The sequence below is a fragment of the Chionomys nivalis genome, chromosome 20 (genome assembly GCF_950005125.1).
Source record: "Chionomys nivalis chromosome 20, mChiNiv1.1, whole genome shotgun sequence".
In the NCBI taxonomy this organism is placed as follows: domain Eukaryota; kingdom Metazoa; phylum Chordata; class Mammalia; order Rodentia; family Cricetidae; genus Chionomys; species Chionomys nivalis.
In genome coordinates, this window is record NC_080105.1 from 20672374 (window position 1) to 20816552 (window position 144179).

The following is a 144179-nucleotide window of genomic DNA, read 5'->3' on the forward strand; positions in this document are numbered from 1 at the left end:
ACAAGCACATATCGGGGAAAGGGTTCTAGATATAAATAATGAAGCATTTAAATATGGCTTTTATGATTGTTACATGAAGTGTGTCAATTTGTGATAATCTTTGAGCATTTACAGGCATATATGTTATATAGTTTCAAAATACTGACTTGGTACTGACTTTATTATTGCAGTATTCAAAATCATTTTTCCTTATTTAAATCATCATTCCCTTTGAATTTAACATTTTGATGATGTCATATGTTGACACAATGTAGTGATCATATTTTTCCCCCAGTATTCTCTTCTTCCCAGCCTTTCTTCTACTGGGCCTCCTCTTCTTTTCAAATTTCTCCTGCTCTTTCCATGCTCCTTTCTTCATTTCCTTCTTCTTCTTCTTCTTCTTCTTCTTCTTCTTCTTCTTCTTCTTCTTCTTCTTCTTCTTCTTCTTCTTCTTCTTCTTCTTCTTCTTCTTCTTCTTCTCCTCTTCCTCCTCCTCCTCCTCCTCTTCTTCTTCTTCTCCTTTTCTTTTTGTACACAGATTCTAATTAGAGTAGCATTTATAAAATTGTGGTTTTGAATTCATTTTTTTAAATAATATCAGTTAGAAGATCCAGAGTTTGGAAACGAATGTACTTTCTATTACCATTTTATTCTCAACAGAAAACAAAGTCAGAAGAAAACCGATTCTACTACATTATGTCTACTCTTCCGTGCATTGTGTAGGCTGTTGGGAGCTGTGCAGTCTAGCCTCAGGTAAGCATATGACTACCTGTCAATAGGTTTCCATGGGGCAAGGTCCTCGTGGAAACAGACTCTTACTTGACAAGGACCAATAGTCCATGGGACAGTCTGGGAATCTGCAAAATTCATGTAGTTTGTGGGATCTTTTCTTTATCATTATATTGGTGATTCTCTGGATACTTTTTTAGTTTTATTTTGTCCACCACAGATACAATAACTTTAATTTTCCTAAAAATTCTATTCTTTTCATTTTTTTCCCATAAGCTTCCACAGGAGGATAATGTTTCTCAAATCTCTTATGTGGATTTACTAACTCCTAATTCGGGGGGGCTTTTCTGCCTCAATAGAGGTAGTTAGGTATATATGAGGAAACAACCCTTGGAGCATTAATCATGTCTTAGAGTTCTGGAAAGGAGAAGAGGGCATGCATACACACAATAGGGAGAAGGCCTTAGGAATACACATAGTGTATTCCTGTTGATAGTAAGCTCCATGAGCACCAATTGTATAGAGTCAACAATAATATCTAGTATATTCTAATGAGAATAATACAATGTAAGATATGGGGTGGAGACATGCATCTTCACCATACACCGGAGCTTATATTGGTGGGAGAAGTGTGGTGTGATAAGATGGGAAAAGACTGCTTTGGAAAAGTCTGCCAGACAGAGAGATTGAGCCATGGGACCCTCTTGTAAGAAATGGAGCTGTATAAAAATATACCTTGTAGACATGAAAGAATTGTCTGGTTTTGAATATTGTTGTCCTTAAAGCATTGTACCCATGTCTACTCTTTTTAACTTTGTAACCTCAAGCAGCTGCCAGCTGACTTATGTGCTGCAAGAGCAGGGTGTGTCTGGCTCAATGTTTAGTTAAGCCTGCAAAAATGCTGGACTCTATGTCTAGAAGAAGGTTATTCAGGGGGTGGAAAGGTATATTTTGGGAAGCATAAAGGGGGACAATGGGGGCTTTTAAACTGATCACGATGTATCCTGTGAGTAGTGATGTAGTTCTTAAAGTCAGAAAAAGAAGCCAATAATAAAGCCGTACATGTAACCCTGTTAAGAAAAACTCTGTGTAAGTTTAAGTACAGACACCTTGAGATGTTCGGGGCCACTTGAGTGCAATCTAATTGGTGGTCAGAAGTTTTCCATTTGCCAAAACCCCTTCCCCACCACAGGACTTGAACCTGAGCCAAGACTGGACCCTCCCCCTTCCCGCAGTGGGCTTGATCACTTTATTCCTTCTAAGTTGCAAAGCAGCTGCCTTAACTACTTGTAAAATGACATGTAAAAGTACCCGAGAATCATTTAAGTGAAGAGTAGTTTTGTTTGATTCCTCTGTCATCATAAAGCCCCTAAAATTATACAAGATTCTGGGTAAACCAATAGTGCTCACAAAGGAAGCAAAATAGCATCCATGCAAAGAAGCTGCATTTAAGGGACCTTAGGAAAATGCTTCGATGTTTTTCAGTTGGTTTTGGATTGTTTCTGCTCCTTGTACTTTTGTGTGTGTGTGTGTGTGTGTGTGTGTGTGTGTTTTTTAAATAGGCATGTCTTTCAGAGAAACTAAATGATAGACCATTATCACATAGATCATTTAAAGATGAGAATCTTTACATTTAAATGTTCTATATAACATTGTAGTCTTTGAACCTGCATTTTGAATGCATTTTGTTCCTTTGCTTTTCAAAAATGACTGAAGTTGAAGAAGCACACTTTAATGAGTAAATCTATAAAAGTAAAAAGTTAGCTCAATGAGAAAATGCTAGTCATTTCAAGGTTTCTGTCATTTTTCCTCAGATACATCAAATGCCAAGTGCTGAAAAGAGGATTTCAATCTCAACAAACATTGCTTTAGCATTTTATTCTGATCTGCCTATTATTTTCTCTGTATGTAAAATCTGTTAGGAACCGAATGACAGCTCACTAATAAATTCAGTGAAACAAGTTAAAGTGACAAGCAAGTGACTATAATAAAATGTACACACTGGCTCTTTTAAGAGTTAACTTTTGAACAATTACTGGCCTTGATGCACATGCATGGCTGACACACATACATAAGAGGAGATAATGGAGAATTATTGCGTTATCTGTAAAGGCTTCTTGTGCTTTGGAAGCTAAAACCAGTGGCAGTTGAGCCTGGCAGTTTTTGAAATCTTGTCTTTCCCCCCTCACAATCAGGCTGTGAGTATATATCAGAAATAGCCATGCTAACACCAGCACTGATTACAGCACCCAGGCCGTCATCATTAGCACTCAGATTTCTTAGCAGGTCACCTTATTCGAAGGTGTTCTTTAGGCTGCCCTATTTTTCTTTCTTTCATGCTACTCCTGTCCAGTCCTTTTGAGTTGCTGGTGTAAAAGTACTTTCTTACTCCTCCACCAGATCGTGAGCATTAAAACACAGTCGTGTTGTTGGCATTCTATCTCACCAGCCTTGATCATGAGCTCAGCCAGAGTAGATTGAAGGTGGTCGTTATGCTTTTTTCTACCTCAAAAAAGCCATTCAGTCATCAACCTCAAGGAAACAAAAATAGTATGAGGTTCATCAGGTAGCAAAAGACATGTGTATGTCCTTCTAGGAAATCAGATGCAATTTCAAGTAAAAGTCACTTATTTAAACACAGCTAAGAGCTGCAGCAGAACAGAAACAACAGATGGCTTCTTGATTAAAGTCAATGATGTGGGTCCTGTGTGTGTATGAAAAAGTATGCTTTTGTGTAGATTAAAAAGCAAGATAGAATGAGACAATCAAACACTACCTTACAGCTATATCTACCTCCCTCTTCATATCTGTTAAGATTGAACAAATAGAAGCAAGGCAAATCTCACTGTCCAGATTGGATATCTGTGAACATCAAAACTGGTCATAGGATCTCTTCTAAAATGAAAACGAATGGAAAACCAATGTCTCATCTACTATGAGTATAGATATACATAAGTGTATATATGTGTATATTAGTGTTTATAGATAGTAAAGTTTATATATAAGAATTTATCGATTGAGAGAAACTAAAGGATCATTCACTGAAGAGGTAAACTAAATTTTGCTCCCTAGAGTCTTTCAAAAGAGAAATGGGAACATATTGTTGGCACCAAAAATAAGAAAGCTTATGAAGATGCAGAAGAATGAATGATTCCCTGTTGTGTGATTCCTAGGCAGAAGCATTCTTCAAGGACATTCATACCAGCAAGAGCATCAGTGGTTTTGATTTCAATTTCACTTGTGATCATGAAAGTCAAGTAGCATTTGGAATTCCTATGTACGCTTAATTACACTATCAAATCTGTTAAGATTTTGTGGCCAGCTGGGGAGAAATAAGAAGACAGGGGAAGCAAATCACTAGATTAAATAGAAAATGTTCCACTCCTAACTACTCTTTTATTCTCAAGTTTTAAGCTAAGAGTCAAATCTCTCCTCCATTCTGAGAAAGTGTGATTAAACAAATAAGAGTGATAGAAACCTAATCTAATTTGTAAATTTAGGTTTCAATAGCTATCTAAGTTGACCATAACATTTATTTATGGATGAAATAAAGCCTCTCTCACTTCTACAAGTGAAGCACTGTGGTGATCAGAAAGAGGGTGATGGCGGATATCACCAATCCTGAAAATTTCTAATCCAGGTGAAGAGTAAAGGGATCGGTTTTCATTGATTTATTATTTTGGGATATTATGTACTAAAGTTTCTACTTTCATGTTCTGGTAAGCTATTGCAATGTTGTAAATGTACTCCAAAGTTCTAGAATGATAATACCTCTATTTATATGCCAATATACAGTATATAAAATCCCATGAAATAATGTCATCTACAAAATAACTACTTTTTTAAAAAATAGTACCATGTTGCTCAGGTCATAAGAGTTTTTGCTTTTTAAAACTAAAGTGGAGAATTTTCTTATTTTAATTTTTTTTTTTTGATTTTTGACAAGATAGCTCATAGAACATAAGGTGGCTTATAATTCCTGATCCTGCAGCCTTTAGTCACTAACTGTAGGGATTAAAGATAACTCAACACACATGGCCTAAGATTGTTCTAAGTCTCTCGCTAATGTTTTCTTTCTTTATATTACCACTTTGTTCTCTTAAAACGCAATAGTAAGTTGAAGAAATTACATGATCAGCTCATCTTATTCAGAAGAAAAAAAATTAAAATTGTAATTTGAAGTAATTTTATTCATACCCGCTCAAGTGGGAAATTATTACTGAAGTGATCTGTAGAAGCCACAGCAATACTCACACCTTGAAATATTGAAATAAGTGTAGCTACCATTTAAAAAGCAATGGACTTCTTATTGATTGTGTTAATAGATAGAGGTGAGAGTCTTTTCTTTGTATACCAAGAAGGTTTAATATGTAATGGACTATATTACTATGAAGCGGTGGCCTAGGGAAATAATTTCTCACTATAGAAGTAAGAAAGTGTTATTAAAATCATCTGATACCATGAACCTTTCTTCCAGTAAGATGATAGTTAATCAATTTCTGGAAACAGACTGTATGAATATTAGTTGTTATCTTATTATTTTACTACTTTATAGATGGGTTTTAGCACTTAGAATTCATTTTCTCTATTTTAAAAAGTCATCTGAGCATATTGGCTTGCCCTTCTGGCTCAGGAAGTATTTCTGTGGGCTGCTTAGTCACTCTCTTGCCAAAGAAGTGCCAGGGTGGTTCTTCATATTCCAGTGAACTAAGGTTTAAAAATTCCCAGTAAGTAGCCTATTAAATTGCTGTACATGATGTTATATTTTAATGAAAAGCTTGGATCAAGCACATGCACCTATCTACATTTAAGTGCTTCTAATTTTTACTTGAAAGAGAACACATGAAGGAAACAGAGCAAAACAAAAAAATCACAGTCAAAGTTTTATATTTCCTTCCCCTCATTATTTATCATCTTCCTACAAATAGCTTGGAGGAAGCCCTTCACATTCATTGGTCACAGTTTTGTCAGCTGTCCTTTTTCTTCTATGTGGACCATTTATTTAGAGAGAAATTCAAAATTAAAAGAATACCCATTAGGTGATAATATTTATATATGATTTAAATAGCAATTTTATTCATGTCTTTCCTAATGAATAATAGAATCAATTATATTTTAAAAACTGAAATAAGTTAGACAAGAAATAGAGTTCATGATAAAAAATATTGTGTCACATCCTTGACAGCACTGAATGAATGCTACAAAACTGGCTATCTCCTTTCCAATTAGAAGTGAATGGCATGAGAAAAACAATATCTAAAAGTGAATTATAGCACCTAAAGGCATGTTTTTCTTGCCTTGCAATATTTGAGCAATGCTATACCATCATCAATGAAAATTAGTGCCATAAAGGTAAACAGAGTTTCAAAACACTAGCATTTATCATATAACTTGGGTTGTTTCCTGGTCTGCATCTGTACTAATGAGTTGTATTGTACTGGATTAAAATTTACTGGAGCAGATGAAACATGTTTGAGTTTTTCTGCCTCTTGTTTATATTTCCTAGTGCTAAACTGACTCTTGGGTGACAGACATCTTTTTATTTGTTTGCTTTGCTGTTTAGGTGGTAGTCCAGTGCCATCAAGACTGCAAAGTTTCTGATAACAAATCTGTAGGCTTATTGATTGCTTCCTTTGTATGACAAGTTACTTCTCTATGATTGGTTTTAATCATTTGCCATTTAAGAGTTTAATTATCATTAATTTCTATAAGAATCAATGTAAATTTATACTAAAATTACTTAAATAATTGGTATATTCAAAACTCCTACACTGTCTATTTTATTGGGTGGTATCCCATACCTTTTTAAAGGTATTTTTATTTTCAATTTATTTTCTGGTTGATTTTCAGCTCAAATAATTTTGATGACATTCTAACAAAATTTACTCAATCTTTCTTCTATCTTTTCAAATCAGACTTTGAATTTCTATATTAATATTTTATTTTTAGAAATCCTATTCCACTATTTTTCCAATAATCTCTCTTCAGAGCTCATGCCTCTTAGTCCTTCCTCCCTCCCTTCTTCCCTAGCTCCCTCCTTCCTTCCTTCCTCTTTTTGTTTTGTTTTAAAGATTTGTTTATTTTATGTATATGAGCTGTCTATCTGCATATATGACTTTACATCAGAAGAGGGCATCAGATATCACTAGAGATGGTTGTCAGCCACCATTTTTCTCCTGGGAAACTGATTCAAGACTTTTGGAAGAGCAGTGCCTCTTTCCATTTTCCTTCCTTCTTTTCTTCTTTCCTTCCGATCAGCTTGTTTTCTTTTTTGCTGCTTTTATACTTCTTTATTTATTTATTTTTGTTTCACTCTGAAAATTTTCTTTAAAATCAAAGTATCTATTTGTGGCATTTAAGCATTTTATTATAACTGAAGCAATTATATTAATTAATCATATAACTGTGAAACTGAAAAATAAATTGTTTTTGTTAACAGGAAGTAAAGAGCCAATATTATTTGCAGAAGATGGATAATGATGTGGAAGATGAAGAAGAAGTAACAAACACAACCGGTCTAAAAAAAAGTCAATAGGATGATTTCTATTAGATAACAGTAGAAGGATATTCTGCTATACTGATAGATTAGCACCTTATTCAGACATCATCAGAGATGCTTTTTCCTGGCAGCACATGTGAACAGATGCAAGACCCACAGTTAGACAATATGTGGAGCGAGAGAGATTCTAAAGGGAGCTCTCTATAAAATCTGTCCTCTCAAGGCTTACTCAAGGAATACAACAGAAAAGATGGAATGAGTGTAAGAATGAGAGGTGATGGAAGACACCAGGCAAGCAACGCCCTCTGCATCACATGTTCGAGGAGCATATGAGTTCAGAGATGAAGCAGCAACATGTGGGCTATACTAGGTCATACACACACACACACACACACACACACACCATATATATTATAGCTATTAGCTTAGTATGCTTATGGGACTCCAGACTACGAAAACAAGTGACTCTCTGACTCTTGTGCTTGTTCTTGGGGCGTTTTCCCTCCTGTTGGGTTACTGTGATAAATAAGATAAATTTTGCTTCATTTAATTATACTTTCTTTCATCGTGTTTGGTTATCATCGTTTAGAAGCCTGTTCTTTTCTAATGGGGGACAGGAAGGCAGTGGATCCAAAGGGGGGAGATGGTGGGGAAGAGCTGGCAGCAGTAGAGGGCATGGAAAATATAATCAGAACATATTGTATGAGAGGAGAACCAATTTTCATGACACGAAAAATTAGAAAAGTAAATTTCCTTTGAGCATTAGCTGTGAGTGCTGTTGACATGAAGCCAATGTTAAGAACTCAAAAATCAGTTAACTAAAATGAATAAAAGATTATGTTTTGATTAAATAACAGAACGTTGCAACTAGAGGATCTCAGAAACTAATCTTATGTTTCTTACAAGCACAGTGACTTAATATTTGGTAATTTCTTAGTTAAGGAAGTCTTTTAGAACATAATCTCAGATGAAAATTTGATTCTATGCATGGTAACTGGTTTCTGAGTGGCTAGAATCATGAGAAGAAAGTGAAGGCTTATGGCAGCTCTTAGCTGTCTGTCGTTGACTTTAAAGTTTCAGAAATGTTATGCAAATGACTGAAGGTCCTTGATGTGTGATACTGGTAATCTTAATAATGAGGATGTTTTGGCTACTATTTTAAAATCTAAGAGAAGGCAATCTATACACCTGCCTTTTGCCAACATGGGACATTATAGTTATCATGGTAAAAGCAAAAGCATATCAGATTAGCATATGAGGATAGTGGATTTTCATCATATTCCTCCTCAGATGATCAAAATGAGAAATGAGAATGGTTGCCTTCCAGCCGCTTCAGACATTTACTAAAAGTTAAGAGCCCTTCTGCCTATTTCGTGTTTAGAGTGGTGCAAGTAAGGAAAGCACCGAAGTATCTGAAGCCCTGGAACCAATGGTATCACTGAACTCAGATGCATAGCTAAATTAGCAGTAGGAAAGCCACTTTGTACCATACGCAGTGCATGAAATGATGATGAGTAAAAAAGAAATAGTAAACAGCAGAAGGAGATTGATGCCTTTCTTTTCCAGAGGGATGTTTTGGGTATTGGATTTCTCAGATCATATGTTAAGAAAGAAAACAAAACAAAACAGGAAGATAATTTTTCATCAGGATAAGAAGGTACTTAGTAGGTTAAGCAAATGAGATTGAGCTTAACACACACACACACATACACTCACTCTACTTAAAAAGATACAAATTTACTGTCATTTCTAGAAATGGATAAAGTCATTTCTACCTCTGTGTAGATGAATTTGATCAAAGAACCCTGATCCTCTGCTTGCTGTTATCTCTTCCTCTCTATGACTGGAGAGGGTATTTTGATAGTGATTGAAACTGATGGGAAAGGTAACCTAGGCATCTTTTCTTTGCAACATAGGACCCTAGTAAATTAGGAAAAAAATTGCTTCTCAAGTCATTAAGAATGGCAGATTTTCACACTATAGTGAGACATCCCTTCTCCATTCCTTTGCCCTTCCTCCTTTCCCATTCTATCTCCTGCCCTTCTTCCCCATGTTCCTGTGGTCTCTTTTATGTAACACCCTGAATTTATATATGTACATAATCATACATCTTTTTGTATATAATTTACTCAATGTTGTGTTATTTATTATGTACATATTGACACATTATTGTATGTATAATGTTGTAAACAATAATTGGTTTGTAAATATTGACATTATATAGCTTTTAAGAATATGCATATTCTTAAAAGCACAGTTGTTGTCATTTCATTTTTTTGCACAAATGAAATCAGTAGCTTGGAAATATCAGTATTCTACTTTGTCTTATATTATTGAGCTTCTAAATTTGCTACTTTAAACCTCTGTCTCACCATATCTCACCATGTAGTGACTGACAACAGCACAAAATTCTCCCCCTTCTTTTTTGATGCAATAACCTCATAGAACAAATTCCCTCCTTTTATTTTTTTTTATTGAAAAAAAATTTTCTGCCTCCTTCCCGCCTCCCATTTCCCTCCCCCTCCTCCCGCCCCTCCCCCCCTCCCCCCATTTCTCTTCTCCTCCTTCTCCAGCCCCAAGAGCAGTCAGGATTCCCTGCCCTGTGGAAAGTCCAAGGTCCTCCCCACTCCATCCAGGTCTAGGAAGGTGAACATCCAAACTGTCTAGGCTCCCACAAAGCCAGAACATGAAGTAGGATCAAAACCCCATGCCATTGTCCTTGGCCTCTCATCAGCTCTCATTGTCCGCCATGTTCAGAGAGCCCGGTTTTATCCTATGCTTTTTCAGTCACAGTCCAGCTGGCCTTGGTGAGCTCCCAATAGATCACCCTCCTTTTAATCAGCAATGTTTGATACTGAGAAACACCTTGTTGTGAGGTCTTTCTTCGCACATTTGTTTTCTGCTACCTAACTTTCTCTCATTAGTCTAGTGGCCAGTCTTTGTCGTCTGGATTAATCTGTTTAGTAATATGCTTCTATTGTTTCTGCAGCTATCTGCAAAAGAACAAAACAGAGAAAGAATTCAAATTAATGTATGATCTTGCTCTTTAGGTAAAAGCAGCAACGGCCAAATTACCCCAAGCAGTTTGAAGGAGGCTCGGTCACTTATGGATTTGCTTGCTATAGATGCTTGTGTTTGGAACTCTAAGAGATTAATTTTTGTCATTTTCTTATACACTGTCAAGCAGTTCTACTAGAGAGAATGTTAATTGTGAAGCTTTCAAGATACTGAGCTTGAGTGAAAAACAGCCTTTGTTCTAATATTTCCACTTCTGTACTCCTGAAGGCTTTCCCATCATCTCAGCAGCTTTCTTACAAGATGCTGCATGAGATTTCATTTTGAAGTTAATCTTATTTTAGCATCAGATGCTCTCAATTAGCTGCTGTCTTTGTTTCATAAAAAAAAAGAGAGAGAGAAATTGCTTTTGATTAGCAGATTTCGTTGTTTACATGGTTGCTCAGACCATATTGCAACAAAGCAACTAATTTGCTGTCCAACTGTTACTCTACTACAGTGGAGATGGCTAGAGTTGCAAAGACTTTTGTCTTTGTTTAAGTTATTATAGAGTAAAATATGCCCCAAATTTTATTTGAAAGAAGTTATTCTTACATAACTTACATATTGCATCTTTACTGAACTCAACTATAATTGCTTAAAAATAGGAAAACAACAGGAAGGAATCATGTATTGAGAATTTTAAAATAATATTATGTTGATATTTACAAAATATAATTATAAATCTCCTAGAGTCACTTTATGTTTTTATTGCTTAGTAAAATAGATTCTAAATCAGAAATTATACCTTCTTTATATTTTTGTAAATATAAAGATCAAAATACAAATACTTAAAAATATACTTATTGGATAGTAAGGGTATTCATTATCCAGCTATTGATATGAAATCTACAATTCACAAGCAAGACTATCATATGACCAAGAAAAACATAGACGACATATTTAGATACTTTCATTAGTTTCACCTTAGACACATGGACTGCAGTTGTTATATCTAACCTTTTTTTTTTTCATGTCTCAAACAAAAGCAGCTCCTGTGTTGAAACTGACTCAGTCCCCTGGTGTTGGTCGTAGTATAATGTGATGTTATTACATTGCTGTTTTGCAGCTGTTTGATTGACTCAACTGTATACCAAGATCATGCCATACAGCAGCAACAAGCTGTTTTCTTAGCTGTGATATGATGATCTGGAGATGAATGAACTCTTTCTCATTATAGTGTAATGATGATTCTTCACATGTGGACATTTGGTGACTTGAAAAATAAATTTTGCTCTTATGGTATAATATCTAGAAGTTTGCTCTAGATAAAATGCTTCTTGGATCACAATTCTTTGGAACTCAGCAGCTTCCTTTACCCGAGCTGACACTGTGAGATCATTACCGTTTTATACTCTGGGATTCAGAAGATCTACCTGCATTTTGATGAGGTTATATATCATGACCAACAGCTGAGTGTCAGATTTCGCTCTCACTCATGCGGTTATTTTATTGTTGTTGTTGTTGTTCATTAGGTCTCATAGGCCACCACAAGCACATTAGTTCAAACAGCAAGGCCTCCTCACCTTCCTTTATACTTGGATTGCTCTCAGTGGGACAACATAATGCAACACTAATAGCCATTGGTGAGAGGGACAGAGTAGAGCTCAGCTAGGTCATTTATGTTTATAACTGGTTTCTGCTAAACCATATTAAGTTCTAACAACTCACTTAGCAAAACCTTTGCAACCTAGTCTTCTGCCTCATTTGTCTTGTGTACCCTGAAAGAACTGACTTTGGGCATGGTAGAAACCTTGGCACCAATGAGGACCTGTGTTCAAGTTACAGAAACCACTTGAAAAAGAAAAACTGAGTGTGGCGAGGTTCACTCATAATCCTAGTGCTGGACAGGTGGACACAGGTAGATCCTTGCAGCTTAATGGCCAGTTAGATTAGCTGCCTTGGTGAATCCTTAACAGAAATTGCGAATAGCACCTGAGGAATGACACTTTAGGCATCCTTTAGACTGTGTGTGCACATGACAAGTGTGCAGAAGTATCTGTATATTTATATGCACACAGACACACACACACAGAGTTGGAAAAAGATTGGGCTTCATTTTCTGATCCACCACTTTTAGCAAAGAAATTGTGGACATGTATGCTTTTCTAGAGCAAAAGATGCCATGAAACATACTGGTAGGCTTGAGGAGTCTCCCTTGTTCTCCTTGGCGTTCTCCCTGCTGACTCATTCCTTCCTCCATGTTGACTATATACTATCTACCTCACACCCTCTGCTGTGTACATAAAGGTTTCCTTGCTGCCTGTTTCTGCAGTTATCCCCATTTGTTTATATGTTGTTGGTCTATACAAATGTATTTAATCTTTTAGAGTGGCTCTTCAGGCATTTTAAATCATTATTATTTTAACTGTCAAATAACAATTGTTTGCTTTTTTATATAGAGTATTTTTAAATTCATCTTTCATATATTATATCCTGATCACAGTTTTCCCTCCCTCCATTCCTCCTAGTTCCCACCTGAACCTCCACTCTCCTTGAGATCTACTCCTCTTCAGTCTTCCTTCATAAAAGGGCAGGACTCACTGTAATATCAATCAAACATGGCACATCAAGTTCAGATAAGGCTAGGCACATTCCCTCATCTTAAAGATGGTCAAGGCAACACAGTTGGAAAAAAAGGTTTCCAAAGCAAAATATATACATGATTATATATATATACATGATTATATATATATGATTATATATATGGTTATATATACATGATTATATAAAACAAAACTAAATGATATTTCCAACATCTCACTCTCACTTACCTATTTTGTGAAAACTCACTTGAAAGTTGCTTCTTCAGTTATTTTTAGCATACCATACATTATTACTAACTATAATTATCTTTCTATGCATTGCGTTTAATTTTTTAAATCAATTGAACACACTAATTCTTTTCTTAGAGATACCTTTCTGTTCTTTCTTCCCCCTTCTCTCTCTCTGTGTGGTTTGTTTCTTGTAGTTTATCAATATAAAAATTTCTATTTTTACACATAAGGAAATGTTAATTTAAGCATTTTCTTAAGTAGCATGGAAATTGCACAATTATTTGCTCTTTCCTTCATCTTTTTCTTTCTTCCCTTGTATATTAAAAACAGGGTGACAGGTATAAAGTAGAATATATTAAATTTCATTATGTGATCATTTCTGAAAATATTAAATTTTATATCAAAAAGAAAAGGTTTCTGAAAAGGTTAGAATCAATAAAATTCTGTATGAATACTTACTAAATCACAGTGTTACTGCAGTCATATAAATAGAACCTTTCTTGTTGAATCTTTTGTAGTGTGAAGTTACCAAATATGGTGACGGTTTAGTCCACTTTTAGCTCAAGCATTCCAATCAGCTATTTACACCTTTTTTCCATAAATTAGACACTTTGGGACACTGACAAAAGAGAAAAGTGTGTGCCATTATAGCATAAGCTTGGCTTCAATTTCTATTTTCTGGAAAAAAATCACTAAATCCCCATATCAATAAAAATACAAGTAACAATGCCAAAGCATTTAATTTGAATAACTTCATTACAATTCAGTTTTCAGATTTAGCAAATTCATGAGGCTCATTGGGAACAAAGTATTGTAATACATCTTTGCCTGGGGTACCTCAACAGAAGCACTACTTTTAAATGCTTTTAACAGTCAAAGTATCTCTGGGTAATACATTTTGATTCAAATGGAACTTTATCTGTTTTGGTAGGTAAGAGGATATATATTTAAAAATCAAACTGTCTTGCTGTTGCCAATAGAGAAAAATGTAACATGTAATTTATTTAACAACAAAATGATATCCCCTCAGTTTCACTGTCATTAATAAAGAAGAAGGGAAGTTGATGGTTCTGATATTTTCCCAGTGGAGTATGTTGCTCACCTTTCGTTCTTTAGAATCACGACTTTCAATTGACACTGTCAATAGAAAGCACTTTAAACTTTGCTTAGAAACATAAATTATTCATTCTTCAATTGAGATGAAAAGTTATCTGCATGGATATCCTGCCTATTTTACAAATGCATTCTGGCAAATAGACCCAAGGCGAATTTTAGCAGTGAGTTTCTTTCATGGCAAATTCTAAGCAAAACAGAAAATAAAATTTCTCTTTTCTCCTGCCTCTTTCCTATACCGGCTGTCTATTTTCTCATTCTTCTCTTAACATTTTGTTAGTATTGTATTAGAATAAAAATTCTTCTTACTTTTAAAGGAAGTTTTAAAATTGTCGAAATTATGAAATATCTGTATTATAGTGTTAAACACTAACAATCTTTTAAAATATTATTATACTTTTACATGAAGCTTTGTGATTCCAAAATGATACTCTTCAGGGCACTTTCAAGTTCTCACTCTCATGAATTATCTCATAGTCCTGCTGTTGTATAAATATTTCTGGCTTAATTTTCTAACACAAAAATGGAAAGGAGGGGACAACAGCACCCTCCACTAATCTCTTTGTCTGAAGCTAATGTGGATTTGGTGATATCATTCTTCTTCTGCCAGAGTTGTCAATAATGATAAATTAAACCAAAGCCACTTTCAAACAAATGACAATGTTTTAACTTTACCCTCTTTGGGGCTTATATTTTCACCGGATTATTCATAAAATTTAAGGACTGTGGCCTGGTGTGGGAATTGATGCTGGTCTCATTAAAAAGAGGATTTTTTTAAACCAAATTTTGCCACTTGTTTTTCAACATGAATATTTTCAAGGACTATCAACAGTTACTTGCAATGGCTGATTGAATAAATTTTACCTCTGTCCTGAACTGTGGAAGTAAATCCATGAGTCAAAAATGTATGTTTGTCTCTGTGTGTGTGCATGTATGTGGTGTGTGTGTGTATGTGTGAGTGTGTGTACATGCACATTCATGCCTGTGTATGTGCATGTTTGTACACACATTAGTGGACTTTCTTTCTTCTTGGCTTCTTTGATTGTTTTTCTTTTGAGAAAGGATTAAATTGCACACTTTTGGATGTCCTTGAACTCACTAAGTAGCCCAGACTGGCCTCAAATTCTTAGGTCTTATGTCTTTGCTTCTTGAACACCAAGCAGTGTTTATAGATATGCATCATCATCCCCAGCTCAGACACGGACTGGAGATCAGTTAGAAAGTAGCTGTTTTACATGTGAATTCTACATTTTCCTTCTTTGTTATAAATGGTAATTTAATCTAGTTTAAAAACATTATTTTAAGTTAAATCCAGTTTTGAGATATTAACATAATATATCTTATAAGGACATGATGTTAAATTAGGTCAAGAAAGAAATGTCACTCTCCAATTTAACTAAAACAGCCTGACATGTTTGGTATAGATCACTAAATTAAATTGTATTTAAATAATGTTGCTGCTCTCTGACAGATGTATGGATTATTGTAAAAGATTTCACCCTTTATTTTTTTCCATTTACCTAACCTAAATAATTGGATGTGTTTATCTGACACAGTGTAATATTTCAACACATAAATACAATATATATTGATGCAACTATGTTATTTGCATGTTTTTGTTCAGTGAATCTTTATTTCTATGTGTGATGAACCTTTGAATACTTCTTTTCTAGTTTTTAAATAAAATCGACAATTAACTGTTATAATGTATTGTAACGTAACTTTGCAGTAGGCCAGTAGAGCTTACCATAATCTCTACATAGAAAAATAGGTCTCCAAGAAATATAAACACATGTTAAACATTACATGCAATTCTAAGATTGGTAATGTGATGTTGTGAACCTAAGACAGTTTACCCTATCATCATTGCTCTGTGAAAAAATAAAAACATGTTATTATAAATTAAACATATTAAATATAGCGGTTTTTCAGTATGAATGAGCATCTCAGTGGCATTTCTGTCTTCTCTTTTTAAGTCTCCATTTTTACCTTCTTTGCTTCTTCCTATTTTTACCCTGCTAGTTATTCTTTATCACTGAAAAATATATATAAAAATCAATTATTTTGTTGTTTTTACAATACATGAATATCACAAGTGTTACCAAAATATTCAATCAAAAAGTCCTACAATAAAACAATGTTTTATTTCTTTCCTTTATTTTAAGTCACTTTAAAAATCTACTCCTAAAGATATGATGGCACACACATATAGTCAAAGCAACCTAGGAAGCTGAGACAAGAAGATTATGAGTTTACTGCTACTGTAGATACCCAGCAAGTCCCTGTCTCACAAGAGCTAAACAAATGGACAACTGTAACATAACAAGCAGGTCAAATAATTATATTTTTCATGAATTAGGTTGGCTTTTATTAAATAGCAGCAATAAAAAGCCTCCTTTCTTCATGACTTTTATATGGAAAAACCACAAAAATAGGAGCCCTATCCCCTCTGAGAAATGGATGGAGGGTGGAATGGGGGAAAGAGGAGGAACTGGAGTTGGTATGTAAAAATAAAAAAAAAAATAAAATAAATAAATAAATAATCAACAGAGAACAGTCATTGTTTTTAAGTTTTTTCTTTCTTTGTGTTTAGCAAACGTTGCCTAATTCAAGGGATTATCTATCGTATGTCACTGGATGTTGAGTTCTAAACACAGAAATATTAGGATCTTAGGAAATGTGTGTTGTACTTATAGGAAATTTAGTGTTTAGAAACTATCTTTGGCAAAATAGAAGGAGGAGATGAACTATATGTTTGAAATCATTGCAAGAGTACAGAATTGGGATCTGTATAAGGACAAAAGCCTGGGTTTTAAAGAAAGGGTGGAGGCATAACGTGAATGTTGATAGAAGTTTTTAAAGCTCAATTTCCAGTTGTTTTGCATTGGTTCCTTTTATTACATAATATTCTTTAAAAGGTAGACTTCATAGTGTGTTCATGGATACCATGTAAACTCTTGAACTGAGTACATGGTCAAATAGATTATATATATATATATATATATATATATATATATATATATATATATATATATATACATACATACAGAGAGAGAGAGAGAGAGAGAGAGAGAGAGAGAGAGAGAGAGAGAGAGAGAGAGAGAGATAAGCAAACAAACCAGGTAAAAAGCCCTACTGATTACTGATTTTCTTGGGAAAAATCATTACCTTAGTAAGATAGTAAGACACTTTCAAGCACTCCTGGAGACAGCAACAACAAAAACCATCTCCTTACCAATAACTTGGGTAACAATTATGGGGGAGATGGTAACAGTCACCATCACAGGAAAGCAGAGAGATGGGGAAGGAAAAAGACTCCTAGGTATAGTTTCTGATTCATATGTGATGATGAAAGAGAAGCTAGACAGATCTGCACCAGCAAACTCCAAATGATCATTAAGCAATGTCTATTCAGAAAGGGTCTGGTGGGAATCAGTGAACGAAAGCACATAGCATGATGGCATGGGATGAGAAAGGTCATGATTACTGACAAAGCCAGACCTCAGAGAGTTATCACCTTTCAGTCAAGTGGCCCAAGGACCAGTTCTCAAGTCAAATCACATTTCCAGTTCAATGATTCAACTCAAGGGAAATTACTGAGAGTAATAGGGATTGGCTGTGAACAGAAATAAATGGTAGGAAATGCTGTTCTAGTACATGAGTTGGCAGACAACGATTCACATATGACACATATTTTATAGGTTTTTATCAAGCTAAATACAAATTAAGTACACTTTAAATTTTAGGTAGCTCCCAAGGAAGAGTTGGCTTCTTACAGAAATAGGTTCCATAAGATGTGTTACTGAAGCAAGAAACAGATTAAATGTTCTTTTGAAATGGATTTAAGATTAACAATTCAGCAGTGTTTGCTTTTATGTTCAATATAAAAGTCAGTATTTATACTCAAAACCAATGCCCTACATGATTGAAATATTCTGCGACAGTTTTATTGTTTATATAAGAAAAGACTGAGTCTTCCTATGCACATCTTATTAAAAATTATTATGTATGAAAAAATTCATTTTCTATTTCATCTTTGTCTTTGGTAACAGGATAGAGTTATACATAGCCCATAAAATGATAAATTGTACAGAACATAAAATCTGCCAGTTCTCTTAAATTTAAACATATATGGTAGTGTACCCACGGTTTATATAAAAGCTAGGTATCTGTAACCACCATTGTGGGTTTTGGACGACTTCATCTCAATAAAAACATGTAGGAGTCTGTCAAGGTTGAGTTCGCCTCCTCAGCCACTAAGCTATTATCACTATAGTGAAGCATATTATCAGCTGGGAAATTCTCTTTCTTTGTAAGCAAGTGTACATAAGGATTAATTCACTGAGTAAAATTAAGCTATGCAAAATAAGCACAAGCTTCTGTCCCCTTTATTGCAGATTCTTCTTCTTCAGGGACTGTTGAACATTATTCAGCTCATAGTATTTGGGAAGGTTACACAAACCAATATTTGATTTAAGTAGAATCCTTAAGTTTTACTGGGTGATTCCAGTATCTCTACCAAGATATTTCAAAAAATATTGTAACGACCTCATAGTACCTAGTATGCAAGAGGACTAGGTTTAATTCATGGAACAGCAATAAAAATAGCGACAGCAACCTCAGTGAATTCGAGGCTAGCCTAAACTATAAAATTAGTTTCAGTATAGCCAGGGCTACAAAAGAAATCCTGTCTTTAAAACAAAACAAATAACAACAACAAAAGAAAAAAACAAAAAGGAAAAAGAAAAAGAAAAGAAAAACAGAAATGGAAAATAGTGACAGTAAAGATGATGTTAAGTGCTTTTAAGTCATGGTTATGTCTCATCATACATGTAAGAGGGTATTCTATTAGTTTCATTACTTCCCGTTTTGCATGTGAAAATATAAGCACACAAAATTGAATCATTTGGCCCAATGGCCGCAGTCTCTAAAACAGAGTCTTAGATGTGAGCTTTCCTATGTCCTTAAGATAATTTTAACTAATATTAAATTATTAATTAAATTTTGAATTTCGTCAAAAAATTTTTTTATCAATATTCTTCTTTGTAATTAATAGGAGAGACAAAGAAAATCTGTTTTTTAATATTTGTTTTCTTTCAAGACAGGGTTTCTCTGTATTGGCTATCCTGGAACTTACTGTGTAGACCACGCTGGACTCAATCCCAGAGATTCACCTGATTCTGTATCTCTAGTGCTGGGAATAAAGGTTTGTGCCACGACTGCCCAGATTTTATTTTACTTTTTATTTTTGAGATTTTAATATAACTATAATTTTTCTCTCAACCTTTTTCTCCCATCAAGTCCTCCCATATATGTTTTCTACCATATTCATGGCCTATTTTAATTAATTGTATTACATGCATATGTACACCTATAATGTAACATATATATACATATATACTTAAATAGAACCTGCTTCATCTATATGTTACTTGTCTTTATGTTTATGGACTGAACTTTTGGTATTTAATAACCAGCTGTTGTGTAATTGATTTGTAAAGCACCATCTCTGTTCATGTTTTATTCTAATTGCCTTTCTCCACAATATCCTTTTCCACATTTGTCCTGTTATTTTTCTAAAGCTCACGGCATGAATCCAAACACTGCCTCCTATATTCAAGGGAGAATTCTGCAAACGTGGTGGTAACTCCCTTTAACATGTGAGTTCCTCACTTCCAAGAATATGAGGCTCTTGTGTGTTAAGTGTTTTACAGATGATATTAAATGGATTTGGGAGGTGACGTAGACCAGTTTCCCTTATTTTTGACAAAAATATTCATTATTTTTTTAACAGAATTCCATAGACTTTAATAATTAGAGTTAGCAGGGTGACGAAGATGTCCACCTGCACAGTCTCATTGTCTAGTAGTGCGCTCTCAAAGTAAGTTTCTAAAGAAAAGGTGACAGGAATCTTTGTGTCAAGATGCCACTAGTAGTAAAAGCAGCAAACTTAAAAATAAGGATTATTATTTAGTTCAGAGTCATAGATTGTCCAGAGTGCCCACTGAGGAAGAAATGTTCTTTATGTTGTCCTGAAATGGCATTTCAAATTTTAGATTATATTCTGCTAGGAATTGTAAGTTTTATTTCTAGCTGGATTAACTTTCCCTTTTGAATATTTATGTTTCTTTCTGAATTATTCAATATAACCAACCATTTATTTCTTATGAAATTGCTTTTAGAAACATATTGCTTATTTAATAAGATCTGAATAGAAAAATTTCATCTTCTAAAAATGTGCAGTCTGGTTAACCAGTATAAAATATTAAAAGCAATATTTTCAGTGCTTGGCAATGAGATCATTCAATGAAAACAATATGCATCAAACTAACCCAGGCTGATTAGGTAGTTTAACAAGTATGAGATACTAATATCTTTGATAAATATTTTTATTTGATAACAGTTAGATTTTTTAAGGCCAAAGATCAAGGCAAAAGTATAAAATAAAAGTAAGTCTGAAGTCAAATTTCTTTAGGCATGCAAAATACTATTAAGACAGGAGGCAGACACATACCTGTTTTAAATCTATGGGGATCTCCATTTGCTGAAGAAAGTACTGTAGCTAGCAATTTGTTTGAAGAACATTCAAAGATCAATGGAATTCTGCATAAACAGAAGGATCAGCTAGGCTGTAGCTAAGTGGTGATCATTCATGAGAAAGTTGGATGTTCTGCTACCGGGATTCTACATAGGGAGTTGTGCTCAAAAGCATTGATCTAGACAGATTCTATATGCTTTGTATGTATAATTTAAGAGGTCAGTGTGATTTTTCCATAGTATTTTAAACTCGGAAACCCATTCTAACTTTTAAATTTTTTCTATTATCTGTTCTTCTAATGAATAAACTTAAATAAATTTCGATTTTATTACCAAAACTTCAGTAATGAATAGCACTGATTCTGTTATTGTGCTTTCATTGAATCTTGGTTGGAGATTAACATTATCTGAAGCAGTGATTCTAAATTTGTTTCTCTCATATGTTAAGTATCCCTAAACCATCAGTCAGATCTCAACAATTATAAACAAATTATGTTTGAATATAATATGGTGCATTCTGCAACATTTTTATTAAAAACACTATTAAAAGCAGCATTGCATTTGGTAGATTTTTTTCTAGATCTATACTTACTAAAATTTTTCTTAAAAATGAAAACTAATCCTTTAAAAGAAATGCTCTGTGTTCAGGATGAAGTTCTGAGATGTTGCTGTGCAATGGAGATCCCCAAATGTGCAGTGAATATGCTTCAATCTGTCACATGATCCGGGTTTGCAAATTTTTGATACATCATAGATTCTGATCTAAACACTAAGATACAGCTTCAAAAGCATCAATAATAGATACCATAAAATTCATGCTAAGTAAGGATACTTGAGAATTTAGACAAGCTCTGATTTCCCCATGCCCTATGACTCAAATATGTGGTGCCTTCAGTAAGAGGGTATTGCTATTCTGTTCTTGAAGGCAGAAAGAGTGTAGGCAATATCGTGTAATGCTGGGACTCTATGGCACCTCATGATCTATGGTCAAATATTTAAAAGAAGAAACCTATTCTTCATGTATAGGTTAGCCTGTGGTGTCTGGAAGGGACATTGTTGCCTTATTATAAAACAACTCCATTAATACACACACAACACATGTATGTATATATGGATATTAATACACACAAATACATGTGTATGTACATATTAATTTATAAAATTATATATAGATTTATAAATCGAGATAAACATGTGTATGTTGATATATTAATATCCATATAATAAATATACTATTATAGAAGATTTATATATGAATATATGTGAATGTGTATATAAATATGTATTCATATGTGTATGTATGAATCTTCTATAATAGTAGGTTTCCATATGACTTTTCTTAAATTTCTATAGGGTTAGGTATCTTTTCCATATACACTCTTCCTACCTGCCCTTCCTTCCCCACTCTAATTTAAAGTGTCCTGTGTTATGCTACTATTCCTATTAAACCTTTTATATAACTGCATTCTATTTTCTGTCTTTTGAAATATCAGTCTATGAACTCTTATTAATTTATTGACCTCTGTTTATCTTACAAACAGAACACATCTGAAGATTCAAGGCAATATGCAAAAAATGAGAGAAAATGTGACACTTGTCTTTCTAGGTCCCAGAGTGATTGTTTTCAGTTCCATTGATTTATCTGTGAATTTTATAATTTTGTTAATTCTTCTTTCTTCTTTTCTCCTATAATATATGTTTACTTTAGCTTCCTCTTTCTCCCCTCCTCCCATTCACCACAATCTTCTTCCTCATCCCTCAGATCCACAGCTCCTCATTTTCTATTCAGAAAAGAGCAAGCCTCCCAATGTTATCCACCAAACAAAGCATAACAAGTTGCAATAAGTCTAGGCACAAACCCTCTCATTAATGTTGAATGAGAAAACACAGTAGGAGGCAGGGACTTCCAAGTAAATAAATGATTTAGAGACACCCCACTCCCATTTTTTAGGAGTCCTTCAAAACTCCCAACCTAAACAACCACAGCATGTATGCAGAGGGCCTAACACAGACCCATGAGGCCTCTGTGGTGAACTCTTCGGTCTCCGTTAGCCCCTATGAGCCAAGCTTAGCTGACTGTGAGGGCTGTGTTCTACTGGTGTTCTCAAATCCTCCTGGTCCTAAAATCCTTTCTCTTCACCTTCTGTGTAGTTACCCCAGCTCTGACTAATGTGTGGCTGCTCCCATCAGTTGCTCTCGTAAGTTTGTCTGATGATGACTGAACTTGAGTTGGCACTGAGCTACGAGGATAGCTGAATATCATCAGGAATCGTTTCATTGACTGCTTTTTGTCAGTTATATTTGGTTCTACCCTGGGTCTCCCTTCTGTCTAGTTTCTAGACTGAGGCCATCCAAGCAGTACCAGGCTTGGGTTCCCTCTCATGGCTCGGACTAGGCCTTTGTTTGGCCACTCTCACAAGCTCTGAGTCATCATTGCGCCTTACTTAGGCAGGCAGAAAGGTTGTAGGTTGCACGTTTTGTGGCTGGATTGGGGAGCCTCACCTAGTTATAAAAGACTGCTGGTTCCGGCTCCATTATCCTCCATTTCTAAAAGTCTTCACTACCACCACCTTCTCATGTTTCAGGGAGTTTTCACTGTGCTACTTTTCTATATTTCCCTCCTAATACCCCCCAATTACAGTCATCTCTTCCCATACCCTCTACCTCTATCCCTCCCTGCTCGATCTGAGCCATCCTGTTCCTATATCCACCCAACCACAGTCCACCTGCAAAATCTATTCTATTTCCCCTTCCCAGGGATGTCCATGTGCACCATCCCCAGATCCCTCTTTGTAACTTAGCCTATCTGGGTCTGTGGATTATAGTGTGATTATCCTTTACTCAAAAACTAATATCCACATATAAGTGCACTATTGGTGTTCTGTTTAAGAAATTTTCTCCTGTATCAACACGTTCAAGGCTATTGCCTACTTTATCTTCTAGCAGGTTCAGTGTGTCTGATTTTATATTCAGGTCTTTGATCCATTTTAACTTGAGTTTTGTGTAGAGTGTTAAATATGGATTTATTTGTATTCTTTTACATGCAGACACAGACATCCAGTTAGACCAAGACCATTTGTGAGAAATGCTTTCTTTTTTTCCATTGCCTATTTCTGGCTTCCTCTATTTTTTTTTAGGTGGAAGTGGTTAAGTTTTTATTTTATTTGTTTTTGTTTTACTTGTTTTTGAGATACAGGTTTCTCTGCATAGCCCTGGCTATCCTGAAACTTGTTCTGTAGACGAACCTGGCCGTAAATGCAGAGATTTGTCTGCCTTTCCTCCCAAGTGATGGTATGAAAGGTATATATAATTGCTGCCCTGCTCTGACTTCTTTATCAAAAATCAGGTGTACATAGCATGGGTATATGGGTTCATGTTTAGATTTTCAATTCTATATCAATGATCATTGTGTTTGTTTTTATACCAGTGCCATTCAGTTGTTATTACTATAGCTCTGTGGTAAATCTTAAAATCAGAGACAGTAATAATAGTATTATTTAAGATTATTTTAGCTTTCTTTTTTATTTTGTTTTTGTTTTCATATGAGATTGAGTATTGTTCTTTCAGGATCTATGAAGAATTATGTTGGATTTTTTTAATGAAAATTTATATTGAATCTGTAGACTTCTTATTGTAAGATGGTTATTTTTACTATATTGATTCTATTGATCCATGAATAAGAAAGATCTTTCCATCCTCTCATATCTTCTTCAATTTCTTTCTTTAAAGACTTGAAGTTTTTGTCATACAAATATTATACATTTTCGGGTAATGTTACCCCAAGACATTTGCTGTGGCTATTGTGAAGGATATTCTTTCTCTGACTTCTTTCACAGACCATTTGCCTTTTAAAAAATTTAGTTAATTTTGTATCCAGTCACTTCATTGAAGTTGTTTATCAATTGTAAGAATTTCCTGGCAGATTTTTTGGGAGTCACTGATGTATATTATCATATCAACTGCAAATAAAGATAATTTGGCTTCTTTATTTCTAATTTGTATCCCCTTGATCACCTTTGGTTGTCTTATTATTCTAGCTAGAGCCTCAAGTATTATATTGAGTAGCTATGGAGAGATTGAACAGCCTTTTCTTGTTCCTGATTTTAGTGGAATTGTTCTGAGTTTCTTCAACTTAATTTGATGTTGCCTATAAGCTTATTTTAAATTCAGATTATAATGCAGAGGCACATCCCCTCTCTCCTCGTCTTCTTAGGCATCTATTTAGATGATCACATTTTTTTTTTCCTTTCAGTTTGTTTATGTGGTGGATTACACTGACTGGTTTTTCTCTTTGCTATTCTGGCTGGAGTGGTATAAAATCTCAAAGTATTTTTGTGTTACATTTCCCTGGTGGCTAACAATGTCCAAGTTGTTTTCAATGGGTCTGAAATATCTGTATTTTGTTTTAGGAATTCTGTTGAGTTCTATGCTCCACTTAAAATCAGTTTCCTTGTTTTCTTGATGTCTATTTTTTATTGTTTTAATTCTTTACATATTCTAGATAATAACCCTTTGGCAGTTATATACCTGTTAAAAAGTTCTTTCAATTCTCTAATGAAGTTTCTTTACTACAAGTGATGATGTCCTTTGGTGAACTGAAATTCTATGGACAATAGAAGCTGCCAGAAGAGGAAAAATAATACCCTATCATAGGCATCTGTGAATCCTGCAAGCTACAAAAATGATTAGTCTCATAAGACTTGTCTACCAGTAAAATAGAGGCAGAATGTCATGAGATTAACCAACCATTTTTGATAGATTTATGGCTCATTCCACGAGTTGAAATGCATTTCTATCTCTAATATTGTGGTCTCGAACCTATAAAGGTCATAGGCCCTAAAGGAAAACTTGCTGCTATTCTATTATTTAGCTAAACGGGCACAGTATAAAATCAGCTCCTATTGACGTATTGCTTTAACCATAAATTAATACAGTTCCCAATCCTCACGATTCTCTCTGCTTTTAATAGACGATGATTGACACACATAATTACAACTTACCAATGTACAGAGAATAAGAGTCTGAGGAGTGCTCAGCCCAAGTGTGTCATTAATATGACACCCATTTATTCCATGTCTCAGAGATCATTGTGTAAGGGAGGGGCAGAAGATTGTAGCAATGGGAGCCAGTGGATGACTACTAAGAAACAATATTTTTCAGTCATAGCAGAACAGTATGAGTTCATAGTAGAACACATATGTGTTCACAGCAGTGGGAAAGCATTCATAATACATGTGTGTAGTCTTGTAAAAACCCAGTGGTGGTGGACATAAAGTTTCACTGCTTTCTAAAGAGGTATTGGCAATTAAATGTTAGCTGTTGAAAGCACAGGATTTATTTTCTTTAAGGGTGTAGCTCCTGCTGTATTGACCATGCTCCAGGGGGAGAAAAGAGGACGCGAGTTTGGGTGAACAAGGAAGTAGTGGAGATGGCTCTGGGAAGAGTAAAGGGATTTGGAAAATATAAAAATTCTTTAGACTATATTCTAACGATAACAAAAACAAGACAAAACCTTAACCTTGATAATTTAGTACAGGTAATGTTATCTCCTCACTGTTTCATATACTGAAGCATTTGTAATATGAGTTGCAGGAATATTAAACTTTATTGCACTTGAGTTTCGTCAAGTAGAGTTCCACTAGGCCAATATATTAAGGTATTTTTGAGGAGATACTCCCTGCTGTTTCTTTGTAAAAGCAAACCAAATGTTCTCTTAAATGAGAAGTAAGTTCTAAGCGAACTAAAATGTTTCCTACCTCACCCTTTCAATCGAACCTTTAAAGACGATTTTTCTACCTGTTCTTTTGCTTTCTGTGAGTTTCTACTCGTCCTTTGTGGTTGACACAGTTTCGCTATGGGTTCCCTAAATTGTGCTTTGACATGTTGTGGATTCATCCCATTCAGTTGCCTCGTTGGGCAGCCTTTTAAACAGCTGTGCTTCATAACTCTTTCATTTGTCCAGAGAATACTAAGTGGGAGCCTGCTGGCACGCCGCTGCCAAAGAAAATTAGATGCTGTGATTCCTGTGCAGTGCCCCAATTAAGGCCAGAAACAGCTCTTACCAAGCTGCTCCTGCCCTGAGAGTGGGCACCATGCGATTCTGCTGGAAAGTAGTTGTTCACAGGAATGGTGCTCACCTATGACGAATTTCTAAAGCGTTTCAACCATAAACTTCAATTTCATATAAATGCCTAAATTTTTTATGTTAGGTTAATAAAATATTAAATAAAGTTTTAGGTGTGACAGTTGTTAAATATTGGATGAATCTAACTAGGAATTGAGCCTAAACTTTGTCCTTGAGTTGGATCTTTACATATATTTAGGGCATCTTTGTATAAAATGGAATGATGAACTCATGTCTACATAAAGAATATTTATATATTTGGGCAACATACATTGAATGCTTTTAAGTACAACACATTGATTAAATAATAAACAAATAAATACATACATCACATTTGAGTACAAAGATATAATTTATATGTATTATATATACATACATTATTATGTACATATTTAGATTTTAAATTTTATATGAGTATTCTATCAACATCTTAATGACTAAATAATTTATTTGTTATTAATTTCTTGAAATTCACCATCAATTCAAGTTTACTTTGAGATGGTTGCTGATTAGTTTTTCAGGCATTGATCATGGAGGCCAGTATGTATCTTGCCCATGTTATATAAGTACTCTACTGCTGAGCCTTTTGCTAGTCCTATTGATTTCCTTTTCTTTAAATTTTGCTTATTTCTGTTTCCTGGTTGTCTTATTTGAATGGAGGACAATAGTTTGTCTCCATGAATTATGGTAGTGGACTTTATGTGTATTTTATTCTTCTTGCAAGGTTCTACATTTTCAATTAATTCTGTTTTATAGATTGAAAAGTAAAGATTGGAAAAATTAAGTAACTGGTGCTAAATACAGTAAAACAAGCTTGAAATTCAGAGCCATAACCTATAGCCTGCTGCCTACCACTGTGACCCCTTACTCTACAGTGTATGGAAAACTTTGGTACAGAGACATTTTCTGATAAGCCTTCAAGCTGACCCTCATTGCAGGAAGAGACTTTGATCTCAGTTCTTTAGGTACATAACTGCCCAGTGTGTTCTGATCTACACTGAATTCAGTTTTTCTAAATTTAGTATGCTATCTCTCTGTCCAACTTTCCATCCCAATGCACTTAAATATCATTAATCCTTTACTGGCCTACTCATAGCTAATATCTGACTTGAGAGACTTAATGCCCTCAAAAGTTTTATTCCAGAACTGCTGCTGTTATTGTCAGAACTCCAAAACCATCAATTCATAATTCTTCTGAACGTTCTTATTTAATGTAGTATAACTTTTCAAGATATAAAACTATAGATTTAAAGAAAAACACTTGCCACAGCAATACACATATATTAGACTTATGATTTTCTTCCATATTTTATGTGTACTTTGCCCTATTATCTACACTGAATAATCTGTGAGTAAAGATTATACTCCCTAATTCCTTTTTTAACTCTATAGACTTTAGTTAAACATTATCACAATAAAATATACCCTGAAGTATTTGATTGATTGAAATGAAAATGGTTCTCAGTCACATCAGAGTCAGGCTGGTGCTGCAGACACATGATTGCCCTACTTGTTATGCCAATAAGATTGACATTAAACTTTGCAAGCATGTACATGAGTGGTTTAGAATAATTCCCAGTGTAACTCGGGTCTGATGACATTTGGTACTACTGCACTTTCCAGAAACTCATGGAAAATGTCAATTCTTCCCTATGGCACTTTTGCCAATTTCAACTAAAGTGAAAATTGGTTGTTACTCAGAAAACAAACTAATTTCTTCTAGAAAAACACATCTGGTAATGATCAAAGCTGTTTGTGTTGAAAATTCATATACCCCCAAAGTAATATAATGCTAAAAATTTGACTGTTTGAATATAAGTCAATTTCCAGGTTGTGTCAGTGATTTGACCAATGGAAAAAAAAATCATTTCACCTTTTTCAAGTATAGATTAAAAGTGACTATAATTGATCTACTCAAGAAAACAAAAACAAATAAATAAAAAAACTGCCTTGTAAATGCTTTTCTTACCTGTCATTTTCAATTTATCTTACATGCCTACCACAATTTTCCCTCCCTCTTCTCCTCTTGTTAACTCCCCTCACCTCCTTTCTACCTTCAGATGGGTTAAGGACTTCTATGGGAATCAATAAAGCCATGGCATATCATGTTGAGGCAAGACCAAGCTCTTTTCCCTGCATCATGAGGGAATAGGTTCCAAAGTGCCAGCTCATGCATCAGGGACAGGTCTTGGTCTCACTGCTAAAAAGAGCACAAAAGACTAAGTTACACCATTGTCACCCAGATGCAGAGGGCCTAGGTGGGTCCCATGCCTGCTCTCCAACAGTTCATGAGAACCCATAAGCTCGGGTCAGCTGTCTCTGCGGGTTTTCCTGTTACTATCTTGCCCCAACCTTGCTCATATAACATCCCCCCATCTCTCTTCAATTGAACTCCAGGCGTTTCGCCAAGAGCTTGGTTATGGATCTCTGGCTTTACTTTTTTCCCCCATTTTCCTTCCCCCAACAGAACCATCCTGATCCCTCATGTTCCCATTCCCCATCTGCTCCCCTCTACTTCCACCCATTCTCCATTTACGATGGACATCTCATCTATTCCTTCTTTCTTTGGAGAACCATGTGTCCCTCTTAGGGTCCTCCTAGTTACCTAGTTTCTCTGGGTCTGAGGATTGTAGCCTGGTTATCCTTTGTTTTACATATAATATCCACTTATCAGTAAATACATTCCATGTTTGTCTTTTTCGGTCTGGGTTACCTCACACAGGATGATATTTTCTACTTTCATCCATGTGCCTTCAAATTTCATGATGTCATTGTTTTTTTTTTTTTCCTTGCTGAATAATACTTCGTTGTGTAGATATACCACATTCTTTTTATCCATTCTTTGCTTTATCCATTTGTCAAATGAGGGGCATCTAGGTTGTTTCCAAGTTCTGGCTATTATGGATAATGCTGCTATCAGCATAGTTGAACAAATGCCTTCTGATATGGTGGACCGGACTTTGGGTATATCCCCAAGATTGACACTGGGTCTTAAAGTAAATTGATCCTCAATTTTCTGAGAAACCATCATACTTATTTCCAAAGTGGCTGTAAGAGTTTGCACTTCCACCAGCAGTGGAGGAATGCTCCCCTGACTCCATATCCTCTCCCACATAGGTTGTCATTAGTGTTTCTGAACTTGAATATTCTGACAGGTATAATATGGTATTTCAGAGTCATTTTGATTCTCATTTCCCTTATTGTTAAGAATGTTGAACAATTCTTTTTTTTATTTTATTTTTTTTTATTCTTTTTTAATTAAAATTTCCACCTGCTCCCCGTTTCCCATTTCCCTCCCCTCCTCCCAAATATTGCCCCCTCCCCCCAGTCCCCTCCCCCTATCCCCATTCCTCTTCTCCTCCCCCCACACCATTCCCCCTCCCTCTCGATACTGGAGAGCAGTCCAAATTCTCTGCCCTGCGGGAAGACGAAGGTCTTCTATCTATGTCCAGGAAGGTGAGCGTCTAAACAGGCTAAGCACCCACAAAGCCAGTTCATGTATTAGGATCGAAACCTAGTGCCATTGTCCTTGGCTTCTCATCAGTCTTCATTGTCCGCCATGCTCAGAGAGTCCAGTTTCAACCCATGCTTATTCAGTCCCAGACCAGCTGGCCTTGGTGGGCTCACAATAAATCAGTTCCACTGTCACAGTGGGTGGGTGCATCCCTCGTGGTCCTGATTTCCTTGCTCATGTTCTCCCTCCTTCTGCTCCTCATTTGGACCTTAAGAGCTCAGACCGTTGCTCCAAATTGAGTCTCTGTCTCTACCTCGATCCATCGCCAGATGAAGGTTCTAAGGTGATATGTAAGATATTTATCAGTATAGGATAAGGTCATTTCAGGTTCCCTCTCCTCAGTTGCCCAAGGTACCAGCTGGGGACATCTCCCTGGACACCTGCGAACCCCTCTAGAGTCAAGTTTCTTGCCAACCCTAAGATGGCTCCCTTAGTTAGGATATATACTTCGCTGCTCCCGTATCTTGGCAATTGGCTATTCTTCTGCTAATAATTTTCTGTTTAAGTCTGTAGCCCATTTTTAATGGGATTATTTGGAACTTTGATGTCTAATTTCTTAAGTTCTTTATATATTTTGGATATCAGTTCTCTGTCAGATGTGGGGTTGGTGAAATCTTTTCCTATTCTGTAGGCTGTTATGTTCCTTTGACAGTGTCCTTTGCCTTCCAGAAGCTTTTTAGTTTCAGGAGGTTATTAGTTATCAATTTCATTGTCTGCTGCTGGTGTTCTATTGGCGAAGTAGTTTCCTGTGTCAATGTGTTCAAGGTTACTTCTGACTTTCTCTTCTATCAAGTTCCATGTAATCAGTTTATGTTGAGGTCTTTGAGTTTTGTGCTAGGTGATAGATATGGATCTATTTGCATTCTTCTATATGCCACCATCCAGTTATACCTGCAACATTTGTTGAAGATGCTTTTTTTTTTCCATTATATATTTTTGCTTCTTTTTCAAAAATCAGGTGTTCATAGGTGTGTGGCTGATGGAGGTGGGTCTTGTATTAATCTGTTGCTTTTATTGGTTAATTAATAAAGAAACTGCCTAGGCCCACTTGATAGACCAACCCTTAGGTGGGTGGAGTAAACAGAACAGAATGCTGGGAGAAAGAAGCCGAGTCAGTGAGTCACCATGATTCTCCCACTGGACACAGATGCAGGTTAAGATCTTTCCTGGTAAGCCAGCTCGTGGTGCTATACAGAATATTAGAAATGGGTTAGATCAATTGTTGGGGGAGCTGCGGGCCTCTTCCCACAGCCCGGCTCCCGCATGGTTAGCTTTATACCCGAAATAACAACACACGCATTGTATTCTTTTAAACACTGCTTGGCCCATTTCTATTCATGTGTGTAGCACTCCAAGGAGCGCTTACCGGGAAGATTCTAGCCTACGTCCATCCTGGGTCGGAGCTTTATCGCGTCTGCCGGGGAGAGGGGAGCATGGCGTCTGCTCCAGAGAGCAGAGCTGTCGAGTCTGAGCTCACTTCCTCTTCCTCCCAGCATTCTATTCTGTTTACTCCACCTATCTAAATTCTGCCCTATCAGATGGGCCAAGGCAGTTTCTTTATTAGCCAATGACCTTCCTCCATCAATCAATATATAAGAGCTAGCCAATAAGAGGCTGGAGCTAATGGACCAAGCAGTGTTTAAAAGAATACAGTTTCCGTGTAATTATTTCGTATAAAGCTAGCCATGCGGGTGGCCAGGTGCCGGGGATGCAGCCCCGCCGCTCTTATCACAACATGTGGCTTTATGTCAGGGTTTTTGGTTCAATTCCATGGTTACACTTGTCTCTTTTTATGCCAGTACCAAACTGTTTGGATTACTATGACTCCATGGTAGAGCTTGAAGTCAGAGATAGTGACATCTCAAGAAGTTCCTTAATTATACAAGATTTTTTTTTTTTAGCTATACTGGGTATTTTGTTTTTCTATATGAAGTTGAATATTGTTCTATTGATGCCTGCAAATAATTGTGTTGTAATTTTGATGGGGATTGCATTGAATCTGTATATTGCTTTTGGTAAGATTGCCATTTTTACTATGCTAATCCTACTAATCTATGAGTATAGAAATTTTTCCATATTCTTACATATTCTTCAATTTGTTTCTTCAAGGACTTAAAATTTTTGTCACATGGGTCTTTAATTTGTTTGGTCAGAGTTAACCCAAGATATATTGTGGTTTTTATGGCTATTGTAAAGGGTGTTGTTTCTCTCATTTCTTTCTCAGTCCATTTCTCATTTTTACATAGGAAGGCTACTGCTTTATTGGGTTAATCTCATATCTAGCCACATTACTGAAAGTATTTGATCATCTTAAGGAGTTCCCTGTCGAATTATTGAGGTCATTTATATATACTATAATATCATTTGAAAATAGTGAGAGTTTCACTTCTTCCTTCCCAATTTTTATCTGTTTGATCTCCTTTTGTCATCTTATTTCTCTAGCTAGAACCTCAAGTACTATATTAGTAGATATTGAGAGAGTGGACAGCCTTGTCTTGTCCCTGATTTTAATGGGATTGTTTTGGGTTTCTCTCTGTTTGATTTGATAATAGCTACAACTTGCTATATAGTCCCTTTATTATGTTTTAGTTTGTTCCTTTTATCCCTGTTCTCTCCAGAACCTATATCATGAAGGGGTATTGAATTTTGTCAAAGGCCTTCTCAGCATCTAATGAGATGATCATGTTGTTTTTTGTTTATATGGTAGTTTACATTGACAGATTTTCATATGCATCTCTGCTTATAAAATCATTCTGCACGCGAATCCCTGAATTTCTTGCATGAAGCCTACTTGATCATGACATACAATTTTTTTGATGTGTTCTTGGATTAGGTTTGAGATACTTTGGTGAATATTTTTGCATCAATGTTCATGAAAAAGATTGGACTTTTATTCTCTTTCTTTGTTTGGTTTATCACAATAACTGTGGTCTCATAGAAGGAATTTGACAATATTCTGTCTCTTTCTATTGTGTAAAATAATCTGAGGAGTAATGGTATTAGCTCTTCTTATAAATTCTAATAGAATTCTGTGCTAAAAACTATCTGGCCATGGTCATTTTTCTTTTCTTTCTTTCTTTCTTTTTTTTTTTTTTTTGATTGAGAGTCTTTTTTAAAATGACTCTTTTTATTTCCTTATCATTTTTAGGTCTATTTAAGTTGTTTACCTAGTCTTGATTTTATTTCTGTATGTGGTACCTATCAAGAAAGTTGTCTTTTTAGATTTTCCAATTTTGTGGTGTATGGGTTTTGAAGTATGACCTAATGAGTCTTTGTATTTCCTTGGAGGGTGTTGTTATGTACCCCCTTTCACTTATAATTTTGTTAATTTGTATAGTCTCTCTTTACTTTTTGGTTAGTTTTCATAAGTGTTTTGCTATCTTGTTAATTTTTGCAAAGGACCAACTCTTTGTTTCATTGATTATTTGTATTGTTCTCTTTGTTAAAATTTTATTGATTTCAGACTTGAGTTTATTTCCTCTTCCCTACAGCTCCTTGGCCAGTTTGCTTCTTTTTGTCCTAGAGCTTTCAGCTGTGCTGTTAAGCTGCTTGTGTGAGATTTCTCCAAATTCTTTATGTAGGCACTTAACGCTATGAATTTTCCTCTTAGCACTGCTTTCATTGTGTTCCATAATGATATTTTCATTGAATTCTCAGAAGTCTTTCATTTTTTTCTTTATTTCTTTCTTAATCCTGTGTTGATTCAGTTGTGAGTTGTTCAGTTACCATGAATTTGTAGGCTTTCTGTAGTTTGAGTTGTTGTTGAACTCAAACTTTAACCCATGGTGATCCAATAATATATAGGGGGTTATTCAAATTTTTTGTATATGTTGAGATTTGCTTTCTTACTGAGTATTTGGTCAATTTTAGAGAAAGTTCTATGAGAAGAAGGTATATTCTTTTGTATTTGGGTGAAATGTTCTGCAGTAGTCTACTATGTCTATATGTCTACCATGTCATAGCATCTGTTAGTTCTCTTGTTTCTCTGTTAAGTCTCTGCCTGGCAGACATATTCATTGGGGAGAGTGGGATTTTGAAGTCTCCCTCTATTAATGTGTAGGGTTTAACATGTGATTTAAGCTTTAGGAATGATTCTTGTACAAATGTGGATGACTTTATATTTCAGAAATAGATGTTCAGAATTGAGACTTTATAGATTTTTCCTTTGATAAATGTGAACTATCCTTCTACATTTCTTTGTATTAATTTTGGTTTGAAGTATATTTCTTTAAATATTAGGATAGCTACACTGCTTTCTTTTTAGAACCATTTAATTGGAAAATCTTTTCTCAGACCTTTACTCTGAGGTAATATCTGTCTTTGAATTTGAGTCATGTTTGTTATATGTAGCACAAGGATGGATCCTATGTTGGTTTTGGGCTGTGGGGTAATGCTCTTTTACATTGTAAAGATTTGCTACCCATATTAGTTTAATAAAATGCTGACTCTTCAGTAGCTAGCCAGGAAGTATAGGCAAGGTTAACGGACTAAGAGAATTCTGAGAAGAGGAAAGGCAGTGAGTTAGATACCAGAGAGATGAAAGGAAGCAAGATGAGAATGCCTTACTGAGAAAAGGTAGCAAGCCACTTGGTTAAACATAGACAAGAATTTTTGCTTGATTTAAGTTGTATAAGCTAGTTAATAATAAGACTGAGTTAACAGGCCAAATAGTTTGTAATTAATATAAGGCTTTGTGTATTTCTTTGGGACTAAATGGCTACAGGACCAGGTGGAAGAGAAACTTCTATCTACAAGTATCCTTTATGTCTTTATATTGGTGAACTGAGCCCATTAATATTAAGAGCTATTAGTGAGCAGTGATTGTTAATTCCTGCTACATTTCTATTTTGGTGTTGGTTATGATAATGTGAATGTTTGACTTCTTTGGATTTTGCTGTTGTGAGCTTTTCTATTGCCTATGTATTGGGAGATGTAACTGAATTCCTTGGGTTGGAGTTTTCCATCTAGTACTTTCTATAGTGCTGGATTTATGGGTAGGTATTTTTTTAAATCTGGTCATAAAATATCTTGCTTTCTCCTTGTATGTTGATTGAAAGTTTTGATGAGTATAGCAGTCTGGGCTGGCATCTATTGTCTCTTAGTGTCTATATTGGACCTTCTGGATTTCAGAATCTCCATAAAGAAATATAAATGGGTCCTTGTGAATTTGAAATGTTCTGTAAAATAAAGGACACCATTTGAGCAAAGTGACAGTCCACAGAATGGGGAAAAACATTTAGCAACTATACATTTGATAGAGGATTAGTATCTTGATTACACAAAGAAGTAAAAGAAAGAAAGGAAGGAAGAAGAAGGAAAGAAACAAAGAAAGAAAGGAAGGAAGGAGGGAGGGAGGGAAGAAAGAAAAGTAAAGAATGGACTGCACATCCAGAAATCAACCCAATTAAAACTGAGGTATAGAGCTATATACATAAGAGATCTTCAAAGCAAAATGCAAATTGGTGAGATAGACTATAAAAATATTCAATATCCTCAGTCATCAGAGATATGGGAATTAAAGCTACTTTGAGAGTTTATCATTCCACAGAGACAATGATCAGTGTTAACAGAACAAATGATAGCTGATTTGTGTATGTATTGGGGAAGGGAAACATTTATTCATTGCTGGTGGGAGTGCAAACAGGTGTAGCCACCATGGAAATCTTCAACAAGATAAAACTATACTATAATTATGCATATATCCATGAATCTATATTTTACTATAGAGATACTTGCTCATCCTAGATACCCATTGACTAATGAATGGGTTAAAATAATGTTTTCACAATATAGAATATTATTCACCTGCTGTGAAAAATGAAATTATAAAATGTGTTGAAAGAATATGGAGGAAGGATGGAGTTCTGGGAGAAGACTTCTGAGTGCTTGTAAGAAAACTACAAGAAATGTGTCTTGTGACCTCATTTTGTTAAGAACACAGAATTGTCTTTGGAATGTGTTTTGTGGCCCTTTTGGGTATATTAGATAGGTGTGAGTTTACTTTAGCTGTTGTTATTCTATAAAAACATTTTTGGCATGAGTTATTAGTCCTTGTAATTGAACAACTTACTTGTATGAGTCTTAACTCTAAGAGAATAAATTATCTGATGCTATGAATGAAGTTGGCTATTGCAAGAAATTTAGTCTGCCACATTTTTCACCCCACTGTTCCAGGCTCATGCTGCCAACTAGACTGACAAACCTGCAAGTACATGGATGTAAGTAGAAACAAATCTTGAGGGAGGTAACTAAGAAATAGAAAGACAAATTGAATGTTTTATCTTACATATAGATGCTAACTTTTAAACTTTATGTGTCCTTCATTTAGGCTATCTATAGAGGTTAGATAGCTTATAAGGGGCTGTGGTGGAGTCCGTCTTCTAATGAAGAGGAAACAGATGCAATTTTATAAAGACATAGTTAATGGGGAAAATAGAAAAAGGGTTTAGAAGAAGGAAAGTCAAGGTAAAGGAGGGACTACATGAAGGAATTACTATCACAAAAATTCCTTTAAAGCTATATGGAAATCTAGTACTCTAGAAATTTCCAAAGATATATAAAAAGGTATTTAAATGAAGTTACCATATACTAAGGAAGACAATGTACTATCTGAAAACCATATTCAGCCAAGTAAATACCTCAGAACCAATAATGGTTTACGTTTTTTGAATCATTGGCCATAGGGCTGTCAAAGACCCCAAGTTGATGATACTGTTGATTATCTTCTACAACATGATGATAAGGTTCTATTGCTGAAGACATCACTTACTTATGTCATTGAACATGGTGAAATCAAGCTGGTATGATGCCAAACTAGAAGCTTTTCCACTCCTGATTACTATAATGCTGGAAAATACTACACATGCAGCTAAAGGAGAAAAGTAATTTACACTCTCACTCAGACAGGACCCTTGTGACATACAACAGTTTCCTGAATGTAGCATATATTGATACAATAGTCCTACAAATATTGTAGGAGTAACCAACCACTTTTTAATTACCTAAGGCCCACATCAAGAAGTGGAACTCATATCTAACAATGTTAATGAGGCCAAGAACCTGGGACTTGATAGTTCATGGGTTCTACTACTAGTCTGCTAAATGAATGTACCAATAAACTTAGTCTTTATGGTATATTGTTACTAGTGAGTACATTATTCAGTTTTGTAGTATACAGCAATTAACACAGAGAACTACACAAGACTGTGTGGAGAGTGCTCTCACTGACTTTGGAGCATGCAGTTCTAAGTGAAATGTCTTTTTACACCATCCCATCAATCCTCAGAGATTTCTGTAAAAATGTAGTTGGTAAGACTATAAGAACCAGAGTTTGTGAATGACTCCAAGTAAGCAGTGTATTCCAACACAACAGGAATCATATGCATATGAACTCACAGAGGTTTTGAGAGCATTCACAAGTTCAAGACAGACAAGTTATAATGGAGAAGGAAACATTCCTTAACACATAGTCCCACAGCTAACCAAGAGGCTAATTACAATTGGTACTATTGAGAACAAAAAATTCGGTTTTCTCCAATGGAGTATCACTAGATATATCAATGCCACTCATGGCAGGCCTTACAACTACTGTTGTTACTCAACAGTAGTAACAAACAAACAGTTGAGTAAAAGTTTCTTTTGTGTGTGTGTTTTCATGTGTTATGATTTGTTTTGTCATTTTTGCTTTTGTTTTGTTGGATGGGGCTCTTTTCTTTCTTTTGAGAAAGAATAAGAGCATGAGGTTGGGTGAGTAAGGAGGTAGGGAAAATCTGGGAGGATATGGAGAAGGGGAAAGAATATAATGAAAATATACTGATTAAAACATTTAATGTGAGAAACAAAAGAAAAAGAAAAGAAAGCAAACAGAAAATAAATTTGTAATTATTTTTCTTTTGATTGTAAGTATTTAATAGCCACAAGGACAATGCCCACCGATATAGACTTTACTCCACCCCATGTATCCATTTGTGACAAGGCAGTGTTTTCCTTCCTTATGAAAATATGAGTATAGTGAAAATGTCTAGAGGTGTCTTAACAGTATCATGACAACAGTGTTGCCATGTGGGACCCTCTCAAAGCCTTTTTCCTTTTATCTCTAATGCAGACTGATATCCACTTCACTAGAGAAAGGCAGGAAGAACCTGTGCTAATAAATCTCACTCCCACACTTCTTAGTGTGAACAGTGCTCTGCTATATGATATGAACACACAGCTTGTTCATTTGTTCCTCTGTTGATGGTTTTCAGATAGTTACCAGTTTAAACAATGTACTCATATTAGTGTCGTAAGTCTCCTGTGTAAAAAAGTTTTATTCTTCCTGAATAAACTTCTAGAGATTAAAATTTTGGTAAATTAAACCCAGGTTAAACTTAATGAGGAACTTCTTCACCATCACACAATTCAAGGTCTTGATATAGGTAGTTCTTCTGTATGTGTGCTGCTTTTATTGGATAATTAATAAAGAAGCTATTTGAGCATTGATCGGGCATAGTAGAGCTAGGTGGGAAACCTACACTGAATTCTGGGAGAAAGAAGGTGATGTCAGTGAGGCTCCATGTAGCTGTCATCAAAGAAGACAGATGCCTAAGAACTTTACCAGTAAACCACAAGTTTCATGGTAAAATAATGGAAATGGTTTAATTTAAGATATAAGAATTAGCTATCAATATGCTTAAGCTATTGGCCAAGCAGTGTTTTAAATACTATAGTTTCTGGGCAGCCAGAAATGAACAAGCAGCCTCCACCTACAAGATCTTATGAACAACATATCAAAATGGTAGTGTAACAGAACATAACAAGCATGGTCAGAGGTGGGAACAGAGGGCACTGACACCAAAGAACCACTTTGAAAGTAGCTTGTGGCAGTTTCCTGCCTTACATTCAGATTGTAGCAAATTTTCTTAACTCTGGCCTTGTATTTTAATTTACCATACAACAATAAAAGAGTCAATTTAATTTTAAGTTGGTGTAAAAAAATAAAGCAAAGCTAAATGATGACAGTGTAGGCAATATTTGAAATGCATCCCACCTGGTAATGTCCAGTAGCTATCAGCACAGGTACTTATTATGTTGCTGTGTTTTAAAGGCAGAAATATAATTAATTTTATGAATGCACTGCAAGCTGAAACCAGTTTTTTAGAGTACTGCCTCAAATAAGAAAGTGCAGGGAATCAATAGAGATATTACATTCCCTTTATATGTGCTTATCTGAACTTAAACACAAGAAATTGAATACAGGCATAACGCCATCTAAAGAAATGTGCTTCCTTCCCTCTGAGGCAAGAAGGTATGGACACGTGTTTACCAAGTAGACAAGTCCTTGATGATTTCAATTCTAATTGAATTTTTGCTATTTGAAAACTGTCCACATATTTTCAGTATATGATTAAAGTGGAACGTGTCAGATGGGTGGAAGTCGAATCAAATAATCCCACACTAGCTCAGAATAGGGTACGCTAAGGTATTTTCTTTTATTAAAAGAGAAACTCACGGATTACGATGAGGAATTGGGAACAGGGTCTGACATCCAGGTGTGGCCCTCGGGAAGAAGAGGCGCTTAGCGGGCACTCCCACGGGCTTTGGGGGTTTTTTGGTACCTAAAAGCCACGCTCCACCTGGTCCAGCCTTTCAAAGGCTATTCGCTGAAAGAGGTTCCCCATCATATCATCTGATAAAGAGGTTCCCCATCATATCATCTGATAATTCAATTATAAAAGGGAAGAAAATAGTATTGCAGACTAAGTTAATGACTAACATGTTAGTAGATTAACAAATGCAAAGAAGTTACTTCCAGTCTATGCTGAATGCTGGGTACCTTATCAGTGCTGTAGTACTTTGAGGAGAGCCACAGATATGGTTGTCATCACTTCTGAGAAAACAATTTCAAAAGTTTTTCTGGCACATAATTTAAGTTTATTTAGGATGTTATTTTTTTTCTTTTTGTCTACTTGACAGAAGCGATAGTCATCTGAAAAAGAAAACATCAATTAAAAAGAGCCTGCAATAAAAGCTGTGGGACATTTCCTTGATTGGTGATTGATACGGGAAATTCCTACTGTGTGTGGTGCTACCCATGGGGAAGTGGTCCCGAACTGGCAGAAAGAAAAGCGGGAGGAGGAAGAGGAAGAAGAAGCAACAGCAGCTGAGTAGACCTTGGTATGCAATCTAGTAAGTGGCATTCCTCCAAGGCCTTTATTTGAGTTCCTGTTGCCAGCTTCCTACCTTGATTTCCTGCCTAAAACATAGTACAGTATGCTGTATATCGTTGCTTCTACTTACAAATACTACTGTTAGATACATATATGTCAGTATCAGATGATTTATTCATTTTAATTTCCTAGAATGGAAAGCTTTATGATATGGTCTCAGAATAAACATGAAAAGCAACCTTGAAGTATTGCCATAGGATAGTAGCAAAATTCTGACATAAAATTCCAAATTCCTTCTTGCTTCAAATAAGTAGAGAAAAAAAAAGGCAGATACTACTAGAATTGACTTTGTAAGAGTAAAAGAAGATAAACTACATGAAATTGTAAAATAACTAACCACAGATGATAGCTGGAAGAGTAAAAGTTATATTTGTAATGAATAAAAGGTCATCACTGGTCCATTCCTCCAAACATGGAAAGATTTGCACAGTCTTTCTCAAGACACTGAGTAGATTAAGGAAAAAGAAATACTTCCTATACCACATCAGTTGGTTTCAAACCTCAAATCAAGACATCAAGTTTTTGTCTATAAATAATGACAGAAGCAATTAGCACATTAGAAATTAAAAGGAACTTTTCATGATGATAAATAACCTTCATGAAAACAGGGAGAAAGAAAATCTAAACAATTAGCCAATTAAATAAAATATCCACAAAATTAGTATCACATTCTCCCATGAATGATTGGAAGCATTCCTATAAACAAAATAAGGAAGATGTCTGCTTTCCCCAATGCTATGAAACATTTCATCAGAGATTTCTCCCAAGTAGCTGGGAGAAAAATAAAAATAAAATACTTTAAATTTATGGAATACATGAAATCATTGCTCTTAGTTGGCATAGACTTATATATAGGTCATAAAAACTTCATTGATAATAACTTAACAGTTTTAACATTTCCACAAAGCTTCAGGACATACACTCTGCCTATAAAAATCAACTGTTTTCTTTAAAGTAACAAAAAGCACTTCAAAAAGAAATCAAGAAAATAATTCAATTTATAGTTGCATCAAAATGAACAGTGTATGTACAAATAAATTTAACCACAGTGAAAAAAAAATACTGCATACTCAATTCTATAAAGCATTACCTTAAAAAGATGTAAATATACTGAAAGATATTATATGCACTTGTATAGGATGATTTAGAATAGTTTGTGTGTCATTGTTACCTAAAGTATATACAAATTAAAATTTTTTCATCAAAAGTCAAATACCTTCTTACTCCAACCATTGCAGTGTTGGGGAGGAAGCCAGAGCAATAATTTTAAAAATGATATGCATGCACTGTATCATAGACCACTGACTGGCTTTCAAGAAGAATAAACATGTATTCAAAAATTCACCTAGAATCAAAATTGACAAGTGTAAACAAAGTAATCTCAAAAGATAACCATAAAGGGCTCATGCTTACTCATTTCAAAACTTAAAACAAAAATATAGTCATCAAAATAGTTTGATATTTATATAAGAATAGACATAGAAAACAGAATAGAACTGTCTAGAAAAAAAGGATACATATAGAGTCAATTATTTGCCCCAAGGGTTTCAAGATTATTCAATGAAGCAGAAGTAGTGTTTTCAGAAAAGATGATTGGAGCACAAAAATAGCTACATCCAAAAAAATATACTTGGAAGTGTTTTGTCAAAAGTAGATTTTTCCCCATAAACTATATTCTAATTATAATTAATTACTAGCCTTCCTCAACCCACAAATTCCCATTCTCTCTTTCTCTTTCTCTTTAGAAAACAACTCTTTATCTTGGGAATAAATGGGCACCTCAAACCTAAAAATAATAAAATTAAATTAAGAACAAACAATAAAGAATAGGACAAAAGAAAATTTTAGGATTTGTATTGAAACTTAATAAAATATAAACTTCCTAACATATATATATATATATGCAATATAAATGGAATTGGTGTATCACATGGGAGATGGGAGACAAAGCTCAAACTAGACATTTTTTATCCACTCTTGAAACCTCAAAGGGCAGGAATGAGTTACATCTAGTCAGTCGCAGGCCAAAGGGACTATGTGAAAACCCCCAAACTACGAAAAGCTAATTTTCATCCAATTCATCTACCAAAAAACTCATTCAATTTTCTACCAAAAAAAATAATTTCATTCAGTCTCACACAGTAAATAAAAAACTAACTAAATTTTTTAAACTTTAATATTAGAAACAAAAATATAAAACTATGCAAAGATACATAAAGAAAAGAGTTAAGATTTTACATTTGGCAATAAAATCTTAGATATGACATCATATAAAACTATAGGCAAGTTGGGCTTTAGTAAAATTAAAAACTGTTATGCATAAAATATTATGAAGAAAGAAAAACGCAATGAAATGGAATAAATTACCTGTAAGTCATACACCAGATAAGAATTCACTATGATTTTAGTTATAAGAGCTGGAGAGATGGCAAAGATTTTGTAAACACTGGCTGCCCTTACAGTGGGCCTCAGTTTGGTTCTTAGCACCTACATTAAAAATTTAAACAAGTAAATAAATAAGACAAAATGCACCATTTAAGTAATAGAAGAGCCATCTGTAAAATAAGACATGCAGATAGCCAACAGATGCAGAATATGCATTAAACCATTGGCAACATTAAGGAAAGGTTACTGCAAACAGCAACGCATTGCCACACATCATTGGTAGAAATCTAAGAATTTAATTGCCATCTTTAGGTACAGGGACTGTTAAAAAAAATCTACTGGAGTATTACAGTGCAGAAAAAATAACAACATCTTGAAATTTGCAGGAAAATTGATGGAGCTAGAAAACATCCTTTTTAGCGAGGTAACCCAGACAAAGAAAGACAATTATCCCATGAACTCACTCATAAGTAGTTCTTAAACATAAAGCAAAGAAAGCCAGCCTACAAATCAGAATCCCAGAGAACTTAGATAACAATGAGGACCCTAAGAGATACATACATAGATCTAATCTACATGGAAAGTAGAAAAAGACAAGATCTCCTGAGTAAATTGGGAGCATGGGGACTTTGGGGGAAGGTTGAAGGGAAGAGGAGAGGCAGGGAGGGAGCAGAGAAAAATGTGGAGCTCAATAAAAGCCAATAAAAATATCTAACAAATACATTGTGATGTCTCATTGTGGCTTTAAATTGAATATATCTAATAATGATAACATTGACCATATTACAATAAACAAATAAATGCATACAAGTCACCAAATAATACTAATGTTCAATAAGTAACATATTTTTCTTTGATTTGTGGCTAGATAACACAGCATTTCTTAAAAAAAAAAAAAACTGAAAGGAACCACTAGATGTATTTTTCTACAGCAAGTAAGGTGAGTTCTAAGTCCTGTGAAAAATAACAAATACTTTGGAAAGGTAAAATAGATATACCATTTTCTATAGTCCACATGCCTCAATTTAATATGCTTTTATGTGGCTTTTTACAAAGGAAAAGACAAATTGCATGTGTGCTTCCTAATCTGGATCCTTAGACAGCTGCTGTCACAGACTGTATAATTTTCCTCTGCATTTTCTTCCTGTCAGTTTTTTTTTTATAATCTACTGACTTTCTTTTAATAACATAAACACATTAGAGACCAGAATGTCCCTTGAAGGTCAATCTAAGAGGATAATGTAAGAATGGGCTGGCTACACACATTCAATGCCACAACGCAGTCTACAGTTTTTCAAAACTTCTACTTTTCCTATGGCGGTGAGAAATACAAAAACTCAATCTTGCAATTCTTTTGCTACAAGAGTCATTGTCAGATTGTATCTATGAACAGCCAAATGCAGAATAGGATATGGCTATGGCAGAAACACTATGATTTTCTTATCGTGGCAATTTTGGAAGTCATCAGACTATACATTGTGATTAATCAACCAGTTGAAAGCTGTATCTGAAAATCCACCAGGTTGAAATTATTGATTTGATGTGCTAACAATGGGAGTTTTGAATGTTCTTCTTGCTAATACCTTAGAAGGGGTTCCAACTTCCGAGGCCATCCATAGTCTTTCTATAACTCCAGATTCTCCAGCTTGCATTCCACTTTCCAATTGTTTTAACTGTGATTTTCCTGTTTGAAAATTATTGCTCCAAATACTTGAACAATTTTCCCCCAAGTAACCACTAATTGTTATGTGATATGATATTTTTACTTTTTATGAGCAGCTCCATGGCTCAGACATATATTTAATGCCTGAGTTAGATAAAAGTGTTTACTCATATAATTCAAATCACAAGAATGTAATTTTTGTGCTTTTAGATCTTTTACCTTTGCATACATTAACATATTTCCTGACGTGGAAGTTGGGAAAAGCAAAAAAAAAAAATAGTTTTCATTTCTTCTATGAGAAGTAGGCTATATATATATATATATATATATATATATATATATATATATATTGGTTTGAAGTATTGTATTTTTATGACCTGGTTTTTCTACAATTGTCTCAGTGTATCAGCTTCTTCTTTCCTTATCCTGAGCATTCCCCCATGATTCTAAACTGAATAAAAGGTTTTCATACTTACTGGAGAATATATCCAAAACTTCTTTCTTAGCTTTCCATGTGTCTATGCAAACATTACTGAATTTGTAAATGTTGAGGTATTTTCAGGACTTAATTTTTAAATAAATTCTTGGCTCTTCCTTCTCCTGGAAGTTTAAAAGGCATATAATTTATTGTTTCTCCTTGAAATATAGTAACTATTACTAAATGTGGGTGCCTTTGAATAAAATAACCTTTAGTACCTGAAAAGCTGCTCCGTTTCCTCCTTCTAATAAATTCCCAGACACTGGCCACTGTCTCCTCTTTTAAGAAACCCTTTTCTGAGACTGAGTCCTCCACGCTATCACTGTTTGTTACTATGGGGAAGATGTACTAGAAAATCCTCAGTAAAATTTCCTTTACCTAAAGTATTTAAAATTCTTTATTAAATTTTATTTTTTATTTTTGTTTTTTGCAATTTATTGAAAACAAAATTATCCTGATCATAGTTTAACCTCCCTCCACTCCTCCAGTTCCTCCCCACATCTCCTCCCGTCCAGATCGCCCCCTCATTATCTTGCTAGAAAACAAACAGACTTATAAATATTATAGTACATACAATATAAAAACATGTTGTAATGCAATGCAATATGATACAAGATAAAATATAGTAAGATAAAACAAAAACTAGCACATCAAGGTTGGACAGGACAAACCAGCAGGAGGAAAAGAATGTAAGAGAAGACACAAGTGTCAGAGACCCACTCATTTGCACACTCAGGAATCCAATCAAAACTTCCAACCAGAAGCCATGATATATGTGCAGAGCACCAGTGCAGACCAGTACATGTTCTGTGACTGCTTCGTGAGTCTCTGCAAGTTCATATAAGCATTGATTATTATCAATTTGGAAGGCTTTGTTTCCTAGAAGTTCTTCATCTTTTCTAGCTCTTAGGCTCTTTGAAGCCTTCTGTGGAGTTCCCTGAGTCCTGAGGGGAGGGATTTGATACCGGCATCCTTTTAGGACTGAGAGTTCTGACCTTGGAACACTCAGTCTTATACCTTACTGCAAAATAAATACATGATTTAAAATACAAATGCTTTTATTAAGCTACACAAATTCATCATGTGCTTTTTCTCTATCTTTGAATTTCATTCGACTAACAAATATAAGAATTTTATTTCTAGTAACAGCTGAGAGTGGTTACAGAGCCTCATATCTGAAACACAAAGAGGTGCACTTCATTCTTTCTTGATTATTTATTTATTTATTTTGTTTTTATCTTTTTATTACTTTATTAATATTATGAATCAAAATTTCCACTACCTCCCCTCCACCTGCTTCCTTCTCGCTCCCCCACTCACCCTCATCCCCATCTGCTCCAGTCCTAAGAGAGGGCAGGGTGCCCTGCCCTGTGGGAAGTCCAAGGCTCTCCCCTCTCCATCCAGGCCTGTGAAGGTGTGCATCCAAATAGACTAGGATCCCAAAAAGCCAATGCATGCAGTAGAATCAAGTCTCAGTGCCATTATCATTGTCTTCTCAGTCTGCCCCAAATGTCAGCCATATTCAGAGGGTTCCATTTGATCCCATGCTTGTTCAGTCTCATTCCAGCTGGCTTTGGTGAGCTCCCATTAGTTCAGACACACTGTCTCAGTGGGTGGACGCACCCCTTGTGGTCTTGCTTTCCTTATCATATTCTCCCTCCTTCTCCTCTTCAACTGGACCTCAGGACCTCAGTACAGTGCTCCAATGTGGGACTCTGTCTCTTTCTCCATCTGTCGTTGGGTGTTATTCAAGGTAGTCATCAGTCTGATTACGGGACAAGGCCAGTACAGGCACCCTCTCCTCCACTGCTCAGGGTCCTAGCTGGGGACATCCCCGTGGACACCTGGGAACCCCTCTAGATTCAAGCCTCTTGCCAACCTCACAATTCCTCCCTTAATTAAGGTATCTTCTTCCCTGTTCCCATATCTGTCCTTCCTCCATCTCAAACATCCCACTCCCCCAAGCTCTCCCCAACCCCCCCTTCTCCCTTCTCTCTCCCCCTCTCCCTTCTCCCCTTCCCCCACCCCACCCCCACCCCCATGCTCCCAACTTTTGCCTGGCAATAACTATAACAGTGAATTCTAAATAAAAATATGTTGAATGCACACATTTGAATGTTTAATTGGTTTTCAAGTGTGATCATCATTCCAGACATATTAAGAATATTTTCTTCCACTTTTAATAAGACTTATATATCAAATATTTTGGTATGTTTAATACAAGCTCATATAGTGTTCCCTCTTGATCTTCTATTTCTGAACCTGGGAAGACTTTGCTTTTCATTCTGAATATATTAAATTTATTCCTCTCATAAAAGAGGACCTTTGATGTTTGCAAACAGAACAGACAGTGATTTGTTCTTGACTTTATTTACAAAGAGAGCTCAAAGCATCATCCAGCCATATAGGAGGGATAAACACTAAGGCCGATAATTTAAATAGTCACTAGGGAGGATCATTTAAACCTACAGATAATTTGGTGGCATTTGTATCTTCAATACTTTAGTTATGAACCATAAAATTAATTGCTGTATCATTCTTATTTTATGATGAAGACAAATATGTGCATGGTGACCTTTCTCCAAACTGTACTTGAAGCACTAGAAGCTACCCCATTAACCAGAATGCTGAATAATGAATCTCAAACCTCTTATGAAGGGCTTTACCCTATCCTAAACTGTCTCTATACTGATCGCCTATTTATTTACTTCAAAATTTTATTGCCAAAGAGCATACAAGTTAAACTGTGTAAGAATTTCACCGTTTGGATATTAATGAGCCTTGGATTTGATTATGATCATAAGCTGTCAGAGGTTTTCCTTTTTGAAGCTCACTCATGGTTTAATTCTGCAAAGATTTAAGTGGTTATCATAATAAAAATCCTATAATGAATGAATGCTAAAACCATAAAATTTCTCTTGTGAGTTCATAGAATTAGCAGACATAAGATATTCAGTGAATGATAGATTCATTTGTATTAAACTTAAAAAATAATCAATTTGACTTCTCAGATTGTGTTTTAGTATTATAGCAAAGAAAAACTAAAGCATGAGAATCAAACAGGATAAATCCCATTTTATTATAAAATTACTTTTTTTCCTAATCAACTTTATATTTTTTTTATTTTTATTTATTTATTTATTAAAGATTTCTAGTAAAATGATTGTGTAATTAAATCAAACATTTAAAAAGTTAAGAAATAAAGCCTAGTTTAACTGCTTTCACCTATTTCTCCTGGCTTCTTCTTCTGTTGTTATGCATACATACCTACATATATATAAACCAATATATTAATACAAACTATTGATATAATTTATTGTCACTCACAAGTTTATGTATTTTATAGATGATCACTTGGTTTCAGATAAATAATAAGGGGCTCATCTCTGGTAGGTCTGATTCACTGCACTTACTTGCTATTAAACACCTGTAGATCTTCATCTATGCGTGGGGCTCCTGTGAAGGAAAGGGATAGAAAAACACACTCCAGTCAAATGGGACCAGGAAGCAAGAAGATATTTCTATTCTAATGCCCTACAAGATAGACTTCAAATTTAAACAAGTTAGAAGGGATAAGGAAGACACTTTAACTTAAATGAGAAATGATTACCCAAGAGGACATTATAATCCCAAACATACTTGCCGAAAAATATGGCACACCCAGTTCCACACACACACGAAGTTTACTACTGGAATTAAAGACAAGAATAAACCCAATTTAATAATAGTAGGTAATCTAAATATAAATTTTCTCTAATAGACAAACCTTTTAACAAAAAGTAAAGAGAAACATCAGAATTACATAATATTTCAAATAAGTCAAACGTTTCAAATGGCTACAGAATGTTCTAGCCAAAGACCAAAGAATATATATTGTACGTAAAAGTTCACTGAAGCATCTATAGTACAGATTAAATAAACCAAAGAAACACAAAACAAATCTTAACAACTTCAGAGAGTTTTACTTAACTCATTCCATACTATCTGATGACAATGTACTAAAACTTAAACTCAATAGCAAGCAAATATTAATTACATAAACTCATAGAGATTCCATTTCTGAATGACAAGTAGATCAAAGAAGAAAGCCTGAAGGATCTCTAAAAATTTTTCTTCAACTAAATGAAAATGAAAACACAATACAACAAAAACTCCAAAAGAACAGCCATGAAAAGAAAATTTATAGTTCTAAGTGCCTACTTAAAAAAATAAAAGAGTTTGGAGGGAATGGGAAAATATTGTTATTAAATTAAGATGTCAATAGGGCTGGGTGGTGGTGGCATAATCCTTTAATCCCAGCACTCACGGGAGGCAGAGGCAAGTGCATATAAGTTTGAGGCCAGCCTGGTCTACAAGAGCTAGTTCCAGGACAGCTAGGACTGTTACACAGAGTCTCAAAAAACAAACAACAACAACAAAAAAAAAAAAAAAAACAAAAAACAAAAAAAAAATGACAAAAAATGAAAACAGAATGTGAATGATAAATAGTTGAATAAAGAAATTTGAGAATTGGGAAAAAGAAGAACAAATCAAGCCCAAATTCAGTAGGTGGTGCACGTGTTTAGTCCCAGCATTCAGTATGCAGAGGCAAGTATATCTCTGAATTTCTGAGATAGAGGCCAACCTGGTCTACAAAGAGAGTTCCAGGACATCCTGGACTGTTCGCAGAGAAACCATGTTTCAAAGAAAAAAAAAAAAAAAAAAACCAAACAAAACAGTTATTTACGATTACCCAGTTCTGATCTCTTTGTCAGTTTATGTGTTATGGAATCTTGGAATCTAATTCACTACTGAGTATGTGGAAAACTCACATGGGACCAAACACACCCGCCCTTTAAGTATAGTCCGACATTTAAGGAAGCACTCTGAGTGACCGGCCACTGAAGAACAAGGCAGATTCTTGGTTCCCGAGATTTTTGAAAGTTTTGGGAGAGTTCAAAATACAGAGTGACGCTGCATTAGTTTCTTATCGATTCCTGTGCTAAAACACGGTGACCAGGGGCCCTTACAGAGCGGTGCTTTCTTTGGGTCACATAGTTCCCGGTATCATGTCCTGGAGCATGGTACCAGGAAGACAGGCATGGTTTTGATGTTATATATTACCTACTTAAAATAATTTCCAGATGGCTAAGATAATCTATTAACATCAAAATGACTAAGTACATTTTTCCATTATTATTGTTTTAGCATCTAATTTTATTAATTTATTTTATTGAGTTCTGCATTTTTGTCTTCTCTTCTCCCTGCCTCTCTCCTCACCTTCAACCTCCACCAATGGTCCCCATGCTCCCATTTTACTCAGGAGAATTTGTCTTTTTCTACTTCCCATGTACTTTAGGTCTATGTATGTCCCTCTTAGGTTCCTCTTTGTTGTCTGGGTTCTCTGGGATTGTTATTTGTAGGCTGATTTTCTTTGTTTTATGTTTTAAAACCACTTATGAGTGAGTAAATATAATAATTGTCTTTCTGTGTCTGGGTTACCTCACTCAATATGATGTTTTCTAGGTCCATACATTTGCCTGCAAATTTCAAGATGTCGTTAATTTTTTTCTGTTGTGTAGTACTCCAATGTGTAAATATGCAACATTTTTCTTATCCATTCTTCATTCAAGGGGCATGTAGGTTGTTCCCAGGTTCTGGCTATGACAAACAATGCTGCTATGGACACAGTTGAGCACATGTCCTTGTGGTACAATTGAGCATCCTTTGGGTATATACTCAATAGTGGCTTTACAGTGTCTTGAGGAAGATTGTTTCCTAATTTTCTGAGTAATCGCCATACTTATATCTAAAGGGGCTGTACCAGCTTGTACTCCCACCAGTATTGCAAGAGTATTCCTTTTACCCCACAACTTGTCCAGAATAAGTTGTCATCAATGTTTTTGATCTTGGCAATTCTTACAGGTGTGAGATGGAATTTCAGAGATGTTTTGATTTGAATTTCTCTAAAGACTAAAGATATTGAGCATTTCCTTAAGTGTCTTTCATCCATTTTTGATTCATCTGTTGAGACTTCTCTGTTTAGGTACACCATTTTTTATTGGATTATTTGTTCTTTTGATGACCAATTTCTCAAGTTTTTTTTTTTTTTTTTTTTTTTTCGGTATACTTTGGCGATCAGACTTCTGTCTAATGTGAGGTTGGTAAAGATCTTTTCCCATTCTGTAGGCCGTCGTTGTGTCTTGTTTACTGTGTCCTTTGCTTTACAGAAGGTTTTCAGTTTTTAGGAGGTCCCATTTATTAATTGTTTCTTCAGTGTCTGTACTACTGAAGTTATATTTAGGAAGTGGTCTTCCATGCCAATGCATTCACGTATACTTCCCACTTTTCCTTTTTTGAGGTTCAGTGTGGTTGGCTTTATTTTGAGGTCTTTGAACCACTGGGACTTAAGTTTTGTGCATGGTGATAGATATGGATAAAAATGAAAATAGATATGAATGTATTTTCATTCTTCTACATGTTGATATCCAGTTATGCCAGCATCATTTGTTAAAAATGCTTTCTTTTTTTCCATTTGATATTTTTTGCTTCTTTGTCAAAAATCAGGTGTTCCAAAGTGTGTGGATAAATATCTGGGTCTTAGATTTGGTTCCATTGGCCTTCCTGTCTGTTTTTATGCCAATACCAGGCTGTTTTTAGTACTGTAGCTCTGCAGTAGTGTTCAAAGTCAAGAATTGTGATGCCTCCAGGAGTTCTTTTATTGTACAGAATTATTTTAGTTATCCTGGGGTTTTTGCTTTTCATAGGAAGATGAATACTGTTCTTTTGAGGTCTGTGAAGATTTTGCTGGAATTTTGTTGGGCATTTCATTGAATCTGTGATTGCTTTTGGTAAGATTGCCATTTTTACTATGTTAATTCTACCTACCCAAGATTATGGGAGATCTTTTCACTTTCTGGTGTCATCTTCAATTTCTTTCTTGAAAGATTTAAAGTTCTTGTCATACAAGTGTTCTACTTGTTTGGTTATAGTTACTTGGAGATATTTTATGCTATTTGCGGCTATTGTGAAGGATGATGTTTCTCTGATTTCTTTCTTGGCTCATTTATAGTCAGTTAGCATCTAATTTTAATACAGCATAGACAGATTTAGAAAATTTGAATTGGCTATTCAGCATTATTTTGCATTGAAAAAAGAAAAAAACTACTGGTTTTTTAATGTAGCTAAGTGCTATATGACTTGGCCAACATGTTTGAGGTCAGAAGTTCATACCCAGAAACTGCAGAAAGCAAAGAAACTAAATGGCCAGAGGGTGTATTTGTGAAATAGACTTAGTGTAGAATGTTGACACATTTTCTTTGTTTAAGGAGCAACCATATTGTTTGCATATGCTGTATTTCACTTGTATATTTTAGCAAGTTTCTTCAAGAAAGTCAGCAAAAGAAATGGAAAAAATTGCAGGAGAGGGAAAGGAGAGAAGGAGAGAGAGAAAGAGAAAGAGAGAGAGAGAGAGAGAGAGAGAGAGAGAGAGAGAGAGAGAGAGAGAGAGAGAGAGAATGTTATTCATTCTTTGGAGTCTGATTCTTAACCTTGACCCTGGGTTCTGGGTCCATCCTTGCACTTTTCCTGTGCAACAAAAATCCTGCTATATAAATGGAAAATGCAAATGTTCTCCAGTACTTCATCCTCCTCAACTGCTGTCCAGTATATTTATACCCTGTGAGATCATATAATCTTTATTCATTTTGTGTCCTCTAGTTCCTGAACCTGTTTTTGCAAATGTTCCCTTAGTCTCATATTCATAAATGAATCTGATCACCTTCCTCTATTGCATATTGTAGTAGATACTGGAGTTGCCTATTAGAATAATCCTGACTGGACTATTCCTTACCATTTAAATAAGTGTGTGTGTTTGTATGTGTATAGAGCTCATATCTGCTTTGCGCAAGATGCCTCTACTTGCTTTCAACCATTGTTTTCTGTTGTCATGTTTTTGAGTACCATATAATTGCTTTGAAGAGGTATGTTACATCTCTTTAGCTAAGCAGGCTTCTAGGAATTATGAAAGTTGGTTTACTTTATCTCTAAAAAATCCTGTGTACTTCCCTCTCAATTTCAAACTTAAATTTTATCTTTCAATGCTTTTACTCACCTAAGGGATTGCAGAGCTGAAAGATAATGTTGTCAACCTTCAATTTCAGAATAGTGATGTGATAAGCTGTACTCCAAAGATTCTAACAGATTTGTTTCACTGTAATCTTTATTCCCTGTTCATATTTTGTTTCAATAAAAGTTGATTAAGGATACACTACAGTGCCATTTGAATACTCTAATTGCATAAGAAGTTAATAAAGATTCTCCACCAATTTGTCATTGTTACACAGATACATCTTAAATTTTTAAAATGCCAAAGGATTTAAAAATATTGCATTTTTGTCTATAGCTTTAGTTACCAAAATGAATGGAACCAAAAACACAAAAGCACTTCTTTCTATAATAATTATAAATAGAAGATAAACGGATTGCAAGCTTATTTATACATATCTAAGTTACACATTAAAATAACTAAAACTAATTTAATTGTATATGAATTTTAATATTATTGCAGTTCATTTATTTGTCCTATATTGTCAATGTGATCATGGCTCATTAATGTGGTATCATTTTCATATTTAATATCTTTCATATCTTTATTACATAGTAATGACAGATAAAATAAAATGGAAGTTATTTGTGCTTTTAGTGGTTCCTGAAATTACAGTACATTTAGAAAGTAATGAAACATTAACTTCAGTTGACTACTATGTTTTTTTCTAAGTCTACTTAGAAATGATTACTTAACTAGAAATGACAGAGAGAAAATATTAACTGGGTTTGGAAGACAAAATTGTGGTGTCCAATCAAGATGAAGTCACAAAGACAATTTATTATTCTGTTTCATAACAGTTAAAACATACAAGAAGAGTCTTTAAAGATTGAACTATCAAAAGCACATGTTACTTAACCTCTTAAATTTGTGAACTTATGTGTTAAACCCACATCATTCTCTCCCAACATCTTTTTCACACCTCAGGAGAGTTAGCAGGTCATAGCATAGGAGGGTGAGCAAAGCTGGTTCTATCACTGGCTGTTGTTGGTTAGAAACAGGCTCCAGATCTTTTCTCTTCTAGAAATCTGAGAAGAAAGCTAACATTGAGTTGCCTCTTTCATTCCTCTAGAAACCAGTTTCCATCCTTCAAAAATGGCCTCATAGAATAAACAACTCTAATTGAAAGGAGGTTATAACAAAAAACAGAATTAATTCTTCTTATTTGTTCTTCCCAGCTGCCTGGTTAGCTTCCCCCCAAAATAACCACATAGAAAGTATATTGATTAAATCACTGCTTGACCCATTATCTCTAACTTCTTATTGGCTAACTCTTACATCTTTGTTTAACCCATTTCTATTAAACTATGTATCACCACGTGGTAGTAGCTTGCCAAATAAATTTCGGCAGCATGTTTTACTCTGGCGGTGGCTCCATGGTGTCTCTCTCTCTCCTGCTTTCTTCCTCCCAGAATTCAGTTCCATCTTCCCTAATTACCTAAGTTCTGCCCTATCAACAAGCCCAAAGCAGTTTCTTTATTAACCAATGAAAGCAACACAATGGTAGAAGGACCTCAGAACACCACCTTGTTCTGGAGAACAAAAGCCTGCCTTGTCTCTGTGGGGTTCTTTTGGTTTTTGTGTTTGTTTGTTTGTTTGTTATGTTTTGTGTATTTTTTTTGTCAGAACAAGTCCTTTCAAGGAATTTCTCACATTCCTCTGTTTTTCTGACCCAAAAGTCTACCACAGTGGACACATCGCATTAGACTTTGGGTTCAGCATAGACTTTCTACCTCATCAGCTTCCTGGACACAACACTGGGGATTGAACATTTTATCCTGCCAAGACAGGTAGAATAAGCCTATCCCCACAGAAAAATCTTCGGGCCTCCTGGGCTCTACAGCTAAAGGCAAGTACTCTTCTAAGACTGGTATTAACCAAAGACTATGGAGAGACTTGGTATTGCCTGTATAGCTGAAAAAAGCTGTCTCACTTCTGCGCATTTATTTATCCCTCTCAAGTCTGTCTAATGGCATTTGATGACTTAAGGTACTGGTAATTCCTTACTTCATTTGTCAAATTTCCTGCTAAAAATACAAACAAGTATACCTCTTTCACAGGCTTCATAGTCCAGGATTAATGGGTTTCAGGTGTATCTTCAGAGGTTTAGAGTTTTCATTTTTCTTTGTCTAGTCTGATAAAAACTAATAGTTTTCAGAGCCTATTTTAACCCCACCCATTTTCAAGAATATTTTATACGTCACTCCTGCTGTCTAGGCCAAGACCAACTTATGGAGGGCCTTCCAGATGATGCCAGCACCTGTACCAGCTCCTGGAATTTCACCATTAGTACCACCTCTACTGGCTCAAATGGACACCAACCCAACAACTGGAATGTGGTTGTAAAGGGCACAACTGTTCTCTTGTCTCACTTATTCACCCTTGCCTCTCCTGTACAACCAGGGTACTTCTCTGTCCCAATCTGTCTGGTAGTTAATGACTTTTCCAATGACTAGTCCCATTCATAGGACCAATAAGAACAATCTATTTTTTCTCCTAACCACCTGCCATCTAATCTCCTTCAAGGAACAGATGCCTAAGGGCTTCAGGATGACATTTAACCAGATGCCTCTCCAGCCACACCTCTTGCTGAGCATGAGCCCATCAACTCCCAACCTTCCTTCTTCCATGTTGCCCCATGCTCATTGGAAGTAGTTAGACTAGAGCCTGTGCCCCTATACACAGAGTCTGGGATGTTTTGGTTAAGGCTTCACTCAGCACCTGATATTCATATATGCAAAGAGTCTGGAATGTTTGGATTAAGGCTTCACCCCAGCCTCTGGCATCCATATATCCCAAGTGTCTAGAATGTTTGGGTGGAAAATTCCATTCCAACCCCCCTCAGAGACTCCGCCTCTGAGAAAGCCCTCCAAAAGATGACCTCTCCTCAGAGATGTTCAAAATCATTCCCATAGGGTATTTAAACAGCAAGCCAGAGAGTAAACACATGGTTTTCCAGTCTTCCTTCGCCATCTCCTTTCTGGGGGCTGGAAGGCCACCTGGGAGTGCTGGCATCCATTAAACCTGGGTTTTCTTTAATTCAGTTTGATTTGGTCTGGTTTGGAATATAACATCCAAACAAGTGACACACAAATACACACACACACATGTACACACACACACTGAATGCTTACGTGTATATGTAAATACATATTAAAGCCAGTTATAAAGGCTATGATAATTTTAGTGGTTGCAATCATCTAATGTTAAATACTCTCTATTTTAAAAGTACATTAGATTTTTTTAAAATATTTTTACAAATTAAGAGCAAAATAAAGATGTATTTATTTATTTATTTAGGAATGGGGGTTGAGACCGGGTTTTACTGTGTAGCACTGGCTAACCTGAATCTCACTCTGAAGACCAGGGTGACCTCAAACTCACAGATATCTGCCTGCCTCTGCCCCCTGATTAGTAGTATTAAAGGCATGCTCCATCACTTCCCTGGTATTGATTTTTCAATATACTTTATGAGTGTTACTATATTTAAACTGGTTTTAAAAGCAAATAAGCAATTTAGAAAAAAATGCTGAGCAAAATATTTCAATAAATCAGTTATTGTTTGACAGTATTAAGTGTGCATTATCTATGGTTTTGTAATGCCTATTCAATTTGAATGAAAGTTATCTAACTTGAATGATACCCCTTTGTGAAAATGTAAAAGCAGAACTAGGAATTGTTTCACTAATGGTAATTAGGGATAAGCCAGTTCTAGTTTATGGGTAAGGGATCACAGAAACTGACCCAGGGAATAAAAAGTAGCTATATATACTGGAAAACAGACTGTCAGCTCTGAAACCAAGATTTTTACAATGAACTCTACAGAATGCTACAAAAGCTCTTACTCAGCAAGTTGTCAGCATCACCAGACTCTAGGTTCTTCCTCTTTCCTGGAAAGTGCTGGCTTTTTTTTTTTTTTTTTTTTTTTTTCTGGTTAATCCTTGGTTCTCTGAATCCCTGGATTTTTTTTTTTTTTTTTTTTTTTTTTTTTTTTTTTTTTTGCTCTTCACACCCTTTTATCTTTCATGTCCCATTCCCACAGGAGGACATTTTTCTGAGTCTATGCTCTTCGATTGATTGCATTGCATCCCTAGGACATTTAAAAGTCCCTATTCACATTCAAATTGAACAGCCACCAGGTTCATCCCAAGAGGATACTGAGATTGCTAAATTACAAACAGGACCTAATTGTCTTGTTTTGAGCAAACGTTCTATTTTTATTCTTCATTAAGCTTAAGTCAAGCTCTATTGTGAGTGGCTGCCTCTTACTCATTATCCATGCACCTTTGTCAGACAACTTTAATGATTTCAATGGTCACAAGCACATTATTTAGGTATTTTTCTAAGTCATGTTTCTTTTTCCTAATAAGACATAGTGGCATAACTTCAGCACCTAAGCTAACACCTGCCATTTTATTGTCTCATCTACTCAGAAACTAGAAAAATAGAACACTGCTGTATATTTTGGCTGAGTGACTAGCATGCATTAGCCAAGAAGTTGGATTTCCTTATATAAAATTTTAGAGCTGACTCTTTTGACTTTGATATGTTTATTCAAAAATTTACTCCTGGTGGCTTTTTCCTTTTCATTGACAATGTGATGATGAAGTTAAGACTGTCTCTCAAGATATAGTGTCTGACAGCCAGTATTTTGATAAAGTTTAATTAAGAGAAATGAGGCTGCTTAGCAATTCATATGGCGTAAATGAGTTCAGAGTGTTCTCAACATAATACTAAAATTTTACACTTCTTATTGAAACCCCATATTAGATTTAGAATTGTTTGTTTGCCTATTGTAAGCAGGTACCTTTCTAGCAGCATTGATGCTACTGTTTCATTATAGTGGTCTTTTGAGGGCATGGACTAGACAATATAAAACATCATATCAGGTTGCCAGTCACCAGACATTATATTAAAATATATTTAAAATACATTACATCTGTTTCTTGTTATTTGATAATCCCTTTTACTTCAAAAAGACTGCATAAAATTTTAAAATCCAATACTCACCAGTTGTATAAGTTTTAAACATTTTTTCTTGTCCTAATACTTTCTACTGTTGTATATAAATTTCTACAACCTTGAGGCTATAATATAACAAAATTATCTGAGAGTTTTGATGGGTCAGAATTCCAGGCACAAGCTATAAATGTACTCATTCTCCATGTTGAATTCTATGTACAAATTCATCCATTATCTAATTTGATACTCATTTTGCCCTTTCTTGTCTAATCAGATTATTGACAAAATAGATTTCTCTTGCAAATGAAGACTAGGTACCTTTATTTTCCTGCAAAATAAGGTCTGGGAAAGTGCTCACCTACTTGAATGTCATTTTATCATTCTAGTATGTTTTCTGTGAAAAAGGAAAAAAATGCAAGTCATTATACCAACTAATAAAAATGCAAGCAGCAGAATGATTAAATTTGCCTTTTAAAGACCTTAAATTTAAACTTAGGACTTTCATTTAACATAGAATACATAATTTAATATTTAATAAAATACACTTTATTTTGGTATCAGTTTCATTGAATAATTTGTAAATTCTGTCCTATTAATTACTAATTATTTTACTTTTTGGATGGTGTGAAATGTCAGAAGTTCTGAAAGGATCTCAAAAGCTGCCTTGAAGATAGAAGTGGAAAAAATGAGGTCTAAAATCTCATCGGGAACAATATCCTGCCATCGTGCTGATTGGAGCTGCACGAATGCTGGTACCTAGGGTTATCCTAGAAATGCCTGGAAGTCACTGAAAGGGACTGTCCCAAGAATTATGCTGTACATGGCTAACTCTAGGGCCAATGCTGAGGGTCCCACATTTGAAGACACCTTAACAATGGTTATTAATAGACAATGGTGAACTAAGTAAGTAAACCATCACTTTTTTTTCCAAGTGTATCTCTAGCATCTGCGTAATCCTCAGAGACACAAAACTTCAGGAACCCATTTAAAGTGAATAGACACCACTATTAAAATGTGCTTGATCTAAGCAATTTATGAAAATATACATTTATACCTATACATAAGTTATGGATCTATGTTTGTAGCTATAATTATTTGGCATCTACTGTCACCCACTTTAGAACACATACCTTGAAATGCACATAAGTCACAAGTCTTGGCTCTGACATACTTTGTTTTGGAATTTAAAATTTCTCTTATAGTATTCTTCTGATTATCTATATTTAATTTCAGCATAAATGCAGAAGCAGTTAGAGTGAGCAGAATCAGATCAATAGCCTCACTTTTTTAAAAAACAACTTAGAATTAACAAAAACTTAGAGTCAATTAATTATTTGGACAAGGATTTTTAGGACTATCAAAAAAATCTGCTTTTAAATTGTTAACTAGTGAGTGAGATTGTCTAGCATTTATAGATTTCTGTAAATTCACTTAATTTAGAGTGTGTCTAACAATATTGTTTAAATTAATTGCTATTATTCTGTAAACTTTTTAAATTGTTTAATTATTTTTAATTTGTTAATTAAAGTTTCCCAGTCAGATCACAGCATCCCTTCCTTCCCTTGCTCCCCCTCTCCCTCTCCTCCTCCTAGTCCCTCCCAACCTTTCCTCTTGTCCCGTTCATCCACTTCTCCTTTGTTCCTCTTCAGAAAAGGCCATGGCATATTAAGATGCAGTAAAACTAGGCATTTCCTCTCCTATTAAGACTGGAGGAGGTAACCCAGTAAGAAAGAGGAAAGGGTCCCAAAAGCAGGCAACAGAGGCAGAAACAGTTCCTGCCCCCACTGTTACTAAATGTGATAAATGCTATTAGGTAAATAGTGTACACACCATGAAAAACATACATCTTAACAACCTAGCTGGTAGACATGCATTCAAAAACTACTTTTAAAAAGCATTATTAGTTAAAGTATTACTTAAAGCTATTTTTTTTTTTTTTTTTGGTTTTTCGAGACAGGGTTCAGGGTTTCTCTGTGGTTTTGGAGCCTGTCCTGGAACTAGCTCTTGTAGACCAGGCTGGTCTCGAACTCACAGAGATCCGTCTGCCTCTGCCTCCCGAGTGCTGGGATTAAAGGCGTGCGCCACCACCACCCGGCAGTATTGCTACTTTTAAAGCAATCTTGTTTTACAGACCAATCCCAGTTCCCTCTCCCTCCTGTCCTCCCACTCCTCTCATCTTCTCCCCTGCCATCCACTCCTCAGAGAAGGTGACACCTCTGGGAGAGGAAATTATATGGAAGAAACTGGTGTGGTCACTCTTAAATGGATATAATACTTTATTATTAAAGACAGATCACACTTATTTTAGACGACTTGGTGATGGATTTTGTAAGGAACCAAAGCAATCAATCTTGAAAAAAAAATATACCATTTGAAAATAATGGGCAAGGTTTTAAAATGCATTTGAATTCTGATTAATGGATAATATTTCACTTAATTTTAAAAGGACTAATTAATCCAGTATCCAAGTCAGTCATACAATAGCCACATAAATTGGATCTTTGAAGACAAAAAGTAATTGAATTTTTTAATATATTCCATTTGTTAAGGCTGAGAATCATTTCCTAGTTAGATTTTAGAACATCATTTAGACTTTTTGTAGTACAGATTTTATAATTAGTTTAATTAATTCATCAATAATTAATTAGGTGTGCATGTTTGTGTGCATTGTGTTGTATGTTTGTGTGTGTGCGTATGCATGTGGGGTGTGTGTGTGTGCATGTGTTTTGGCACACATGTGCTACAGAGAGTGTTTGTAGGTCACATGACAACTACAAATTGACTTTCCATTTGTACTATAGGACTGAACTCTGGTAGGGAAGAAGCCTTTACTTTCTGAGCTCTCCTTCTGGCTCTTTCTAGTATTGTTTTATTGAAACTTTCTACAACAAAAGCTTGTTCTTCATTTTATCCTCCTTGAGTGAAAAGGTGTCCCTCACAGTAGAACTGCTGCAGATAGGCAATAGAATAAAAGAAAAATCAAGGGAAAAAGTTTAGAGGAAAAGAAGTATAATTTTCCACGATATAATTGCAAAAGCAGAAACAATATCATGTTGATTCTGGAACACAGGTGTAGTTTACAAAAACATAAAAAATCATTTCAGGAATCATTGTAAGTTTTCTAGTGGAAGAAAATATTGCATATGTTAAAATATATTATCTATAAAACGTCATGAATTGTGATAAAATATAGAAATATACGCTATAACTGAAGTTGAGATTCAAAGTATTTTCAGAGTAGCTATAGGTTTTTCTTTTGTGCCCACATATACAGCAGACCCTTGAAAATTTCAGTGTATGAGCAGTCATGTTCTGTTCTGCATTGGACTTTTGCTCATGGCAAGCCTTGAGAGATCCTAAACATTTAGCAGAGTGAAACTGTCTTATGTCACATGACAACAAGTAATGGGGAAGAAGATGACACATTTCTAATAACCAAAATCATGCCCAGGAAACCTTGCCTTTAACCTTTAAGGATCCATTGACTTGGGCACCAAGTTATTAACCCATGAGATGCATGAACGTACTGTTCAAGCAGGATATGGCACACAGTATTACCAAAAAGTAAACCACAAAGTCCTAGAAAATAAATATCAGTTATCTAGTCCCTCCATGACTTTTAAGATTTATTTCTATTTATAGCTTACTCTATCCAATCAACAATTGGTCAGACAAATGTTCCTCAACTGCTGTATCTTACATTCTTTACTTTTATTTTGGTATATTGCTTATGAACAAATCATAATTCTTACTAGAATTTTCTTCATTTTACATTTTTTGAGATTATGTGATTGCACAGTGAGTTTTCAGCTCATTTCTAAGTACGTTTCTCAGAAGTATTTTCAAAAACTCTATATAATTAGGCAAAATAGTATTTGGATACCTGTAATTTCATTGTCTCAACATTTATCATCCATTGCTTCAAATTGTTGTATAATTTTCTTTCTTCTTTATAAGGAAAAGATACAGGAAGATAAGACTAGACCATATCATCATTAGATTTGTTTCACATAGTACAGAATGAGACACACATAAGAGCAAGCAATGTAGCTCTTTGAAAATCAGAGCTGGATCAAGGTAAGAAAAGAATAAATAGGATAACAAAAATATCTCTTTTATATAGAATACTATTATTTATTAGGGCATTATTATCTAATAATTGGGCAAAGGGAGATATTAAAGATGTGGAGAGGAAGATCTGTTTTAAGATATGGCCTTTTATCAAGTTCAGTTTATAATTTAGATAGTCTGAATTTCTTGATTCTCAAAAAGGTGATGATTGAGTTTACATTGGGTACTGGCATCAAAATAGAATCAAAATAAAAATGAGAGATCTCATATAGGAAGTAAATTGATATTTGCAATTACAAGAATTTGGAATAAGATTGATATTCAAATATCTTAAAGTATTTTTCCATTTTTTAGTAGTTTTATTTTTCTTTGAGACCTTGAAATCATTGTGACCTTGCCTGCATGTGTGAGATTTAAGAGTATATTCTTATTCTTCTGCAATGTAGATACCCAAATTTGGCACACTGCTTATTGAAAACTCCATTTTTCCTAATATGTTCTTTAGTGCATTTATCAAAAACTGATTCCCTTGTTAGTAATATAAAAGATCCAACTACTAGAACCACATAAAAAATGAAGGACACTCACATACTACACCAACAAAAAACTCAACTACAGGGTGTATATTCTATGATTTCATGTTTATAATGGCCAAAAATAGTCAAAATGCATATTTAATAAAAATCAAAATGCATACATATTGAATATGAACAAAATACAAGAAAACATTTTCATATGGCAAGATTTCCAAATTTGTGAGTAGAATGTTTTCTAGTTAGGTATATACATCAATAATATATCAGCATTGGCATAAATATTGTATATCCTATGAGGTTTGTCAAATATTTAGTGTTAAAAGTTCCCCACTGTTGTATTCAAGAACTTTACTATTCTCTGTAAAGGACTCTGTATTCTGCCTATACCTTCCTTCTTAACTCTAAGCAAATATTGATCTTTTCACTGTGCTCTTACTTTTGTTATTTTCAGAGATGAAGTGGGTCTACACTGTCATTAAGCAATTTGTAACACACTGCTCACAGACCCCAATTAGATGCAGGACCTCCCAAAAGAGTCAGAGTTTCATGCTACTAGCAACAACCATGAGGCTGACACTTAAAGAAGCCACTCAATTTTTTCTGCCAATGCTGAGTCAGGAATTGTCTTAAAGGAATCATGCCTCTGCTTGACTCTAGCAAACAGAGTCCACATGATAAAATGCTGCTACCAAGAAGCCCTTCTTAACTCTGATCTTTAGAATCTAGAATTCCTTCCCAAGCTCTCTCAGGTTTTATGTGGATATAGTTGGTCAATAGTCAATTAGTGCCATCTTGTAGATGGAGACTGCTCTTTTGTTTCCTGGACACCCAGTCAGGAATGTTTCCAGAGCATCTCTCTCCTCTGTCAACTGTATAGTATCTCCTTAACTCCACCTACTCTTTCTATATATCTGATTTCCCTTCTGGCTTTACTCTGCTAAGCCATTGGCCAAAACAGATTTATTCATTAACCAATAAAAGCAACACATATACAGAAAGAATTCTCACATCAGCCCTCTGCTTGCCATTTCAAGCTCTGTGAGTCCATGTGAACTCTGCTTAGTTGATTCTGTGGGCCAAATTCTCCTGGTATCTTTCCTCCATCCCCTCTGATTCCCATAGTCTTTCTTCTCCCTCTTCCATGGCATTTTCTCAGGTGAGGGACCCAATGGAGACTTACAACTTAGACTCTCCCTCCACAATTTAGTCTCTCTTGCTGTGGGACTCTTCACCAACACTCATTTGCTGCCTCAGAAAACCTCTCTGATGATAACTGAACAAGTCACTGACTTAGACATGTTGTCAGTAATGTTTGGATAAACTCTAGGTCTCTGGTCATCCAGGTAGTGTAGCTTGTAGGCTCTTGTTTGTGACATCGACCTCAAGTTAAACAAAAGATTTGTTAGCAACTGAATTAGTTAGGAATTCTATTGCTGTGAAGAGACACCATGATGACATCAATTCTTAAAAAGAAAAATATTTCACCGGGGTGGCTTATGTTTTCAGAGGTTCAGTCCATTATCATCATGACAGCATATAGATAAAGATAGTGCTTGCTAAAAGTTGATATCTAGGCAACACAAAATCAACTGTGACACTAGGTTTAGCTTGGGCATTAGGAAATATCAAAGCTTATATCCACAGTAACACATTCCTTCCAACAAGGCCATACATACTCCAATAAAGCCACACCTAATAGTGCCACTTCCTTTTGAGGTCATTTTCTTTAAAACTACCACATACTACTCCCTGGCCCCTGAGAACTTCTAGCCATATCAAAAGGCAAAAATCATTCATTCCAATGTCAAAATTCCCCATAGTCTATAACATTCTCAAATTTGTTTCAAAGTTCAAATTACAGAGTCTCCTCTGAGACTCATGAAAATCTCTTAACTGTAATCCCCTGTTTAATTAAAATAAAAGAAACAGATAACATGCTTCCAACACATAGTAGCATAGGATATGTATTATAATTCCAAAACGTAGGCAATGGAGCATAATCAGGAAATACTGAACTAACACAAGGTTGAAAGCCAGTGGAGCAAACTCCAATGTCTATATCTCTATGGCTAAAGTCAAAATACTCTTCAGATCTCCAACTCCATTCAACTTTCTTGGCTGCAATACACTTCTTTCTCTTATTCCGATTCTACTTTCTGATAGCAGCTTTCCTTGGCCAGTATCACACATCTCTCTCATCTTTAACATATTGGGATCTCCAAGGCAATGCAGACTTCAAGTTCACAGCTTTATGCAATATCTTCCATAGGCCTCTACTCAGGGACATCCCTGATACATGTCTTGCCTCATTTTCCTTAGTTCTGGAGGAATTCTCCATAATGTCTTTCTCCTGTCTTCGATGCTAAACTCAGAATGACATGGCCAAAGTTGTCCAGTTGTGCTGCTTGTTTGGGTTTGAACATGACCCTCTCATTCAATTTCATTTCTACTAGCTTTCTATTTTCTACCTTCACTACCTAAGCTTGGAAGTCCTAAAAGTCTATCTGTAGACCAGGCTGGTCTCAAACTCAGAGATTCAGCAGCCTCTGCCTTCTGAGTACTGGGATTAAGGGCATACCAACCACACCTGTACCTCAGCTATTTTTTAATTTCTTTTTACAAGTTGTAAATTTATCTGGGTGGAAATTTTCCCTGGGGTCCCCACTCAATTTATTTCAGTTCTTAATTTGTTTATCTCTTGAACATAGGACCTAGTTCCATTTAACTATCTGGTACCCTTTTTCTCCTCAAGATTTGTATTGTTCAGCTTTCTCTTTTTTTTTTATTATAAATCTTTATTAGAGTTACCATTAGCAGCCACACAACAGAGACTATGCCTGGCTGCTTTGAGATTTCCTCTGCCAACAAATTAATCCAAAACTCTTTACTTTAGTCTCAGACAAGGGTAAAAAGCATCCACATTCTTGACCAAAATATCACAAGTCAGTCTCTATGTCACACACTAATATTCTTTTTATCTGAAAACTCTTGATTCAGTTCACCCTGACCACTGTTGTCTTCCATGCTCCTACTAGTATGACCCATTCAGTAGCACTTAAAGCTTTCAACTGTTTTTTCTAATCAACAGTCTCAAGGTCCATATCCCTCCAAATCAAAACCTGGCCTAGCCTAACATAGCAATACTCTGGTCCCTGTTTTCAACTTCTGTCTTAGTTAGGTTATCTATTTCTGTAAAGAGACACTTTGACCACAGTGACACAGTAACACTTAAAAAGGAAAAATTTTTAACTGGGGAGGCTTATATTTTCAGAGGATCAGTCAATTATCAACATTGATGAGAGCATGGTGTGAAGAGACATGGTGCTGCCTCATCTTCATATGCAGAAACCAAAGAGTGCAAACTGGGGGTAACTCAAAACTCACCTACAGAGTGACACACTTCCTCTAACAAGGTCATACTTATTCCAAAATTGCCATACCTCTTAATAATTCCATACTGTTTGGGGGCTGTTTTTTTAAAATCATCATTGTCACATTTATGCCACCGTTGCTGCAGCATATTTTTTGGGCAAGACAATTGTAAGTGCAGGGTTTTGCAGCTTGATTGGTGTCAAGATTAACATTTTAATGTCATCTGAATAATAAAGCAATTTAAAGTATAAATACTCTGAGTACATAGAGGCCTGAAGCAAAGACCTGTACTTTGATTATAGCAATCTTAGTCATGAATTAAATAAGATATTCACCTCTGCTTGGCAAGTTCTGGGCCTAGGAAATAACCCAGTGTTTTCTTATCTTCCTGTGAGACCTGCAGGCTACAGGCTTCAGAAGTAATTAACATTTCCTTTGTTAGTTAACAGTCACAGACTCCCAGCATCTCCTAATCTCTTCCTATCAGATAGGTGATACCTCCAGACCTGATATTCCAGCATCCTACTCTCTCCCCTGCCTGTTGCCCCTAGAAATGCTCCTGAGAAAAAATAAAGTTGGCAGCTTGATCAGAAATGCGGACTTGCCATCTATTTCTCGTGTCTCTTGTACCTTTCATTCCCATTCTTGCAGGGTTCAGATCCTGTTCATATTCTGCTGGTTGGGACACATAGGTAAGTATCTTGAGAAAAATTCCCAATACCAATTACTGAGACAAACTTTGGTAGAGTATATGAAATGGATTGTCCATTAAGACAAGGAGGAGAAAAATCATGGAAATCCACAGGGACAGTGTTCAACAAAGACATGAGTGTTTTAACAAGCTTTTCTCTAAATTAAGTGATGCTGACAGATGAAGGTTATAAGTGTCATGACTACGTAAGGTTTCACTAAAAGTATCAAGAAGAATGTCACTTCTGATCTATACAAAATCTAGTAAAAAGAAAACTTGGGCCTAAAGCTAGTATTAAACCTGAAATCCAGCACACAAAAAAGTGCATTGACACACACATAAACACACACACACAAAGATCTTTACATTGCTTCTGATTCTGAAATAAAGATATTTTAGGCAATTAATTGCTTCCTGTTGCTATAATTTATTAATGTGGAAGATTTCTCAGATTGTCAATTTAGAAACTCTATGTCTTTAAGAAAACAACATTTCAAAGGATAAAGGGTTTTTATCACAGAAAAGAACTGAGTTTTAAATTACAATGTACATCCAAGACATTTTTTAAAGAAAATTATTATATGAGAAAAACAACTGAATAAAAGGCATCATTTTGAAACTTAGTCATTTTAAAATTAGACAATTATTGGAAAAATATCAAGATGAAAACTTTACAAAAACTTGGAAGATTGCCCATCACAACACCCATATCTCAAAACCTATATGGATAACACACATTTCCCACAGAGACATTATTGTGACAACTAGGAATAATTGTAATACCTTTAGCAATTATCTATTTAGATGGCCTTTCATTTTGTTCACTATCTTATTCGTGTGAAAAATGTCAGGGGACATGAGAGATACAGCATGTAATAGCTAGTGTGCCACAGACTGAACCTACCAGATGAGTGATTCTCTGATAGGAAACTCTATCTAGAAAGGCCATGGAGTTACTGTTTGTGGGAACCAGCTGCTCCTGTTGTAATTTCTCTCATGAATCATTTCATGTCTTTCCTAAGAGCTTCATTACTTCCTTAAGAATAGCTATGGGTATTTTCCCATCATGAGTTTATATCAGGAAAATATTCCATCTACTGTGCACATATACCTGTGTGTGATCAAGAAGATAACTTTTCATTTAGCTATATAGTTTTGATATACAGAATATATACTAGTGATGGGAAAACTATCAACCAATCACATCTAGTTAGGGTGTGGTCACCTGGAGCCCAGGTAGAAAAAACTGGGAGATACAGGTCCACTCTCTCTCTCTGTGGTACCCGCCAGATCTATCAGATTTCAAAACTCCCATTCTTATAGTGTAAGTTTCCCCTCTTTAACCATTAAAGTATTCCTGTTACTCTTGAGCTAGCCTGGTTACTTATCATACTGATCTAATTAGCGACATACTGGGACATGCTTCATAACTGAAGACGTCAGACACATAAATGATGGAGGAGGGTCATCTGTCTATGTGTTACTTTTATTGGTTAATAAAGAAACTGCCTTGACTTTTGATAGAGCAGAATTTAGATAGGTTGAGTAGACCAAACAAAATGCTGGGAGAAAGAAGACAGTGAGGCAGACACCATTGCTCTCCCCTCCAAGATGGATGTAGGTTAAGATCTTTTCCGGTAAGCCACCATCTCGTGGTGCTACACAGATTCTTAGAAATGGGCTAAAGCAAGATGTGAGAATTAGCCAATAAGAGACTACAGATAACGGGCCAAGCAGTGTTCAAATGAATACAATTTGTGTGTTATTTTGGGTGTAAAACTAACCGGAGAGCTGGGAGCTGGAACGCAGCCTGCCCCTCGCCCTGAGACATAAAACTCTGTCTGTTTCTTTTTGCTCTTACTAATACCAAAAAATAACAATTTTTCCACAGTCTACCACAAAGTTTACACAATTAGCTCATTTTTACTACAGAGTAAGTTCAAAGTAGACTAAAGGCCTTTTGTAAATAGATAATAAGTTTAAAATCTTACTGGTATGGACAAGGTCAGAGCTTCAAATGTCCAACCAAGGTTACTAAGGAAAGCATGCCAGTTCTTTGCTCACCAGCCTTTTAAAATTCTATGTCTAAGCCGGGCGGTGATGGCGCACGCCTTTAATTCCAGCACTTGGGAGATAGAGGCAGGTGAATCTCTGTGAGTTTGAGACAAGCCTGGTCTACAAGAGCTAGTTCCAGGACAGGCCCCAAAGCCAGACAGAAACCATGTCTCGAAAAAAAAAACAAACAAACAAACAAAAAAAATCTATGTCTTAAAGCTTATCTCACTGTTTTCCCATCTCTCTGGTTATGATCTGACTTCTGTAACCTTGGACCCTTGTGTTGTGATGGGCATGGCTCAGCTCTCTAAATGCTTATCCCAGGAATGTGAGTTTGACCAATGATAAGGTAATTCTTGTAATTTCTTCATTACTTCAAGGCACTGGAAGTAGAAAAAAAATTAGAATAGAAAAATTAGCTAGAAAATAACTTAGGAGAAGTTAGAAGTAGGAAAGGAGAATTAAAACTGTGGAAAACTCTTTTGTTTTCAGATTTTTCTAACTCCCTCACTTGTTGAAGCATCTTGTCTGAAATCTGAAGGGCATTGAGATTGACATCCAATAGCCCTCATTAGAAAAGTGAATATAGGAATGGTATCTTTGCATATACAATTCATATTCAATTAAGTTCAATAAAATGGTCTTATAAACAGTTTTCTCTCTGTAATATGTAAGTTCAATAAAAATGGTCAAATAAATACGGTTCTCTCTTCCTTCCTCCCTTCTGCTTGAGCATCCCACACTAGCTAAATGACTTTGAACTCCTATCAATGCAATTGTCTACTCTTCTTAATCCAGAAATTCCAAGCATACATCATCACACCTTAGTTCTGTAACCAAATAAAATATGTGCTGAACATATTGACTTAAGGAAGAAAGCTCTTAATGTTTGCAATTTATATGGCCAGCTTCAATGCTTGCAAACATGTCTGATCCTCATATAAAACTGCTCTTTATTTTCTCAGATAATTCTTCATTATTCTTACAAAACTGATTTTAAATATAATAATTTGATAAAGAATTTCACATAAATAGTTCTCATGTGAATATAAATATTCATTTGAATCCACCTTAGTGTCTCCTAAGTAGAATGACTGGAAATATCTCTTGTAATTTGTTTAATAAAGGAACTTAACATATATAATTTTCTAGTTCTTCAGATTTAAAAATACTAGGCTTGTTCATATCTCAGCCTTGTGTATTACTACAAGCTAGAAATCAGTTTTTAAAACAATCAATACATACCTTGTCATTTTTTTCTGTTTGCTTAGGTCAATGGTTAATAGCAACCATAGTCATAACAAATTCATAAACATGTTTCATCTCTAAACTCCATTTTTCTTAATTTTAATAGCTTTAGTCTTCCAGATAGAATATTCTGAAGTTCGCTTTCCATTTTCTCTAAAATTAGACTGGCATCAAACATTCATGTGAGTTACTGAGCCTGACATCTAATTAACACAGTCTTTACAGGTTTAATGAGCAGTGATAAATTTCTATCCTTTCTTTGGCACATTTTAATTAGTTGTAATTATGAGTGGAGTGACCTGAAAAGATTGTTGTCCCACAGAATCACACTAAATTTGTATAATTTATATTTTCAGGGACAGAATGTGTTTTTATGACTTGACAAACCAAAAGGTTATTTAAGCCATTAAAGCAATCATATAAAATCCCCCATAAAGCTCAGGTAACTAAAACGTTGGTCATTCATATTTTACCAACATCCAGGGACATGCCTCATAAATCACATTTATCACAGATCATTCCTGCACAGATTTGGCCTTTGCAAATTTTGTACAACCAGAACCCAGATACCCAGATACACTCATACATATGCCACATTTCAATCTTCTTTATAAAGAACTTATTTATTTTTGTTTGATGTATGATACCTGTGATCTGTCATGCAGATTCTAACCTAAACTCTGGTGCTCTACAAGAGAACCACGTGCACTTAAACCACTGAGAACATCTCTGAACCAAACTTTACCTTTTATTTTGTCAATAATGAAAACTATATTTTTTTGTCATTCATAACATAATTTAAATCACAAACTTCTAACTCTTTGTTAAACATAAAATATGTTTCCATATATATATATTGTTTTAAAGATATTAACTGTGACTTAGGAGTGATGTTACAAGCATGGAAGTTCATTCCTTTATTTTTATAAAAGTAAAATGTGTTTTTATCACATACTGAACTCAATATTAGTATCAATATAGTAATAAAAATTATGATTTTTACTTTTAGAAAAAAAGTATTAAGCATAAAAAAGTAAAATTTTGAGGAATTTAAAACCAGTGCATAAACACTGACATGTGCACACCAGTCACACAAGAGAATACATGTAGTTTTTTGTAAAGTCCTCATCCATTGTGACAGCAAGTGGGAGTTTACTGAGGCCTCTGAGATACGATACTTGTGGTGATGAAGTGATAAAATATTAGTACTCATGGTACTCTTGCAAAATTTATCAAAATATAATTATAAAAATTTGTAATCTTTAATACTTAATATTACATACTAGTCAGCTGTATTTTCTCACTGGGAGCAATAATTCTTACAAACAGAAAAAAAAAGAACTAGTTTGTAATGGTTTTTTTTTTTAGAATCTTTCACACAGTCAAGCACACATATGAATTATAACTCTTTCCATGGTGGAAAGGCAAGTATTTTGTCCTTTTTTTTTTTTACCAGTTTTGCATTTAAAATGGTTTTCTGTGTGAAGTCTAAATTAATATTTCAGTTCTGAAGATTTCTGTCTACTGACCCCCTACTAATAGACATCTTTAGGATGATGTCATCTTCACAGAGAGTTATACTATCCTAATTCTCATAAGAGAGATGTAGAAGATTATCATCATACATATTTAAAAGAAAGATCTGCTAGTTATATATCAACAATTGTCAGGAAGTATGCATGTGTTATACTGATGAAGCACACCTTCAATAATTTCTATACTTATAAAAATTTTGATTATTTTATGAGATGTAATAAATTTTACTATAAGAATATGGCTCAGTCTATCGCCTAATATACACACTTTATCTACATTCTCCTATTCTATAAACTACATACATGTACAATACACACATACATTTATATAGTGTAATTTTGAGATTATTTGCAACGTCTTAATTCAGTTGAGTCAACACAAATATGAAACATTTACAAGAGTTAACATTTTATGACTTCTACGGATGTATTAGAAATGATAACACAAAGCTGTGTCATACTTGTTAAAATTTTGTGCTAATCTATAACCATTATGAATAACTGAAATCTAGCATACTAACAGTTAACAGTTAATGTGAATAGACCCATAACAGTCATCCTTTACCCCCCACACACAGAGAGAAATACCAGTAGCAATTATTGTGTTCAGTCACACATATAACTGAAAAAGCAATTGAGACTTTACTAAAAATGCCTAACTCTTTCTGTACTAAATTCATAGCACATAGAAGCTGTAAGGAATAATGAACCAATCATTTTGATATGGTAGTTTTTTGTATAACTTGTTATAGGAAGCTATGATGTGAAGGAAATTATTAAATGATATTTTAAGTCAAGCTACAGTGTGCTCTCCAAAAGGTTTTTGAATAGTATACTTGTCACAAGACAATTTTCAATCTCTTTCCATGTTCCTTTACTTTTATTGTACTAATCTAGTAAAAACTTTTTTAAAAAAAAAAGCATGTCCTTAAGTATAAATACAAAAGACAAATTACCCTTGCTGTGTTGCTTTCTTGATTCCACTGCCAATAGATACTTAGCACATTTGTGGTAACCAAGGGCTTTTCTGACAAATTTCTGCTTGTCAACTGTCATTTACAATGGCTGTGGAATGTCAGCTAACATCTGTGCAGCAACTTTTTTCTTAGGAAACTGCAGTAATAATACTTACCTGTTCCACAAGGGTGTTGTATGGTTTAGACAGAGTCACATTTTGAACACATAAAGCATTTCAATTCTAAGGTAATATTGTAAACATACTACCCATTATCATTTTTGATCATATGGAATGATACCCAAGAGGATATGACATTTAGATTTTAGAGTTTCACTCTTTGAACTTTATACCATTCAGCTCACTACATCCCCATGTCTGTCTGTCTTTCTATCTTTCTTTCTTTCTTTCTTTCTTTCTTTCTTTCTTTCTTTCTTTCTTTCTTTCTTTCCTTCCTTCCTTCCTTTCCTCCTTCCTTCCTTCTTTCTTTCCTTCCTTCCTTTCTTTCCTTTCTTTCTTTTCTTTTTCTTCCTTCCTTTTTTTTTTTTTTTTTTTTGAGACAGTGTTTCTCTGTAACTTTGGAGCTTGTCCTGGAACTATTTCTTGTAGACCATGATGACCTCAAACGTACAGAGATTCGCCTGTTTCTGCTTTCTGGGTGCTGGGATTTACTTTGTGCATCACTACTATTCCCCTATAACCTTTTAAATGCTGAAAAGTTTGACTAAATAAAACTCATGTGTTGTCTATAGATGGGTGTTATTTCTGCCTATTTTACTAGCTCCCTAATTTTTTTAAGGATTTATAAGGCTCTATGTGTCTCAGTCTGGGTTGGATTGGCAGGAGAAATTTCACCATTTAGCACTCAGCATCAGAATTATTTTTATGGAAAGCTATGTTTGGGGTTATGGCTTAGATAATTTGTCCTAGACTGAAAACCCTAGGTAAAAGGTAACAATGAAATAGGCAGTATTAAATTAGAATAAAGGATGGAGGTCCATGGGAAAGTGGGAGAAAAGGGTGGGATATATAATACTAAAGATGTTTTAAATTTTTCACCTACTATGATACCTACTATGAAACCTACTATTGTTGAAACTTCCATGTACAAACACACACTATAAAAAGAATTAAAATTGTCAAAAATATCCCTATTAAGTGCCATACATTAACCCATATAATTCCCAGTACCAGGAATGTAACTACCTTGTTGTGTCATGCAAATAGATCCCATAGCCCTTAATTATTATACCTGTTATCAATGATATTGATTCCCTTAAATAACTTGAAAATGAAAGCCTATTGTCAAAAACATAACATACTTGAGCCACATAATATGGGGAAACCCAGCTGGTATGGACTTGGAAGTTTCATTCCTAATGGCTAACTTTCAATGTACTGGAAGATACATGGATGTTACTGGGGGAGGAAATATTCTTCAGTTTTACAAAACTATAATCTCTGCTATAGTAAAGATTAGTCAGGCAACATGTGCCCACCACTGCAATATTGACATCCCAGAATATGGAAAGTCTTTTAATTTTGGGGGGGTCTTCTTTAATTTCTTCTTTCAAATATTTAAGTTCTTATCATTCAGGTCTTCCACTTGTTTGGTTAGAGTTACTCCAAGATATTTTATGTTATTTGTGACTGATGCAAAAGCTAATATTTCTCTTATTTCTTTTTTAGTCCATTTATCATCTGTGTAAAGGAGGGCTACTATTATTTTTGAGATAATCTGGTATCCTGCTACGTTACTGAAGGTATTTGTGAGTTGTAAAAATTCCTCTGTAGAATTTTTGGGGTCACTTATGAAAACTATCATATCATCATCAGATAGTAAGAGTTTGACTTCTTTTCTTCCATTTGTATCTCCTTAATCTCCTTTTGTTGTCTTATTACTCTAGCTAGAACCTCAAGTATTATATTGAATAAATATGGATAGAATGGACAACCTTTTCTTGTTCTGGATTTCAGTGGGATAACTTTGAGTTTCCTTCATTTAGTTTGATGTTGGCTGTCGGCTTGCTCTATATAGCCTTTACTATGTTTAGATGTAGTCCTTGTATCCCTGTTCTTTCCAAGACCTTTATCAGGAATGGATGTTGTGTTTTAAAAAATGCTGTTTCAACATCTAATGAAATGACTATGTGTTTTTTCCTCCAGTTGGTTTATATGGTAAATTACATTGACAGATTTTTGTATGTTGAACCATCCTTGCATCTTTGGAATGAAGTCGACTTGATCATGGTGGATGATTTTTCTGATGTGTTCTTGGATTGGGTTTCCCAGTATTTTATTGAGTTTTTTTTTTTTACATCAATGTTTATGAATGAGATTGGCCTGTTATTCACTTTCTTAGTAAAGACTTTGTGTGGTTTGGGTATCCAGGTAATTTTAGCCTCATAAAACATATTTGGCAATGTTCCTTGTGTTTCTATTGTGTGGGCCAATTTGAGGAGATTTGAGGAGTATTGATATTAGTTCCTCTTTGAAAATATTGCAGAATTCTGCACTGAAACCACCTGGCCCGGGGGTTCTTATGGTTGGGAGACTTTTGCTGTTTCTATTTCTTTAGATGGTATAGCTCTATTTAATTTGCTTATCTGGTCTTGCTTTAACTTTGGTAAGTGATATTTATCCAGAAAACTGTCCATTTTCTTTAATTTTTCTGAAAATTGTGGATTACAGGTTTTTGTCATAATGATTCTCTAGATTTCCTCTGTGTCTATTGTTTTGTGTCCCTTTTCATTTCTTTTAGTGGGGAGGCTACTTGTTTGTTCCCAGCAGCTCAGCCCAAAAATAACCCCACAAAATTGAATTAATTAAATCACTGCTTGACCCATTAGTTCTAGCTTCTTAATGGCTAACTCTTACATATTAATTTAACACATTTCTATTAATCTATGTATATCACCATCATGCTGTGGCCTACCAGGCAATGTTCTAGTGTCTATTTCCAGTGGGGCTACATGGCTTCTCCCTCACTCTGCCTCATTTCTCCCATCATTCAGTTTAGTTTTCCCTGTCTAGGTCTGCTCTACCCTATCACAGGCCCAAAAGAGCTTCTTTATTAACCAATGTTATTCACAGCATACTGAGGGGAATCCCACATCACCTCCCCTTTTCTGTTGAAATAAAAAAGTTTTTATTCTTAATATAGTAAAATTACATATACAAATTAGGTATCAATAAAGAATTACAGTTACAATATTTGTATCTATTTTATCTTTTATCATAAGTAAGGAAAACTATATAATTACTATATATATATCTATACTTCAATTCCATCAAAGATGCCAAAAGGATATAAAATTACCGAAGAAAACAGAAAGTACATTGTAAGCAACTTCCGAAACTCTGGAATTGACATTTTAGAGTAATGGCACCATTATATAACTTTTGTTTTAATCTTCGAAAAATCATATCAAATATATTCAGAGTATTTTTAGAAAAATATATTTTCATAAATTCAGGATTAATGCAATATTTTAATCATGAAATCATTTCAAATACACACATATCTATTTTTCTTTTCTAAAATTAAGAATCTTAATTTTCCTAATCTTAATAGCTTAATGTTTAGAGTATCTCTTTAATGTTTAGGGTATATCCCTTTAATTTAATTTGAATCGCTCTAAACATCCACCAATTTTTCAGTTGCTATAATTTTAAATGGGTGACACCAACACATTCCCAAAGTAAATGTGAATTTTTGAAAAAAAATCAATTGTATTTCCTGTATTTTATAATTAACGAGAAATAGATTTGTTGGATAAAGGACTGCATATGAATAAAAGTACCTTAAAATACAATATAGTTCAAAATAGAATGGCTGATGTCATAGTTATGGAAATTTAATATTAACAGTAGGTAAATTTTTGCAATAACCTAATCATCACCTATATTATACTTAGGGAAATGGTGTCACTGTAGAACTTCCCTGGACGATTCAGAGTCTCACAGGAACATGCATCAGGGGCATATGACTCACATTTCACAATTTCATTATCAGATGTCCATATCTGAAAATTTAATTTTAACTCTACTTCTAAGATGTTCTAACTCTTCACCACTGATCTATATTTGTGAAAAATAGAGATTATTCACCAGGCTTGCGATGATGATTTCCTCTAAAATGGGTAGTGATCAATACCACATACCAGTCACTCAGTGTATCTGCTGAAAATGGATAATGTGGACAGGGAAGCTGCACTGAGAATCCTTTTTGTAAAGAAAAACAGGAACATTTGGTTCAGCACTCTTCAAGACTAGAGGTATGATTCATAGCTGACAGTGGTTTGGGAGTAGTACATGATAAACATGAAGGCCAAGCACTGTCTATAGTTTTCTTCCACAGAAAAACGCACAGGAGGAGTGGTGCTTTATGGGCACATGTGGTGGAAAAAGGCAGAACTAGATTTGATCCTGACACACCACGTGTGTATAGCACTCAAGTTTTATTGCCTATTAGACTGAGCTTTATGTTCCTGTGAGAGAATACCTGAGAAAAATGGCTTGAAGGATGAAAGAAGTGTTTTGATCCGTAGTTTCGCATATTTCCTTCCGTAATTCTCAGTTCTGTTGAATATGATGTAAGAAAATCATGGTGGCAAACTCTATTCTCCACAGGGTTGACTGGTGACAGCAAGAGAATACAAAACTGAAGAGCAGGTAACTTTCAAAGGCACTACCACGGTAACCTATTTCCTCCAACCAGACCCCATAGCCTCTATTTTTGGTTGTGAGCCTAGCCTTTAACAGCTGAGCCATCTTTCATCCAGCCTGACCCCATAGCCTATATTTGTCACCCCCTGACAGTATGGCACCATCAACTTGGACCAAGTGTTGCATGCATTTGTCACCAAGGATACTTCATTTTCACATCAAGATGCCCATAAATAAAATTTGACAGAACTACTTTTGCATATCTGTGTGCTACCATTATAAGTTGCAGGTTTGTGACAAAGCTACACTAAATACAGAGCATAAATTGTTATCAATGTATCTTTTTGGTAAATGGGCTGGTCAATATAACCCCTAGCCACGCTTTTCAATGATCTTTCTTCTACACTGAGAGGTTCATATTTTACTCCAAGGCAGGCTGTGAGACTACATTTCATGGAATATGACCCTTTATAAAACTCTAAATAAAATCATATAACTCAGTGTACATTGTATCTTTAGAAAGATATTGATGTTTGTGCATACAAAAGATCAATTAGAAGAAATAACATGGCTGTTTCCAGAAGTTATTGTTCTTTAAATATTATAGTGACAAGGAAATGAAGACAGAGGGTGCAATGTGTGGATTAGAAGCTCTGTGTTCAAGGTCAGTTCAATTCATGTATCTTTGTGCTTGGAAGACACTCAGACTCTACAGAATTTCTGAAGACAGTAATGGCAATTATATTGAGAGATACACTGTGGCTAAGAATAAAATTGCAAACGTACTTGCTGTCATTCTTGGGCAACTATACTGAGACAACTCAAAATATCTCATTCTGATATTGAAGTTGAAGTTAATATCAAGTATGTTGTCATTGCCATTTACTTATTCACTCACTGTATTTAATAAATAACCGTTTCCCTTAGGGCTAGAATGATGTAGTTTATCATTTAATCACAGCGTTACAAGATAAGTAGGATATGCAATTTGCCTTTAATAATCACCATGGGAACACAGCTTGCTTTCATTGATTTTTCAAGTTCTCACAATCACAAGGAAGACAGAGTCCTTTCTGCAGATGAAAGCACGCACAAATTGCACCCCAATTATTCACCTGTAATTGTTGGGGGATTTCAAGCATTGACATTTGGGGTTTGTTAAGGCAACTTACTCATTTTCATGGACTAAAAGTATATTAGGTGCTACGTGCTGAGTAGTATTTTAGTAATGGTGACAGAGCACAATAATTCACTTAGAAGATGATAATGATATGGACTAAAATTACCTTAATACTAAAAGAGAAGCATATACTTTAGAGACTTCTGGACTGGCAAGACAGATAGACTGAAAGACTGGCTACCTTGAAAAAAAAAGGCTCGGTTGTGACAATATGTACTTCTATTTACCATGGAATACTGGATGAAGTATGAGGGTGACAAAATTTAAATATTCACTGTAACAGAATAAATACATTATACTTACATATTTACTTGTTCTTCTATAGATTTCTAAAGGAAAGCAAAGTGGTGAAAAACACACACCTGCATTACCTTACAATGCCTTAATTCTTAGTCATCCCTTTGTCTCAACTTCCTCAACCATTCCTTGGAAATATATCAGTCATGCAGTACAGGGAGGCAGGTAGGAAATATCCAGTCTCCCTTATTTCCTCCAAATCCAATCCCCCAGTCTCAATCCCAGATCTGCTGTGTGGTTTCTACTCTCTATTAGCCCCAATGCTCAAAAGACTACACATATTTTCTTAGGAAAACATACATTCTTCATTTCTGTCGATCTCTTAAGCCCCACTACACCCATCTGGCCAACCACCATTCCTAAATGTCAGCTCCTGATACCTAAAAATGCATTCTACCCTAGACTGTCAGTGAACACACTCAGCAGAACCTCAAAAGCATTTCCAACAAGGCAAACCAATGCCGCGACACTCCCTTAGCTGTGATAGAATGCAATAGAAACCAATGAAGAGAACACCCTCCCAAAACAGACCAGACCAGACATCAACCCTGAGAATTACAATCATCTCAAACCTAGCTGCCTAGATGCCAGCAAAAACAAAACAACATGCACATGCAAGCACGCACACACACACATACACCGAGTCTCAACAGCAAGGATAATATGGCTCGATTAGAGCACAACAATCATGCTACAGTCCTTTCCAAGAAAGATAATACAGCAGAAACACAAGATAAGAACTTCAAAATAGCCTTTATGAATATGTTATAGGTCCTTAAAGAGAAATGAATAATTCCATTAACGAAATCTATAAAAAAAAAGCCAAGGAAATGAGAAAATCCATTGATGAAATCTATGAAAATATACAACAGTGGAATGAAATGAATAAAAACATTTAAGACATGAAAGTGAAAAAAGAATGGATAGAAAAAGCTCAAACTATAGGAAAACTGGACATGAAAAATAAAGGCACTTGAACAGAAACCTTAAAGGCAACACCAACAGACTGAAAGAAATGGATGAAAGAATCTCAGGCAATGAAGATAATGTAGAAAAATGGATATGTCAGTCAAAGAAAACATTAAATCTAAAAACATATAATAATCCAGTCACAAAATATCCAGAAGATCTGGGACATAATAATTCAAAACATATGAATAATAGGAACAAAGGAAGGAGGGCAAACCCATGTCAGAGACACAGAAAATATTTTTAACAAATTAATGCAAAAAAAATTCTACATCTAAAGGAGGAGATGCCCATCAAGGTACAAGAAGCATACCAAACACAAAATAGGTTGACCCAGAAAAGAAATTATTTTCTGCATATAAATAATCAAAACAGTGAACATAGAGAGCAAAGAAAGAATATTAAAAGTTGAAAGGTAAAAAGCCATTAATATATAAATGCAAAACTATTATAATACAACACTTGACATTTCCAAGGAGACATCAAAAGATAGAAGGGTCTGGATACATATTACCAGGCTCAAAAAGATGAGAGAAGCCACTCAGACTACTCAGTAAGAAAAACTTTCTAATACAATAGGTGGAGAAAATAAGACATTCCATGATGAAAGTAAATTTAAGCAATGTATTTCTACAAATCCAATGCAACAGACGGTACTAGAAATAAAACATCAAACTGAAGATATTAACCACAACCAAGAAAACACAAAAATAATTAGTATCAGGCCAGAAAATAGTAATGGGGCAACAAAACACGCCATGCCACAACAGCAAAATATTGGGAATCAACAATACTACTCTAATAAATTTCAAACCCAGTGGTCTTAATTGTCCATTAAAAAGTCACAAACTATCAGAATGCATGGAAAAGCAGGATTCATTTTTTTTCTGCTGCAACCATGAAACATCTCTTAACATTCAAGATAGATATTACCTCAGGGCAAAAGGAAAGAAAAAAGATATTCTAAGAAATATGCTAAGTAAGCTGAAATAATCCTTTAAATATCTGACAACAGACTTCAAATTGAAACTAATCAGAAGAGATATGGAAGGACACTACATACTAATGAAAGGAAAAATCCACCTAGAGGAGAGTTCAATTCTTAATGTCTGTGCAGCCAACACAAGGGCCTCTAAGTCCTCAGAAGAATTGATGCTACATATTAAATCACATATTTGTACTTAAGCAGTTACAGTGGGTTAGTTCAATACCCCCTTTTCATCAATAGACAAATCATCCAAACAAAGAGTAAGTAGAGAAATTCTAGAGCTAATAAACCAAGTTGACCTAACAGATCTTTACAGAATATTTTGCACAAATAATTTTTCTCAGTACCTCATGGACCTTCCGCCAGAATTGACCACATAATCAGATATGAAGAAAGTCGCAAAAGATATAAAGACACTGAGATAACTCCCTGAATTCTTAGAGATATCAAGAACAACTGAAACAACAGAGAGTTCAAGTAGTCATAGAAACTGAAACACCTCACCTGAATGAAAAATGAGTCAATACAAAAGATAAGAAAAAAATCTCTGTCCAGGAAGGTGAGCGTCCAAACAGGCTAAGCTCCCACAAAGCCAGTTCATGTATTAAGATCGAAACCTAGTGCCATTGTCCTTGGCTTCTCATCAGCCTTCATTGTCCGCCATGTTCAGAGAGTCCAGTTTCATCCCATGCTTATTCAGTTCCAGTCCAGCTGGCCTTGGTGGGCTCCCAATAGATCAGTTCCACTGTCACAGTGGGTGGGTGCACCCCTCGTGGTCCTGACTTCCTTGCTCATGTTCTCCCTCCTTCTGCTCCTCATTTGGACCTTAAGAGCTCAGACCGTTGCTCACCTTCCTGGACCTAGATAGAAGTGGGAGGACCTTGGTCAATATGTGGGAGGATGGGGAGGGAAATGGGAAGCGGGGAGCAGATGGAAATCTTAATTAAAAAAGAATAAAAATAAATAAATAAAAAAATCTCTTTAGGATTGAATGAAGATGAAAGCACAGCATATCTGAACTCTTGGGACACAATGAAGATGTTTATAACAGACAAGTTTATAGTATGAAGTTTATAGTATAAATATAGTATATGTTTAGTTTTGAATAAAAACAGTGAAAATATTTTAGTAACTTAACAACACATACGAAAGCTCTAGAACAAACAGAAGATAGAATACTCAAAATTAGTAGATGGCTAGAAATAATCAAACTCAGGACTGAAATCAATATAATAGAAACAACAACCACAATAAAAACTACAAAGTATCAGTGAAAAACAAAAGATTTGGTTCTTTGATAAAAACAATAATATTGACAAGCCTTTAGCTAAATCATCTAAAAGTCAGAGAAAGACAACCCAAGAAAACAAAATTAGAGATCAAAAGTGGTGCATAACAGAAGAATTTAGAAAATCTGGTAAGGGTATACTTTTATAAAAAAAAACTGCATTCTATCAAGGTGGAAAATATAAAGGAAATAAATGATTTTTTAAATATATATAACCTAAAAGTTAAATAGTCAATTTATTTAGACCTATAACTCCTACATAACTAGAACCATTAATTAAAATTCTTCTGCCCCCCCCCTCACACACACACACACACAAACAGGTGTAGAGGAATTTTGCACAGTATTCTACTAGACTTTCAAAGAAAACAAATGTGAATGTTCCTCAAATTATTCCATAAATTATAAAGAGAAGGAATGCTAGCAAACAAATAAAAAAGATAATCTGTCATAATAAAATTAAATAGGCTTCATGCCCCAACATTCAGGGATTATTCAACACATATAAACTGCTAAATTAAATCCTGTACAAACAGACTGAAAGATAAACACCACATAAACGTCTCATTAGTTACAGAAAAGCTCTTAAAAAATATCCAACATGACTTCATGACAGAAACAGTAAATGTGATTTACAGTATGCTTATAGCCAACATCAACCTATATGGAGAGAAATTCAAATCATTTCTCCTAAGCAAGAACAAAACAATGTTGCTCACTTCCTCCAAAACACTTTAGTATAGTACTTGAAGTCAGAGCTGGAGCAATAAGAGAACTGAAGGAGATCAAAATTAAACAAATTGGAAATTAAGTCAAAATATCTTTTTTTGTAGATACCATAACAGTATATATAAGTGACCTAAAAATTCTACTGAGGAACCCATACAGCTGATAAGTTTTCAGCAAAGTAGCTTAATTCAAAATAAAATCACAAATATTAGTAGCTTTATCATATACAAATGACAAATGGACTTAGATTTTTTACAACTGTCTCAAATAGTATGAAATATCTTGGGATAACTAAGGAAGAAAGTGAAAGATTTGTATGATAAAACATTTAAGACATTGAAGAAAGAAATTGAAGGCAATAAAAGAAGATGGAAAAAAATCTCCTATGCACATAGATCAGTAGAAATCATATAGTAAAAATGTCCATCCTAGGAGAAACAATCTACAATTTCAATGCAATTACCATCAAAATTCCAACAAACTTCTTCACAGAACTTGTAAAGTAAAATTTCAGCTTCATGTGTAGATAAAAACATCTTAAATAATAAAAGAACTGTTGGAGTTATTACTACCCCCTACCTCAAATTATACTATAAAACTATAGCAATAAAAACAGCATGGTATTTCTGGGTGGTGGTGGCGCACGCCTTTAATCCCAGCACCCGGGAGGCAGAGGCAGGCGAATGTCTGGGAGTTCGAGGCCAGCCTGGTCTACAAGAGCTAGTTCTGGGACAGGCACCAAAGCTACAGAGAAACCCTGTCTCGAAAAACAAAAAAAACAAAAAACAAATAAACAAACAAACAAAAAACAGCATGGTATTGTCACAAAAACAGAAACTGAATGCAATAGAATTGAAACCGCATACCCATGGAGACTAAATATTTGGTAAAGAAGCCAGAAATAGACACTGGGAAGATGACAGAACCTTTAAGAAATGGTGTTGGTCAACCTGGATGACTACATGTAAAAGAAAGCAAATAGATTTATCCAAATTCAACAAAATCTCCACATAAAATCAGATACACTGAATCTAAAAGGAGAAATAATGAGGTATAATGTTGAACTCATTGGCACAAGAAAAGACTTTCTGAACAGAACACAAGTAGTGTAGACCCTAAGATCAACGACAATAATGGGACCATGTGAAAATGAAAAGCTTCTGTACAGTAATGAACACCATTATTGGATAAAGCATAAGGATGCAGAATTGAATTTTTTTTACCAACTACATATCTAATAGAGATATAATATTAAATAGATGTCAATTATTTATGTAACTACAAAAACAGGATATCAAGAAACAACTGGATTTAAAAATGGAGAAGAGATCTAAACACTGAGTTCTCAAAAGAAAATCAAATAATTTAGAAATTCATAAGGAAATTTTCAACATCCTTAGCGATTAGGGAAATAGAAAATAAAACTACTTTGAGATTTCATCTTACTCCCCTGAGAATGGCCAAGATCTATAAAATGTATAATTCTATCTAGGACGTGGAGTAAGGAGAACATTCATCTATTACTGTTGGGTGTGCCAACTTGTACATCCATTAAGGAAATCTGTTTGACAGTACCATAGAAAGATGGGAAGCAGCTTACCTAAAGATTCAGCTGGTCTATTCTTGTATATATACCCAAAGAATACTCCATCTAATTACAGTACCATGTTCTCAATCATATTCAGAGCTGTTCCATTAATATTCTGGGATTTGAAATAAAGTAGAAGTCTATCAACAGTAGAAAAATTAAAGAAAATGTGATCCATTTACACAATGGACCATTTCTCAGCCATTCAAAATAAAATACAACTCACAGAAAGATGGATGGCGCTAGAAAAATTTGTCCCTATTGTGATACCTTAGGTTCAGGAAGACAAACATGTTATGTATTAGCTTATATATAGATGTTGGCTGTCTTTAGTAAGTAAGGTACAGTTCCTATAACCAGAGACAGTATGTTGAAGGGGGCCACTTGTTTGTTTCCTGGATGTCCAGACTCCTGAAAAAAATCACACAGAAACTATATTATTTGCAATAATGTTTAGTCAATAGCTTAACCGTATTGCTAGCTAGCTTTTACATCTAGGATTAACCTATTTCCATTATTTTATATTTTACCATGAGGCTTATGGTCTACCATCAAGATTCCAGCTGGCAGCTTGTGCCTTTCCCCTCTGATGGCTGCATGGGATCTGCCTGACTCTACCATCTTTCTGTCACATCCCCACTAGGCCTCAGGTGATGGCCCAGACTGTGGATATTTTCATTGCCTTTGGTGGTATCAGGAGTCAAGAATGTCAAACTTGACTCTGGCTACATACGAGCCACAGATCCAGACATGGTTCTCCTCCGGGCTCAGTTGTCACCATGGTCCCAGGTGACAGCACAGTTCCTCCAGATTAGTATGGCCCCAGCAACAGCATGACCCTCAGATACAAACATGAACTCTGGCTGTCTGACCAGACCCTGGTCAACTCCCCTGTCTTCAGTGACTACTGAAGTCATGGATACCAGCGTGGTCCCTGGCTGTTGCAGGCCCATGAACTCAGTACTATGGTAAAGCACCATCAAATGTATCATCACCATCTCACTTATCTGGTGGTGTTTATGTAAAAAATACAAAAAAGAACATGAAAAAGCGAAGAAAGAGCCTTGAAAATAATACCAAATGTTGGGACTTCAGTTCATAAATGATATACTAGGTATTTGTGAGGTATTGAGTTAAAACCAAGCACCAATAAGAAAACAGAAGGAATGTAACACTGCTAGGAAACTTAGAGTCTGTGATGCTAATGACTAAGCTTTATGTTTCTAAAACAAACAATATGTTCTGACGATGGATAACTTTAAATTACTGTTGAGTGATAAAACTATCTTTAGCACTCAATTCTCTTGTTATTATCCTTTCTATATATTCATTTTTTAGGTGAAGCTTGATGTAAAATGTCCAAGTTTTAACAGTTCACCTAGTTTTATTGTTTTTATTCATTGTACCCAAAATTGCCTTATTGCTAATTAAAAATCTTAATTCATTGAGAAGACTGAACCATGAAAAACATTCCTTTCAACATGGTCTTGCTCTAATAAGTGAGAAAAGGCTTTTACACTTACACGCTATTTTCATCTCAGTGCTTTTAGCAACTTTGGAAAAGACAGAATCAGTGCTGGGAACTGTGCTTCTAATGTAAACTGCGTGATTTACTATCTTGAGATTGACCTAAATAAAGTTTTAAGCTCAAATTTAAAATCACAGCTTCTATTTTTCCCAGGTGTGCAATTAGATGATCTATTTCCACTTTTTGTAGTTTTTCTGACAAATACTTTCCTGTAGTCAAAATTTATTTATATATGCAGCTTTAGTTACAAAGCTAAACATTGAAACACCATTTTTATAACATCTGAAAGAAAGCAAATACGCCAACAAAATCAATATTTTTCATTTACATCAAATTACATATAATACAAATTACATATAAGTGAATGCATGTACATATACATAAATGATTTGAACTGTTAAATCACTTGAGCTGATAATGGTCTTCTTAAGATCCATAGTCTTTCTACAACAAACAAACAAAACCCCTAACCAAACAAAAGGCCCTATTGCCATAAATACTACATAGTTTGGACATAAGACTCAGAGGGTTTTAGTTGGATCTGACTTGAAAGCTTCCTTCCTAAAGTCTAATTTTCATAGTCCCAGAAGATTTTAAACACGTTTTCAATGGAGGTAAGCAACCGATAATGTGAATCCTAATAATCAACAACATTCCCTATGGTAATATATCCTTTAGAACAATAATGACACTCTTATTTGGGTGGTAACCAAGAGCTGTCTAATTGGATTTAAGGTACACTCAATCGAATGAGAAAAATTCCTCGTGGTAGAAACTTAGCTACCTAACAGAGTCTCATTATGTCACTGATCTTATAAGAGAAACTACTATCACTGCTTTACTAGACAAGCATCATTTCTAATGGCATCACAGTTAATTATTGTCCTTTCTCACAGATTAGTGGAGCTCCAAAGTCTCACTAAAGAAGCTTCTCTTTGCATCAGAACTCACTACAGAAAACCACAACTACTCAAAAGTGCAGAGTACAACTGGTTTTGAAGTTCCCAGCTCCAATAGAAATGTCTATAGAACAACTCCAGTATTTATGGCTCAGGGAAGATCACAGAAGAGGAGCCACAAGATTGTAAAAGCCAGAGAAATAGAGACTCTGATGTGGGATTGTGTCTTCTAGAAATGGCAAGGGAGCTTCATCTATAATACATCAATATGATTACCTATAAAATATCAAAAAAGAGATATCACCAATAGATCTGAGAACATAGGAAAGGAATATCATGGAACCTCAACCATAGACAAAAAAACAGAGGTAACTAAGAAATGCTGTCAGCAAGAGAAATAGTCATCCTCCGGAATGAGCTTCCTCAATGGTTTTCCATACTAACTGTTCATTTCTGAAATTGTATCCATTAAATGTATTCAACAACTTAGCTGATTATGATTACATATATACAACAGGAACCAAAATAAGAATCTAAGAATTTGAGAGGGATATGGAGTACATTAGAGGAATTAGAGGGAAGAAAGATAATGGGGAAAATTTATTTGTAATGTTGCTGCTATGCACTCAAAATATTATATTTGGGATTAAATAATTAAGAGCAAAATATTAATATATGACTTGTCTTATAAAAATTATTCCTGCATACAATGTAAATAATACATCCACTAATTATATTATTCATTAAATGAAGGTTTTATTCTTTATTTCATTAGTATTAATAACTGGATAGCTAATATATTGTTGATGTAACCAAGTACCACAACTGTAATGGCTTAAATTAGCACAATTTGATTATCCAACTGTTTTGTAGGTTAAAATCCAGATCTTACTATCTGGGGTAATTCATGGTTTCTATTGAATGTGTTCCTCTGTATAGGTTCTAGAGAAACATCCATTTGCCTTGTACTGCAGTCACTACTCACACTACTTACTCATGTCCTGTTCCTATATCTTACATCCTCCCTTTTCAGAGTCAGCAATCCTGTGTTTCTTCGGTGCCTTCTCCCACATGCTCCCAGCTCTCTATTTCTTGATCATTTTCTGCCTTGCTTTCACTCAGTTTTGTCCTAATTGACCTCTAACTGTCAAGTTTACAAAGTCTAGATTTATTGGGAATGAAAGTCTCAGTTAAAGAACTACCTAGTTCAGGTTGCTATGTGTGCAAGTCTGTGTGGGTTTCCTTGATGGCTAGTTGACATACCAGGGCTGAGACCCCTGTGTTCTGTACCATTTCTTTTTTTTCCTTTTATTTATTTATTTATTTTTATTCTTTTTTTAATTAACATTTCCACTTGCTCCCCGTTTCCCATTCCCCTCCCCCTTCTGCTCCTCATTTGGACCTTAAGAACTCAGACCGTTGCTCCAAATTGGGTCTCTTTCTCTGTCTCGATCCATCGCCAGATGAAGGTTCTAAGGTGATATGTAAGATATTCATCAGTATAGGATAGGGTCATTTCAGGCTCCCTCTCCTCAGTTGCCCAAGGTACCAGCTGGGGACACCTCCCTGGACACCTGCAAGCCCCTCTAGAGTCAAGTCTCTTGCCAACCCTAAGATGGCTCCCTTAGTTAGGATATATACTTCGCTGCTCCCGTATCCACCCTTCCTGTATCCCAAACCATTCCATTCCCCCAAGCTTTTTCCATCCTCCCCTTCTCAGGTTTCTCACCCCATTTCCCCTTAGCCCCATCTGTACTATTTCTTGATCCCATGGCCTTGGGCTCTATACGGAAGATAAATACAACTCTGAGAAGGAGAAAGCAAGCAGGTTTCTCTGAGGTTTCTGCTTTAAGTTCTTGCCCTGACTTACTGGTAAGCTGAAATTAACTATTTCCTCCTCTAAGTTTCTTTTGGTTAGGGTATTTTATCATGCTTCAGAGTGGAAACTAAAGTAGGACTTAAATATTGCATAGCACCTATAAAGATAACAAAGGCCTGTTTCTGCTCAAGGTCAACTAACTTGCAAATAATTGTCTTTTAACCCATTGCCTGTTTGTCATTAATATAACCTAGTAACAGGTTCCTGAGGTTAATACAAGTACGTATTCAGAGGGACATATTTCTGCCGAGTAGCCTTTATTTTATTTTAAGGATTTCTGACATTATTTTGTTCAGGCAAAATAACAGCCAGCCATCAGTATTTACATCTGTTGTTAGGTTTGTTTTTTTTTTTTTAATTTTTCTTTCTTCTTCTGTGCAGCCAACCACAGTCAAGTAGCAAAATATTCTTTGATGGAAAAAGAAAGAATGTGCATAGATCTGGTGAAAGAATGAAAAAGAATCTGTGTTATCACAATAGACCTCCACATAAATTCATTTTTAAATTAATTTATCAGTAACTATGACAATTAAGTAATAGATATTTTGTGGTATATTTTTTTAGAAGAAAGACATAAGATACATATCAAGTCTGTATAGTGCCTTTATTAGCAAAGTATGAATTTATATCTAGGCCAGGCTCTGAAACTGACAAGAATGTGCTTTGGGTAATGAAAGTATTGTATTGATAGGGTAATTTATTTCAAATTATCATTAAACTGGTCTTAGATAATTACATGGCTTAATAAGCTGTTGTAATCAAGAATAGAGCAATTATAGATACAGTGTTACCAGAATATGAGCACATACAGGCAATGAGCCCTCTAATTCTGGGAAACTAGGGTTTTAAGATCCCTTGGGCATTCTCTGAGAACATCTCTATAAACCAACAAAAGTGCAGAAAGAAAAGCCTTACAAAATATAGAAAACACTTTTTTCTCCTTAGCTGGTATACCCATCTATAGAACGTCTCTAGTCTCCAGAAATGCAATATTATCCTATCTCAGTTTTACCTATAAAACTGTAGCAAACCAGAGTTATTATAATGCTTGATGATGATCCTACAAATCGAAACAGCCACTCATGCCCAGATAGACACAGTTTACCGTATTTCTAGGAAACTGGGGAAAAAATATTTGTTGACACTCTAAATACAATTCTAGAAATAGTATCAGTGGCTCTTCATATTGATACATACATATGTTGAAATATGTACATCTGTATTCTAGATCAGCTTATAGTAGCTGCACTCAGCTGCCTGAAGCATTTCTGTATCCTGGCGTTGATGGAAAATAAGCTGGCTAACAATCTTCTAGTAGAACTCCATAGGTCTCTATGGTTCTCCAGTAAATATTTGATAAGAATTAAGAGCTATCATCTATAATGCAATCTTCTCTCTTTCTTTTCTCCAGTATTCCCCAAATTCCACCTAAAGTTTAGCTATGGGTCTATATCTGTTTCCACCAATAACTAACTGCCTGAAGCCTATCTGATGACAACAAGGCTGGGCACCAATCCCAACACATCATATAAGCAGGACAGATTGTAGGTCTAAGGTTATGTGGCTGGGTTCGTTTTCTACTCCCTCCTCTTGCAGTATTGTCTGGTCACCAGAGATGGCCAGTTCAGGCTTCATACCAACTATTGCTTGAAGTCTTTTTTGTGGCTGTCCTTGTAGATTCCTGGGAAATTCCCTTGTGGCCGGTTTTTACCTGACTAGAAATGCGCTCCCATTTCTAGAGTCTCTTTCAGTACTTTCTCCCTCAGTTCCTATCCACACATGATCACTCATGTTCCTATCCCCAACTCTTATTCCTCTCATACAGTCTCTCCTATTTAACCATTCAACAACTATATCTGTAAGTAAAGATAAAAATATAAATATATAAAAAACTAAGTAATAAGTTTGTATTCAATTCAATTAGGAATTTCATTACAAATATTAAAAATTATAAATATAATTACAGAAGGCTCAATTGATTTCTTTATTTACTTAGTGGGCATTTTAAGTCAAACCCAACAAAACACAGTTTAGTTGTATTGACCAAATATTGCATTTCTGATAGAGTAGTTATTTGCTTAATTCTGTATCATATTACAGAAGAACACATGCTCTTTATATAAATTCTTGTTTATATGGAACATTTGTTGCTTTCTATAACATATTATCATTTCAAATATAATAACTTTAATAATATTATTTTATTAGTTCTCCATTGTTATTTATAACCTACACTTAGTCTATCTAGTAGCATCTGAAATAAAAGGAAAAAATGTATTAATTTTAATATGCAATTAATGTTTGACAAAAATAAAGGAGGAGTTTCTGTATTTATTTCTGTTCTATACATGGCTTGACAGATGTAAGTCATACCTTTTTTATAACAATATTTTATGAATATATGAAGCACCAATGACATGAAAGGTAAACTTACCTCTGGGTCTATGGGGCTGGAGAGAATAATATCCTTTTTGACTTTATTTGCCACTAAATTACATACACAATTAAGTACCGGGAAGAAAATTAATATTTCAAACACCAGCAAGGTTTAGAGGACTTTGAGAATCATAATGCTGTTGGGCAAACAGTCAGTAGGATCCAAATGAAAGTGAACACGTTAGAATAGGCTTTTCAGAATAGGTTCCCTTGAAGCAGTCACAGGGCAGATGGAACGTAACACGTGAGTCATCTGAATGTACTTACTACAGGGATTTTGCACTTAGCTTTGGTGTATGAATTTATTTATTTTTTGTTTTACAATTACTGTGCTTTTCAAAATATTAGTAAATGATAGCACATGTGAATAGATTATTTGTAGCAATTTTTAGGACATTTCTAAAATGTCTGACAATGATAAACAGTCAAAACCATGATAGTTATTTATCATTTTAATGGTTTATAATCATGTTACTTATCCCATGAAAATCAGAATACCTACCTATGCTGCCAAAACACCAATATCTAATTTCAAATAAACTTTAAGGTTGATCATGATTTAATAGCCACATGTGTAAAAAAGCTTACTTTTCTCAATATTGTAAAAGCATGTATTTTTATTTATTTTTATACACTTAAAATATAATTAAATCACTTTTGCCTACTTTACCCTACCCTACCCTACCTTACTCTATCCCCTCCCCAAGTCCACTCACTTGAATTCCTTTACATCCTTACCTCACTCTGATTAGTAGCCTCTTCTTTTTAAATTTTTATTGCTAATATATGTGTACACAAACATATAACCTGCTGAGTTCATTTTTGGATTTTGTGTCTATATGATTTCAGGACTGATCACTTTGTATTGGACAATCAATAGAGTCCATCTTTGTGAAAAGGCAATTGTCTCTCATTTATCCATCATCAGTTGGTTGTGATTTCTTGTATAGGGGTGTGACTCCATGTAAAGCCCCAAATCCTTCTGCACTAGACTGTCTATTGATTGATATTGTCATTGTTTAGCTCTTCATTATGTAACCATTTCCAAGCAATACTCTTTTATAGCAGATTTCCTGCCATCATTCTGGCAATTTCCTCTTTCTAACCCTTCTGCCTTTCCCTTGAGCCAGAGATCCAGGAGTTGTGTTGTAATTGTACCTTTAGGGGTTGGGCTCCTCATGATCGGTTGACCTCTTCATAGTGTCCAGTTGTAATTTTCTGGGATGGTCTCTGTTGGCTGTATAGAAAAGCCTCTTTAATGAGGGATGATTGCTATATTTATTTGTAGGTATAAGGATACAGATAAATTGTATACTGTAGTTAGGAAAAAGTTGGTCTACCAAAGTGGTGATATAGATTCCCTAATTGGTCAGAACATTACAAGCCAATTCCATTTCAATATACAATATTATTTTATTGACATAGCCTTTTGTTGGCTTCCCAGGGTAAGCTCTTATTTTAGAAGATACCCCACACTTTGGGAAGAGAACTCAGAATAACTGAAGTGGATCTAGACTGTAATTCTCCTTCCTGTTGTCTAGTAGTCATGTCCATGGAACAAGAATACACTACGCAAGCTACCAATGGAGGGGATCCTTGTATCCAAATAGTTTTCTTTGTAGATCTTATCATAGAACTACTGATTTTTGTTGCTATTTTTTAACTTTTGTAGCATATTCATCTAATATTTAACGTAACTCAGATTAAGCTAAATTGCAGCGTATTATTTTTACCAAAAGTGCATTTAAGAGTCAATACAAATGTGTTCAAGAATAAATTTACTATTTATTAAATTATCAATTGGTTTTTCTCTGTGTATCAAAAATAGGAATACAAAAGCCTTGATGTAAATTTCCAGGTTAAAATTCCTAATATTTTGGTCAAAATCAAGGCTTCTTATAATTTTCGAGGTATCTACTTTTAGATCCACCCAAGTTGTATAATAATCTCAAATTAATTGAAAGTTTTAGATTGCAGTGTTTTCTCACCTTTAATTTATGCATATATAATTATATAGAGTAGTATATAATTTTAATATATATCATAATCACTCCCCCATTTTAAATAAAATGTCACTGTTTATCTTATTTACTTATTATTTAATTTATGTATGTGCTAGTCTTCCACTTTCAGGGATCTTCAGGATTGTTATTGTGTGCTATTGTGCATACATTCCTTTGCAAGTACCTGATTACAAGATGAACACGGTCATCATAAATTAGTCCATAAGTTTCCTTTGGCATTATAAAAGTTCTTTCCACTTAGAAATTCAGCATTACTTTTAAATTTCTCTGTTTGCTAGTTTACTTTTTTTTAAAAAAAAAAAATTTGGAACTGTGGTGCTTTGTTTAATTTTATGTTTGTGTAATAACCAACAGGAGAAGTAGCAATTTTGGGTAAGCATAAACACACATACACACACAGAAACACACAGAGACAAACATATATACACAAACACACACACACACACAAAAACAAACACAGGTACACACACAGGCATGGATATGCACACTTTTAAGTTTCATATCCAGGACAAATATTTGAGGTGCCTATTTGATATATTTTTTTCTTTTTTTTCTCTCATTTTTTTAATTCTTTTTTAATTAAAATTTCCAACTGCTCCCCGTTTCCCATTTCCCTCCCCCTCCTCCCACATATTGCCCCCTCCCCCCGCTCCCCTCCCCCTATCCCCACTCCACTTCTCCTCCCCCCAGTCCACTCCCCCTCCCTCTCGATACTGAAGAGCAGTCCAAATTCCCTGCTCTACAGGAAGACCAAGGTCCTCCCACTTCTATCTAGGTCCAGGAAGGTGAGCATCCAGACAGGCTACGCTCCCACAAAGCCAGTTCATGTATTAGGATCGAAACCTAGTACCATTGTCCTTGGCTTCTCATCAGCCTTCATTGTCCGCCTTGTTCAGAGAGTCCAGTTTCAACCCATGCTTATTCAGTCCCAGTCCAGCTGGCCTTGGAGAGCTCCCAATAGATCAGTTCCACTGTCACAGTGGGTGGGTGCACGCCTCGTGGTCCTGATTTCCTTGCTCATGTTCTCCCTCCTTCTGCTCCTCATTTGGACCTTAAGCTCAGACGGTTGCTCAAAATTGGGTCTCTGTCTCTCTCTCGATCCATCGCCAGATGAAAGTTCCTGTGCCATTCTCCTTGGCCTCTCGTCAGCTCTCATTGTCCGCCACATTCAGAGAGTCCGGTTTTATCCCATGTTTTTTCCAGTAGCAGTCCAGCTGGCCTTGGTGAGCTCCCAATAGATCGACCCCCCTGTCTCAGTGGTTGGGTGCACCCCTCATGGTCCTGACTTCCTTGTTCATGTTCTCTCTCCTTCTGCTCCTCATTATAACCTTGGGAGCTCAGACCGGTGCTCCAGTGTGGGTCTCTGTCTCTATCTCCATCCATCGCTAGATGAAGGTTCTATGCCTATTTGATATTTTAAAGCAGAACTGGCCTCCAGGTTCTTCCAGGATCCTTCAGTCCTTACGTATTACAGGGAATGACTGGCACACCCTGCCCTCTACCCTAATGCTCCAGCACAGGGGTTAGATTGCCCTTCCCCCAGAGGCTCTTCTCTATATAATCCAGACATTTGGATCACACCCCTGTAGCGGCATTTCACTTGTATTTTAATAAACAAAACTTGCCTGAAGATCACAAAAGTAAAACAGCCACACTGGCCTTACACACTGGGTAGCAATGACACACACCTTTTACCTAAGTACCCACACTAGTTTGTCATGGACACCAGACAGTAGCAGAGCATGCCCTTAATCCCAGAATTAGGGAGGATATAAAACAGCAGGAGACGGGTCTCAGTCTCAGTTCCATTCTCAGAAATCGTGAGGCATTGTTGCCATTTTGGACCGAGGTAGATGTCCGAACCAATGACTGGCTGCTTTGCTTTTCCGACCTTAAGTTAGAACTCCAATATCTGTCTCTGGGTTTTTGTTATCATACTACATCCTCCCCCTTGTGTACCTTTGGCTTCCTGGCTGCTGCACCTGGAGGTGCTTTCTTTCCCCCTCCTCCTCTCCCCACAGGACCCAGCTCATTCTGGTCATGTCCACTCTGTACTCTCCAAGATGCCCCTGCCTCTCCCTACGCTCTGCCTTTCATCTACAATAAACTTTCTCATCCACCAGACCTTGGAGAAATCATGACCTTTATTTCCTTTCCATTTCTTGTTCCATTCACACATTATCTAACACAAGTTTTTAAAATGGTAATACTTTGTAACATCTTGTGTTTTCAACAGTAGAGCTATTTGACCATAAGAACCAAATACAGAGTATATTTCCCAATTTTATTATTTGTTCCAATGTGAATTTTCTTCCCTATATTTTACTATGTACTTGTGTTAAGTGCTATAATCGAATATGATTGCAAAATGAGGATTTTACCATTTTTGTGATGGTTAAGTCAGTTCATTGAGACACTTGACTGGTGACTATGACTACTTGTGCTAGGTAGTTTTGGGTCAACTTGACACAAGCTAAAGCCATTTGAAAAGGAGGAAACATCAATTAAGATAACGCCTCCCTAGCATCAGACAACTCTGTAGAGAATTTTTTTAAACTGTTGACTGATGCAGGAGGCTCCAGACTGTTGGAGGTGGTACAACCCCTGGGCTGGAGGTTCTGGGTTCTATAAGGATGCAGGTAGAGTGAGCTATGGAGAGCAAGCCAGCAAGCAGCATTCTTCCAAGGACTCTGCATAAGCAAGCTCCGGCCTGCATATTCTGTTTCCTTTTGTGTCCCTGTCGTGACTTCCTTTAGCAATTGACTATGATGTGGAAATTTAATCCAAATATACCATATCTCCATAAAGTTGCCTTGGGTATGGTGTTTCATTCTAGCAATAGTAGCCATAACTCAGACACTACTCATTCAATTATATTTAAAATTGTTGAGTAATGTTATCCTAATTCTATGACTGTGTTAATATTACCCACTTCTCAAGTGCATTTTTACCATAGTTATGTTTGTTTAAAACTTCAAACTACTTCAAAAACAGGTCCCTTTAAAGGAAGCCTATTTTTAAAAAGTCTCATTTACCTTTAGATGATTACCTACATGATCACTACACAACACACATCTTCATTTTCATTCGCTATAAATGAACAGGCTCTTGACCACGCAACCATGGTTCCGTGCCCATTTTAAAGAAATGACAAATATACTGAGTCATTTAGAGAAAAGATGCAGTTTGAATGACTCTGTACTCTGGGAAAGCAAAGCTTTTATATAATGAAGTGTTTTGCCATGCCAACACCTGCAATACTCAAAATAATTTAAGTCTGAATTTCTACTTAATGCAGCAGATAAAGTAACAACATTCAGTAATCAAGTCTGCACATCATTTGAAATTTTAGACCTTTTCTGTCTGCCATTGTCAGTGATTTTAACCATCAGCAGATTAATTTTTGAATGTTAGGTTTACACAAACTCCATATTTACCAGTGTATCAAAACTGTAATTTTTAAAAATTAACTGATCCTTAAGGAAAGAAAATGCAAAGAAAGTAAAGAGGCAAAGATTTAGTACTACAGTTGCCGCATTAGACTGAAACTTTAGAGTAATTGTATCAATTTCACATTATTAATCTGCAAATGTCCATTTCATCACGTAAGTCTATTTTATTGCTTCATACCAAATATGAGTAAATTAATAAAATATATGCCTCAGAAAATAGTTTATGAATATTTATGTAGACGCAGCACATATATTATTGAAGAATATAAAGGGGGAGAAAATAAGCAGCCAACTGAGAGAAAAGGTGGGGTATTGCTTTTATTATTATATTTATAATTCCTTTCATAAATCACACAAAATATTTGTAATAATTCTTGGTATTATATTACATAGTCACTGTAAACAAAGATTCTAAAATGACTGTTAAAGTTAAATCAATGATATAAAACTGTATTTTGAAACCTATTCTCTTTTTTATTTTTTTTTATTAAAAATTTCTGCCTCCTCCCCGCCTCCCTTTTCCCTCCCCTCTCCCCACTCCCCTCCCCCTCCCTCTCCAGTCCAAGAAACTTGACTATTCTTGTATGATCCATACTATTCAAATATTGAATGAAAAGATGTTAAATGATTCCTGAGATATTCACATAAATTGCTCTTTATTATTGCCTCTTTGAAAGCTCCTTCAGGTGTCACGCTCTCCTTTCTCTCTCTGCTTTATAAAAGAAACTTTATTGAGATTGGCCTCATGCTATACCTCTTAATGTGTTTCATTCAACAGGTTTTAGTATATTCACTTTTCTTGTTTTTTATCTTTTTCCTTCTGTTCATTGACGAGTCTTCCCCTGGCCTACTTCTCAACAGCAAAGTGCTTTTGTTAGAAAGCTAATGATACGAAATGGCTTGCCACTGTGATTGGTAAATTGCTACGGAGTCAGCCCTAACTGAAGTGCCTTGTACTACACTTGGGTGGTTGTTATCACTTCATTTTATTAAAACCCATATAGGCTAAGGGATAGGCATAATAAAAAGATGTCATGAGGATAATAAGAAAATATCACTGGGCATGTTTGCCTCCAGTAGACTTGGTATCCAAATTAAAAGTACTAAAGAGAAAGCTGGGGTCCCTTTATGTCATCAGTCGTGGTGATTCTCATCAAACTGAAATTCATAAATGGCCTGGATTTACCTTCCGTAGTAATTGATGAATCAGGTAATACTACACTTGCAGTGGATCAGGTTTTTATGTTTTCCTGAATATGACATGGAAATATATATAATGTGACAGGAAATAAATTTTCATATTAGTGATGCCATATTTTCTAACTCCATAAACTAGATAAAAAAATTCTCTAATTCATAAAAGTTAATGGAAATTCTCAGGTTGTTGACATTCTCATAGACATTTAATGAATTATAGTAACTTCTTCTATAACATTATGACCTGTGAATACAGATAGGTTCCTAGATTCTGTAGTGCAAGCATTTTTTATTACATTTCCTAACATCTCCCAAACTAATTTACAAGTGCTCAATACATTAATGTCATCTTAATCTCTATTACAATCCATTACGTACTCTGTAATGAATAAACACAGGGAGGTATATATTGCTCTAATTTGTAGCTACATGCCTTATGGTTTGTATGTAATCATGTAGAATTAATCTTAATTACTTTAGAAATGATGTTTTTATTGTTTACTAAAATAATGGTAAGTTAATTTGTAAGGAACATTAAAGATAACATTCATATTAATGATGCATTTGAATTTTTCCTATCACAGAGGGATTTTCCAAGAGTAGTGGGTATAATCTAAATACTGTGCATAGAGTTCACTCCAAAAATCAGTTGTGTAATTCTTCACAATAATGAGCAACATTATTAGAAACCTACATGGTCTATTGAAAGATTATGTGTGAACCAGTGGGTCTGATTCTTTGAATTATCTTGGGATTCTTTTTCTTCTGTTGGTTTGCCTTATCTAACTTTGATAAGATTTTTTGCATTATAATGTTATATTTTATTTTGATAAAAAATAAAATAACTTTATTACAAAAAAGAAGGAGAACTCATCAGAATGTTTCTATAAATGGAAATATTTCTGTAGTGAACAATACATTATCTAAAATGTAGAGTATGTTTCAACAGTATATTAAAGAAAGTCTATAGAACAGATGAGAAATAAACAAGGACATTGTCTCTTCTACTTTTTGATTTTTGAATTCATAATAGACACAATTTAAGGTATCAGAATCTGAATCTGTTTGATCTACCTGGGTCCATAGTCTTCTAAATCTGTAATTTCAGCACTTATAATAATGAAGCAGAAAGACTGCTGTGTGTTTGAGACCATTTGGGGCTAAATTGTAAACCTAATATGCATATATACATATATGTATATATATTACAAATATTAGATTACATATATAAATTTATCTAAAGTCTCTCTATATAGAGTTTTCTGCAAAAACTTAAGAAAAGATTGATAGAAAGAAAGAAAGAATAAACAATAAAAGAAAGAAAAATGTAATCTCCAGGACAAACTTTTCCCTTCCCCCTGTATTAACCCAAATAATTTGACTGAAAAATCCAGGAAAGTGAGTTCTATTTTATTTTGTAGCAGGTTTTCCTTGGGCCACCAACCAACTTCCAAATCATGACACAGAAGCATATTATTAATTATGATTGCTTGGCCTTTTCTTATGTTTTCCCACTAGCTCCTATAACTTAACCTGTTTCTCTGTATCAACGTTTTTACTCAGGGGCTTTTTACTTTTCTTTCACTTTGTATGTTCTACTCTGTGTCTGACTGGCTAGCGGCTGGCTGCCTGCCTTGCTCGCCCTAGGTGTTATTCTCAGTTTCTCCCTCATTTTTCCTTCTTTCTCAAGAGTAGATTCCTCTTCCGACTTATTCTTCCTTCTCACCAGCTCCACCTATTCCCCTACTGCCTAGCCATTGATTTGTTAGACTCTTATTAGACCAGTTATGTGCCCTAGGCAGGCATGGTAAAACAGCAACCCATCTTTACATTATTAAACAAATACAGCATAAAAAATGTAACACACATTGCAAAGTTAAAGTAGTAAACTTCCATGGCAGGCTCTTAATTTGGTAACACTACTCTAGATGATAAGGATAAAAAGTATATTGTATAAACTTTCCTCTGACCTACTTCCCATTTGAACTATTATTAACAATCCAAACTTTGTGGCTATTTACATCCATATACACACCTGTAACCATGCATACACATGTGCCCTCAAGCATACACATAGGCACCTTCTCACACATACATACACATTTGTGTACACATGGTGAGCACCCACATGCATTCTACCATCCCTTTTACATGGTCCTTGTCTTCTCAGTTGAAATTCGTGCTCTTATGACCTATTCATGACTCATTGTTACTTTGACTTTGTTGTTATTTCTTATGAGTATGGATTTATATTTTAAGAAAAATGTTTGAAAGGAAGTTTCCTAAAAACTAACATCAGTTGTTAATCGGATACTGACCAAGACAAATAGACTATATATTACTGCTGACCCTGAGTAATCCATCCTTTCACCATTTATGATGAGTCACAGAACAGAGTAAGGAAAGATGTGAAGACTGATAGCTACCCAAGTGGATGATGCTGGAGTTAGGTTGGGCCCAGTGCTATTATTTTCTTATCTAATTTTCATCAGGATTAAGAGGTTAAAAAAAGTCTATATATTTTTGAGCTAGCAGAAATCCTATGATGCACTGTATATTAAATCTTTTTCATTACAGACTATTGGATAGGAGTTTTGCATAGTGACCAGAGATCAGGGTGGAAGGGCAGCTTTGTAATTTATTTTATTTTTCAGTCCTTGGGGGCCATCCAGCAAACCCCCAAATAAATATATGGAGACTTATTCTTACTTATGAATGGCTGGCCTTACCTTGGCTTGCTTCTAGCCAGGTTTTCTAACTTTTTGCCTTTCTGATTTTTACCTTTTTTTATTCTATAAACTTTCATTCTTTATTACTCTGTGGTTTGACTGTGTGTGTACGTGGATGACTCCTGGGGTCTTCTTCTCCTTCTCCTTTTCTCACTCATCCTTTCTCTGGAGCCTAGATTTCTTCTGTTTACTCCCCATGCCTGGCAGCCCTGCCTACCTCTCTCCTGCTTAGGTATTAGCTATTCATCTCTTTATTAGAGCAATCGGGTGATTTTTTTTGATTCAATGCCTATATCTTTTTTTTAATTGATTTTTATTGAGCTCTACATTTTTCTCTGCTCCCCTCCCTGTCTCTCCCCTCTCCCATCAACTCTCTCCCAAGGTCCCCATGCTCCCAATTTACTCAGGAGAACTTGTCTTTTTTTTTATTATTATTTCTTATGTAGATTATATCTGTGTAAGTCTCTCTTAGTGTCCTCATTGTTGTCTAAATTCTCTGGGATTGTGGAAGCAATCAGGTGTTTTATACAAAGTAATACAGCTTCACAGAGTTAAACACAACATAAAATAATGCACATAACTGCATCATTGAATAAATATTCCAAGGCATAAATGCATCTAATACATCTTAAAATATTATTCCCCAACACAGCATAGTCAAAAGTAGCACACACAGAGACAGATACATGGGTTCAAACTGAAGATCAGAAAAGCAAAGCAGTCAAGCCACTAGAGAGCTCTTACCTTTAGAAATCCCAAGACTGAAAGAGAGTAGGTACCTGTCTCATCCTGGCTTATATTCCTCTCTAGTCCTGGGATTAAAAGTGTGTACAACCGCCATGTGAATCTGTTTCTGTTTTGATCTTGCGTAACTCATGGTGGCCTAAAGCAAGGTTGTGGGTTTGAGCCCCATGATGGGAGGCAATCAAGCATGGCCTATCTGTACCTGTTTTACATAGGTCTTCATGTCCTCTCAGAAATGGAGTATGCATGATAGTTTACAACAGGGTATTGTGGTTTCTTGACAGGATGAGAAATAAAAATCAACTTTAAGTAAATAAATTCAGAATAGCCTGTTTTCTTCTAAGAAATGACATCAGTTAGTGCTGTTTGAATTGTATCAACTGATATGTTTCCTACCTGAATATAGAATGCTCATTTGACTCTATTTTTCAGACAGTAAGTTGTTAATAAATTGAAGAGAATGAGTGTATTTAGCTTAAAATATAATTCTATCTAAGTAATTTGGTCACAAGCATGAAGAAGTTCTTCTCTTTTAATTTTATTTTTAATGCATGCTTAATTGTCTGGAGTTGTCTAAGGATTACTGAGCAACTGTCATTGGAATTGTTGAATAGAATGCTAACTCATCTGCCAAAGAAGGCACCTTCATTTTTATGGTAGTCAGATTAGCTCCTGTTTTACCATTTCCTGTGTTTCTTGGTGGTTAGAGAGAATTACTCGTGATAGCTTGTACTTAACCCTAAGAAGCTCTATCTAGGAGCCTTTCTCACTTTAAATCCTTTTGTGTACCTACCATCTTCTTAACCTATGAGCTCTTTCAAATTAGTTCAGGGCATGGTATTACTTATCCTTAGTACTGCAACTCCTATTCCATCCAAAGTCTTTCTGAAATATTTCTTTACTCAAAATTGAACATGTACCTGACATCAGTTTTGATTGTTGACTTGTGATGAAGAGTTTGCAATTTATTTAATTGCCATTTTTATTCATTAATTGTACTTTGAAATTCTTAGTTTCCATTCCCTTTTTTTGATTTTTTTAATTATTAAAGATTTCTGCCTCTTCCCCACCACCACCTCCCATTCCCTCCCCTCCCCCAATCAAGTCTTCCTCCCTCCTCAGCCCAAAGAGCAAGCAGGTTTCTCTGCCCTGTGGGAGGTCCAAGGACCACCCACCTCCATCCAGGTCTATTAAGGTGAGCATCCAAACTACCTGGGCTCCCACAAAGCCATTACGTGCAATAGGATCAAGAACCCATTGCCATTGTTCTTCAGTTCTCAGTAGTCCTCATTGTCCGTTATGTTCAGCGAGACCGGTTTTGTCCCATGCTTTTATTAACCTTCATCAGGCGATGAAAGAAGACAGAGACAGAGACCAACACTGGAGCACTGGACTGAAGTCTCACGATCCAAAGGAGGAGCAGAAGGAGAGAGAGCACGAGCAAGGAACTCAGGACCGCGAGGGGTGCACCCACACACTGAGGCAATGGGGATGTTCTATCGGGAACTCACCAAGGCCAGCTGGCCGGGGTCTGAAAAAGCATGGGACAAAACCGGTCTCCATTCCCTTTTAAACAACTTAAAAAAATCCTTTGTGGAGGCATTGTTAGTGTTTCTAATCAATGTTCAAAGTGTAATTTTATACCAGTCTTATTTTATTTTCAAATTATTTTGTCTTTAGGAACAACACAGCTGGTATTTGTGGGAAACAGAAACTTTGCAAACCATGATTGACTTGTTAAGTATCTTTCTCTTTCCTCTTAAGAGAAAAAAAAGAAATTGATAATTTAATATAAGCATTATGGAAGAAAAATGCAAAAATAATATAACAGAACAGGAGTGACCTTAAATGGTAATTACAGTGAATATATTAAAGTCAGCACATGAAGAGTTCTCCTTGAGAATTAGAATACTAATGTGGAATGCATAGTTCCAAAGATCTAAGATACTTCAGAATTGAAGAGGTAAGCCTTTGTCTCTAGAAAGCATCACAAGTTCTGAGAGACAACTTGACATAAATGCAGACACTCTGGCTACACATCCTCAGTATGGTACCTACTTATGGGTGCAGGTGACTAGGGTGCTGTTCCTTCTAAACTGTCAAAGTATCCCAAGAAGGGGTTCTGCCTAATGCCAAAAAAACTCACGAGTTTAAACATCAAGAAGTCAGTTATAAGAGGAGGAAAGTTGTCATCATTTTCTTTACCAGCTAATCATACTGAAATTTTTCTTCTCAAAGGAACAAATTTTACCCATGGTTTAAATGAAGCCATCACTTCTATATTTAATTGAAAAGATTCCTAGACCATTGCTAGCATCATCAACTTGGAAACTTGATAAAATGATATGCCTGGAACTCATACTAGTCTCCAAAGGACTAAATATTTTCAGACTCTAAAACCATTAACTGAGACTATATATATATATATATATATATATATATTCATAGTTACATTTACTATTTTTCTCTATGAGTCCAGAAATCTTGACAATCTGTGCAACAGACTGTATAGTCAATGATCACAAGTAGGAAATGCTTAAACAAATTTTATATTATTGTTTAATATTATACTATATAAATAGACTATAGTTACAAAAGCTAAACTATTGTTATTAAAGTGACTGGTTTTGCCATTCAGGAAATGATAAGCCAAATCCTCCCTTTCTTCTTGTAATGTTTCATGGCTGGGATGTAAAGAGAAAAAGTGGAGGGAACTTAGTTACTTCTGTAATAACTTACCTGGCTTATTTATTTGTTTATTTTTATTTAAAAATGTAAATATGGCATTTTCTCTGCAAGCATGTCTGGATATCACATGTGTGTCTGCTGCCAACAGGGGTCAGGAGAGTGGATCAGATGCCCTGGAACTTGAGTTATAGATTGCTGTGCACTGCCATGCAGCTGCTCAGAGTTGAAGCAAAGACCTTTGGAGAACAGAAAGTGCTCTTAACCACTGAAGAAACAGTGACTTACTGTTTCAAAGACAGACTGTGGACTGGCATTACACAGACATCTTTCTGTTTTACTTTATTGAACTCAAGCAAACTGGCCCAATAAATTTTCATTCAGAAAATAGTAGGACATGTCATACAAACAATCTGAATAATGAGGTTCGCGAACAATTGCAGAGAAAATAGCGGATAAAGCCTGTATATGGTGAGTTAGACCTGCAATTTCAGCTTGGAAGAGAGGAAGGCCTGTAAAGGAATACTATAATAGATATAGAATAAAACCAAATATAGAATAAAAAACAAATCAAAGTAGCAGGAAAAGACAATCTAAAGAAAACAATAGAAAAAATTGGGTCTTATTTGTGTGGAAATTTAAAAGTAATTGTTTATCTACAACTGGTCATGGGGTTACAATGCTGTTGGTACAAAAATGAGATAGGGCTGTATCCAGAAAGAGAAATATATTCTAATTTTATACATGGTTGCACGAATAATCAAGGTATTTTCTACTTTCATCTCTATACGTATAACACTTTTCAATAAGCTGAAGATCTCTCTTCCTTAAACAGAAAAGCTCTGATCTAAAATAAACAAGTCAGGGGCTGAAAGAATTGTCCCAATGGCTAGATGCAGTTTGAGGTAGGTCAAGACTCCAAAAATCCCCGAGTGAAATCCTACAAGATGAAGTTAAGCAGTGAAAGGGTTGTGAAATTAGAATATGATTAATTTAGGTTAACAGGTAAGACTAAGGAGTCAGCGGGGTAAAGAAGGAGTGGGAGTTTTTATGCCAATACCAAGCTGTTTTCAATACTGAGGCTCTGTAATAGAGTTTGAAGTCAGGGATGGTAATGCCTCCAGACGATCCTTTATTATATAAGATTGTTTTGGCTATCCTGGGTTTTTTGTTTCTCCATATAAAGTTGATTATTGTCGTCTCAAGATCTGTGAAGAATTTTGATGGGATTTTAATGGGGATTGCATTGAATCTATAAATTGCCCTTAGTAGAATTGCCATTTTTACTATGTTGATCCTCCCAATCCAAGAGCAAGGGAGATCCTTCCATTTTCTGGTATCCTCCTCAATTTCTTTCTTCATTGACTTAAAGTTCTTGTCAAATAGATCCTTTACTTCCTTGGTTAGGGTTACCCCAAGATATTTTATGCTATTTGTGGCTATCGTGAAGGGTGATGCTTCTCTGATTTCCATCTCTGCTTCCTTATCCTTTGTGTATAGGAGGGCAACTGATTTTTTGGAATTGATCTTGTATCCTGCAATGCTACTAAAGGTGTTTATCAGCTGAAGGAGTTCTTCGCTGGAGTTTTTGGGGTCGCTTATGTACACTATCATATCATCTGCAAATAATGAAAGTTTAACTTCTTCCTTTCCAATTTGAATCCCTTTGATCCCCTTATGTTGTCTTATTGCTATTGCTAGAATTTCAAGCACTATATTAAAAAGGTATGGAGAGAGTGGACAACCTTGTTGTGTTCCTGATTTTAGTGGAATAGCTTTGAGTTTTTCTCCATTTAATTTGATGTTAGCTGATGGCTTGCTATAAATAGCTTTTATTATACTTAGGAATGACCCTTGTATTCCTAATCTCTCTAAGACCTTTATCATAAAGGGATGTTGAATTTTGTCAAATGCTTTTTCAGCATCTAATGAAATGATCATATGGTTTTTTTCTTTCAGTTTATTTATATGATGGATTACATTGATAGATTTTCGTATGTTGAACCAGCCCTGCATCTCTGGGATGAAGCCTACTTGATCATAATGGATAATTTTTCTAATGTGTTCTTGGATTTGGTTTGCCAGTATTTTATTGAGTATTTTTGCATTGATGTTCATGAGTGAGATTGGCCTGTAGTTCTCTTTCTTGGTTGTGTCTTTGTGTGGTTTTGGTATCAGAGTAACTTCAGCCTCATAGAAAACACTATCCTGAGTGAGGTATCCCAGACCCAAAAAGAGGAACATGGGATGTACTCACTCATAATCGGTTTCTAGCCATAAGTAAAAGACATTGAGCATATAATTTATGATCCTAGAGAAGTTAAATAAGAAAGTGAACCCAAAGAAAATCATATAGTCATCCGCATGGAGAGGGGAAGTAGACAAGATTGCAGGGCAAAAACTGGGAACTTGCGGGTGAGGTGGCATGGGGCAAAGGGGAAATGAGATGAGAAACATGAGAAGGGGAGGATGGGAGGAGCTCGGGGGATTGGGATGGTTGGGATATAGGAAGGGAGGATACGGGAGCAGCGAAGTATATATCCTGTCTAAGGGAGCCATCTTAGGGTTGGCAAGAGACTTGACTCTAGAGGGGTTCGCAGGTGTCCAGGGAGATGTCCCCAGCTGGTACCTTGGGCAACTAAGGAGAGGGAACCTGAAATGACCCTATCCTATACTGATGAATATCTTGCATATCACCTTAGAACCTGCATCTGGCGATGGATTGAGATAGAGACAGAGTCTCACTTGGAGCAACGGTCTGAGCTCTTAAGGTCCAAATGAGGAGCAGAAGGAGGGAGAACATGAGCAAGGAAATCAGGACCACGAGGGATGCACCCACCCACTGTGACAGTGGAACTGATTTATTGTGAGCCCACCAAGGCCAGCTGGTCTGGGACTGAATAAGCATGGGTTGAAACTGGACTCTCTGAGCATGGCGGTCAATGAAGGCTGATGAGAACCCAAGGACAATGGCACTAGGTTTCGATCCTAACACATGAACTGGCTTTGTGGGAGCGTAGCCTGTTTGGATGCTCACCTTCCTGGACCTAGATAGAAGTGGGAGGACCTTGGTCTTCATGTAGAGCAGGGAATTTGGACTGCTCTTCAGTATCGAGAGGGAGGGGGAGTGGACTAGGGGGAGGAGAAGTGGAGTGGGGATAGGGGGAGGGGAGCGGGGGGAGGGGGCAATATGTGGGAGGAGGGGAGAGGAATGGGAAACGGGGAGCAGGTGGAAATTTTAATTAAAAAAAGAATAAAAAAAACACTAAAAAAATAAAAAAAAAGGAGTGGGAGAAGAGGAGATAAATTAAACTTTCTTCATTAGATCTGATGCTTTCCTTCCAGACAACTCATTATCTATCTATCTATCTATCTATCTATCTATCTATCTATCTATCTATCTATCTATCCATCCATCCATCTATCTATCTGTCCATCTATCCATCCATCCATCCATCCATCCATCCATCCATCCATCCATCCATCCATCCATCCCTCTATCTATCTATCTATCTATCTATCTATCTATCTATCTATCTATCTATCGATCTATCTATCTATCTATCTATATTTATGTTTTTGCAATCTATTTACCCATCATCTCTTCATCCATTCTTACAAGCAGTGTTGAGAAGAAAATCATATACAAGCTATATAGCTGTTTGAAGTTAATAAGAGTATTATTTAGCCTGGAATGTTAGGTTCTTTGGGTTTTAAATGTCAATGTTTCCAAAATTTCCTCTGGTTCAGAAGAGTGACTTTGAGTAATATTACATCCATATCTTTGGAAATCTCAGCAACTGCAAAGCAAATTGTCAGGCTCACTCCATTAAATGACAACTACTATCATCAGAAGAAATGGCCATGGAGTTGATACTTATTGTCTGACCCTATTATTTTCAACTGGGTTTGTAGATGTTATTTATAACTTGAGAATATTTCCAAGTTTACAAAGAATAGAATGGTGGTTTCCAGGACAACTTGCCAAGAAAGCTTAGTCTCACAGGCTCTATAAACAAAAATTGTGCTTTAGAATAATGTACCTCTGGGATATTCTAAATAATGGGTGGAGTAGTTTTTACTAACAAAGTTACACATTATGGTGTTTAGCTGATCATTCTTATTTTGCTTTCTGTTGGTCAAGTGTCTAATGTCACTCATCTGATTATTGAATGTTTACTCTGCAAAAAAATATGACTGCAATTGACATCAGAATAGGTAATAAATACAACTAAATCTCTCTCAGTAGGGTGTATTGTGGAATATTTTCTATTGCTTCTTAAGGAAAAGTAAAAATACAACAAAAATTCATTTGTGCTGCTTATTTAAAATGGTCAATTATTTGCTTCCATTTCCAATCAAGAGCAATAATCAAGCCTTGTTCATAGCAATACATTAAATGGAAATAACAATATCTAATTTCACTTCTTTGTTGTTGCCTGGAGGGTGAATAGATGTCATTGACTTCATTTTCTATTGACCACTACTGCTGGGTATGCAGTCTACCCTGAGGAGTAGTTTGTTTTCCCAAGTGAGACTCCCTTAGAGAGAATAAAATTTTCATTTGGAAGCAGTTATTAATTGGAGATAACTTCTGGGTTAGGGATGGGGGCATTTGTGCAATTCTCTATTTAGTTATAGGACCCCATCTAGTTCAGATCATTGCAGACACTGTGCATGCTACTTCAAAGTCTGAGTTAGAGGACCATGTTTTCTTAGTGTCTCCCTGTCTCCTCTTCCACAGGGTTCCCTGAGACTTGAAGGGAGGGATTTCATGGAAATTTTTGCCAGTCTATGTTTGGCTTAATTATAATGTTGTACTTTAGATTATTAATTATTACAAAAAACAAAACTTCACTATTGTTTAAAGACAAATAATAGTAGCTGTCTTTCCTGGAGTGTGTGTGTGTGTGTGTGCATGTGTGTGTGTGTGTGTGTGTCTGTCTGTCTGTCTGTCTGTCTGTGTGTGTTTACTTTATAATGAATAAACTGATACAAATGAGAAGACTGTGAGAAATGAACTAAGTCTATGTAGCATTGTGAGATGGTGAATTTTGTGAGCCATTACTAGAATTATATGGTCTGAAAAGAAATACACTTCCCTATGGGCTTGTATATTGCAAACCTTTTCTACAGTTTTTGATGTGATTTATGAAGGTTCTGAAAACTTTGAAACATGAAGCCTAGTTGGAAAAAGCAAAATTATTGTGGGTATCATTTTAAGTTACATCTTGCTCCTGTTCACGTGCCACTATCTGAGCACTGCTACCAAATCGATGTGTGTGTGTTTTTTTTAACCCATTCTGTCAAGTAACAATGAGGTGAACACTCTAAACCCCAATGAAAAAACGAATCTTTCAACTTTTGTTTCAACAGACAATTTGGTCACAGTAACACAAATGAGGCTAGTACAGTGTGTAAATTCAGGTTGTAATTCTTTGAAGATTTTTCCCCCCAAATAATTGTTCTCTCACAAAATTATTCAGAATTTCCATTTTTGTAATGATCCAGTGGAAAGTAATCAAATTACCTAACATTATTTTTGCTAAAGTGACTCTAACTTCTGTTAAATGATGTCTTGTGGGGGTTTTAATCAATATTTAATAATAATATTGATATTTAATATTTTTATGTGTATGTTGCCTATTTATATCTCAATTTCTCTTTATATATAATGCCTCCTTATATACTCGAGATTCCATTTAAGTATTTTACGTGCGTTTTAAATTCTATTATTTGTTTTCATAGTTCCTGGTACAGATGGTCTCTGACTTACTGATATTCATTCAATATTTTTATGATGCCAAGTGATAGCTGTATTTTTTAATTTTATTGATTTTTATTGAGCTCTAAATTTTTCTCTGCTCCCTCCTCTTCCCCTCTCCTCCTGTTAACCCTCCCCCAAGGTCCCCATGCTCCCAATTTACTCAGAAGAGCTTGTCTTTTTCTACTTCCCATGTAGATTAGAATTATTTATGTCTCTCTTAGTGTCCTCATTGTTGTCTATGTTCTCTTGGATTTTGATTTGTGGACTGGTTTTCTTTGCTTAAAAACCATTTATAAGTGAGTACATTTGATAATTGTCTTTCTGGGTCTGGGTTACCTCGCTCAAAATGATGTTTTCTAGCTCAATCCATTTTCTTGCAAAATTCAAGATGTCGGTTTTTTTGTTTGTTTTTTGTTTTCTTTCCTGCTGTGTAGTGCTCTATTGTGTAAATACACCTTACCCATTCTTGGGTCGTGGGACATTCAGGTTGTTTCCAGCTTCTGGCTATGACAACCAATGCTGCTATGAACATAGTTGAGCACGTGTCCTTGTGTCACAATTGAGCATCCTATGGATATATACCCAAAAGTGGTATTACTGGGTCTTGAGGAAGGTTGTTTCCTAATTTTCTGAGGAATCACCACACTGGCATCCAAAGGGGCTGTATCAGCTTGTACTACCACCAGCAATGCAGGAGTGTTCCTTTTACCCCACAACCTCTCCAGTGTTTTTCATCTTGGCTGTTCTTACAGGTGTAAGATGGAATCTCAGAGTTCTTTTGGTTTTCATTTCTCTGATGACTAAGAATGTTGCACATTTCCTTAACTGTCTTTCAGCCATTTTAGAATCCTCTATGGAGAATTCTGTGTTTAGATCTGTACTCCATATTTTTATTGAATTATTTGTTCTTTTGATAACCAATTTCTCGAGTTCTTTGTTTTGGAGATCAGACTTCAGCCTGACGTGGGGTTGGTGAAGATCTTTTCCCATTCTGTAAGCTATTATTTTGTCTTGTTGACCGTGTCCTTTGCTTTACAGAAGCTTTTCTGTTTCAGGGGGTTCCATTTATTAATTGTTTTTCTCAGTGTCTGTGCTGCTGGGGTTATATTTAGGAAGTGATCTCCTGTGCTAAAGTGCTTTTAGGTCATTTTCTTCTGCTTCATCTATATTTGTTTGTTCAAGTCTTGCAGTTTAGGGTCTTTAGGTTTTACTGGTATTCTATTGCTTTTTGTGGTGTTGCATGTGTTCTTACCTTTTCTATTCATCTCTTCCTCTAATAAGTGTGATTGGGCGCTGTTTGTGATTCTGTTGATTAATCTTCTAGGTGCCAGTGAATCCAAGGCTCAAATGATTGTTCCTTGTGGTACAGTCAGTGCCACAGTTCTAGTTATATTGTTGGTCACTCTGTGTTCCTGGAGATTATTCAGCTCTCCTGGGCTTTGCTCCACTCCTTTGGTGTTTGGTGTAGCAGGCTTGGTCTAGCCCAGGTTGTTGGCTCAGACATATTTCTGTAAATATCCCTGGTCTGGATCCATTTCTGTGTAGGTCCCTGGCTCGGGGTTGGTCCTGCAAAGGTCTCTGTCTCTGGTCTACTGCTTCAGAATTCCCAGGCTTGTTTGTGCCCAGACCCACAGAGGACCTGGCTCAATCTTTCTCCCGCAAAGGTGCCAGATTTACGCTTGGACTAGCAGAGGTTTCTTTTTCCTGCCTAGTCCCTTTCATGTCCCAGATCAATGCCTGAACCCACAGAGGTCCTGACTCAGGTCTACTCCCTCTGAGATCCCAGATTCATGTCCCATTCAACATTTCAGATGTGTCAACACTCTGTGCATTTAACAAAAGTTGAATTGCTATTTTGAAAAATACTTTCTCTTGGTCTAGTGATGTGAAATATGGTACTCTATTTTGATGATAGACTGTGATAACATGTTAACATCTCTCTAGTATGACTTGATGTCATCTATGATGTTCTGTATGGTTTTTAAAATTCATTTATTACAAACAATGCTGCTATGAACCTAGATGTCCTTCAATGGAAGAATGGATGAAGAAAGTATGGAATATATACATATTAGAGTACTACTCAGCAGTAAAAAACAATGACTTCTTGAATTTTGCATACAAATGGACGGAAATTGAAAACACTATCCTGAGTGAGGTAAGCCAGACCCAAAAAGAGGAACATGGGATGTACTCACTCATATTTGGTTTCTAGCCATAAATAAAGGACATTGAGACTATAATTCGTGACTCTAGAGAAGCTAAATAAGAAGGTGAACCCAAAGAAAAACATATAAGCATCCCCCTGAATATTAACCTTCATCAGGCGATGAAAGAAGACAGAGACAGAGACCAACATTGGAGCACTGGACTGAAGTCTCACGATCCAAAGGAGGAGCAGAAGGAGAGTGAGCACGAGCAAGGAACTCAGGACGGCGGGGGGTGCACCCACACACTGAGGCAATGGGGATGATCTATCGGGAACTCACCAAGGCCAGCTGGCCTGGGACTGAAAAAGCATGGGACAAAACCGGTCTCGCTGAACATAATGGACAATGAGGACTACTGAGAACTGAAGAACAATGGCAATGGGTTCTTGATCCTATTGCACGTAATGGCTTTGTGGGAGCCCAGGTAGTTTGGATGCTCACCTTAATAGACCTGGATGGAGGTGGGTGGTCCTTGGACCTCCCACAGGGCAGAGAAACCTGCTTGCTCTTTGGGCTGAGGAGGAAGGAAGACTTGATTGGGGGAGGGGGAGGGAATGGGAGGTGGTGGTGGGGAAGAGGCAGAAATCTTTAATAATTAAATTAATTAATAATAAAAAAAATCAGCAAGAAAAAAATCATTTATTTATTAAAAATTTCCACCTCTTCCCATTTCTCCCCTCCCCCGCCCCCCAGTCCTCCTCCCACCTTCCTCTCCAGTCCTAAGAGAAGTCAGGGTGCCCCTCCCTGTGGGAAGTCCAAGACCCTCCCCCCTCCATTCAGGTCTAGGAAGGTAAGCATCCAAACAGACTAGGCTCCCCAAAAGACAGTACATGCAGTAGAATCAAAACCCAGTGCCATTATCATTGGCTTCTCAGGCATCCCTCATTGAGTAAATTTTAAACTTACAATATTTAACCTACAATAGTCTTATCTAATAATTCCCCTATCATAATTACAAAAGTATCTATCTATACACTTCGGTAATGAGGCCTTTATCTGATACAGAGTTTGGAAATGATTCCTTGAATACAATGGAGTATCTTCTGAGTTCCCTTGTCTGAGAAGAGCTTTTTGTTGTATGATGCAATGTTATTCATCCATTTTGCTTTTATTACACATGCTTTTGACTTCATATTCAAAATTAACTTTATAAACTGAAGTTGTTTAGATTATTATAAAGATTTTTATACTTTGGGACTTCACATTTAAGGGTTAATCTATTTTGAGATTATTATTTCATATAGACTGAGATAAAGGCTAACTTAATTGTTCTGCCTGTTCATATCCCATTTTGCAAACAAGAGTTTTTAAATAGATTCTAAGTGATTCCAGTGGCTTATGCTTCTGGGTGTCATTTAAAAAATAAAGATGGAAATATTATTGCAGCTAAAAATTATTCCCCTAATAATGGATCTTGTCAATGGAATCGACAGTTTTTCCATGGCTAAAGCAAATGATAAAATATACTAATACTTTAACTTAAAATAGTTGATTAATTAAAAAATAAAATAGCTATAAGTTAAAAAATAACAAATACAGGTTCTAATTACCCTAATATTCTGAAATAGATCTGTATTAAATTTTGAATATAGCACAGCAAATTTACATGCAGTATAACATTTCAAAAATATAATTTCAGATGCAAATAATATAGCATTTTGAATGCTCATAAATTGTTGGAGGAGGCCACTTCTTGCTTCCTGGCAGCCTGACTAGCTTAGACCCAAAATAATCACACAGAAACTGTGTTAATTAAATCACTACTTGGCCCTTTAGCTCTAGTTTCTTATTGGCTAACTCTTACCTTAATTTAACCCATTTCTATTAATCTGTATGTCTCCATGTGGCTGTGGCTTACCTTGTAAAGTTCACAGCATCTGTGTCTAGCAGCTTCATGGCTTCTCTCTAACTCCACCTTCCTCCTCCCATGCTATAGGCCAAGCCAGTTTTCTTTATTCAATAAAATCAACATATAGCCAGAAGAACTTCCCACACCAATAAATATTTTTTCTACTGTGCTGTAAATGTGAATTGTGGTATGATAGATGTTCAAGGGGAAAAAAAAATCCATGATTGTATTCATGTGAAAGGTAAGAATTTTTGAACCATTTAATTTTTGTTTTAGCTGTTTTTCTATTTCTTATTTCACTGACATTATTATGGGTTCCACTCATGATGATTTTCAATAGATTTATGAATATTACATGAAATGATAGAACTTTCATCATTTTTAATATTTTATTTTGATAATTTTAGGTATGTGTACCTTATATTTTGATTATATTTTCTTTCTCCTACTTTCTCTCAATTTCTCCCAAACCTTGTTACTTTCATGCTGCATGTTCCTTTTTATCCTTTTTATATTCTATAATGCACTGAGTCCAGGGTTTATATGTGCATATGGGCTTGGAGCTATCTAATATACCATGGTTAACCTACCAAGGACCACATGGCCAACAATAGCCATCAACTATCCACAGTGCCTTAGCTAGTATCGACAGTTCGATAACTTCTCCACCATCTAATTATATGTTTTAGGCAGGAAGCCACAGTTATTTTGAGTTTTTAAATGCAATGATCTTGTCATGTACAACAGACAATATTTTTCAGTAGCAGTCTTTGTCCTTGGGCTCTTTCTTGCAATCTTTACACCTCTTTCCTTAATCTTCCCTAAGTCTTTCAAATGGTTAGTGGTATGAATATCCCACTTATGGCTGAGAAATGCAAGGACACATATTGTCTGTATTCTGATTAGTTATGAGACTCTGTATTTATCATCACAGCCCACTGTAAGAAGAGATGTTTTTTCTGAAGACTGAGGGTTGCACTAATTTTCATGCACAGAACTATACAGAAGGCAGTTTGACTGTCATCATTCTTAAGGCTCAATAGAACTCTATTATGTGAGCGTATTTGACATCTGCTTCCTTTCATTATTGATGGTCATTTGAGTTACAAAGGCATTATTCCTATTGCAAAAATAAAATCAACGTCACCAATGAATTCCTGAATATTTAACCATCCTGCACTCATAGTAAAATCATTATCATTTTACTGCTGAAGAATATCCTTAGTAAAGCAATTCAAATTATATCGTATTAAATTTTGACTTTCAATGAATGTTTCATATGAAAGAAGAATGACAAGCACAACATTTGTTTGCATGGTAAAGTCCACTTCTTACCCTAAGGAAAACGAGTCACAGAATTTCTTGAACAATCAGCCAAACGAGTTATGATCTTCATCAACAACTTAACTTACCGTGAAAGAATGAGAAACGGTGAAGATTCTGATTTGGGAGCCTGGCAGACATCTCTTTGACAATGAGAGAAGTGAATGTGTCATGCCAAGATAAACAAGTGAAAGTATGTGCTGCCAATGACAGAATTTGAGCTTTCAAAGAAAACCATATTCTGGAAAATTCCTCTGCCTTTGGAAACTTGACAGCTGACTTGCTCCTAACATGTTTCTGATCAGACCAGTAGCGATATTTAAACACGACGTTTTATATTGTCTAATGGAACCTGTCAGCATGTGGAGATATAAATCATGTGACAAATAGCAATGCATCAAAGGACCACTGTTTTTCTTATTTTACAAAGTAAAAGATGAATCAAGTCCCAGGAAAGAAAGATAAATGGATTCTAATGCAAAATTTTGAAGTTTATTGGTTTCATTTCAGATCCCACACTTTTCTTTTAGTTCCTGTCTTCTCCCTTCTCTGTTATCTACAGATTAGACCAGTTCAAGCTACATTAAATGTTTTAAATGTATTCCACATGTAATGCATGTTCAAAAGAAACTGTGAAATGAATTTGGAGTACTTATTCCTCTGAAGCATATCCCCGGATGGTTTTAGCCTTTTACATTGTGGTATTATGCTACCTACAAGACTCATGATCAAGATCTGGAAAATTAGTAACAAAATGAATTAAAATCTCATAATACAAAGCTTGAAATAGCTACATTTTAAAATGCTTCACATAAAGAGATGACAGGTTGGTGAAAGTTATTAATGATTATTTATTTTAAATTTTAAACATTTTATTGCACCTTTTATTTTGACATTGAAATATAATTACATCATTATCCTCTTTACTTTCTTCTCTCCAACCCTTCTTCTGTACACACCTTACTCTTGAATTTATAGCCTCTTTCTTTAATGTATATACAGTTCATCTGTATAAAAGTGATGACTAAGAGACTAGTGACAGAGTAAATGTGTAACTGATGAAATAACCTTTGTCAAGTAAATTGGTCCCAAACTCTTTGAAATGGGGCCAAAATTCCCCATTTTGTCCCTGCTACAGCCATCTAAGTTCTGCCCCAGAGTTGTCCCCTTGCTTTGACTTCTTCCTATATGAAAGTCCTATTAAAAACTACCCACATCTATCTCATGAATATATGGTCAAGATAGCACAGTTTTATTTTTGCTTTTTGCTCCTGTTATACTGCTTGCTTGCTCTGTTTTTGTTTGTTTGTTTGTTTGTTTGTTTTTTGTTTTTTTGTTTTTGTTTTTCGAGATAGGGTTTCTCTGTAGCTTTGGTGCCTGTCCCGGAACTAGCTCTTGTAGACCATGCTGGCCTCGAACTCCCAGAGATCTGCCTGCCTCTGCCTCCTGAGTGCTGGGATTAAAGGTGTGCGCCACCACCGCCTGGCTTGCTTGCTCTGTTAACCAGGATGTAAGTTTTTTTTTATTTTTTATTTAATTTATTTATTTATTTATTTTTTATTTATTTTGCTTTTAAAAGCTCCCTAGAGAAAGCAGTCAGAGCTTCTTTGTGAGAAGCAGTCATTGGGAGGCTTAATAAAGACTCTCAAATTTGTACTTTGGTTTTGTTAAGTCATCCTTGTAGTCTTTGCCTCAAGGCATTTGAAGAACTCAGTGAGATCCTTCAAGGAACCCTAGCCACATAGACCCATGAGCCTCTGAGTTGGCTATTGGGCTGCAGCAGGTATCGGAACTTATCTATGGGATGCTCATCCTGTAAAATTCCAGGGATCTGGAAGAAATGCTCTCAGTGCTCAGGGCTGTCCTGCTCCCTCTGTCACCACCACCTAAATTCTTTGTCAGTCACCAAGTTCGGACCTCTGGAGGAGATTTTATTTTATTTTATTTTTTAAATTAATTTATTTAATTATTAAAGATTTCTGCCTCTTCCCCACCACCACCTCCCATTCCCTCCCCCTCCCCCAATCAAGTCTTCCTTCCTCCTCAGCCCAAAGAGCAAGCAGGTTTCTCTGCCCTGTGGGAGGTCCAAGGACCACCCACCTCCATCCAGGTCTATTAAGGTGAGCATCCAAACTACCTGGGCTCCCACAAAGCCATTACGTGCAATAGGATCAAGAACCCATTGCCATTGTTCTTCAGTTCTCAGTAGTCCTCATTGTCCATTATGTTCAGCGAGACCGGTTTTGTCCCATGCTTTTTCAGTCCCCGGCCAGCTGGCCTTGGTGAATTCCCGATAGAACATCCCCATTGCCTCAGTGTGTGGGTGCACCCCTCACAGTCCTGAGTTCCTTGCTCGTGCTCACTCTCCTTCTGCTCCTCCTTTGGATCGTGAGACTTCAGTCCAGTGCTCCAATGTTGGTCTCTGTCTCTGTCTTCTTTCATCGCCTGATGAAGGTTAATATTCAGGGGGATGCTTATATGTTTTTCTTTGGGTTTACCTTCTTATTTAGCTTCTCTAGAATCACGAATTATAGTCTCAATGTCCTTTATTTATGGCTAGAAACCAAATATGAGTGAGTACATCCCATGTTCTTCTTTTTGGGTCTGGCTTACCTCACTCAGGATAGTGTTTTCAATTTCCGTCCATTTGTATGCAAAATTCAAGAAGTCATGGTTCTGGACAAGGTATCTGTTTGGGACATGAGAAAAAAACTGAATGCAGTTACTATTCCTGTGTCAGGATAAATCTGAGATGTCCAAAAACCCTGTTCTCTATTTATAAACTAACTCTCCTTTCTGTATTAGTAACTTGTAATATCTATAAGTATGGTTTTTGTGTGTTTATTATTTATTTATTTATTTATTTTGGTTTTTCGAGACAGGGTTTCTCTGTGGCTTTGGAGCCTGTCCTGGAACTAGCTCTGTAGACCAGGCTGGTCTCGAACTCACAGAGATCCGCCTGCCTTTGCCTCCCAAGTGCTGGGATTAAAGGCGTGCGCCACCATCGCCCGGCTTGTGTGTTTATTTTTGTTTGTCAGTCTGTCCTGTAAATAAAATTGTAAGGAAATTCTGCTACTAAAAGAATCACCCAATGGGGTGATTCCAAGTAGCTAGTGCCCACCCTGTTCCTCCACCACTGAAAGACCAAATGACATAAAAGTGGAATCTTTCGTATCTAGAATGCATTCTCCTTCAAAGGACACAGTTGGGATACTAATACCAACAAAGGCGACGGGAAATTTGACATCCACCTCTGGACTTTTCTGGCTAGACTCTGAGCAGCAGCCCAGCCCAGAGCCCACAAATCTGTCAAAGGTAAGTGAATTCATGCAGGGAATTTTGACCACACTGCTGCATTCCGGGATGCCTATGGGAGACCACAAAAGTCATGGAGCATAGATCCGAAATTGACAAAATTGTGTGGAAGTTTAACATTGCTCTCATGATTCAGTTGGTCCCAGATACAACTTAGTTACTGGGGGAGGCTCAACAGATATTTAATCTAGACCCTAGGCAGAGACAAAATGATTAAAGGTTAACCAGAGCCATAGTGACTGCTGTATGAGAGAGATCCAAGAATATAGCATTCTGGTGTAAAGAGTGGAAAGGAGACCAGTAGACCTGGAACCCACCACTCGAAAAATGGCACCCTGCTTACACTAAGGAAAATGAAAAAAAAATGCCCAAAGGGAAAGTAAACAAAAGAAAACTCCTATGTACTTAAGTCATTTTAAAATGAAGGAGTCCAGGCTCCTACTTCTTGAACCCCTGGGAACCTAGAATGACTCTGCCTGTTCCAGTGAAAAGGAATGGTAACTTTTTTGTCATGTGTGATGATCCCTAACCTAAAATAATACAAGACCTCTTGCATTAACTTGAAACTGCCATCTCCTTCTCCTTCTCTGATAAAGACTACAAAGATACACAATTGGACCTTCAGTCACCTAGGTATATTTTATTGCTCTGCACCCTTCCTGATAGAAGGCAATATCTGTATTCTGGGAAAGTAACCAAACTATCTCTCAGACCTACAACAGAGCTATTCTCTAGTGCATGGAAGATCCCAACTCCCTCTGGCTGGCAAACAACCAAGAATCTATAGCTGCTCAGTTCACAGGTTCAGCTACATCTGTTTGTGTCAAGCAATACCGAATGGCTCTAGAAGCAAAGAAAGGGATTGCCATTCACCTCTCCAAACTTGGGAATGCAGGCATCATAACACTGCCAATCACTCTGAAACACATTCCTTTTGCCCATCAAGAGACCTAGAATTTCTAACCATAGGCCTGTCTAGGCCAAAAAGAAGGTAAACGAGAAGATCTTGGCCATTCATCCCACAGTTCAATACACCCAATACACCCTCATGAGTTTAGCTAGAGAAACAGGTGTACACAGTCACGGACTTAAAAGATGTTCTACTAACAGACGTGAGTCAACTCATCTTTGCTTTCAAATAGACAGACCCAGAGGAGGATAGAATGGACAACTTTATGGAAAATGGTTACCCCAGGGACTTATGAAGACCCAACTCTGTTTGATGAGGCTCTGAGAGCAAATATCATGTCATTCTACTAGACATTTTCTGGGGCAATCCTTTTACAGCATGTAGATGTTCCCCTTTGAGTCTCAGAAACTGAAGAATACTACAGATGGGCTACAGAACCACCACTGAAGGAACTTCAGACAGTGGACAGCAGAGTATCAGCCAAGAAGTCCCAGTTTTGTACTTCAGAGCCTATTTACCTTAGATACCAACATAAAGGAGGAAAAAGAACCTTGTCTTGAAGCCAGATTAGTGACTTTCACCAAGTGCCAAATCCAGAAACTAAGAGACACGTCAGAGAATTCTTAGGCTGCGAACTGTCACTTCTGATATTGGTGTTCACAGAAATAGTAAGGCCTGTACATGCCAGTATAAAAGGATTTCTGTGCCTTTAATCTGGATTCATACTGGACAGGAATTGTTCAAGGCCTTAGAAGCTTCCCAGAATTCAGTCCCAGCCCTAGTATTTCTCCCTGTCTCAAAATCATTCCAAATGTTCATCTGTGAGACTAGGCACATCATAAAAAGAGTCCTAATCCAGACTAGGTGGCCATGGAAAATCCCTGTGGCATCCTTCTCCAAAAAGTTGGATGCTGTGGCTAATAGATGGCCCACCTGTTTCAGGGCAGTACACACTACTCTTATCCTGGTAAAGAAAGCCTATAAATTAACCTTTTGACAAAATTTCACATCCCCCATGCACTAAAAAGACTTCCTCACAGGGCTTCCAGAAAATGATTGTTGGACGCCCACATAACCCAGTACCCTCAAAATATACTCTGGCTATGTCAAGTAGTTAATGGAGTTTTGGCTTGACAACAACTTTTATTTACCCTTGAGCATATTCTTAGCACAATAGAAAAACAACCAACTTTCTTCATCAAAATACCGCAAGAATAATCTCTAGCCCATTTGCTAATATTATTGCTAATGTTGTTCTCCTCTTAAGCCTCTTAAGTGGGTTTGTCCATAGTTCACCTTGCTCTCAGAACCAGTATTTTCCAAGCCCCTACTTGGATGGTCTTTTATCCCTGCCTATAACACTCTCTGTCCCTCCTAGTTCAGAATTCCAAAGCCTTCCACATTTCTCAAGAGACAAACAAACCAAAACAACAACAAAACCATGATCAGGTTCATTACTTAATTGTTATTCAAAATAAATTCTTCTCTCATACAATGATCCCAACCATTTGTTTTCTTTTTATATTTCTTGGTTGTGTACGTTCCTTTCTTCAGCTGAAAACATCTCACTTCCTCTATTTCCTTTCTGGTTGTTATAACTGTTAGGCTGTTTTTGTCTAGAAAGTGTATTTGGTTTTGTTTTTTTCCTCCTTCAACTATGGGAGTCAGCTATGCACTTTTACTTTTTTTCTCATATTTTTTCTTATCTTCTGATTTGACTTCCGATCCTGATATTATGTTTTTGCATGATTCATTTAACTTGTAAAGATTTCACTTGAGTTTTCTGGTTGGATTATTATGCCTTATAATTCCATATTCATTTCAGTTTGACTTTTCTTCAATGTTTCTATATGTACCTTTATTGAATTCCATTTCAAAGCCAAAATTATCTTTGTGATTTCCATCAATCTTATCACTTGCATTTTCTTGACACTGCTGAAACATGTGTTCTCTACGTTCATTCTCTTTAAGTTCATTGAGCTTAATCATTAGTTTTTCTTTAAATACCTTGAATTCTCTTGATAATTTTTGCTTGCTTTATTACGTTCTGTTTCCTGAGGATCTAGACAAGTCTTTTCTGCAAATATTTCTATAGGATTTTAAGACATTCTGGGAGGATACTGACTTTACCCTTCATATAAATTATAGTTTGAATTTGATATATGTGCATGTGGATTTCTTCTGTTACTTATGTGTCAGAAACACACAAAGCAGGTTAGAGCTGAATATGAGATGTGCTTCTAGGCCAGGGTGTACTTAAAGATTAAAGTTAATCTTTAATTAATAAAGTTACTTAATAATCTCTGATGGGCACAGGAGGCTCAGCTGCTTTGCATGATATGTATCTTGTTTCCGGGGTAGATCTGGTAGTTCGTAATGTTGTAATGGGGGAATGATCAGACAATCCAAAGAACTAGACCTTGGTGTTTGATGTGACTTGGCTGAGTTTGGAATATTTTGTATCCTAGCATCCTAGAGGAGTGGGTGGTGTCTGAGCCTAGAGGTGGGTAGTCATGTTGGCCAGACTAGGCTGGGGCATTGGATTTGGGAGTTAGGCTAGATCTCAGTGGATGAAGCAGGCAGACTTACCTTTCTGACCTTGGTGAAAGACATATTGTATGTCTAAACAGAGAGAATGGAATATGGAGAGATAGGAGCACAGAGATTGGGAACCTGCAGGTTTGAATTTTTAATTTTATTTTGTGAGACTATAATATAATTATAACATTCATCTCTTCCCTTTCCTTCTTACACATATAACCTTCCTCTGATTTCTTCCCAATTCATGGCCTCCTTATTTCTAACGGCTGTTATATGCATACACACACAAACACACACACACACATAAACATAACTGGTTCTTTATTAAACTTCATATATATATATATATTTCATATATGTTTGTGTGTATATTAGAGTAAAGATTTGTTTAGCAATTCACAACCTGTAGAAGCCAGAAACATGTTGGATTCCCTGGTGCTGGAGTTTTTACGTGATTTTGAGATACCCAGCATTGGTGCTAAGAAAGAAACAAACTTGGGTAATCTGGGAGAGCAGAACATGTTCTTAACTCTTGAGCCATTTCTCTGCCCCTATTTAGATTTTCATAACCAAATATAAATAAGTACATAATATCTATTCTGCCTGTTGGGGGTGTGCTGTGTCTTCCCTTGTTCTGTTCATGGAAGCAGCTGACTTATTTAATTATATAAAGCAGATGTTGTACAAGGGCAGGAGTTGCTTTGCATAATGTCTATTTACACTGCCATAATACAATTTTAGAGGCCATTATGACTCCATCTTTGATGCCAACCTTGTTTTTTTTCTTTGAAAGTTTTGTGGGCAATGAACTTTTATGTTCACCAGAGCTTGAAGTGACAAATTAAACTGAAATCAAATCATAATTTAGTCCTCTGAACTCATGAGTTGTGAGTTATGAATCAAAGTGTATAAATCATCTTCTGTTTACATAGTATGTGCATCTGCAAAATGTGGGCATTATACAACATTAAGCATAATATTATACATAAAGTTGTATAACAGAACAGACTTTGCATGCTTCTCAAGGCATCCTGATTCTCCTCTCCTCTTTTGCATTTGGCACGCTTTTTGTGCCAGGTTGTTTTCTAGTTTCCAAATTTGAATACAAAAGTAGAATGGTTGCCAGAGAAGATATGGATGGTCTGGTTGATTGTTCTGAGTATTAATTGAAGTTACTCCCTTATGGCATGCATTTAGTCAATGAGAAATAGGACCCTTGAGGGAACTGGGCATGGTAATCTCTATCATATCTAGGAAGTAGCTCTTACTAGAAACAGCATTGTGAGATGTCCTATTTCTAGAGCAGCCAAACTCTGGTTAGGAGCCATGGAAAAACTAATGTCTTCAATGCAATATATTGTGAGCTACTGAAACCAGCCAGCAGCCAGCCAGTTTGCTCTAATTCCAGAGCCATTCATTCCTTATTTGAGCTAGGACATGACTACAAATTTGTTTAAATTTGTCACCAACCCCAAAGCAAGGAGATGCATGAAGACATACCAACTGAGAATGAACACTATTATTTGGAGGTGATTCATGTTGAACAACTTTTTACACAACAACATTTACTAATTACAATTCAAATACATCTTGAAAGTTTATTTCTGCAAATTTATTTGGTCATTTCTTATTTTCTAATGAAGCTACTTTGTCAAACACAAACTCCCGTTGGCTTTGAGGGTCTTACTTTACCTCTACCATTCTTCAGCATCCAATGAGCACAGATAATATTTGAAAGCCATCTCTATTGTGAAATGAACTATTTCTATAGCATGATATTGACCAAGACATACTTCTCTAAGAATAATAGAAGCATAATAAATGGCTCAGCTTGAGCTATCTCTGTTTATAACTTTCACTCTACCCTAAACAGAATTTATTCTTCTAAACTAGTTATGTGAAACTCAATTTCCATCACACAGATTTACATCTTTATTTGTTATATTATAATCTGCATGTACATAGTTTGTTAATTTGTACATCTCGTTTTTTATGCAATAACACTGCATATTGAATTAGAATATCAATATTGTGTTCCACTTATTTTATAACACTAGTCATTCAGACTATTATATTAATAAAACTAATATTAGTGTATCAATTACTATATTTTTGCTGTTATATGTACTAGCACACTTATCAATTGTTTTATTTTTATTTAAATCTAGACTAATTTTCCCATTCAATATAGATTTTGAAATCAGTTTATTATGTTTCATTGAAGACTTTTAGTTTCATTTTATCAAAGATTAAGTTGGTAAAATATTTGTGATATTTACCTTTATATTCAAAAAGAGAAAGTATCTGTCCAAAAATTACTTTCAAATGTTGATGTTTTAATAAAATGTCTATGTTTGATTTTAGATTCCTGCAAGTCATCTACTTCTGTGAAAATACATTTTAAAGAACTGGGTGCTAGTGTTCTGCTTTGCACCGTCTTTTGATGTTTAAACCTAGAAGCTTTTCTGATGTTGAAAGGCAATTCACTCCAGGTCTTTATGTCTCTATGGTGTCTTATTAGCACAAAAAGTAATAAATCTGGTCAAGAAGCATCTTCAAATATGTCAAGAATATGAAGGGACTTGAAAGTGTGTCTTTTGACTGGTCATAGACTAATCTTTACTTTGCTTTCCGATTTAATAAAAACATCACTTTCCAAAGCGAAGGCTATACGAGTGTGAAATCAACTCCATTTTGAAGACTGATGTTTCCTGATTTCGGTCCTCTTTACCTGTGACACAAACATCCTGTGGATATAGGACCTACCTGGGCCTCTCTCCTTCATCTTCATATATCTAGGAAGAGAACGAAGGCAGGTATGCAGTGTTTTCTTCCTGCAGGAACATAATTAATAGCAGTTATTTAATGTTGAAGGAAATACATGGAACAAATTAAGCCTAGCTTAATTCAATAATGTCAGTTTTTTCATTGACACAGTTGTAATTAGTGATCAGCGAGGAAAACACTCAGTAAATATGTAAAAATACTGGTAAAAAGTTGCCATCAATAATTCTGTTTTAAAGAATGAAGAAATGGCAAAATCAAAGTAGTCAGCTGAAGCTTTCTGCCTTTTTAGCTGACTGTGGCAGATATCTCTATCTCTATCATGAAAACTTTATGTTTAAATAAGCTTTTTTATTTAAAGTGGCATAATAACATCATGAATCTGTAATCAAACTCGGAATTGTTTTCCTTGAAGCTCAATTATCTTTAGATTAACAACCACAGTATTCTTAATATTACTGCAAATGTGGTAACACACACATAAATACATACATACACATATACACACATATACACACATACATACACATATATATATATACATACACACATACATACACACATAGAGACACAGACATATAAAAATACACAGACACAGTTAGTCTTTGAGTTAATATTCCCACATATATAAAGTTTTGAGTATATTCTAAATAATATTCTATAATCACATCTATATTATACTTCATTTTAGATATATACCATAAAAATATAATTATATACATTATAATACAAGTTGGCATCTCTATTAATGTTATATAAGATTATGGCAATAATAAAAAGAGTAATTTTCCCATTATAAGGAGGAAACCTGAGACTGGTGACCATTCATTTCATTTAGAATTTACAGCTTCATGGCTCCTTTGTCACTGTGACATGTTTATGATGCTGTTGACTTTTGACTGCTCAAAGGTTATAATGCACTTGATTTGACCCTTCCATATTACGTCAAGATCATGGGACTTAAACTGATTATGTGCCACTCAGAAAGGAAGAATAATAAAAGTTAGTGTTAGCTTCTTGCATTTTAATATATGACCATAAAAAATTATGAGTGATTAATTTATCTTAGAAATAGAAAGAAAACTCACTAAATCACAGAAGTAATGAAATAGTATGATTGAAGTGACAAATTTAATATTATCACTGACATGGAAATAATGTATCTTCAGACCTACTTTTAAATATTAAATTGACATTTAATAAAATTAGATATTACAGAAAAGGATTTCGTATACATAAAAATTAAATGGAAACCGTAACCACAATTTGAAGTTGCATATTTTCATGGCCAGTTGTCTATAACAGCAGCTAAATGATCAGATTGCTCTGAAAAAAACAGAGCTGTGGCACACAAACCTTAGATTTAGGAGGACAATGAAAGTATTTACTTGATTGATGTTTTGTTCGTTTTTTGTATATACGGAACACTAAAAGCCCTTAAGTTTATCCATTCCTTTATATTACCGTTTCATTTATTAGCACATTATATTGACTTATATTTATGGGGAAGGAGATGTGTTGTGAAATACTAATACAATCTGGAATAATAAATAAACGTAGTTGACACATTCTTTACTTGGATGCTTAATGGGGTCTGTGGTTGGAACGGTTGCTATTGGCTAATAAAGTCTGAAAGGTACAACGCTACTTTATTCGCCACAATATGTAATAGAATTAAAACAGAAGAGAACAGTTTCCTCCTGATACACCCAGATTTTATACACTGATGATGAAAACATCAGTTTTCATACTTGTACTTGTAAGCATTTGTATTAGTTACTTTCCTGTAAAACACCATGACCCAGGCAACTTATATGAAAGAGGGTTTATTTGGAATTGTGATTTGAGCACTCAGATATAAACTGACAATGAAATTGAAATGCTAAGCGTCATGAAACCCTCAAAGCCACCTCCAGTAATATACGTCTTCCAATGAGGCCATACCTCCTGAACCTTCTACACAACCCATCAGCTGGGAACTGCATATTCAAATACCAAGGCTATGGGAAGAATCTCATTCAATCATAACATCACCACTCCATTTCTGCTTGCACAAGCTTGACTGCTGCAGACTCTACACTAAGTGTGAACAGGGGTATGTGTTGGACTTGCTCAAGGCTTATAGTCTATCACTGTTGTTGCAAATGAAAGAATGATCACGTCTCCTCTTCATACTCCTTCTCCTCCTCCTTGTCTTCTCTTCTTTTTCTTGTGATGGAATCTTACTCTGTAGAAGGTGCTGCCCTCGACTTGTAATATCTTTGTGCTAACTTTCCGAATTAGAGATGTGCACTGCTTGGCAAAATGTTTAATCATTTCATCAAAAGTATAATGGGATGGGGCCATCAGACTCACACAAAGGCAAGAGGCTGTGACCCTGGGGGAAGGAAGTCAAGGATTTTCTTTTTTTGTCTTTTATTTATTTATTTATTTTTGATTGTTGCTTTTAGAGACAGGGTTTCTTTTTGTAGCTGTGGAACCTGTCCTGGAACTCATTCTATAGTCCGAGCTGGCTTAGCCACCTGCCTCTGCCTCCTGAGTGCTGGGATTGAAGGAGTTGCAACACAACCACCCAGGAATGGAGTCTCTTATGGCTAGCTTCGGGGAGTGTCCAAGGAAGTTGATTTATCCTAGGAATGGCTTATAAGGGTGGCAATCTTTGTTAGTAATTCTTACTAGCTAAAAGTTAGGTAGGAGTTGTTTGGATGACAGACTTCTATTTTTGTGGGAGCCAGCCATGAAAAGATAAGTACTGGCAGGTCCCCCAAAGGAAGTTCTTTACTTTCAACCTTTATCACCTGCCAGAGTAGAACTTGGCCATCGATAACTTTAATTAGAGGCCCGAGACTCAGTAGTTTACTCTGAAGCAATGTGTAGCTGCAAGAAGAACCACAAACTGAGATGCCTGACCACCACCCAAGAACAGACCATTCAAAGGAAATGCCTAGCATTCCAGCTTCTGGAGATAGGACCACCTGCCTGCACACACTCACCAGGACACCCCTAGACAAATGTCCGCCAATCAGGTGTCCTGAAACTCAGAAACCCCTCACCCTCACCTTTATTACTATAAAAATCCAATTCTAACCGAGCTCAGTGCTCTCCGTTTATTCCAATACGTTGGACATGCAGAGAGACCAAGTTTGCAAACTTGCTTAAAATAAAAGCTCTTTGCTTTTACATATGAGACTCAGTCTCCTTGTTGGCTTTTGCGGAGACTTTGTGGATTTGGGCATAACAGTTTTTAGAGAAATCTACACGTGGCCCAGGCTTTGGCCTGATTTGATCATTTTCTCAGTCTTTTTCAGGCCTGAATATGTACCATTTCTCTCCTCTCTGCTATGGAAGTGATGGGCTGTGCAGGGGGGGCTTTGTGGTTAATGGCCTTTTGTTCTAAGTCTTGAGAAGCAGGATGTGAGGCCTAATTTGACCTAGCTCTCAGGTTTTACTTGCTCAAATATTTGCCTGGCCTTCTCAATAGTAAAATATAAATATATTTTCATTGCTTTTTCTGATTTTATTGAGATCCTTTTTATTTATTTAGTTTTGTTTGTTTGCAATTATTATATAATCACTCTTTTTCCTTAGGTCACAGTTCATGTTTTATTAAATTCCATCCTTTATTAATCAAACAATTCCTTTTCCTGTCTAGCCAGCCCCTATCCAATATTTTCTAATGCAATAATTAATAAAACTGTTAGGAATCTAAAATGAAAGACTATCTGCTTATTTGTTGAACCTGTTTATTTAGCCATTTCTGAATAGGAATTAACTAAGGTAATAAAAATGAGCAGATTTCATGAAGGATTTGAAAGTGAGAAAAAGGAAAATTGGAGAACACAACTTTAAATCACTGAAATTTTTAAAAATGTGAAAGAAATAGGAAAATCTTTCTCTTCTTGGTGTGTAAAGAAATATATTATTGGCATTGCCAAGTCAAACATTTCTTTTGATATGGGGGTTTGGGGGAAGAAGTTGAAACAGGGTATTGCTGTGTTGCTCAGACTGACATGGCTCTTGCTGTCCCATGACAGCACCCTGAATGCCAGGCTGATGAGGGTCTTCACTGCATATGCATTATCTTCTTTTACTTTCTTGAGGTTTTGATATCAATAGGTCTTGCTAGTAGCCTTAAGTTTGAACCAGTATCATTCTATTCCTGAGAGACTGCAAAACCACAGAAGTAAAAGTTAACCCTCTCTTTCATATTCGGTGCCAATTGTATGTGTTTTATAAGATTCCTGCCATACCCCTCATTTGTATCAGACTGCTTCACCTCAGTAACAGTTTCTTTACAGAGGAACCAGTATGCCCACCACTTGTTCAGGCAGTTTTGTTATGAAAATGAACAACAACAACTTACCAATGAAGATGCAGGTCTTACCCCCATAAAAATTCTCCTTTTAGAGAAGCACATGCACAAAAGCCAAACAGCATCTACTCCTTAGAAACTAAGTGTTTAGATGCACAGTGCACTTTGAAAAAACTGTGCATTTTAATGAGTCAACTCCGTTTGCTTTGCTCACTAGCCCTAGAGGTGACAGTCATGCCTCTGTAGCTGGTTTTCTGTAATAATTTAGAATTTATTTATTGCTTGTTCTCTTGTATTAGCTACTTAATAAATGGATTCTTGATTTGAAATTACTCTAAAATAATTTATGAACAATTTCCCTTTTATATGTTGTCATTAACAGAAACTGATATTTGAGTTTGTGCTAAGAAAAAGAGGCTTAAATATGAACTGGAGAGGTCTGTTGGTTACAATTGTTGTTGTTGAGCACAACACAAAGCTGATTCCTTCAGAAACGGGAAGTAGGATTTTAGTAACTTCTAAGAACAATGGCATTATGGTTCATCAATTTTCCACCCACTTCTGTGACAATATCTACTGCGTAAAGTGCCTGGGATTCTAGGAGGCCACTGTACTTGATTGACTGTGTTGGCAGTGTTAGGGACAACGAAACTAACATACATGAAGTACTTTCACTTAACGAACATGCCAGGCTTGAGGTCATTAAACTATCACCTCAAATAACAGTCAAAGATAGAAAAGATACCATGGAATTTCTAAAAGACTCTTAGTTCTCATAACTGCTAACTTCAAACTAAAACTATCATATGGAATTTTAGCTATTGTGGAATTAAATGGTAAATTCCATTCAATGCCTTTTTTAACTTATATAAACTTTAATGTTCTATTTAATTTATACTCATAAATGTGTCAACAATGTCCCATTAAGTTTAGAAACATACTCCTATGCATATACATATTCTCTTTGAAAGACAAGAATTATTGGTATTTTGAAATCCTGTCATTGCTTCAACTAAATTGCTTTTCTCAGGCAAAGGAGACCAGATTTGCTGGTGTCAGAGGTGGCATATTGTCTTAGTTGTTTAAGTTTGTGTTTTTGCACTTGGATCTAGGCATCTGGAATTATGATTTTTGAAGTGCTTAATGGTGTAGATCTCTCTGTCTACCTCTCTTGGATCCCATGGTTTGAACTCAGGTCACCTGTCTTGCACAGAAAGCAAGTGCCTTTTCCCAGCGAGTCATCTGACTGACCCAGAAACTGACTTTTTTTTATAGGAAAAAGTATAAGAAACACAGTTAGTTTACAGAGAGCCCATCGTGTCAAAAAACAGTAAGAAAACTAAGTGGTAGAACAAAAATGACAGGAAGAAATGTATAGATGTCACACAGAGAGAAAGCGTTCTAGGCATTTGTAGAAGTGTTTCAATGTTATGGACAATCATGGATATATGTGGATTTGCACATTAAACATGGGGACACACAAGGAACATTTGCACACACCTCAAAATATTTAAATGCTGATATTTTCTAGGCAGTTTGATTTTATTTTGGATAGAGTATTTTTAATTCATAACATATATATTATCATGTATATAAGATATATTTATAAACTAGTTACTATTAATGATTAATAAGATGGAAGAAACAAATACATTTAGGTAAGTTGGTTTTTTATCATTAAAGTCAAACTCTTTGTGTCAGAAGTGTTCAAGACAAGAAGCTTCATTTAATTTTTACATTAAATTTTCAATCTACTGTACTGAGTCATTCCAATTTTCTAGTCAATCAGAGTCCAATTATATTTAGAAAAGCTATAAAGTATTAGAAATAACCAGAGACATATCTAAATGTATGGTTCAGAAATTTACACAGATAGTTTAAAACTTTTACTGATAAGTTATAAAATAAAAAGTCAGTGTTTTCCGAGAAAGGATGCAGGCAAGTTTAAAAGCACCAGGAAGTTACTTTTGTTCTATAAATATTGTGTATGTATGCCACAAAAGTTTAAATTAATACCTTTAAAGATTTGCTGGTTCATTTAGTCATGTCTTTGGAAAATATCATCATGTATTATTAAGAAATGTGAGTTTTATTTCTGTAGAATAAATGTAACTTTTTTTTAAACTAAGCATTAAATGAATTATTGACATCAGATCTGCAACTTAATTTAAATAGCTCAGATTCTCTCCTTTCAGCCCATTGCGCCTGATTGCTATTGCAAGGTCCTAAGCACATCTTCTGTTTACGGAATGAGAATGTTATTATGCATACTGCTGGGTAATTCTGAAGCCAGTTGTATCTGAGAAAAATGTGACTGTGCTCAAATATATCCATTTACATGCAGTAACTTGTGCTCCATAGCTTTTCATAGGCATTATCTCTAGAAATTATTTGTTATATATAATTGGAAATAAATTTTGAAAATACTCTCACAGATATTACCATCTGAATATGATTTTTAACATTTTCTGTTTATAACTTTTCCATTAAGTACATTTACAATAGAAATAAACCTTCATAAGAATCTACAGATAAATCATTGTTACAGTCAATGTAAAATCCTGTACTTCTATCTGGGAATCATATTTTCTAAGATATATTAATATTTTAGCTAATATAATTTATTTTAAATTAAATTAAAATTAAAGCCATTGTCAATGTTTGTTAAAAACAAAAATTCCCAAGTTTGAAAAAAATATTATCTAAGGAGCATATACATACAGACACCCCACACACAAACACAACACACATACAAAACAAACACACACACACACACAAACATACTTGGGTACCACATTTCTGTCTGTACAGCTTCTATGACTGACTTCATTCTATAGTGGATACAGAAGTCATTAGACATCTTGTTGATTAGTTGTAATATATCTCTCTGTATATAATTTCTTATGTAAAATATGTGTATGTTACTTATATAAACTACTTAGTAGCTACAGATTAACCTTAAATACACACACACAGATACATAAATAGCTTCCATATATTTCTGATAGGTATATATTTTTCTTAGAAACTTTAGACTTAAGATTCCAATATTTTTCATCAATGTGTTGATGGATAAAACAGATCTCAAAATGCAATTTAAGTCTCTGTTTATATTCTTTAAAGTCTACTGGGTAATAGTTAATTTCATGATCATTGCAAGTACCTACCAAATACTTTTATTAAACAAAATTGCAAATGTTAAAATTACTATTTAATTATATTAACATTTCTGTATTTTGAAGTGTTAAAATGCCTCAATAATATTTGAAAAGCCAGGAAATATGATTATATAAAGTGTTTTAATGATAACTTTTAATATTAGTGCTTCATATAGTATAACATTACATAACATTCTGCCTTTTTCATTGTGAAAAAACTTATGCCTATTCAAAGAGCTTAATATAGCTTGTATTTTAAGAGTAATTCTGATATACACAATTTTACATGTCATAAAACTATCCCAATCTTTGTGAATATTAAATAAAGGAAATGAGAAATTCCTTTTTAGTACACTAACATTTTTAAGGAAAGTGTAAAAACAAAAAATATTCAAGGATTTTGATAATGACATTGGATTTAGACACAGCCAGTATTTGTATATAATTTATTTTAAATTAACTTGAAAAAAATTTGTACTTTTATGAAGGTCACCATAATTGTGAAGAGAATAGACATCAGGTTATGAGTATGAGTGGCCAACTTAAACCTCATGAAAATGAAAATTGTAAAAAGAATAAATTATTTTCCTAATAATAATACCCAACTAATTTCATTTTAATGTTAAAGCAAGCAAGATTGCTCAGAAGTAAGGGTGATTATTTCCAACTCTAAAGACCCGAGTTACTTCCTGGTACATTGGAAGGAGAAAACTGATTCTCTCAAAATGATCTCCTAAACTGAGATGAAAGCCTGAGTCAAAGTGTGGGTAATCGTGATTCATTACCTCCTCTAGAATTGTTATTTAGCTTTTGATATTCACAGGATGGGATTCTTGATGAATTAAAGGAAAGTAACAATTGACCACGCCCTTTCTGAAAAGGTAATTTTAATATCCTAAATCATGTTGTGGTCCTTTGAAGGGAATAACTGCAAATGTTCTCTCCACAGTGATAGTAAACCATTATAGCTACAGACTCAGGTGTCAGGAAAAAACTCATCATACGGTTGATTGTCCGGAAACAAGCACAATGGAGTATAAAGTACCAACCAGTGACAAATTGTATGACACCTTACAGAGGGCAACATATGTTTTGACACTTGAGCTCTTACTTCACTGAAAAACAGGATTGATTCCATGGATTAAATGGTTCTCAACGTGGTCAGAAAGATTGAGCATGGCTTCTGAAAGAAGGAATAGATTTCAGGGTGGATTACTGTGTCTTAGAAGATTCAAAAACTATTAGCCTCTAAAAAGAAAGAATAAAGACTTTAAATCACCAAAGAAACAGTTTGAAAACTTTTCAGAAGATCAAGGCTTATATAATGCTTTTGGGGGAAAATAGTCATAATAGGATATAGTAGTTTTCTTTGATGAAATAAATTAAAAGAGAAGTCTAAATATTGATCTAATTGATTTTATATTAGAAACTATTTGCCCTATATAATAAAAACTGTTTGTATTGTCATAGAAAATACGAAATTAAAAGCATACACACATACTTCATCAGAATATTTTGGATCAACAAGTTAATTTGGGAATAATTACTTACATTTTCTTCAACAGTGCATATTTGCAGTTATGTGGGTATTTGTGGATTATCTTGCCTACCACAATGAAAGAGAAAACAGGGTGCAAAGAATTTAGAGCAGTTATGAGTACTGACGTTAAGAAATACAGTGACAGTGGGTGTGAGTGCTGCTTACAACCTGCCGAGAACCACCATGAAGTGTAAGAGAATATAATCGATTAATAAAAATTTTGAGGCTGGCAAGATGGATTAGCAGACAAAGACACTCTCCGGGCATACATGAGGACTCTGGATCCGTCTCTGGATCCCCCACTGTGGAAAGAGTGGATCGATTTGTGAGTATGATGCCCTCTCACCTCCACGTACACACTGAGCTCTGTGCACAGCAGGATGTGTGAGCACACACACAACTACACACACACGGTACAAAAGCAAAACTTTTAACAGAGAATTTCTTGATTTTGTATTAATGCCCCAATCTCTTCATTAATAGTTTTCGTTTCAATCATGAAGGGACAACCCAATGTGTCAATACTACGTGGTTTGAGAAGCTGCATTTGTGTCTAGCATAAAGTAAATCTGACCAGGTTATTTGTATTGCAGGCCCATCTGGAAATCATGAGTATTTTTTTATTTAGTGTTTTATCTTCATACTAATTAAAATAATACAATTTTAAAATGATGATACTATTTTATATTTTAATGTAAGTAATTTACTGGGCACATTGAAAACAGAAGTATTAATGATGTGATGTAAAGACTGATGGGGATTAAAGGAGGCAAATGTGAGTGAACTCTGAACTTCTAAGCAATTACCTTTTCACCTATGGTTTGACTTAGTAAGACAATAGTAATGTGCAGATACATATCTGTGTGTGGAAAAAAGCAGTCAACATGTGGACACATTTTAGATTACTGGTGCTCTACTGTGTGTTATTTTCACATTGACTAGAGAAAGACAGCATGTCCTTCCTGGCACATAGCTGCAGCACATTTTGAGACATGGACCTTCCAGACAAAATGCATTGTACATATCTCAAATCTATGTACCCCTGTAGCCTTACGAAGGAGCTAGAGAGATAACAGATATATGTATATAATAAAAAAGTAAATTAAGAAAAACCAGGATTTTCAATCTATTTCAATAATTTTGGTATATAATCATTTAATGTGTTTATGTAATTGAACTATGTTGAAGCATTTCATAAATTGTAATTTAAATTTCATAGTTTTCTATTCTGATAATTTGTAGATTTTTTTCATAATAATGAGAATATTCAGTTTAATAATGAGAATATTGCTCATTTAAAAATAAGTTTACAATTAAAAAGCAGTTACCTATTTCAAATTAGGTGATCACAGATAATAGTAATGCATGTTTCAAAAGGGGATTTTTGCTTGTTTGTTTTGTTTCTGAGAACTGTCTATGTAGCCCTGGCTGCCTGAAACTAGCTCTGTAGATCGAGTTGATTTTGAATGCATAGATCTGCCTGCCTCTGCTTCCCCAGTGTTGAAATTAAAGACTTGTGCTACCACGCCTGCCTTTAAAGAGTGAATTCTTAATTTCTGTATTGTTCACGAGAAATGTTTCTTCTATTTAAAGATCCTATTACCCCTCTTTATTCTTTTCTTTTTTTTTTTGAAAAAAAAATTTTTTTTCATTTTACATACCAATCCCAGATCCCACTTTTTCTACTCCTCCCATTCCCTCCACCATACACCACACCCTATCCCCCATCCCCTCCTCAGAGAGGATAGGTAACATTGCTTTGGGGAAGGTCCAAGGCCCTGCCTACTCTATCTAGGCTGAGCAAGGTATCCATCCATGGAGAACTAAAAAGCCATTACAAACAGCAGGGATAAATCCTGGTGCCACTGCCAGTAGCTCTGCAATCTTCCCCAGCCATACAACTGTCATCCACATTCAGAGGAACTAGATTGATCCTATGCTGTTTCCTCCCCTCTCTAGCTGGAGTTGGTGAGCTCCCATTAGCTCAGGTAAATTGTTTCAGTGGGTGTGCCCATCACGGTCTTGACCTCTTTGCTCATATTCTCACCCTTCCACTCCTTAACTGGACTTCAGGAACTCAGCCCAGTGCTCTGCTGTGGGTCTCTGCTTCCATTTCCATATGTTTCTGGATGAAGGTTCTATAGTTACATTTAAGATATTCATCAATCTGACTACAGGGCAAGGCCAGTTCAGGCACCCTCTCCTTTATTGCTTAGGGGCATAGCTGTGGTGATCCTTGTGGATTCCTTGGAATTTCTCTGGTGTCACATTTTTTACTAGCCCTATAGTGACTCATTCAAAATGTCTCTTTCCTTGCTTTCATCTCTGTCCTTCCTTGACCTTGACTATCCCTTTCTAACAAGTGCTTCTCCCTTTCCCCCTTTTTTCCTCCTCCTCTTTGTCTTTTATTCCTTCCTTACCCCCATGATTCCAATTTGGTCAGGAAATCATTTCTATTTACTCTTTCGGGAGGACTATATATGTTTTTCTTAGGGTTCACCTTGTTACTTAGCTTCTCTAGGGTCATGGACTATAGTCTTGCTATCCTTTACTTTACAGCTAGTACCCACTTATGACTGAGCACATACCACGTTTATCTTTCTGGGTCAGGTTACCTCACTCATGGTGTTTTTTTGTAGTTCCATCCATTTGCTTGCAAATTTCAAGATGCCACTGTTTTTTACTGCTGAGTAGTGCTCCATTCTGTAAATGTACCACATTTTCTTTATTCATTCTTTGGTTGAGGGACATCCAGGTTCTGGCTATTAAAAATAATGCTGCTATAAACATAGATGAAAAAATGTCCTTGTAGTATGATTGAGCATCCTTTGAGGAGTATATGCCCAATAGTTATATTTCTGGGTCCTAAGACAAATTTATACCCAGTTTTCTGGGAAAACAACATATTATTTCCCAGAGTGGGTATACAAGTTTGCATTTCCACCAGCAATGGAGGAGTATTCCCTTACTCCACATCCTCTCCAGCATAAGCTATCATTGGTGTTTGTGATCTTAGCCATTCTGGCTAGTATAAGATGGTATCTCAGATTTCTTTTGATTTGCATTTCCCTTATGATTAAGGATGTTGAACATTTCCTTGCCTATTTGAGATTCTTCTGATGATTCTCTGTTTAGCTCTTTACTCCATTTGTTAATTTGGTTATTTAGAATTTTGATGTCCAATTTCTTGAGTTCTTTATGAATTTTGGAAATCAGTCTTCTGTCTGATGTGGGGTTTGTGAAGGTCTTTTCCCATTCAATAGGCTGTTGTTTTGTGTTATTGACTGTGTCCTTTGCTTTACACAAGCTTCTCAGTTTCAGTAGGTCCCATTTATTTATTGTTGCTCCCAGTGTCTGTGATACTGGTGTTATATTTAGGATGTGGTCTCCTGTGCCCATGCATTGAAGGCTTCTTGCCACTTTTTCTTCTATCAAATTCAGTGTTGTTGGATTTATATTGAAGTCTTTAATCCATTTGGACTTGAGTTTTGTTTATGGGGATAAATATGGATCTATTTACATTCTTCTACATGTAGACATCCAGTTATATCAGCACCATTTGATGAAGATTCTTTTTTCTACTGAATAATTTTAGTTTCCTGTCAAAAATCAGGTATTCATAGATGAGTGGATTAATTTGTGGGTCTTTGATTCATTCCATTGCTCAACCAGTTTGTTTTTATGCTAATACTAAGCAGTTTTTCTTACTGTATCTCTAAAATAGAGCTCGATGTCAGGGATTGTAATGCCTCTGGAAGTTCCTTTAGTATACAGGATTGTTTTGGCTATCCTAGGTTTTTTTTTGTTTTTCCATATGAAGTTGAGTACTGTTCTTTCGAGGTCTGTTAACATTGTGTTCGGATTATGATGGACACTGCATTGAATCTATAGATTGCTATTGGTAAGATCGCCATTTTTATTATGTTGATCTTAGCTATCCCAGAGCGTGAGAGATCTAGTGATTCTCTGGATTTCCTAAGTGTCTGCTGTTAAGTCCCCCTTTCCATTTCTGATTTTGTTAATTTGTATGTTCTCTTTCTGCCTTTTGTTTAGTTTATATAAAGGTTTGTCTATCTTGTTGATTTTCTCAAAGAACCATCTCTTTGTTTTATTGATTCTTTGTATAGTTTCTTTTTTAATTTTATTGATTTTAGTCTTTAATTTGATTATTTCTTATCATCTACTCCTCCTGGGTGACTCTTCTTCTTTTTGTTCTAGAGCTTTCAGGTGTGCTGTTAAGTCACTTTTAAGGTTTCTCCAATTTATGTACTCACTTAGAGCTATGAACATTCTTCTTAACACTGCTTTCATAGTGTCCCATAGGTTTAGATACACCATGCCTGCATTTTCTCTGAATTCTAGAAAGTCTTTAATTTCTTTATTTATTTCTTCCTTGACCCAGGGGTGATATCTTTGAGCACTGTTCAATTTCCATGAGTTTGTAGGCTTTCTGCAATTAGTGTTGTTGCTAAATTCTAACTTTAAACCATGGTGATCTGACAAGATACAGTTGGGGTTATTCCTATTTATTGTATCTATTGAGGTTTGCTTTATTACCGAGTATGTGGCCAGTTTTAAAGAAGGTTCCATGAGGTGCTGAGAAGAAGGTATACTCTTCTTTGTTTGAGTAGTATGTTTTGTAAATGTCTGCTAAGTTCATCTGAGTCATGACATCAGTTAGTTCTCTTATTTTTTTGTTAAGTTTCTGTCTGGTTGGCCTGGTCATTGTGGAGAGTGGGGTATTGAAATCTCCTACTGTTAGTATGTGGGGTTTGATGTGTGATTTAAGTTTTGGTAATGTTTCTTTTACATATATGGGTGCTCTTGTATTAGGGGCATAGATGTTCAGGATTGAGACTTCATCTTGATGGATTGTTTATGTTATGAGTATAAGGTGTTCTCCATCTTTTCTGATTGATTTTAGTTTGAAGTATATTTGGTTAGATATTAGGATAGCTACACCTGTCTGTTTCCTGGGCTCATTGGATTGGAAAACTCTTTTCCCAACCCTTTACTTTGAGGTAAGGTTTGTTTTTGAGGTTGAGGTGTGTTTCTTGTATACAGCAGAAGGATGAGTCCTTCTTTTGTATGCATTCTCTTAGCCTGTGTCTTTTTATAGGTGAACTGAGTCCATTAATATTCTTTGTCTTATGTTTAAAAACCATTTATGAATGAGTATATATGATAATTGTCTTTCTGGGTCTGGGTAACCTCGCTCAAAATGTTTTCTAGCTCCATACATTTGCCTGCAAATTTCAAGATGTCTTTTTTTTTTTTGTGCTTTGTAATACTCCATTGTACAAATGTACCACATTTTTCTTATCCATTCTTTAGCTGATGGGCATTCAGTTTGTTTCCAGGTTCTGGGTACAAACAACACTGCTATAAACATAGTTGAGCACATGTCCTTGTGGCATGATTGAGTATCATTTAGATATATACCTAAAAGTGTTATTGCTGGGTCTTGAGGAAGGTTGTTTCCTAATTTTCTGAGAAATCGCCATACTGATATCCAAAGGGACTGTACCAGCTTGTACTCCCAACAGCAATGCAGGAGTGTTTCCTTTATCCCACAACCTCTCCAGTGCAAGTTGTCATCTGTGTTTTTGATCTTGGCCGTTCTTACAAGTGTAAGATGGAATCTCAGAGTTGTTTTGATTTGCATTTCTCTGATGACTAAGGATGTTGAACATTTCCTTAAATGTCTTTCAGTCATTTTAGATTCCTCTGCTGAGAGTTTTCTGTTTAGGTCTGTACTCCTATTTGTTTATTTATTCTTTTGCTTATTTGTTCTTGAGTTCTCTGTATATTTTGGAGATCAGACCTCTATCTGATGTGGGGTTGGTGAAGACTTTTTCCCATTCTGTAGGCTGTCATTTTGTTTGATTGATCTTGTCCTTTGCTTTACAGAAGCTTCTCAGTTTCAGGTGGTGCCATTTACTGTTGATTATATTTCCTGTGTCTTTGAGCTGGAGTTCTTTTCCTTCTTCTATCCCTATTATTCTAAGGTTTGGTCTTTTCATGGTGTACCAGGAATTCTGTATGTTTTATTTTAAGAATTTTTGGGTTTGGATTTAATGTTTTCTATGAACGATGAATCTATGTCCTCTATAGTATTTTCAACACCTGAGATTCTCTCTTACATCTTTGTATTCTGTTGTTTATGCTTGCCTCTCTAGTTTTTGTTCATTTACCCAGATGTTCCAAATCCAGAATTCCCTCAGTTTGTATATTCCTTATTGCCTCTATTTCAGTCTTCAACTCTTAAAATGTTTGAACTGTTTGCTTCACCTATTTTTTCTTTTTTCTTGAGTTTTTAAAAGAAATTTATCGATTTCTTCCATTTTTTTTTGTTTGTCTTTTACTCCATTTCTTTAAGGAAAATTTTATTTCCTTTTTAAAGGTCTCTATCATCCTCATAAATTTGTTTAAAATCATTTTCCTCTGCTTCTTCTAGGTTGGGATAATCTAGTCTTCCTGTTCTATGACCACTGGGTTCTTATGTTACCATATTGCTTTTTAGATTGTTGAATAAATTCATGCATCGGCGCCTAGCTATCTCTTTCTCCAATTGGTTCTGGCAGTGTCTTTGCCTCTTGGTCCAATCTTTGTAGTGGCTGTCTGTGTCTTTGGGAACTGTTCTTTGTCTACTCTATTTTGTTGCTGTCTATGTCTCAGCGAGCCACTGAGGTCTCTCTTGGCCCACTCTCTTGGTCTGCTCTCTTGGTTTACTCTCTTGGTCTTCTCTGTGCAGTCACACAGCCTGTGGTTCAGGGTTCCTCTCTTGGTGCTGTCTGTGTAGTTGAAGCTTATGACGGCGTAAATGAATGCAGACAGATTATAAAAATATATACAGCTTTAATAAGGAAATAGACTTACAGGACCACAGGTTTCTGTGGAGAACAGGAAAAGCAGAGAAAAGGGGCTGCTGGGATCATGCCCAGCAGATTTATCAGTAAACATTAGCCCGAGGCGAACACGCCCCCAAAGGGTGGGGCTATATCCCTACATCTCCCCCTTTTGTCTAAATAAGATAGAAGTAAAACAAATACAACTATATAAAATAATAACAAATAATAAATATAACAAACAATATACCTACAGAAGCTTGTATTTCAGTGTTCCTCTGAGGTTGCAGGAGAATAGTCAAGTTTGCGGGCAGAGTGGGAATTTGTAGCTTACTGGTTCTGATCGATGGGGTGGGGGTGTTGGAACAGCCTACCTGCAGGAAGCTTGCTTGCTGGCTGGTTTGAGAGGCTGAGGCATGTGTGGGAGGGGCAAGGATTTTTGCCCTGGTATGGAGTGCCTAGGCAGTAAGGTATCCCTCAGGGTGCATGGTCATTCACCTCTTTGTCCCCTTTGTGAATTTGCACCCTACATTTTAGAGTCCCACTGATGTTGTGGGGGATAGGAGGATTTGGGGGCAGAGTGGGCAGCCCTCTTTATTCTTAATAGTAAGAATTCTGTGACATATGGTATAAAAATATTATGAAATAAGTGACAGTGAAACATCTTGATACTTTTAGGTTAAAACATATTGTTCCATATTACTGGCTTTATTGACATCAGTCTTACTTTGAATGGAAAACATAAATTTCCTTTGTCTTATGATTCAAAATGTATTTCTGCTCCAATATGTTTTAAAGCATAATGAAAAGTCAGTAATTTCCATTGTGTAAAATGAACTATTTTCTTTTCCTTGTTCAGCCTATTGCTTAGATCATTGCTAGGCCATTTATTTTAGTGAAGAAAGTCTAATTTTTCATGAAATTCTAAATTTATAATATCTATTTAAAATATTCCACTTACTCTAAACTGATATTGAAGTTGTTTAAGTGAACAGATGAAATACATAGTTTCATAACCTCAGTAAGTGAATTTCATTAAAAAATAAATATACCATGGATTTTCATAAGTTCAAATCAGATGCTTAATTAGAAGTAATGATAAATTATGGGCCTCTTTATCAAATTGTTGAAAATATTAGTATAAGCAAAAAGAAAATAGTCAATTTTGGAAATCTTCAATTAAATCTACCTTGACTTTGAAAAATGAAATAAAACTTTGACATTGAGAAGTAAATAAAAACTTTCAGAAATAAGTCAGTATTGATTCTGTGGTGAGCTTTGAAATGACTTTCCTAGATCTGATCCATCAGGTCATTATAAGAAGGCAAAGTTAGTCACATGATCATGTCATTTGTAGTCTACAGTTACAATGTGGTTGCCTCAAAATTCTTTACTCTTTTCATTTTTACTCGAGACTCCTGCCAAAGGGAATGGACTGAAGCCAATTGCCTGTTGTTTTTCCAACATCAAATGTCATGTCAAGTATGGAATCTCAAATAGTTCTTTTGTAAACATCACTGTAGCTACAGAAAAGGAAAAAGATAGAGTGACAGATCAATTCCATTAGCAGATTAATTTCCTCAATATAACTAACAATGATAACAGGAAAATCTCAAAGTTCATCAGAATGAAGTTAAACATATTAGCTACATACTACATATCTAAACAGTCTGTTGTGACTATATAAACACAGAAATGAAAAGTATATAATAACCTAGTTTTAGAGGGCCTACAAAAACTCAATATGTAAAATTATTTTGACACATTATATGAATAATTGTTTTAAGGAGAATAATATTATTTCACTATTTATAATGAAGTTGATGAAAATATTAGCTTATTCAATGTTACTCAGCTTAGTCTATCTCATAAAACCATTAATAATTTTAATTCTTGAGGAAAAGCATCTACATACATGTATCTAAAGAGATGTGGAAATATATAAATACATTCTTCTCCAGATAAAAGTAACTGATGATGACTGGGCGGTGATGGTGCACGCCTTTAATCCCAGCACTTGGGAGGCAGAGGCAGATGGAACTCTGTGAGTTCGAGACCAGTCTGGTCTACAAGAGCTAGTTCCAGGACAGGCTCCAAAACCACAGAGAAACCCTGTCTCGAAAAAAGCCAAAAAAAAAGTGACTGATGATCAAAAATGAGAATTTAAATAGGTGAATACTAAACACAAAAACACAAAGTAGAGACATGTTTGGGAACAAAGACAGCATAGAGCCCATTGTGATGACAGAACTGCATTGTATATTATGGTTCAAATATATCATAGGTACCATTCATATATATAACCAAATTGGTATGTCATTTTTAAAGATATAAGTATTATGAAAAATAAATATTACCTTGATTTTTTTTGACTTAGTGACAAAGTTTGAAAGAGCATATGAGAATATTATAGTTGACTCTAATATAAAAAAATCACCGAATTTTCCAGTGATGTGAAAGTAAAATTCTTGAACATAGTGTATATATAATATAACATCTGTGTATTGATCATAAGGGCAGATAATTGAAAACAGTATAAAATTAAAGAATTGACTTCTTGTTAAAGATGAAACATTTGTATCTTGTAAATAACGATATCTTTAAATTAGGAGAAAAATGAAAGTCAGTTAGCATGCAAGCCAAGTTTTCCAACTTTTGAAGATGTTTACTTAACACAAAATTGAAATTTCAATAAAATCTTCTTTGAATCTGTCTGTGTTTCTAATGCTTTTTTTCTGTTTCCTTCTGTTTGCTTGTTTTACCCTATTCTAGTTTTGTGGTTTGTTTTAATCTTAGTTTGTTATTATTATGTAAATGCCTATTTGTTTTCCAGGAGAGACAGAGTATGGTTGTGGATGGAGAGGTGGGGAGGATCTGGCAGAAAGATGGGGAGGATTTTGAAGGAGTTGGAGGAAGAGAAACTATAATTAAATTATATACTATGAAAAAAATCTACTTTCAATGAAAAAAATAGAATAATAACTTAAAAAGTGAAAACTCTTTTTGTCATTTTCTGTTTTAAATGAAAAGCAAATTTATATAAATACCCTTCACTTCTGGAGGTTCCATTCATGTCTTTTCCTAGTGATCAATGTTAAAAAGTTCTTTAAATCAAAGTTACTGGAAAATTCGGTGAGCGACAGCTGAGACACAAACCACAGTTTAACAACAGCAAAAATGTCACTAGGAAAAAAAATAACAAAAAATAAGGAAATACACACACACACATAAAACAAACATTGTGTATATAATTAATTAACATGCAGAAACTTGCAGTAATAATCTGCCTAGCATACTATACCCTGGCAAACATTATAATAAGGATTAAAATAATTAACTTAATCCCCCCCTCCCAATTGTCATATAATGAGAGAAAGAATTAAGTATAGGGATTATGGAGGAAAGAAGAAAAACAGCTTGGCATTTCCAGAGCTATACTCTAATATATTCTTTGCTACTTCATCTGTTAGTTACATAAATCTTCCATAATACCTATTTCAAGTAATAATCAGAAAGATGCCTACCGAAGACTTCAGAATTTTGTTGTCAGGGTATGCATGTATTGATATAGGGTGCAAAGTTTGATGTAGTATGCACAAGCCAATAAAATTATCTCTTACTACAGCAATATCCTAAACAACTTCTTTCTGGCATGATAGAATTAAAACTTCTCCAATATTGCTATGGTGGCCCTTTCACATCATGCTGTAATTTTATTTTCTAATTTGCTGAAAAACATTTACATCTCTTAAAAACACACTGCTGGATTTG